Source organism: Panthera pardus, unplaced genomic scaffold (assembly GCF_024362965.1).
Source record: "Panthera pardus isolate Hobbes unplaced genomic scaffold, ASM2436296v1 HiC_scaffold_27, whole genome shotgun sequence".
Taxonomy (NCBI): domain Eukaryota; kingdom Metazoa; phylum Chordata; class Mammalia; order Carnivora; family Felidae; genus Panthera; species Panthera pardus.
Genome location: NW_026526843.1, coordinates 105,583,049 through 105,727,227, shown reverse-complemented (window position 1 = coordinate 105,727,227; position 144,179 = coordinate 105,583,049). Strand labels below are relative to the sequence as shown.

The 144,179-nt window shown below is 43.4% G+C and overlaps 1 protein-coding gene across 2 annotated transcripts; it reads left to right on the top strand.

Annotated features, from left to right (window-relative positions):
* The first annotated feature begins 66,575 nt into the window (after positions 1-66,575).
* Positions 66,576-122,862, top strand: PTCHD1 (patched domain containing 1). Of its 2 annotated transcripts, XM_019433538.2 has the most exons (4): positions 66,576-66,658; positions 67,078-67,429; positions 103,618-104,278; positions 115,842-122,862. In XM_019433538.2, the coding sequence occupies exons 2-4, from the start codon at positions 67,079-67,081 to the stop codon at positions 117,494-117,496; spliced, it is 2,667 nt and encodes an 888-aa protein (XP_019289083.1). In that variant the 5' UTR covers positions 66,576-66,658; position 67,078; the 3' UTR covers positions 117,497-122,862. The 2 variants fall into 2 exon arrangements, with proteins under 2 accessions (XP_019289083.1, XP_053747725.1); XM_053891750.1 differs by lacking the exon at positions 66,576-66,658 and having other exon boundaries at positions 66,826-67,429.
* Positions 122,863-144,179: the final 21,317 nt, after the last annotated feature.

Here is a 144,179-nt window from a genome sequence, read left to right as displayed (position 1 = left end):
CACTTCAATTTAAGTCTATAAATAACCACTGACAAATGCTACATACAATCATGAAAACTGTACTGATTAAAATTACACACAGAATTCCCACTCAATTCCATTTTACTATGAACACCTGTAAAAATATGAATTGCCCATTACTTGCAGGGGCATCTCCTTCAATTCCCCTATTTACAGACGGACAAATGGAGACAAGAGTAATAAACCTACTTGTCAAAAGCCACAGACCTCAACAGCAGCTGATGCATATAACCCAGCCTTTGTGACTGCCAGCGGCCCCATACTGCTCTCAGTTTTTTAGTGCTGCCCAGTTGGCACTAAGAACTATCATCATCTTCTCCAACCCACCTAAGTACCTGTTCTTTGAGTAAGCATGCTCCCTTTTGCCCAGCTGCTGGCCAAAAGTACAGCAGCTACCCAATCTTCCAACAAACTGTCACAATTAAGCCTTTTTGATCTAACCTTGGGAATTCAAAGAACCTGAACATTCCTGAGGTCCATGTAGTCAATTAAGAGTAAGACTGCCTTTAATTATAATAAGCATATTAGCAACTACCATTTACTTAATCATCTATTTGAAGCCCTGTATTAGTCCCTTTACATGCAATCTCTTTGGACTAGGAAGACCATCTGAGGTTAAGTTAGTCAAGGTCACACAGCTTGGAGGAAGCAGGCCTATGGTGCGGACCCAAGTTGGACTCCAGAACCCATGTTCTTTCCACTGCACTGCTAATAAATAAGGGCCTTTCCAGCTTAATGTTCCAGTTTCCTGCCTTTGAGTACATAGCCCTATTCTGAACCCAGGCAGTCTTGACTGAGGTCCTGACACTCCATATGCGTCTTCATAACCATCTCCCCACAGTGACTGGGGCTGACCTCCTGACTCTTAGTCACAGGCTGGAGTCCTGTTCCTAGAAAGATAAACATCGGGCAACGAGACCAGTCACCTGTCACTGTTCAGACCACTACTGTTGACCCCATTCACCACACAAGCCCTGGGGTACAATTAGTTCCCCCAACCTGATCCACTTTCAACATTTTCTCCAAGTTAAATGCTGGTGAGAGATGTTTCAGTGGCCACCTACTATGGGCCAGCATTAAATTAAGCACCTGTAATATAGTGTTGCATGTGGGGTAGTGCTCGTCCACCATGGAGCCTCGGGCTGCCTCCCATCCAAGTGCACCTAAGATCATGGCAAACAAACATATAGAAAGATTCCTTTGGTATGTTGGTAACTTTGGCAAAGTCCTGCCAAAGAAATATCCCAAGTAAAAAATCTCAAAACATACACAAAGCGCTTCTAGACTCCTGCCCGATTATGGGTTGTTTGTCATAGTCCACACTGTCAGCGGGAAATCGGTCCAACAAAAGGTAGCAGTAATTACATCAGTGGTGATTAAGCTGAAAAAAGGTATATGCTAAGACTGAGTCACGCTTAGTCGGGCAGTAGCAACTGACCATATAGGAGCTATACCAGAGATCAGTTCTTTCCAGCGTGCATACACATCACCCGGGGCTCTTGTTAAAACGTGGATGCTAATTCAGTAGGTCTGAAGTATGGCCTGAAGCTATGCATTTAAATTTATTTGTTTATTCTGAGAAAGAGAGAAGGCAAGCAGGGGAGGGGCAGAGAGAGAAGGAGACCGAAAATCCCAAGCAGGCTACGCCCTGTCAGCTCAGAGCCCAACGTGGGGCTCAATCTCCAGAGCCGAACTGTGAGATCACGCCCTGAGCAAAAATCAAGAGTCGGACATTTAACTGACTGAGCCGCCCAGGTGCCCTTGTGCAGTGGATCTTTGAACAACACAGAAGTTAGGGGCACCAACCCCTCACACAGGCGAAAATCTGTATTTAACCTTTGACTCTCCAATAACTTACTATTAGCATACTATTGACTCCAAGCCCTGCCTCAACAGCCAATTAACACCTATTTTGCGTATCACCTGTAGTATATACTGTACACTTATAAGCAAGTAATATAGGGAAAAGAAAATGTTAAGAAAAATCATAAGAGAAAATACATTTCCAGCACCTTATCAAAACGAATCCTCAAGGGGACACACACAGCTCAAATCCATGTTTTTCAAGAGTCAACCATACTTATCTTGATCAAAGTTCTGATGTAGGTGGCACTAAAACCTTTCAGCCACACTGCATGATCTCATCCTATAGGAAAAGCCAGAATTGAGTCTCAGGACACGAGGGAGAGGAAGCCCGGGGCTGAGGGGCCTAAAAACAACACTGAAATCAAGAAAGGGGGAAATAAAGCGACAGTCATATAAATAACAACAAAGTTGTTCAACTGAATAAACATTCAACGCCTGAAAAGCAAAAACAAGGTAGCCTGGAGTACCTGCTGCTGCCAAGCCCAGCTAACAAGGAGGAGCGCCGGGCAAGAACTGAGCAAGGCCTAGATGCCAGAAATGCTGGCACCCAACAGGGAAACTCTCAACTCTTAACAAACAGGAAGAAGGGAAATCCAAGTACCGTAGTCCCACGGGAAGCAGTCTGTCAGCAAGGAATCCAGGAAAGGACAAAGTTTGGGAGCCGGAACACGGAGCAAACTACAGCGAACCGCTTGGTCCGTGGTGCCGGACCCACTACAGGCCTTATCTTCCTTCCCAGCTGTGCGCCAGAGGATCAGCAAGTGTGAGTTGAGTGGCCACAGCTGTGAAAACTGGCGCGCTAGGCATGCCGGGAAAGCAGAGTTCGAAGCACAGTCCCGTATCAGTCGTAGCAGTATCACTGGGACCTGTTAAGACATGGAAATTCCCAGCCCTGCTCCAAACCCACTGAATCAGAAACTTGGGGCGGAGCCCAGCAGTTTTAACAAGGCCTCAGGTGATTCTGATGCCCACTCGAGTTTGGGAAGCGCTGCGGTTGGGTCACCTAAAGTTTAAGTGGAAAGATAAGGCCACTGTGGCAAGGCAAAGTCACAATAAGTAGCCCTAACAATGGTGCTTTTAAAGAACTAGTAAAGACCAAAGACAGTTTACAGGGGGAAGAAAATCCAGTAGAGTGAATGTCAAAAAATAATTAATAAAACATGCTCAGGTATCAACAAAGCTGGGCAATGATATTCAACGGTAGAGTTTTGTCTGTATTGAAGAATCATCCAGCCACAGGTGTGATTCTCATAGTTTTATTCTGATAATGAGAGAAATCGTGAGTGTCAAGAGGGGTCAACTCATAACATGCGTTCAAAACTTTCGCAGGCGGTATTTCAAGAAACTCCCCTAAGACAAGTGCTATTTGGCGCAGTGCTTGTAAAGATCACTTCTCACGGGGAGAAACACAAACTTGAGGAAAACAAACACAGTGGGTCTAATGTGATCTGTCTGACAAAACTGCTGAGAAAGAATTTTGTTTTAAATCTGAACACCAGTGTAAGACAAAAACAAAAACAAAAAACCATGGGGAGGTTTTTAATTATACTGCTTGATTCAGCAAATAGGTGTTGAACATCTACTCTTTTCAGACACTAAGGATGCAAGACCAAACAGAACATGATCTCTTTGAAAATATTTGCAGTACAGTAATAAGGGCACGGTGGACAAGATGACAATCTACTAACAGTCGGCAGAGCTGTGCTACGGGCTCACCTGAGGAGCCAAGGGAGCATAGAGTTTCACTAGAAAGCACCACAGACCTCTTTTCAAAAGACAGTAATGCTTAGTTAGACTCTGAAGGCCAAAAGACAAAGAACATCTCAGCAGAGGGAATGACACGTGGGAAGATGTGGAGGCAGGAACTGCCCTCTGAGAAATACTGGAGGCTTAGAATGGCTGGGGGGAGACGTCATGAGGCTAGAGAACTAACTAGTAGACACCTCGTAGTGACCCTGGGTGCCATCCTGGTAATACTGGTGAGCCAGGGAGGACCAGCAACACATAGCTGTGCCCTTCAGAAAGACCACTCTGTCTTAGTCCTGCAGTGAATGGGTTGAAGAGAGGGCAGCAAGGACAGCTGGCAGAAGCAGTAAGGAAAAGGTGGCCACAATTTAAGTGAAGGACTAGGACATCCGAGCTCAGGAATGCAGGAATGATGCATTTCTAAAGGGTGGCAAGGCCTAAGACACGACAGGACTGAGACACCGGGGCACCGGGATCAATTGGGGGATGGGCCCTAGCAATTTGTAACCAATATTAGCAGCAAGTTGGCAACCGATTTCATTATTTTCATAAACTAGAGACGACTTAAGGCTATCCCTGTGATAATGTCAATTCACATTTCAATCTGCTCCCCCGAGTGGAAGAAGAAGGACTTGGTGAGCCCATAATGACTGCCGAACGTCTTCTCTGAGCAAGGCATGTGAGCACACAGCAGTGGCAGGATGGGAATGTGAACCCTCCCTCTTGGAGAGTGCCAGATGCCCGCAAGGGGCAACAGGATATATACCTCACAGGCCAGGAATCGCGTTCACCTCACCTCAGGCCATCTGACCCACATTGCAAAACACATGGAAGGAAAGGCACATTGCAAAACAATGGAAGGAAAGGCAGTCAGACCACAGCCCTCTTCTCCCTCTAACCTCAAGGGGGAGAACTCTGCCAGACACTGAGGAAGGTCATCTTTAGGACCCCAAAATCCAGTGCTCTGGCATCAGAGGCTTCTATGACAGGAACGACATATGTAACCTTTTTCTTCCTCCTGCTGCTGGATCCCTTCTTTCCCTTGGGATTCGTATCGAGAGATGGAAACTGTGGGTGACTTCGGCTTGGGAGAGGGGCACCCTTACCTTGAAAGGCCAAGCTGGGCCAGGGAGGGGTTCTCAGGAAAGGGTGTCAGCTTGGGGCTGGAGGTGCCCCAAGTCTCAGGGAAGAGTAGGGAGGAGGGGAGGATACAAAGTGATTTATCGAGGTTCCTGCAAATTCTGAATCAGCTCACCAATAAGGAAAGAAGATGGGCTTCTGTTCAACACTGAGGTCTGGACTAGAAAAACAGAGAGAGCACATGGCTCTGGTTCCTTTGGTCACATCTTAGACCCTCAAGCACAGGGTGCACACACACAGTCTGATTCTGCACCTAGACACCTAACACAGGTAAGGTCTAGAGGAGAGGCAGTTTATTACTGAGGAATAGGAAACTGAAATGTTCCAAAGGCCCTAGAGGCATTTACAATAAAATATTAAATACCAGTTTTTCCCATGTGGCAGGATTTTGGGTAATTTTAAAATCTTCTTCTCTTTGGGACGCCCAGGTGGCTCAGTCGGTTAAGCATCCAAAATAGGCTCAGGTCATGATCTCACAGTTCATGAGCTCGAGCCCCACATCGGGCTCTGTGCTGACAGCTTGGATGGAGCCTGGAGCCTACTTCAGATTCTCTGTCTCCCTCTCTTCTCTCTCTGGCCCTCCCCTGCTTGTGCTCTTGTCTCTCTCTCTCTCTCTTTCTCAAAAATAAACATTAAAAAATGTTTTAATAAATAAATAAAATCTTGTTTGTTCATGGGAAACTTCTATAATGAATATGATTTCCATTACTAATAACAGAAATTAAAATTATTTAAAACATTTCATTATTTATTATTATCATGCTGGACAAAGAACTCTGTGCTAAAAATTTGATACCATTCCACATATATATGATGTATATGAGTACATAAAAAAAAGCAGATGCAAAGTGATGAATCTATGATAGAAAGTAAAGATTAGAGAATAGCTGGTCACCAAATGCTACTGAAAGAGGTAAGAATATACTGGAATGTAAATTCATGCATAAGCTCTGACATGCTAGAATTCTGTTTCAATGCACTGAAGGATAGGTTGGCTTCCTTAGATGTAAGAGCTATCATAGAAAATCAGCAGCTCAAGGACTAACAAAAATGAGTTCAAAAATGGGAGAGAATAAAACAATGACAGTTAAATAAACTCTGGTCTATTCACACAATGGAATATTACTCAGCAATAAAAATAAAAAATACAAACTATCAACACACGCAACACCCCAGACAGATCTAAAGGGCGTTATGCTTAATGAAAAACAAAATTACTCTCTAAAGGTTACATACTGTAGGCTTTAATTTACATAAAATCCCCAGCATGGTAAAACTATAGAGACAGAGAGACAGAAATTAGGAGTTGCCAAGGCATGCAAATGTAAAGGGCCAGCACAAGAGAGTTACTCTGTGGTGAGGGAACAGTTCTTCATCTCAATTGTGTTGGTGGTTACACAGAATAAAATTGTATACAACTACACACACACACACACACACACACACTAATGAATGCACATAAAAATGGTGAAAACCAAAAGAGATCTGCAGTCTAGGTAACAGTATTGTACCAATGTCAATTTCATGGTTTGATATCATATTCCGGCTGTATAATACGTCATCACTGGGGAAAGCTGCAGGAATGATACACGGGATGCTACATACTACTTTTGCAACTTTCTGTGAGCCTATAATTATTTCAAGATACAAAAAATTTTAAACATGTCTAAATTGGTACATGAATTCTATGCACATATTTCATCTTTCCTCTTTAGCAAATGGGACATTTCTCATAAAATATTAATATTAATATGGTATAAGGGTGACCACCAGATAAATTTAGTACTATAGCATAAGAAATGTTCCTTTAAGAACTGCTGTGCAAGAACAAACATGAAAATATAGGAGCCTGATACAAAATGTGCCCACGATAGAAGTGGCCAAACATAAAACTAGTAAACTGTAAGTTAACTATTTTTTTTTTAATTATATAGTGTACCAATCCTTCTTATTTCCCAAACTAGCCACACATAAAATCCTTATAGTTGTGGTTTTATTTCTGTATATGAAAGCAAAGTATATATATCACTCCTCCTCAGAGACGGTGGGTAGCAATGAATATACATTTTTGAAAGAGTACATTTCGCTTTACAACGGCAGCTTGTAAAAAGAACACAGAATTACAGTGGATGGTAGAGCAGTAGTAGAGGGCTTCACAGTGAAGCTGGGACAGATGAGGAAAGCTGAGGGCACAGAGACCTGGTCCCCCTGGTGGCACTGAGGAAGGAGGGAGCGGAGACGTGCACCGAGGCTTGCCAGAGAACAGGTGCTCAGGGCTGTGTCTGCAGGACCACAATGAGACCCTGAGAGAGTCAGACAGGCAGCAAGCATTTGGATGGAGAATTTTTATATTAGCCTGCAATAAGCAAAATGGAAACACAGCCATCTTATTGAAATTCAAGTTCCACCTCAGAAGCAGTGTCCTACCCCGACCCTACACACAGTCTGCACATGGTTCTCACCTTGGCCCTCCTGCTACATCCCGGGAAGGGGAAGGGCAGGGGGTGATGTGGGCCACGGTAGAAAGACCCATCTATGTAAGAGGTTGCTGGGCTCCTCTGGGGGATTTCTGGGGACTCGATTTCAGGTGGGTGTTTGGCCCACCATTCCAAAGCAGTTTCACGTTGACATTGATTGACAATAGGTTCCCTTCTTAAACTCTAATCCCCAGTTTCTAAACACTGTATGTTTATAAGAAGTATTGACAGTAACTGTGAGACTAGTTTAATTTCTTTTTTTTCTTTCTTAAGATTTTTTTAATGTTTATTTGTGAGAGAGAGAGAGAGAGAGAGAGAGAGGGACAGCGTGAGCAGGGGAGGGGCAGAATGAGACAGAGGCACAGAATCTGAAGCAGGCTCCAGGCTCTGAGCTGTCAGCACAAAGCCCGACACGGGGCTGGAACTGACCAGCTGTGAGATCATGACCTGAGCTGAAGTCAGACACTTAACCGAATGAGCCACCCCGGCGCCCCATAGACTAGTTTAATTTCATTTTCATCCTTTATGAGCTCCCAATTCTTATAGAATTAATCTTGATGGAACCCACTGGTCTTTAGCTTCAACATAATCCAGAAATGAAACAACAGGCACACAAGGAAGAATGAGACGTTTAAAAGGTAGGATGAACAAAATAACAGCAAGAACATGTATTTAGCACTTACCAGGTGCTGGTACCAAGTGCTTTCGTATGTTAACTTAGTTGATCATCACAACAACCCTGTGAAGTAGGCACTATTATTATCACTATTCCCACTTTATAGATCAGGAAACGGAAGCACAGAAGTGTTAAGCAACTTCCCCATAGTCACACAATCACACGTGGAAAGCTGTGATTTACGCCGTCTCAACTCAGTGGAAATGGAAAAGCGACAAAGAAATAAGAAATTGGGGCTTCTCCCTTCCGCCCCAGTCGATTGAAGGAATGTTGTCTTCAATCGAGTATTTGAATCTGCTCTGGTGCTGGTATCTCCTACTTAATCCCACATCTTGAATTCCTAAGAGCACTTTTCAATAAAATGTTTTCTACTTATAAAACACCTCCACAGAAAATGAGTGGCGATAAACCAAAGATGTAGGTCAGGGTCAAGGCAACCAATAGGAAAAGAGATACACAAGCGTAGTTTCCCACTTTGAGTAATTCACCTTCAAACAAGCCAAAGTCTCTTGAAATCAGATACTCTGTAGCAGGTCCAATTCCACATTCCAGAAAGAAAACACAGAAAATAACTTAACTGTTATATATGTCATATATGCTATATATGTCATATGTCGTGTCATTATACTCAGTGAAAGTGTGGTGTTGGTCCATGGCAGTGGTTCTCAAACTTAGGCTTGTGTCAGAATCATCTGGAAAGCTGATAAAGAACACAGAGGCCCATTTTTTGTTCAAGTGAGGCAGGCAGGGCCTGGGCCTTGGTATTTTATCAGGTTCCCGGATGATTCTTATATCTGCCAAAGTTTGAGAACCACTGTCTTCAGGGTTCTGGATTCTGGTGACTGGTAGAAAAGAGTCTGGGACAGCAAAGCAGCTCTTTTCGCTGACATAAGCTTCACACATTACAGCTATATCCCCTCTCTTCGGCGTGTTTATTCATCACGACTCACACCAGCCCTACGTTAAGTGCAATTTACCATCTGCACCTCCCAATGTAAGCTCGATCTTGCCCAGGGCTGTGTCTCCAAAATGGAACCCAATGTCTACACGTAATAATTACAAAATAAATATTTGTGGAAAGAATTGATGGAAATCTACCAGCATTAAAATCACAGAATGGGAGTGTTGAGGATAGTATTCAATTGTCTCTAACTCCAAATAGCATATAGTTCAAATACTGAAACAGTTTTGCTGTGTGTGCGGCCACTCCAGGGGTTACTTCCTTTCAGTACCAAGGAATTGATTGAATGACTAGTTAGCGATGCTGGATTCTGAGGCTGCATTATCTCTTTCAGTAGGGAACCTGGGTACATATTAATATCCTAGGGTCTCCTTAACTTCTCCCTAAAACATGGATTATTCTATTACTCACCCACCACATAAGGGGTGTTTTAAGAAATCAATTAATGACCTGGCCATTTAAAAAAAAAATATCAAGTGCTTTTCAAATGTTTATTACATGGTCCTGGTTCTAATAATGTTGCTACAGGAATTTCTTTCATTGAATTATATGTTGTTTAAATGTAAAAGAATGACCTTTAAATCACAAAACAAATGAATTTCTATCAATTGAACAAGTGTAATTTTTTCACAACTGGAAATAATCCAGTCTAAATAATCAAATACAAAAAATGCATAGGGGGCGCCTGGGTGGCTCAGTCGGTTAAGCATCTTCAGCTCAGGTCATGATCTCACAGTTCGTGGGTTCGAGCCCCACCTCAGGCTCTGTGCTGACAGCTCAGCGCCTGGAGCCTGCTTTGGATTCTGTATCTCCCTCTCTCTCTGCCCCTCCCCCGCTCATGCTCTGTCTCTCTCAAAAATAAACATTAAAAAAATTTTTTTTAAAGTAATGCATACAAAAATGGCAGCACACTCTATCTGAACATGGCTTTTACTAAATCACATGTTAACCAGGTCCCTGCTCTCATGCCACACAGTCATGACTGTCCACCAATGGTGACACTGTGTGGGGGTGATTTAAGGGCATGGGATTAGAAAAAACAAGATTGGCGCTTGCTTCCAGCTTGGAGAGTCACTGAAATACATGAACCTTCATTTTCTTCATCTCTAAAATGGGGAAAATAATTGTATACTCCTTAATGGGTTATCAGAAAAGATCACATGAGAGAAGTGTTGAGCTTAATACCTGACACAAAACAAGTGTTCAGTAAGTGTTGTAATGTTGTTACTTTCACATTTGCATGCCAATTAGTGTCTGGGGCTTGGATCCGATAAGTAGTCTATCCCTCTGCCTGTTAGCTCCCACAGATCATATCACAACACCATCTAGGCAAGTTCCATCCTAATGGCCTGAACTGTTAGGAAACACTTTCTGTAAATGGTTAACACTTGTACTAGATCTGAAAAGATGAGCGAGCTAGACCAAAGAGCCCCAGCTTCCACACTCATCGATGGTCTAGTCAGCTGCCATCAAGGATGACTGAGGACACACAGAGCAGAACACGGCCACCTAAATGGGTTTCCTGTGAGTGAGGATGCTTAATTATAACATGGGCTTGTCCAGAATGCCCTGCTGAGCCACCCTGACATTCCTACTAATCTTCAAGCTTAGTTAGTTTTCTATACTTCCTGGGCATATTTGTGTGCCTGTGTAGTAAGTGAAGAGAAAATTCTGGTAGCTAATCCCTTTATGTTTTACACAGACTCAAAGACTTTTGAATCTATAGCAGCAGGAAACATTTCCATTTTCAATATGGGCTTGCCATCTGTCCAAAGCTAGCTTCTGGAGCACCGCCTTTTCTCCATGGCCTTTCTCTTACCACAGAGGGATATTCCCAACAGTCTCTCACAGCAGCATAAGCAATAACTGCTACTTCTAGGTGCCTATTAAGAACCAGGCACTTTACATACAATCCCTTGAGGTATATATAATTATCCCATTTCACAGATGAAGAAATCAAAGACTCTGAGAGGTTAGGTAACTTGCCCAAGGTCACACAGCTGGTAAAGCTGAGCTGGGGTTTGAACGGAGATCTGTTTGGCACCGCAGCAAGGTCCTTTTCTCTCCCCAGTGCTTGTGGCAGGGTAGTGAAAGGATGTTTTGCTCTGAGGTATGTTTGAAGCATTTTTTCAGACCACCGTGTTGTGCTCACGTCACTCTGTTTCACCACAGCCACATAAGCAGAAATTGCTTTGGAACCTGTCGTCCCTGGGCTGGGCTTACATCCAGCTCTGAGCTGCACTCAGAAGGGGTGGGGGGGAGCAGGCTTCTAGTAAATTAATATGCTCCAACACGAGTGCATCATTCCAGTCACCTGAGAATAGGAAAAGCCTTATCAAGAACTTGCTATTCATTTCAAGCCACTTTAATCCCCTCTGGTTTGATGCAAATTCACTTCATTAATAATTAACAGTACTTGGCACTGCTTTCCTTCAGACCCAGTTCTCGGTCAGCATTCTACTCTGCTGAACCTGAGAGAAATGAGGGTCGAACCAAGGGAGGAACGAAAATGAGAGAGCCGGGATCTAGCATTAACCCACCCACCCCAAACCCCTACGGAAAAGGCAAGCGAACTATTGAAGCAACAGACATTGGCATTATCTGTGAGACAGTTTGGATGATCCTTGTAGTTCATCTTCTTAATATTACATCTTTAATGAGCTCATCCATGCTTTGATAGTGTGGCTTTAAACCTTCCTTTGGGTAGATATTATAGATCAGTGGTTCTCAGCCTTGGCCAGGAATCAGAATCACATCTACAACTTTAAAAAAAAAAATCACATAAAACCTAAAGCTTAACAGCCACATACCTTGTGACCCACCAATTCCACTCTGAGGCATATGCCCTGCAGAAATACACACATAAGTGCACTTACAGATGTATTAGGATGCTCAGAGCAGCACACAGTAGCCCCAAACTGGAAGCCACCCAAATGCCCACCAACAATAGAATGGGAATTGGAAATACATTTCCACACAATGGAATAATATACAGCAGATAAATGAATGATATACAACTACACACAAGAGTATGGAAGAATCTCATATACATAATATTGAGGATAAAGACCAGACACAAAGGAGTATAAGCTGTATGATTATATGTTTTAAATAAACACCAAACACAGGCGAAACACATCTGTAGTATTAGAAGTCAGGAGAGTGATTACAGCAGGGGGATGAGTGACTGGAAAGGGCTTCTGATCCTGTTATCTTTCTTGATCTAGGCATTGGTTACTTGAATGTGTTTACTTGTGAAAATTCAATCTGGATACTTAGAATGTGCATGTCCTTTCTGGGTATATATCACCCCCAAGTATAAAGCTGAAAATTTACACACATAAACCTATCGCCTCCAGCCCCGTAGCCTCCACACCCTCCTCCACACATACACACACACCCACTTACTTCCCCTGAGGAGCCGAATTCAGCAGCATTGGGGCCCTCCCACACCCTTTTGTGAAGCTTCTCCAATAATTCTCCACAACCAGTATCATCTCAATATTGTCAGCTTTTGCTGGCCTTCCAGCAGTTGTAGTCAACTTTGGTGTGAAAACAATAGAATTCCATTACTAGCTGCATGATATTAAAATGTGAGAACTGAAAAAATCAAATCAATTTACTGAGCAAAAGTATCAACTGACAATATTGTAAAGCTCCTCATTCTCAGCTTTCCAAAAAGGAGCCATGGAGGAACTTGAGCATTTTTGCTACTGGAGCCCTAATGAAGCTGACATAGCCTGTCCTTTTTCCTAGGAACAGCCACAAAACAGTAAGAGCCTAACACTCACGCAAGGCATTGCTGTAGATGATTTATATAAATTTACACACACTTACACATCATAACATTATTTGAAGGAGGAATCATTATCTCCATTTTACAAAGGAGGAAAATGAGGCACAGAGAGATTCAATAACTTGCACATGGCCATGCACCCAGTAAGCCAGAGAATCAGGATTTGAATTCTGAGAGTTTGGCTTTAGAACCCATGCTCTTGTCCACTTCACTATATTCCTGTATATGTTATGGTGTTTGGTATATTCTCCCATTTAAAAAAAAATTAATATTTATTTATTTTTGAGAGAGAAAGAGATAAAACATGAGCAGGGGTAGGGGCAGAGAAACAGATTCTGAAACAGGCTCCAGGCTCCGAGCTGTCAGCACAGAGCGTGTCGCAGGGCTCAATCTCAGGAACCTTGAGATCGTGACCTGAGGCTAAGTTGGACGCTTGACTGACTGAGCCACCCAGGCACCCCATATCTTTTCCCCATTTTAAATGGACTATATTCAATGCATTTATGGTAAATGGCAAGCTATGTTCACTTGAATATTGGCATCTCGGCAGAAAATCACATGTGAAATGACTGAGATCAGTAATACAGGTTTCACATTCACTCTTTTTTTCCAACTCTATTTAGATATTATTGACATATAACATATGTAGTTTAAGGTGTACAGCCTGATGATTTGATACACATACAGATTACAAATTGTTTACCACAACAAAGTTAGTTAGCAGCTTCATCCCTTCACATAATTACCATTTTATTATGGTCATAACATTTAACATCTACACTCTTAAAAACTTTGAAGTACACACACACACACACACACACACACACACACACACACACACATACAGTATTGTTGATTATAATCACCACATACTGTGCATTAGATCCCTGGAATTTATTCATCATATAGCTGGAAGTCTATAACCTTTGGCCCCCAGCCCCTGGTCACCACCCCCACTCTACTCTCTGTTTTTATAATTCAGCATTTTTACATTCCACATATAAGTGAGAAGATACAGTATCTGTCTTTCTCTGACTTACTTCACTTAGCATAATGCCTTCAAGGTCCATCCATATTGCCTCAAAAGGCAGGATTTCCTTCATTTTTCTGGCTGAATAATATACCACTGTAAATGTATTCCAAATTTTCTTTATCCATTTATCCACTGATGGACACTTGTTGTTTCTATGTCTTCACTACTGTGAATAATGCTGCAGTGAATATGGGGGGTACAAATAACTATTCAAGATAGTAATTACATTTTCTTCAGACATATATTCAGAAGGGGGACTACTGGATCATATGATAGTTCTTTTTTTTAAGTTTATTCATTTATTTTGAGAGAGAGAGAGAGCGAGTGAGCATGATCAGGGAAAGGGCTGAAAGAGAAGAGAAAGAGAGTCCCAAGTAGGCTCTGCACTCCCAGCATGGAGCCCAATGCGGGGCTCAATCCCATGAACTATGAGATAATGACCAGAGCCAAAACCAAGAGTCAGACGCTTAACCAACTGAGCCACCCAGGTGCCCCATGATAGTTCTATTTTTAATTTTCTGAGGAACCTTCAGAATGTTTTCTAAAGTGGCTGCACCAATTTACATTTCCATCGATAGTGCACAAGGGTTCCCTTTTCTCCACATCCTGGCCAACACTTGTTGTCTCAAGGTATGAGCTGATATTTCACTGTGGTTCTGACTGGCATTTCCTTGGTGATTTGTGATGTTGAGCATATTTTCATGTACCTGTTGGCCATTTGTAGGTCTTCTTTGGAAAATGTCTTTTCAAATCCTTTATCTATTTTTTAATCAGATTGGTTTTTTTTTTTTGCTTTGCTATTGAGTTATAAGAATTCCTCATATAATTTGATATTAACCCCTTATCAGATAGATGGTTTGCAAATATTTTCTCCTACTCTGTAGGCTGCCTTTTCATTTTGCTGATTGTCATTCTGCTGTGCAGGAGCTTTTTAGCTTTGTGCAGTTCCATTTGTTTATTTTTGCTTTTATTGCTTGCACTTTTGGTGTTAGATTCAAAAACTTGTTGCCAAAACCAATGTCAAGAATCCTTTCCCCTATGTTTTCTTCTGTACTTTTCCAGATTTCAGTCTTACATTAAGTCTTCAATCCATTTCTAGTTAATTTTTGTGAGTGGTATAAAAGAGGAGGTCAAATTTCATTCTTTTACATGTGAATATCTAGTTTTCCCAACATCATTTATTGAAGAGACTATCCTTTCCCCATTGTGTGTTCATGCCACCCTTGTCAAAATGTAGCTCACCATATACATATAGGTTTACTTCTGCCACTCTATTCTGTTCCACTGGTCTATGTGCCTGTTTTTATGCCAGTACCATATAGTTTCCATTACTATAGCGTTGTAATAATGTTTGAAGTTAGGAAGTGTGATGCTTCCAGCTTTTTTCTTTCTCCAGATTTCTTAGCCAATTCAAGGTCTTCTCTGCTTCCATAAAAATTTTAGGATTTTTTTCTATTTCTGTAAAAAATGCTACTGGAATTCTGATTGAGATTTCTTTGAATCTAGGGATAGCTTTGGGTAGTATGGACATATTCATAATATTAATTCTGCTGATCCAACACAGGGAATCTTTCCATTTATACATGTCTTCTTCAATTTCTTTCATCAATGTCCTGTAATTTTCAGCGTACAGATCTTTCAATCACATCCTTGGTTAAATTTGATGCTGTTTTATCAAAAATAATAAAATACTTAGGAAAAAATTTATTTTTTATTTTTATTTTTATATTAAATATAATTTATTGTCAAATTGGTTTCCATACAACACCCAGTGCTCGTCCCAACAGGTGCCCTCCTCAATGCCCATCACCCATTTTCCCCTCTCCTCCACCCCCCATCAACCCTCAGTTTGTTCTCAGTATTTAAGAGTCTCATATGGTTTGCCTCCCTCCCTCTCTGTAACTTTTTTCCCCCTTTCCCCTCCCCCATGGTCTTCTGTTAAGTTTCTCGGATCCACATATGAGTGAAAACTTCTGTCTTTCTCTGCCTGACTTATTTCATTTAGCATAATACCCTCCAATTCCATCCACATTGCTACAAATGGCCAGATTTCATTCTTTCTGATTGCCAAGTAGTATTCCATTGTGTATATAAACCACATCTTCTTTAACCATTCATCAGTTGATGGACATTTAGACTCTTTCCATATTTGGCTATTGTTGAAAGTGCTGCTATAAACATTGGGGTACAAGTGCCCCTATGCATCAGCACTCCTGTATCCCTTGGGTAAGTTCCTAGCAGTGCTATTGCTGGGTCATAGGGTAGCTCTATTTTTAATTTTTTGAGGAACCTCCACACTGTTTTTCAGAGTGGCTGCACCAGTTTGCATTCCCACCAACAGTGCAAGAGGGTTCCCGTTCTCCACATCCTCACCAGCATCTATAGTCTCCTGATTTGTTCATTTTAGCCACTCTGACCGGCGTGAGGTGGTATCTCAGTGTGGTTTTGATTTGTATTTCCCTGATGAGGAGAGATGTTGAGCATCTTTTCATGTGTCTTTGGCCATCTGGATGTCTTCTTTAGAAAAAGGGTCTATTCATGTCTTCTGCCCATTTCTTCACTGGATTATTTGTTTTTCGGGTGTGGAGTTTGGTGAGTTCTTTATAGATTTTGGATAGTAGCCCTTTATGCAATATGCCACTTGCAAGTGCCTTTTCCCATTCCGGAATAAATTTGACCAAGGATGTGACTGGGTTTTTATATTTCTTTTTCAGATAGTTCATTGCTAGTGTACAGAAATGCAACTAATTTTCTATGTTGATTTGGTTTCCTGTGACGTCACTGAATTCTTTTATTAATTCTAATAGTTTTTGGGTGGAGTATTTCAGGTTTTCTATATATAAGATTGTATCACTTACAATCATGGACAATTTCACTCCTTCCTTTCTGATTTGGATGCCTTTTATTTCTTTTTCTTGCCTGACTGCTCTGGTTAGGACTCCCATTACTATGCTGAATAGGAGTGATAAGAATGAGCACCCCTGTCTTCTTCCTGATCTTAGAGGAAAACCTTTCAAACTTTCACCACTGAGTATGATGTTAGCTGTAGGCTTGTCATATATGGCCTTTATTATGTTAAGGTATATTCCTTCTACACCCAATTTGTTCAGAGATTATATCATGAAAGGATGCTGACTTTTGTCAAATGTTTTTTTTTCTGCATCTACTGAGATGATCATATGATTTTTATCTTCCATTCTAATAATGTATATAATCACCCCTGCTCCCTTTTGTTTTTCCATACTTTCACTTTGAGCCTATAGGTATCCCTAAAGCTGAAGTGAGTCTCTTGAAGGCAGCATGTAGTTTGGGCTTATTTTTTATTCTATTCACCTATACCTTTTCATTAGAGAATTTTATTCACTTACATTTAAAATAATTATTAACAGGTAAAGACTTACTAATGTCATATTATTAATACTTTTCTGGTACTTTCACAGTTCTTTTGTTCCTTTCCTCCTCTTTCACTGTCTTCTTTGTGAATTGATGTTTTTCCATATTGGTATGCTTTGAATCCCTTCTCTTTGTCTTTTGTTTATCTATTATAGGTTTTGCCTTGTGGTTATCATGAGGCTTATAAAAAATCTTATAGATATAACAGTATATTTTAAACTGATGAAAGCTTAACTTTGATCACACACAAAAACTCTACCCTTTTACAACCCACCCCATATTTTATGCTTTTGATGTCAGAATTTACCACTTTTTATATTGTATGGATATCCATTGACAAATTATTGTAGCTACAGTTATTAATACTTTTGTCCTTTAAACTTTTATGCTAGAGTTATGTGATTAACATACTACCATACTAGAGTATTAGAGTATTCTGAATTTGACCCTATAATTACCTTTACCAGTATGTTTTATATTTTCATATGTTTTATGTTACTAATTAGTATTTTTTCATTTCTGTTTGCCAAACTGGCATTTCTTACAAGGTAGGGGTAGTGGTGATAACCTCTCTCATCTTTAGTGTCTTTTGGAAAAGTCTTTATCTCTCCCTCATTGCTGAAAGACACATTTGCAGGGTGAATTATTCTCGATTGGTAGTTTGGTTTTTTTTTCCCAACACTTTGAATATATCATCCCATTCTCTCCTAGCCTGCAAGGTTTCCCCAGAGAAATCCACTGATATAGCCTTATATGGTTCCCTTATATGTGAGCATTTTTTTTCTCTTCCTACTTTAAAATTTTTCTATTTGCCTGAATTTAGACAGTTTTATTATGATGTGTCTTGGAATGGTACCTGGGTGGCTCAGTTGGTTAAGCGGCCAACTCTTGATTTCAGCTCAGGTCATGATCTCACAGTTCATGAGTTCAAGCCCCACATCAGGCTCTGCATTCACTGCATGGAGCCTGCTTCAGATCCTCTGTCTCCCTCTTTCTAGCCCTCTCCTGCTTTCTCTCTTTCTCTCTCTCTCTCTCTCAAAAATAAATAAATGTTTAAAAATTTAAAACAATAATGTGTCTTGAAGAAGATCATTTGGGGTTGAAATTTTGGCCTGACCTGTTAGATACTTGAACTTGAATGTCCAAATCTCTCCCCAGATTTGAAAAGTTCTTATCTATTATTTCTTTAAATAAGCTTTGTACCCCTTTCTCCCTCTCTTCATTTTCCAGGATTCCAATAATGCATAGATTGTTTCTTTTAATAGTGTCCTTTAATCTACAAAGGCTTTCTTTACTCTTTTTCATTCTTTTCCTTTTGCTCATCTGCTGAATGATTTCAACTGATCTGTTTTCAAGTTCAATTTTTTTTAGAGAAAGAGAGACAGAAAGACAGAGGTGGGGGGGAGAAAGAGAGAAGAGAGAGAGAGAGAGAGAGAGAGAGAGAGAGAGAGAGAGAGAGAGAGAGAGAATCCTAACCCAGGCTCCATGCTCAACACAAAGCCCAACATGGGACTCGATCCCACAACCCTGGGATCATGACCTGAGCCAAAATCAAGAGTTGGATACTCAACCAATTGAGCCACCCAGGTGCCCCTCAAGTTCACTAATTCTTGCTTCTACTTGACTGAGTCTCCTAGTGAATCTCTCTATTGAACTCTTCAATTCAGTCACTCTATTTTTCAACTCTAGGATTTCTGTTTGCTTACATTTAATGGTTTCTATTTCTTTGTTAAACTTCTTATTTTATTCATGCATTGCTTTGCTAATTTCATTTGGCTGTCTATCTGTTTTCTTGTGGTTCATGGAATTTCTTTAGGAGGATTATTCTGAATTCTTCATCAGAAAATTCATAGATCTCCATTTTCTTAAAGTCAGCCATTAGAGTTTTATTAGTTTCCTTTACTGGTGTCACATTTCCTTGATTATTCACAATCCTTGTGGCCTTACACTGGTATCTGTACATTTGAGAAAGTAAAAACTCTTTCCATCTTTACAGACTGGCTTGGAAGGCAAAACCCTTTATCAGCTTGTCCAGAGACCCTGGGTGGGCCATCTGGTGGTGTCAGTGGACAGCCTTGCTGCTAAAGTCCTTGGGCAGGCAGGTCTGGTGCCTGGGTCAGCCAGTGGGCAGGCCTGGTGCATAGATACACAGGGACCAGGCTTAGTGTGTCCACGGAGTGGGCCTGGTGCTAGGCCTGCCAGAGAGCCTGGGTTCATAGATGCCCACCTGGATCCTGCATTTATGGGGGATGAACAGGAACCTGGGGCCACAGGAACTGCCCTGACTTGCAGAAGCTAGCTCGTGCTGAAATATGCCAGGAGCCTGATGCCAATGGAGCCACTCAGGGTCATGGCAACTGGCTGGCATCAAGGTAATCTGGGAGCCTGGGTTCACAGGAATCCAGTGGGAGCCTAGTGATGCAAGGGTTGCCTGGCAACCTGAGTTTGCAAAAGGTCATCAGGAACCTGGGACCATAGGAGCTGCCTGGGGCCAGTAGAATCTATAGGTGCTATGGTGAGCTGGGGGCCTAGATTCCAGGAGCTGGCACCAAAGACACCATCTAGGGCCATGGGAGCAACCTGGGGCCACAGTAGCTACCAGTAGTTGTTGGAGCCAACGTGCACCAGGGTGAGATAGGGGCCTGGTTTCCCAGAAGCCTACTGGAAGCCTACATCAAGTCTTCCACTGCTGGGAGAAACAGGTCAACCATGAAAAAGATTCCCTGACCTCAAGGAGATTCTTTTTTTTTTTTTAAGTTTATTTCTTTATTTTGAGAGAGAGAGCACACATGAGGAGAGGAAGGGCAGAGAGACAGGGAGACAGAGAATCCCAAGCAGGCACCGCACTGTCAGCCCAGAGCCTGACACAGGGCTCGAACTCATGAACTATGAGTTCGTGACCTGAGCCAAAATCAACAGACACTTAACCAACTTAGCCACCCAGGTGCGCCAGCAAGGACAATCATCTATGTGTAGTTATTCATTCATTAGCAAACAGCGAATGAGTGCCTCCTCTGTAGTAGGCGTTGTACTAATGCAGGGGACCTAATGGTGAGCACAGTCAAGGGCAAGGTCCAGGCCTCCTGGGACCTCCTCATCCAATAGGCAGACACTGATTCAACAGCAGAGGACCTACTGTAAGTGATCAAAGCACTACAAAAGTATATAAGATGGTGAAGTATCCTTGTTAGGGAGACCAGGGAATCCTTCCTTGAAGGAGTGATGATGACATGAAATCTGAAGAATGAGGAGGAGGCAAAAGAGAAGGTGGGTGGGGCTACAGAAAGCTTAATATGCATGCATAAATAACTGTAATGCAAATCAGAATGAACAAGTACTATATTAGACATAAAAAGCACAATAGAACCTCAGGATCTTTTTCCTTTTTCATTATATAAATCACATAAAATTATCATATTTCAAGTATGAACCCAGAAACCCTTGCATTAGCTTCATAATTGGTCTCAAAAGCCTGGAACACAAGAAGACAAAAACCCTGCAGGACGGGAATGTGAAACAGTACTTTCAAGTCAGCAAATGTTTAAAGATTCAAGACATCAAAGTGAAAAGGGAAATAATGGTATTTACCTTTTCTGAAGAAAACTAGCAACAAAGAAGGAAAAAGAAAAGACCTATATGCTAAAATCTTCAGTCACAGAAGGTATTCCTACAACACTGTGGGCCAGAACCCCCCTACTTCCCTGCCCACCACTGCTGTGGTTAGCTGTATCAGAAAAGTAAGGACATCTCATTAGGCCAAAAGACCTCACGCAGTATGTGAAGGATTTGGTTAAGTGCAAGTTCTGGGACTGCTTCATAGGCTCAGAATAAATCCAGATGGAAAGAGTGAAGAGTCTTTGCAAATCTAAACCAGCTCCATAACCACCTCTTGACGTGACCACCTTCCCAACTGTTCTCCACTTGCCACAATCAACTGATGGGATCTTTTGAAAATGTAATTCTGTCATGGGCCACATACCCGTCCTCCACCGCCCACCCCCACACACAAACTTTCAACTGTCATCCATTGCTCATAAGGTAAAAATGCAGCTTCTTAAAGTGACCTGCAAGTGCTATCTGGTCTAGCTTCTGCCAACCTCACCAACCCTACCTTGCACCCCACTCACTTTCTCCCTGTGTGTTTCCTCAACAACAGCCTTCTTTCAGTCCATCATATTCACCATGGTCCTTGTTACCTCAGGGCCTTTGCATATGTTGCTCCTTCTAACCAGAATGGTCTCTGCATCCCACCCTTCATCTAGTTGATTCCCACTCATTCTTTACCTCTCGGCCCCTGTTTGAGACAAGCCATCCCTACTACAAGCTCAGGTACCTCTTCTCCGTGGCACCTGCTATAGGTGTGACTGTACATATATCATCTCAAGTATTTGTTATTTTTTTAAGTTCACCAATTTATTTTGAGAGAGAGAGAGAGAGGGAGGGAGGGAGGGAGAGTGCAGGGGAGGGGCAGAGCAAGAGGGAGAGAGAGAGAAACCCAAGCAGGCTCTGCACCAGCAACGCTGAGCCCAATGCAGGGTTCAAACTCATGAACTGTGAGATCATGACCTGAGCTGAAACCAAGAGTCAGATGCTCAACTGACTGAGCCACCCAGGCACCCCTAGTCTCGATAATTTTCTTAATGTGTGTCAGCTCCTTAAACATAAAGGCTGCAATTTTGTCTGTTTTTGCTGAGTTTGTGTACACAGTTCCAATCCCACTTGTTGAGTCATGGGAAGGGTTTCACAAATATCCAGGGCATGAATAAATGGGTTTCGTGCAGATCTTCAGTTTCTATGAGTCATTGGTTAGCATATCACTATGCTTCCAGGTTACTCTCATAGAACCAGGTACAAAGAAGTATATTGTTCTAAATAATAGTATATTTTATCCCTGCCAGAAGCACGGAGGTAAGCAAACAGAAGTTGAGGAAGGCCTGCTACTCTAGTCATACAGCATATTCTAATCATCTTGGTTACTTTCAAGTCAAGTACAGTCCAAAGTCTTACAGTGGAAATAAGAAGGAAATCGATATTTAGCTGCTTTAACCTAATGTTACTCAAACAATATTATATCTATAATTGCATGTGGTGCTTCTTTTATTTAAACCTACCATGTTTAAAGAATGTTTTTTTCCCTGACATGAGAAAACCCTGAGTTCTTGCTATAAAGTACAAAGAAAGCAAAAGAAGACAAGAGTGAGATTCCAGAAGACCCTTTGCTGCTAAGTTACATTTTAGGCTAGTGTGTGTCTTTCTCTCTTAGAAAATTAAACATAATTATCTGTACCCCCTACCTTCCCGTTGGGAGCTTGGGGGAATTAACGAGATGATGTTTGTGGAGTGCTTGGGGCCTCTTGGATACACTAGCATCAGAACTCTTACGTAAAACATTGCAGTTGAGCAAAGCTGATGCCAGAAAACAAATGGTAGAGAAACATTAAAGACAAATTGCTATTTGATGATTTTTCAGTAATGAAAATCATCTTTTCTTTCTGAACTTCTAACAGCACTCCCTCCTCCAGTAGCCACTAGTCACATACAGCCATTTCATTTAAACAGAGAAAGTGAATTATACATTAAATTTCAGTTCATTAAAACTTAAATATCCTCATGTGGCCAGTGACTTCCTCAATGGACAGTGCAGATACAGAGCATTTCCATCATCAAAAAAAAATCCCAATGGACACAGCTATAAATCCAGGAGGGTCCTTTCCTGTTGACGCTTTGCACGTGAATCCTATTATTGGACACTTTGAAACCCTCATCCCGAGTAGGGGTTTGGAACTTTATCAGCTGGAAGAGAAATTACTCATAGAACTGAAGATACCTTGTTCTTAAAAACCAAATGCTTTCCTTTCAGACTCAGTTGTTTTGCCTTTCAGAGGCTGCCTTGGCCTCGTTAACACTAAGAACCTGGACAGCGCAGAAGGAGTTAAACGGTCCTCATTTTCCCCGTCTCCTGTCTCTCAGGGTCCTATCTACATGTAAGCACTCAAGTCAGAGCAGACAGCAGAGTAAACCATCTGAGTGACCGTGAACACAGAGTTTCACAGCTAAAAACTGCTACATCCAGTTGTCCATAAGCTAGAACATAGGTCATTGATATATTCTCATAGGGAACAAATCCCCTTTGGCATGAAAACGCTGCTGCATCTCATTTTTCTCTTTATACTATTTTAGTCTCGTCGGATTGGGGGTGGGGTGGGGAACAGAAATGAGCCCAGTGCATTCTAACTTTGTGTGGGTGTCTTCCTGGCTTGGTTACCAAAGAAACCATTATGTTCCATACTATTCAAATAATGGCTCTACTAGCGCTCTAAATACCTTTTTCTTTTCTAACCCGACCGCACTGCAGATTTAGAGCCACCATCTGTTGGCCAGCAGAAGAGAAGGGTTTCTGGAAATGCCACGGCCCTTCCCACACTGTTTTAAGCCTGGGTGTCAAGGCTTCAACCTGAGAAGTCTGTTTCCAAGGCCAATATTTCCCCAGCAGAGCCCGGAGGCTGTCTCCATGCACCACTGCTCCGCCAAACCGCAGAAGTGAGAGGTGTCTGCAGACATCCCGTGAGCCTGCCAGAAACCTCCTGCCACCCGGGCCGTGAGGCTCCTCTCTTGCCGCGGTTGCGAGGGCACTGCCGCTCCAGTCCTGAAGCGTGGTGGGGGATCTGGCTGTGACGAGCGTTGGCCTGTCGTCCCGAGGGCCAGAGTCAGTCATGTCACCCACCCATGGATGCCCACCACTGATCTCTAGGGCAATGATACACGTCAAAGAAAACACTCCAAAGAAAACCCAGGAGCCCGGGATGCTAATGTCCCTATGGAGGTTTTCTAGATGAGGATTTGGTTTTCAGAGCCTACTGACATTTGCCATCCCTCACCTACTTTTTCCCCGGCTTTGCTGAGATATTACTGATGTACGACATCTGTAGGTTTAAAGTGTACAGTGTGGTGATTTGGTACACGTATATTGCAAAATGATTACCACAGAGAAGTTAGCTGACGCCTCCAGCACCTCCAGCACCTCCTAATTACTCTGTACGTGTGCTAAGAACGTTGAAGGTCTCTCTTACCAACTTTCAAGTATATAATAGAGTATGGTTAGCTACAGTCACCAGGCTGTACGTTAGATGCCTAGGACTTAATCATTTTAGGACTGTAAGTTTGTACCCTATGACCAACTCCTTATGTGCATATGGAGGCACATTGCACGCGGCAAGTCCCCTATGAATTCGAGGCGGCCAGGAACTAAGGAATGAGGTCTTTTTGTAAACTTCCAGGTCTCTGGAACAAAGGCTTCCGAGCTACTCTCTCAAACAGCGTGGCTACTCTTTTGGAGGTTTAACACAGATGTTAAAGAGCTTCCAAATTTCCCTCTTCTAGGCATCGAAGTACAAATCGGGTGAAATTTTGCAATCTGTTCAACCACAAGAACGCTACTGATTGCAACTTAAGAACAAGAAATTATTAAAGCTAGTAGTTGCTTCATCAAGACAAACCCACACCATGGCTTATAAAGCAAAACTTCAAGCAATGCGCCTCCAAACGATTTGGATCAAACAAGCATCCCACCCATACAAGAGATTTCTGTATGCTATTGCATATATGTACGTTTCTTTGTAAAGCACATACACGTTCTATTATGCTGATATATTATCACATTACAAAACATGCTCCCAAAATTGAAATGCTAAAAACATGAAAAATTAAAATGCAATATTTTTGAAATTATGCCTAACTTTGTTTCATTTATCAGAGATACAAAAGTCACTCTTGCTCTTACTGGCAAAATATGAGACTTCTCAGAGCAATATGATCACACATGCTCTTCTTTTCTTAATTTAGTTTAGTTCAAAAGTCTTGTACCAACTTCCATTAATGCTGATTCTTGGTTTTTAAAGTTATGTCAGCTTACAGAGAGACAGAGAGAGAGAGAGAGAACCTGCAAAGATATATAGATCAAAATGGGAAAAGTAAGAGTAATTTAAAAACTTGATACCTGATGTAAAAAAATCTAATCTTTATAACTTCATATATGTAATAATAATAACATGTTTGAAAAATCGGTAATATTTATAAGGCCTTAATCAGGCACACATAAGCTTTGGTAGGTGGTAACTCTGCAAAGACATATACATGAGTCATGGAACCACTGTCAATACTTCTTTTCCCTCAGGATATATGATAGGTGACCAAGTAACATACAGACTGAGGGTGGGCATCTGTGTCCAGCTGGATATTAAACACGAGCAGAGTTGCCATACTGTGAAAATAAAAGTACCAGATGCCTAATTAAAATTGAATATCAAATACACAACACTATTAAGGCCAATGGCATTATATTATACTTAAAAATTGTTGTTCATCTAAAAGTCAAAGTAGGCATCCTGTATTTTATCTAGCAACACTAAATATTAGAAAAGCTTCATTTGTTTCTTCTCTTTTTTCCTTTTTTTAACCAAAAGGAAATACAGATTGGAGTTCTAACATTTTTTTCCGGGATGCTCCGCAGTGGAGACCCCTTCTAGGAAGCTATCACCAGAGTCCCTGGACAAAGTAGTATCCTCCTCAAATAGCTAACACAGCCAAGGCTAATTTTAAAAACACCCCCTTAGACTTAAGTTCCTTAAACTATTCCCTCCCAACCCTCTCGCTACACTTTGGTAGCATCGCAAGTCAATGCTATGACTGACTGATACAGAATCTTCATTTTTCTGGCCGATAAGGATATTAGAGGGCTGAGGGAAAATTAGAAGTAAAGCAGAAAGAGGCGTAGGCCACATGTGTGGGTGTGGGTGTCGATTCACCCATCCCTGTTCCACCACTGGTTTACAGGGGTAGCAGCAGGCACACTTGATCCTTTCCACCACCACCAATGACACCCAGTATGTGGATCCACATCAAAGTGGACCACAGTACAGAAATGCAGTGATTATGGCCTAATGAGTTCAAGAGAACACAGGGCTGGAAGATGTGTCTGTGCATTAACACTATAAAATTCTGAGAGGTAAATTCAATATGACCATAAAATAACTTAGCATTCACACTTTGCTGCATACTGTGTCCAGCATCAACAAAGCATGGGAAAGAACCTCCGAGAAGGTCCATGGAAGCTGGTCTTCATGGCAGCATGATGGCTCATGTGGAATCACGGGTAATGAAATAGCCAGCATTAAATAAAGGGTTCCAGGGAAATGTAGGGCAAGAAGATCTAGGTTGTTCCAATCTGAACAGGTTCCAAAGAGCCATGGCTCTGTGAATCTATCTCTTTCTCATGAAGGAAGCCAGGGATGCTAGGTGATATTAGCCAGGAATGGTGTATTTGACAATAAAAATACTAATTGGGTGGTACCGAAATCTGAACAAGAATAGATGATGGCTGGACATCACAAAGGATCTTCACATGTATTGATCTGTCAATAAACAACTATATAAATGGCCTATCTCTACTCATCCACTATCCTAAATCTTCATCAGTAAAATGCTATATACCTCACATGCATCCATGAATTTTTGTAATACATCTTTTATTGAATTGCTTACATAGGAAGAAGCCACACACAAAATATTTGTCAGGTGCTCCACACATTTTTGGAGCAACCATAATACCAGTCAATCCCAAAATTCTCCTGTGCTACACCAGTATGCAATTTCAAAATGATGCACAGCCTCAGGACATTTTCGTGAGCAAGGTTATTCTCTCCATTATAAGAGGTAACAATTACTGAGTGCCAACTCTGTGCCTGATACTGTGCTCAGGGCTATGCGTACATTATCTCATTTTATACTCCCATTAAGCCATGAGAAATAGGAAGTTGCTTTATTTTAAGCCACTGTGCCAGAGAATACTGTGGTAAGCAGCAATATATCATTGAAAGAGGTTAATTTGAGTTTTTTGTTTTATTCATTGGTCCCGAACTGCTGTAGAGCAAACAGATCTCAGATCTTTTCATCTCCCTTTTACAAGTACAGAACTTAAGTCCTAGGAAGGATCGGGAAAGACACTGGCAAGCGTAGGCCGACAGATTTCCCCCAAGGAGGCATGAAGACTGCAGAAGCAGAACAAAAGTCCTTGCATGCCAGACTAGACGCACAGCTGCCTTTGGACCATCTTGCCTCTGGAACAAACAGGGAAAGTTCTGAAGTGACCTGACTGCCCAGGGCTCTGCAACCCCTCAAATATGCTACGTCTAGTCCAGGAAAGAGGTCTTCCTTTCCCTGGAGCCAGATATGTAGTGTCCCAGATGCGGTCATTCGTCATCTCTGTAAGGCCACTTGTATTTGAGACAAACCTGAATCCTTGCTTTTTCACGCCAGCCAGAGGCAAGACAGTCACAGAGACTGAGTCTGGACACAGCAAATGCACCTAGACCAACTATTATGGAACTGGGGGCATGTGACGTGAACAGTAAGATCCTTGCGAGTTTCCTCATTCATTTCACCCAAGATCTCAGTGCTGCTTACTCAGCTCCCTTCTGATAGGGAACGTCAGTTGGAGCATTTCCCCCTCTCATGTGACTTCAACCAAGACAATCCACGAAGGTCATCATTGGTGCCTGGTGCAGGAAAATGGGGACTGTTTCCCAATTCTCACATCCACAAAAACCTCCAGCTTGACAAGAAACAGGGGAATATTAGGAACTTTGTCCTTTCTCCTCCTTGCCAATTAGTTTTTGACCTTTATTTCTTATTTAATGCAATAAGACACAGGCCAAAGAGAATGGAAGCCAACTTATAACAATGTACATGTATAATTTGGAGGGGGCAATGAATGAATGCTTGAACTAATGAATGAATACAGGCTAAAGGAGGAGTAGAAGCATTGGTCACTACTGGTCTCCCGGTTCAATTCTCTACAAACTGAATTGTTCAGGAGGAATCACAAGATCAGAGGATACAGCAGGGAATGAAACAGACAAAAATCCTCAAAGAGCTTACTTTAGAATTGTGGGGAGACGTGTAAGAGATACACAATAGATAAAACACATAAATCATATGGTGTGTTAGATACTGATAAGTGCCACAGAGAAAAAGCAAGCAGGAAGTGAGGATGAGGAGTACAGGTAGGTAGGGGTGGTGCATTTTTTAAAAGTTTATTTATTTATTTATTGTGAGAGAGAGAGAGAGAGAGAGAGAGAGAACAGGGGAGGGGCAGACAGAGAGGGAGAGAGAAAGAATCCCAAGCAGGTTCCACACCATCGACGCAGAGCCCAATGTAGGGCTTGAACTCGAACTCACCAACCGTGAGATCATGACCTGAGCAGAAATCAAGAGTCAGATGCTTAACCAACTGAGCTACCCACGCACCCCCTTTTTTAAGCATTTATTTATTTTTGAGAGAAAGAGTGCAAGTGGAGAAGGGGCAGAGAGAGAGGGAGACAGAGGATCCAAAACAGGCTCCATGAGGACAGCTGAGAGTCCAGTGGGGGGTCCAAACCCACAAATGCAAGATCATGACCTGAGCCAGAAGTCTGACGCTTAGCCAACTCAGCTACCCAGGCGCCCCGGGGTGGTGCATTTTTAAATAGCGTGGTTAAGGAAGGCCTTAGTGAGCCCAGAGCTGTAGCATTTACGAAACTTATTGCCCAAGGAAACGCACAGAGCAGCTCACAGAAATTAGGAGATGTGCCTTTGAAAAGTAGTTTCAGCTGGGGAGGAGAAGTGTACCAATTAGGAATTGTATTTGGCAGCTAGTAAGTAAAATATCGGTAGTTCAAATAAGAGGTGTTTTTTTTTTTCTTTTTCACAAAAGAAATGTGAAGATAGGCACTTCAGAGCCATAGGACGTCTCCATGTTGTCATCGGGGACTTGGGCTCCGTGTACCTTTCTGCTTCACCCTCCTGAGTTCCTGGCTTCCATTTTCAAGCATGCTTCAAGCCAAGGTAGTTGTTTTCTCTCCAGCCATCATACCTGCATCCCGAGAAGACTTGTGCCTCTTGCAGTCTTCCCATAGGTCCCACCCAGCATGTTTTGCCTACATGCCATTGGCCACCCCTAGTTATAAGAGAAGCTGAGAATGTATTTTAGCCAGAATGTGACTTCTCATAATGAGATTAACCTTTTTTTAACTAAGGAAAAAGAACGGCAATTAGCCTTATGACTCAGGAAAGCAGGGTAGGATGCAAGGAACGTTCCAGTCCACAAAATGGCGGCTTTCTATTTTAACACAGCAGATAGTGCAGTCTCCCAAAGACCAGTACTGCAGCTGCAGATCCCACGGTACTGTGAGAGGCTGTGCTTAACACTTCATGGGACAGAGCCTCCAGGAGCAAGGTCACCAGGCCCCCATCACCTGTGTCAGTGCCCCACTCAGCTACAGCTTTGTATTTCATCAACCCCCTGGCCCTTAAGTTTTAAAGAACCCTAAAGACTGCCTGGATCAACCCCTGTCCAACACCTGAATCCTCCGTCAGAATTCTAAAAAGATTTCCACCCAGCAGTTCATACCAAAAACCTAGGAGTCATCTGGATTCCTCTTCTCTAATAACACCCTGCTAGCATATCCAACCTCCAAAAAAGATCCATCACATCTTTTTACCTTCTTACTGCTACCATTTTCTATAAGCAGCAGCATCCTTCCCCCGGTGGTTAGCAACCCAGAACTGGCCTCTGTGGCTCCACCCCTGCATCCCTACATTCCACGGACCACACAGCAGCCAAAATGCCATTTCCATCATGTAAACCCAGCCACGTCACTTTCCTACTTAAAACTCTCCACTGGCTTCTCACAGCACTGAGAGCAAAACCCAAACACCATGATCGGGATGCCCCCGATCTCTTTGCTTCTTTGCCACCCCCACCCCCCACCCCCCACCCCTCCTCTGCTCAGGCACTCGAGCCACACTGGCCTTTTAGTTACTTGAACACACCAAAGTCCTACCCACCTTGGGGTTTTTAACTGGAATCTTCCTCCCCACAAGGCTGGACCCTAATCACTCAGATCTTCACTAAAATATCCCACCTCCTCAGAAAGACCTTCCCTGACTTATTCTGTCTAATGACAGCCCGTCCCTACTACACACTCCCTAGCATGTCACTTTATTTTCTTCAGGCATATCCATTAGCTAAACTTAACACGTGCATACATTTGTTTTCTTGTTCATTATCATCATTACTAAGTTCCATGAAGGCAGAAACACTGCTTCTTTTGTTCTCCTCATATCTCTAGCACCATAGTGAATGGCACATGGTAGGCCCTGCCCGGTGTTAAATGAATAATGTCATTTGAAATGCTCTCCCGTCTCCTAGTCACTCTTCCTAGGACATCTCACAGTTTGTTATAAGCCCTCAAACAGGTTCCAAAAAATACAACTCAGTTCTTAGAATTGCACCATTAGCAAAGAACAGAATGGCATTCTTGGGTATTATGCAATGTCCCCTGTCCTGGTTCAGTGGCTGATTTGTAAAAGGAGTTTTTGCATATGGATTCATAGATCCATTTTAGGAATTTTCAGGGGTTGGGGACCCAGATCAGAGATCACTGCCCCACAGCCTGTCCTGTAATGATATCTGATTATAAGTCAAGTTTCCAACAGCCCAGCAACTGAGAGAGTTTCCCTAAAACCAGCTTGAGGGGATACCTCGAAGCCAAAATTCTTACCATATAACCATTCTTCTGATTTCATAGCGACTTTCTGTTTTTATAAGTAATCTAGATTTTAGACTTTCTATTGTGTATTATTACAACTTTTTGAGGTGCTACAGAGACATCTATGCATTCACAAAACATCATTTCTCTTCCTCCTGGGCATATAGCTAGATTACACACAGGAGGGGCTGTGTCATTGAAGGGGCCCTGTCATTGAGTTCTAGCCAACAAAATGTGGGTGGGAGTGATCTATACCACAGGATGGAAGGGGGCTGGGTCCCTGAATGATTGAGTGGAACAGAGTCACCTACACCCCTACCTGAGTTGCAATGTGACATCTATGAGAAATAAACTTTCATTGTACTAAACCACTGAGATTTTTTGAGAAGTTTGTTATGACATTCGTCCTATCCTGATTTACACAGAGGAATAAAATAAAGACTGTATGATAATAATAATGTTAAATTTTCAAAGAGAAAACAATTCAACTTTTGCAATCTTAGCCGTTTGGGGTTGTTACAAATTATGTAATTTTAACATCAGCGGGTGACGAGCAAAAAGCTTGCAGCTTCTTAGATGACATAAACATAGTGTATTTGCTTTTCAAGTGCTGGAAATGTTTCTGACTAACACATGAAAGAAATATTTTAAAAGGCTGACTTGGAGAAAATGCTCAACATGGAGAGAACAGAATTTTTCCAAAAAGGGAAACAACTCAATATGGTCCCAAAGCCCTCCCCAGACTCTCACAGAGGGACATCGAAAGTGCAGTAAAATGTTGGACTTATTCTGAAATCGAAGGAAAATTTTCTCATGAAGGTAGGATGCTATTTAGTTATTATTGAACTAATTTATTTATTTTTCTACAGTGATTTTTTAAATTAAGGAAACTGTCCAGAGTCTTTGTCCTGAACTCCTTGGGATTTATAACTTCAAACTGAATCGCTCTTCTACATGACCACCCTTCAAGTATTTTTGGCTAACACTGTATATTCAGGCCATTAGATCTTCCTAAGAATCAGGAGACTTTTTTTATGCAATTTCAGTTTTTCCTACATAGACTTCCTTCCTCTCCATATATTTAATAATAATAACAGTAACTAATAGTAATAATACTAGCATCTGCTAGTGTACATCAGAATTGACAAAAAGCTTTCACGTCCATTATCAAGTTATAATACTTAGTAATACTTTATATAATCCATTTATTTCTGTATTCTATGTGTGGCATTTGTAAAATCGTAATTTCCCAACTTTGTAATGTTTCCTGGAGACCACAGCCCTACTTACTAATTATATACAGTAGTTAGTATGCATTATAATTTTATTTGTAAAATAGGGATGTATTTTACCAGAAGAGCAAAAGCATCAATTATCTCCATCAAAGTTTTAACTTGCTATGGTTTTTTTTACAAAAAATATACTCACCACATTTCTACGGTTTCCTTTTTCCAATCCTTTGTTTCTCCTATCATTTTCGATATGCACCATTCTCTTGTCCAGTAGTATCAAGTTTCCAGGTTTCTGGCCTCTGGTTTGAAGTCCGTGGCCTGCAAATGTTTTAAATAAAGCAGAACTATAGAAAAATGATTAGATGAATACAGACGAGAAGGCTATCTTTGGGTGGTATGACTGCTTTCGGACGTCTGTTCGTTTGGGTTTTCCAAGTTTTCTGTACTGAGCGTGTAATTCATCTTGTAAGTAGAGAAAAAGTAAAAAATCATTAACCATAAAGCACTTCTTTGAGCCATTTAGCTTTACTACATAATTACATATCACAATTGGTTTGGGTTCATTTTGGTCTTAGTTGTCTCTTGTCCGAAACTTCATATTGGAAAGAAAGGATCCCCAAAAATGCACTGTATCCAGCAGAATTCTCTCCCCTCCAAAGAAGACTGTTTAGAAATGAACGTCTTTTTGAGGCACCTGCTTCCTTTCAATGGGGATGACAGATAAAGTTTGATTGAGAGAAATGCCAATCGTGTCATGAGGCAGATGAATTAACTTTCTAATATTTCTTTCCTGACAGTAAATCTCAAGTTTTACTCCTATGCTTAGCAAAATATTTTTAGAAATATTGTTTGTTCAATAGAGATGATGCATTTTACTACTTTTTAGAGCAAACCATTGATCCCTATCACCATGGCATTAGGTAGGCCTCACAAATCATCCCGGCATCTGCCCTCAGCCTCAAATAAATCACTGACAGAGCAGTAAAGCAAAGGGAAATGCCAATCGGAAGCAGGGAGCCAAGAGGAAAAGATTTTGTAGTATCTCTATCTATGAAATTTCCTTTCTCTTAAAGTTTTTGGGTATTCTCATTTCTTTTGCAATTTCCTCTTGAGAATTTCTCTCACAAAACATATTTTAGCATAGTACAAATCTTCCTAGGGGGTATTTTTGAGTTCTTCAAAAATCCTCTACACACTCACGCTAAATATCATCCAGAGTGAAGTTTTTAAGCTTATTTATTTATTTATTTTGACTGAGAGAGGGCAGAGGGGCAAACAGACAGGAAGAGAGAATCCCAACCAGGCTCTGTGCTGACAGCAGCAGAGCCCAATGCGAGGCTTGAACACACAAACTGCAAGAATATGACCTGAGCCGAAACCAAGAGTCGGACGTTTAACTGGCTGAGCCACCAAGGCACCCCCATCCAGAGCGAGTTTTTAAATAACAGGTCAAGCAATGATACACAAAATATGAATTTTACATATATGTGTATGTATACATACACACATATCAGTATTTACTGGCTCAATTTTAAATTTCCTATCCTAAAAAATGACTAATTCTCCAACCTAAAAATTCTCATCTACTTTGTTTACATTTGTTTTATTATCAGGGAGGCCTGGGTGAAAATCTTTAAATAAAGATGAACTATCTTCAAGCTCCTTTGGGTTCTCTCTCAATTGCTGGAGACTCTCTTCTTGAGCAAAGTAAATTTGTCTCCATTTTCTCCCACTTTACTCCACAAAGTTTTTCTCTCCTGAGACCAGGGGAACATACTTCTGGGGACATCTTAGCACAAAAAGAAAGAATAGGGAGAGGTGCCGGCCCTCAAATCTAGGGCCCATGCTTAGGTAGCCATTTCGAGGTTGGTCTGGATTCTACAGTGGTCTCTGTTCCTCATCATGGAGATTTTTGGCTACCAATGACACAATCTTGTCTTGAGAAAGTCTGGCTATAGCAAAAAAGGATTAATGATCTGTCCAGGACCCAATTCTAACAATTTCACTTAAATATAATTATTTTCTGTGAGAGTACTTCCACAGAATCCCACAGTAACTTTATTCCCAGTCCCAAAAAGAAAGGTGGAAAAGAGAGCAAGGAATCGCCACAAGTGTTACCAAAGTAGCAAAAGTGTTACCAAAGTGCTATCAAAAAAGAAACAAAATTCTAATTAGTAAAGGAAAAAGTCCTGTTGCAGTGGTATTTGAACTAGGGTAGGATAAACTGCTGCCATAAATAGTCCCCAAAATATAGAACACTTCAAACAGAAGAGAAGTTTCTTTCTGGCTCACACAATAGTCCAAAGTGTGTTTCCTGGTCAGTTGGTGGCTCTTCCCCCATGGCAATTCAGAGATTCAGACTCTTATCTGTGGCTCTGGAATCCCCAGGGCTAGTAATCTGCATTCAACTGACAAGAGAAGAGTATGTTGGAGCTGCCTCAAGGAGGAGGCAACAAGTATCTCCTACTCACATTCCATTGGCGAGAACTAGTCACATGACCGATCTTAACCACAAAGGAACCTGGGAAATGTCATCAAGCTGTGTGCTCTGGAAGAAATGGAAAAGTAATCTGGTAAACAGCCAGCCATCTCTGCTGTAAGTGGTCCACATCCACCTATCTCATTCATTTATTTTTATTTTTCATTATTCATTTATTCATTCTTGAACCCCTAACATTTTTACTCAATACCTAACAGGGCAGACATTTAATAAAATGCTCAATGAATGTCACAAGTCAGGAAATGAGTCACTGTGATATTTCATTCTATTATTTATATTTTACATATAGTATATTATGTTTTATATAATTTTATATATTTAATATTTAGTACTAATCTGATATTAAGACAGCCTAAAAGTTAGCCTTCCCTATTTTAAAATTCCAATCTCCTATTTGAGTCAGTCTTCCTCCCATCCAGGCTGACGAGTGGCTCCAGAGACGTGGAAGGGGGACCAGACCAAAGTGAGGGAAACTGCTCTCTCACACACTACCGTCTTCCCTACCCAGACTGCTTAGGGCTGAGGTGGTGGGGAGGAGGGAGAAGAGAAAGAAGAATTCTTGTCATGCCCTCCCTCTGCTTTCTTGGTTATAATTACAGTTGACTTATGTGATGAGGTGAGGTAACCATCACTTTTCTATTGGTGTCACTGTTGTCCTGTAGAACCCTGACTACCCTTGTTTCCCTCCATGAGACAGGAATTTAAAATGCTGGCTCTCTGAAGACAGAAAGCATGTGGGTTTTTTAGAGGACACCAGGGGAGGTCTCCCCTGAACACTGCCCTACAGTGAAAGACCCAACTGAAGTCAGCCTCTTTCTCACCCCTCCCTGTGCCCTTCCCATAGTGACTTGCTCATGGGACTCTTTCATTGAGGCAGCAGCCCTCAGGGGCAGGGAGGGGGGAGACAAACAAGAGAGCTTATATTCTAGCCACCTTCCATGGTGTCCACCAGGGTACAACAAAGTCCCACACTTGGCCGTGCCAAAGGGTGAGAATGCTGGCTGCACCTGGAACTCTGCCTCTCAGTTCTGATTTCTCATCCCTGCCATCACCCTATGCCCCAGAATGGTCATCCCAGAGCCATGGGATGCATGAGGCACTCCACTGGCTTGAGGGCTCGGCAATCTTGGTACAGGAGATAATCTTACCCTCAGACTTGGAATGGAGAGGTTGTGGCAGTTCTGTTACCCTCAGTCTTGTAGGAGTAGACAAGTTAAATGCCCCATGGTAAGGGGGTAGGGGTGGTGGCCGCCAACCCATGAATCTCTATTCTCTCCCCACAAAGATGGCCTCACATCCTATAGCCACATTTTACTTGATGGAGGTGGGAGGAAGCAAAGAGAGGCAGGTATTGGTGCCTGTTCTGCTGAAATGGTGCCTCTCAGCAGGCAGACTCTGGAGGGAGGTGGCTGTTCATATGGATTGGTAATTCTCTGAACTTAAAATTCAGAGGACTTGGTGCCTTTTGTTCTGAGATGTGAGTTCTAGTCAAAATTCCAGGAAAAAGCCTACTTTGCACTTCATTCCATGACTCTGAAATGATTTCTTTGTCAACTGAAGCTGTGACATTTTGGAGCACTGAATTTGATTTCTGGCTGTCTAATCTGTGGGGTATCGCCAAGGGAAAGATAGCAGTCCCTTATCAAAAAACGTAACTATTCTGTACAGATCATTCCTACCAGCCACCCAGAAAAATTGCTGACCTTTGGACATACGGCCCTGAAAAACCTAGAGCATTTTCTCTCATGATGTTTTCTCTCAGATGAACATAGAAATGCCTGTGTAATCCATCCAGCACATGCTTAGAAAATATCATTGAATTGGGCCAAATTATTAGGAAGAAATGAGGCTTTCAGTTGCTGTATGTAATTTGACTATAAACTCTCCTCCCCCTAGTCCCTTGGGAAGATACTTGCTAAAAAAAATGTGTTAAAACTTTGCTCCAAAATCAATTCTGGGAAACCCCAAATGAGCCCAAAAATTTGATATTCTAATCAGAAATTGCTTTGGGAAATGACCATTTTATAGAATAACACAGAATGGAAGAACACACCCATCCCATACACACACACACACACACACACACACACACACACACACACACACAAATATACTTTCTCTCTCCCCTCTCCCTCTTCCTCTACCTCTCTGTCTCTATATATGTGTGTATATAACCAATAATTCTATAAGTGGTAGAATTCTAGTTCAAATTTTTCTTTGTACTATTGTATGTCTTATAAATTTCTACAGTGAATATATATTAATGATAAGGTTGATGATGACCTTAATTAAATTCTTACATCTGCCAGTCCCCATGATACATTCCCTTACATATACCTCATTTAAACTTCAAAACAGGACAGTAAAGTAGGAACTACAATTAACCTCATTTTATCAATGGGAAAACTACAACTTAGAGATTTTTTTCATTACACAGCTGGAAAAATGTAACAGCTCACATGTGGCAAAGTCAATAGAGGAGTGTACATCTATCTGAATCTGCATTTCTGTTCTTTCCACTCTGCCATGTGACATAACCAATGTGGGAGAATTTCAGTTGGGTCACACCTCAGAAATGGCTCAAACATGATCAAATGTCCAGGTTTACCTTCATGAGGTGAAAGGGCAAATAGTGCTCTCCACCTGAAGGCAGAAGAGAGATAGAGAGGACACAAACTAGGTGTCTGCAAAGTTGGCTTTGTTTCCCCTACAAAGCATATAAAGCAACGCGGAGTGAAGGGAGATGACTGATTTGGGCACACACTCAAGACTATACTGAAGCACAACTGTGGACAAGAGTCCAACAATTCAGGAAAACCTCGCCTAACCAGAGGTCCAACCTGCAGCAGCTTCAGCCAGCGGTCACCCAGGGGACCCCAAAATTAATTTAAAGGACTCTGGTGCCTCCAAAAGCTATGAAATGAATAATAATATAAATGTGGAGAGATACTGCTGGTCTCCCCCAGGTGACCATGTGTGAGAAAAACAGCAGTGGACTGGATACAGAACACAATGTAGCTAAAGAATGTCTACCAAGGATGCGGAACAAGAGATCAACATTGCAGGCAGAGGCATTCAAGCCCAGCAGCTGGGGGGAGGGGTGGACATTCTGTGAATAGAGCGTGGGAGCCCTCCACCTTTCAGTAGCCCCTAAAGACATCACTTTGTGGCAGCACAATAAGGAAACAATATTAGAATGAGAAAGGATACTGGAGGTCACTGGAGGTCACCTAGACCCCTCTTCATTTTACAACTGAGTTGATGAAGTGACAAGACTGTGGCTGCTCATAATTACAATCTTGAGTCTTTAAGAGGTGCTAATGATTGTATCAAAAACCTATGTTTATGAATGCTACAAAAAAGTAAAAATAAACATAATGGCATTTACACACATAAACTTAGATTTCCTGGAAAAAAATATTCTTTTGTGAAATATCACATTCTCTGATGAGGTCAGATATATTGGTCATTATGGTAAAATCTGGTAATAATATTAGCGGAGGACACTGAGGCTTTGCAAAGTCTAGCAACTCTTTTCAAATTCACACCCTTCCTATGAAATTGCTGGGATATGTGTTTGGTACAATTATCCTCACTTTATAGATGTGTCTCAGTGAAGCCACTTAGGGGTGACAGAGCCACTGTTGAAACCTGGGTCTCCTAACTAACAGCTCTGAGCATCGTCTTCCATGTTTCATTGTCCGATAACTTCTCTGGAAATGTGACGCTAGAAAAATAGGTACCGAAGAACAGCTGGCCATGCAACCCCATTTAGGCATTCATTCTTTCAGCAAATATTCATTAAGCATCTGAATCAATTAGCTGTTGCCACAAAAATACTACAAAAACCACCTCCAACTAAATGGCTTTAAACAACAGTTATGCTTTCACAAATCTGTGTGTTAGTTGAGAGGCAGATGATTCGGGCAGGCTCCGTGGGCCACCTCGGCTGGTCTCAGCTGTGGATTGACTGATTGGGCCTGGGCTTAGCTGTGGTGGCACAGCTGTGCCCCATGTGTCTCTCATCCTCTTCCTGGGGCCAGAGAGCACGCCCAGGTACATACCTCTCATGACCATAGCAGAGGTACAAGAAGATAAGCCTTGGGGTGCCTGGGTGGCTCAGTTGTTGAACATGAGACCATTGGTTTTGGCTCAGGCCATGATCTCACAGTTCGTGGGTTCGAGCCCCTCATCAGCACTGCGCTGACAGTGCGGAATCTGCTTGGGATTATCTCTCTCCCTCTCTCTCTCTCTGCCCCTCCCAAACTCGTGTGCTCTCTCTCTCTCCCTCTCTCTTTCTCTTGGAAGGAAGGAAGGAAGGAAGGAAGGAAGGAAGGAAGGAAGGAAGGAAGGAAGGGAGGAAGAGAAAGAAAGAAGATAAGCCTCATTCTCAAGTGCTTTCTGAGCTTTTGGTCTGCACTCCAAGCCTTTTTGACTCTTAATATTCCATCAGCCAAAGCAAGTTGCATAGCAAAACTCAAAGCCAAGAGGTACAAAAATAGATTCTGCCTCTTTAATGGGACAAAGTGGAAAGTCAGATGGCAAAGGGTATGAATACAGGAGGAATGAGATGGGGTGCATTAAGGCAGTCTATGACAACACCGACCATATTCCAGGCACTGTGCCAGGCACTGAGGAAAGCATGCTGATCATAACAGAAGCTGGCCTCCTGGAGCTTACACTCAGAAACTGATGACTGAACTTCTACCCACATGAACTCTGCTGCAGCCTGCTCCAATTGTAATCAAAATTTAACAGTGAAGTCAAGTCTGCTACCCCTCATTATATTTTGCATTTGTGGGAGAAGTAAGGGCTTTGAGGGATCATCTATTATTTTGAACTCTTCACCACCGTTCCCCTTGTATAGCCATGCATTATCAAGATTGCCTCCTATGATAGATTCATTCAAGTGAATAACTGAACCCATCAAACAGCCCTTCTCCGCTGTCTTTGCAGTGGGTCCATGGGACAATCCATGGGTAGAATGGAAAAATCCTGTCTTTAAGAAGCTGAAGATATGTGTTTCACAGCTCCACCCGTTACAAGCATCCTGTTCGAACCACAAAGTTGTTACTTAATCCATAAACATTTCCTGAAAGCTATCTACGTAGCAGGATCAGTGACCAGGATTTTTTCATCCAATGATTCGCTGATCCTCACAATAACGTTGTGAGTAAAACTAGTACAAGATTTATCCCATATCCAACAAATGGTTATTAAAACACTAATTATATGCCAGGCACGGGGCCTGCCAGATAAGAAATATATAAATTTCTGGCCATCCAGGAGCTCACTTTCTACTAAGAGAGACCTGTGAACAATACAATTAAAATATAATGAGGTAAGAGTCTTTATAGGAGACAATGCACTTAAAAACATTATGCAAATATAAGGTATTATATTTAAGCATAGCTGTAAGATCTCGAAGACCACATCCTGTTTTCAGAAGTGCCTAGTTTATCTACATGGAAATCTGTGCTACTGAGACAATGAGAAGCCAATGGAGAAACACCCGGACCCAAAACCATATGCCACCAGTTTCCATCTTTCTGAGAAAACCTAATCAACGGTGGGGGGAAACATCATGCTCACCAGCTCAGCAGATAAGTGACAATCTTTGGGGATTCAAGAGAAGCCTGGAGAAATAGATGTGCCCAGGACAGGGAATAAGAAAAGAGGAGTAGAAATTTTAAAAATTCCATAGATTGAGGGAACTCACGGCATAAACCTAACAAATGAAAGTAGAGCATGGAACAATCTCATCTAGGTGCTGATTCTAATTGCCTTGATATGAAATTAGTGTCTGTGAGTTGCAGACACACAAAGAGTTAGTTCGTCAGTTCACCCACTTCACAGATAACTATGTAAACAAGGGACCAACCCAAATATTTACCCTTCTCCCTATAAACTTTTTCTCTACTTCTTTCATTCTTTCCCCAAGTATTTCCTAAAGTAAAGCATGCTAATTGCTGGAAGTACGTGAGGACATCAGCCACTGAGTCAGTTTATCTTATCAAAAACTTTCACTGACAAATAGGAAATTTTTTTAATAGAGCACATACCCTTAGACATAAAGTGAGCTGTTTGTCACAAATTTAAAACCCTTATAAAGCCCAATCACTGATGGTTAGAGAGGTTTCTTAGAATATCAGCTACCATCTCAGTACTGCTTTCATTAAATGACTTTGCCAAAGTTATGAAACCTTCATAACCCCCATGAAAAATGGGTGTCTCTAACAATACCATGTATAATTAAGCATATATTGCTGTGCTGTTGGAAAATTCCATTGTCACCTGCATCGGCCTCTAAGATCAATTTGCATACATGGATCAAAGGGAACCTTACAGCTTGCTGGTTCATTCAAAAGTGAACCAGGATGATTTTAAGACCTTATTAAGTCCCTCAAATTCATCAGAATAAGAGTGTTTTGACTTGTAAACAGCAAAGTATTTTCTAAGGGATTATGAGAGAGAAGCATTCATCTACCGCTTCAGTTGAATTTTTCTGATGTATTCATGTTTAATTCCTTGTCTCTCTCAAGCCCTGATATCCTTGATTCTTGTTCAAATTAAGTATATATTTTTAAAGTCAAGTCAAAATTCTATTGTTCCATTCAATTTAACATGCGTAGATTCAGAAGTCCTCTAGAAGGGCCAGAGTGGAGAAAATATTGCTGCCATGCAGTAGAAACCAAAACCTTCCCATCCTCATTTTGGGCAATATCCTTCAAGGAGGCCAAGCAAGAGACAGGCCAGACTGGGGAATTCTTCATGGCCAAGAGAGAAGGAAGGAATGGGAAGCACAGAGCAGAGTAAAGGGCAAAGGCCCACTCCTGTTGGTGACAGAGGATAGCTGTGACTCTCCTTTACCTGCTACCTACCTACCCACCTCACCATGCACCTGGAGCCAGGACTCGACAAGCCACAACTCCCTTGCTAGCTGGCTCCCTGTCCAGTTCTGCCAGCGGGAGACTGAATGTGGAGGATCTCCCTGAGGAAACCGGAATGGGGGAAAAGGGGAGAGAGACTTCGTCCTTCCCTTCCCAGTTTCTGGCAGCGTCGTTCCAACAGCAGCCTCACCTTGCACCATCAGAGATGCCAGAGGACCAGTCCTCTGTGCTCCTTCACTCACTGATCCATGCCATCCAGGTCCTCAAAGTACCCACTGGATCCCCACCTTGATGGCCCCAACCCCAGCAGCAGGCCACCTGCTCCACAGAGGCCCATGCACCAGGCCCAGCATGCTCCTTTCCAAGTTGTTGCATTCTAAAACACTACTTCTCCTTCTTGTCCTCCCGGCCCAGGGTGGGAACTGCTTCTTGCAACTATTCTTTTCTGGCTCCCCCTAGGCCACCCCTTTGGCTCTCTGGCCTTCTAACACCTATGTAATGAATTCCTATATTGAATCCCTTCCGTTTACATGCCTAATGCAGTTTCTCTTCTCTTAAGTAGACCCGAACAGACACTCTCACCAAGGCAGTGACTGTCAATGAAGGAAGACAGTGGATTTTTCCATTGCAGATGAGGGATTTGGGAAAGATCAATATGTTATTTTTAGAAGCTGTAGAGGTGATTCTGATAGTATCACCATCCCCACCATTATTCTTTCTGCCTTTCTTCCTCCTTCAACTTGTAATGTGATCTCCAGGCCATCTTGCCAAGGGCATTCCAATGGAAGAGATTTATGGGAGTCTTTGAGGAATCCCTTTATCCAATAACCCCATAGGTAAATCCACCTAGAATACACATGTCAATAGTGGTGATCTGTAATGACGTTGGACCATGTACAACCATGCCTCCCTCACTATTTCTTTCAAAGACTGTCCTCACCTGCCACTCACAGGAAGGGCATCCAAGGTACCAACTCTCCCAGGAAGTAGAGGCCACACATGTAGTGAAGCTTATACTCTGCCATAATGACAGAGTCAACCCCGCAGAGAAGAAAACAAAACAGAACCTTAGCACAGGGCTTAGGAAAAAGTTCCCAGCCCTCGATATTTGACAACCCCATCGATAACTACACTTTCAAAAACAGACTGAACCCCTTCCACAGCAGCATAGATCAGAGCCCAGAAATGAATTTGAGCTAAAAGAATAATTTAGCCAACTGAAAACTCTTTAGTATTGGTTTTTACACATGAATGCCGTAATTATGTTGTTATATCTGTAGCATATCTTCATTTCTCTAGTGTTTTGGTCGTGTTGTATTTTGATTAAATATTAACCAACAAATACTTCAAGAAATGTAGGAAGATGATTCCTTAAATAAATAACTTCGGTTTTAAAAAAAGATCACATCTAAAAATTATTAATGCAGTGAATTGAGGTGAGCACTTTAAGCTCAGGCAGATGTTGACTGCAGCATTTAGCTTCCCTTTCTGAGCACCACTGAGGCCTTCATGCCCAGAGCTAATATGACCTCAAGAAAATGAAGCCAGTCTTTGGCTCAGTGATTTAGAGCAGTGGGGGGAGTTGGGAATAAATGCTAATGGTTTTCAGTCAAACCCAAAGCACAATACAAGGCAGCCAAAGTAAATATTTTTTTTCTTATGTTTCTAGTTGACATTTGTGCGGCAGGAGAAGGCCTTACCCTTATAAATAATTTTTTGAGTTAACAGCCCCTGCTTCAGCTTACCTTCTAGTGAGGGAAAAACACAAGAAGTCATATGAAGGAAAGACAAAATGGAAGACAAATGTTTCACTGTGGTTCCATTTCATTTACCAATTTCGTAGGCTAGCTGCTGGCTCATCTTAAATTCTAGTCTTTACCTCCGCCTACCTCCAATACACACGACCCACATCTTCACACACCCAGAGCTCTGCACATCAATATTTTTTCTTCATTATTTACCCCTGTTCTTCTCAACTCTTCTTCATTATATGTCTTTTGAGTAGGGCTGGATAAACCCTAGTTTACAGGACAACATTCAGTATAACAGCTCTTTGACTTGCAGGAGGCAGGCAGAAAAAATATTTTTGTTAAGTTTAAATCCATTCATATTTTCTCTGCCATTGCTGTAAAGTTGTATATAAAGGTAAGGATGCATATTTTTCAGACAATTGTTTTGTAATGTCTTTGATATTTCTTCCATCTGCCCCTACAAATCCTGCAAGTTTATCTACAGAACGCAAATGAAGCTAGTGTTGACTGGTGTAACAAACCAGTTTGCATTCAGGGAACATTCCTTCTTAGTCTACTTGTTTGTATCTGCTGAAGATACGTGCATGTCCTGAACATTTACTATATATTGTATGTCCTATCTGTCTGAGTCATCATCAATCTGAACTTACAAGCCTCCAGCAAGATGGTTAACTTTTTTGCCACTGCTAGCAATGTGGCACACTCACAGAGATCCTCAGTATAGCAGACACAGCATAAGCTGCTGGAACACTGTCCATGTCCTCTTGCCACTCATTATTCTCTTACACACTAATGGCTTGGAGGCAAGCCCTTATGGCCTCCTGCTTAAAAGCCCGCCCTAGCCACAGGAGCATGCTCTGTCCACACGTGGGGCAGGCTAGAAGGGCCAGGAGTTAACACCTCCCCCAGTCAAGCCATAAAGGATGGGAGTGGCTGGATACACACCCCAGCTTCCTCACCCCTTAGGTGGAACATCTGGGAACCATGTTGTACACACTGTTGTACACAGTCTCCAAGAGGCTCACAGCAGGACTCAGCAGCAGCCACGCACAACCATAACGCTATCATTAACTAGTGTCTGTATGGGTTTCCTTCCCTTCCCTGTGTCACTTCACCCCTCCCTGACCACTGCTTCCTGGGACCACTCCCAAATAGACTACTTGCATCCATATCTCATCTCAAGGTCTGCTTATGAGGGACTCCATACTAAAACCACTCAGCAAATGATTTCAGGGATATGCATGGTCTTTTTGTCCTGCAAACACAAAAATGAAAGGTTTCATATTTAGGAATGCGGGAATAAAAATGATCTTGGAGTTTTATCTTCTAAATACACCACTCATTCCTCCATAGGAAGTGTAGCCAGGCACCCAAATCATACTGTGTATTACTAATAATATAATCTTGCTTTTGGCCCATAGGCCATTGAAGCACTTTGATAACGAAACACCTCAACTAAACTGAGGCTTGGGGTGGTAGAGTTGAGTCAAGCCCCCTTACTTAGACATTGGCAATACTGCTTGGAAAAACAGTCCCAGGTCCTCAGGCCTCGTACCAATTCAGAGCCAGGAATTTACACAGAAGCAGTGGAGTCTCTTAGAAAGAGCAATCCAACATTCCAACACTTTCTCCATGGGGTTCAACATTATTAAAACCACTTCATGGTCCTGACCAAGGCCAGATAACAGAAAAGTGCATTGAGGCCATGAGGGTGGCTGAGAGTGACCAACTGACAGGATCAGGCACCAAGGACCCTGTCTGGAAGAGGACAGTCACTTGGAGTTCTTTGGGAGGCTGGCACTGGAATCTGTCTCTACCCATAGTGCACTCCTGATTGAGTCTAACGCTGAGGGAAGAAATGGTCACCACTGAACTTACCCAACACATATTGTCATACTGGGTTAGGCACTGAGGAGTCAGTGGCAATCAAAACAGACCCATCCCTGCCTTTGTGAACTTACAGTACAGTGTGGAAGACAGATATTCAACAAGCAGGCAAATAGGTAGACACCTACAAATGGATTATTGAAACAGTATCAGGAGCCAGAATTTCTAGGCAAAAGGGATGTAAAGGGGGCAGGCTGGAGGAAATAGCTTGTGTGAAGGCCCTGAGGGGGCAGAGAAGATGGGATTTCTCAGGGAATAGAGAGAAGGCCAATGTAGCTAAGGTGAGACACAGAGACACACACAGAGAGAGAAAGAGACCTTGTTCAAGTTTGTGCTCCTCAACCTAAGTGTTATAGGAAGGCATCTGGAGAGGTCTTAAGCATGGGAGTTCCACATAAAGGAATGCAGTACCTGGGAAGGAATCCTCACCAGGGTCAATGACAGTACTAAAGCCACAGTACTGAAGCAGGCAGATGAGTCTGAATCACATATCTGTGGACTTTCCAAATTTCAGTGGGTAATAAATACAAACACATGAAGACAGAGGAAGAGGAAGAGGGGGTAGGGGGTGAGAGAGAGAGAGAGAGAGGAAGAATTTAGAACATGTATGACACACTGGCACATCATAAGCATGCAACAAATATTAGCTATTGAGGGACTCTTTTTTAAAGTTTATTCCTATTTTGAGAGAGAGATAGTGAGGAGAGGAGAGGCAGAGAGAGAGAGGGAGACAGAATCCCAAGGCACTTTACCTCTCTCATATGAAGAGGTATGCACTTTCAGTGCAGAGCCCAACGCTGGGGCTTGAACTCATGAACTGTGAGATCATGACCTGAGCTGAAATCAAGAGCTGGACACTTAATCAACTGAGCCACCCAGGCGCCCCTGCTATTGAGGAACTCTTAATAGAAAAGACCTTGTTTCCTCAAGTGAAAACTCCAGCTTGGGGTAAATTGTTACAAGCCCTAACATTTTTCTAGAAATGCCTAGTGGCTACTTGAAGAACATTAATTAAATTATAATTGTTCATTAATTTAACAGGGGTTCTCAAACATAGCTGCTCATTAGGAATACCTAGGGAGCTTTTAAAAATAATGATCCCTTGACACCCCTGACCAATCAAATCAGAAACTCTAGGAGGTGGGGTGGGGGCTTGAGTATTTTTTAGAGCTCCCTAGTTGCTTTTACGTGTGGCCACCTTGAAGAACCAGGGCAACATCTCCACATGAGTTAGTTCATTAGTAAACATCTAGCCAACCTGTCACCAAGCCAGCGCCTGAAAAGAATATAAGAGAAGGTAAAATGAAATTGAAGTTGGGGTGAGTTAGCTCAGAGCCTACTCTGGGCTGGGTGCTTTTCATTCACTGTGTTAGTCAGTATTCAAAACACTCCATGAGGAAAGTCTTTTCATCCCATTTCATAGATGACAAACAACTGACACTCCGAGAAGCAAGTTACCCAGGTCACACAACAAGTAACAACAACAAGTAGGGCCAGGACTCAGGCCCTAGCCCTTCTGTGTTCCCAACCCTACCCTCTCTCTACGACCCTCGACCCTTATACTACTTCCTAAGAAAAAGTTGTATGGTTACGACCCTTGAGAAGCCCAAAAGGAAATTAGACACAGAGAAGGTGGTGGCAGTGAGAAGGGTCACAGGGGAAGCATCAGAGGACACGAGACAAACTACATAACTCATCATTTTTCCCATGGACTGTGCTGCCAGTTATGGCAGACCTCTAGGTAGCTTTCCCTCGATCAAACCTTCTCCCCACATTTCTGAGAAGCCATCCCTCATCCCCTCTTGTCCTCATACCTCTAATCTAATGCATCGGTAAGTCCTATTGTTAATGTCTCCAAAATATCTCTGGAATCTGGGCGCTTCTCACTGTCTGCACAGCTACAACCCTAGTCCAAGTGGCCACAGCTCCCTATCAGGAGACTGCGTCTGCCTCCTTCGCATTCTTGGCCTTGATAGTCTATTCTCACCCAGCAGCCAGAGCTACAGTGGGAAACACAAGTCAAATGGTTGATCAAGCAGGCTGCTTTGCTTAAAACCCTCCAGAGGCTTCCCATGTCAACCCGGTCACAACCCCAACTCCTCATGGTGACCTCGGAGCCCTCCCAGCTCTGGGCCTGCCTATCCCTCTGGCTCCAACTCCTGCAATGCTCCCTCTCATTCACACCGGCCTTCCACCTGTCCCTGTCCCTCAACGTGGGCTGCTCTCTTGGGACACCACTACATACCATTCCTTCTATTCACGGTGCTTGTACCCTGCTTTTTGTATGGCTGCAGCTTCTCCTCATTGGGCTCTCGACTCCAATGTCACCTGACCATCAGAGCTGAAGAGGCCCCCGTCCCCACCTCACTGGTCATGTGCCCTGCATTCAATAATTACTTGCTTACTGGTGGACATGCTTTTAAAAGTGTAACTAACTGTATCCATGGCCAGAAGGATTGTGATTCTTTGGCTGGAAATTCTATTCATCACACTCTGTTTGTCATGCTCCTCAGCCTTTAACTCATCGCCGTTCCTCATTCTCAGTTTGCAAAATGAGAATAATGATTAACATGAGTCTTGAGGTGACCTTCTGACTGAGGAATTGATGTGTATTAGCAATTAGATTCCCAGTGCCATATTCAGATAGAGGGATGACCCAAAGCCAAATCTTTTTCTTGCACCTTTCCCTTTGTGCTTCATGTTGGCTTTTCATTTGCATTTAGCACATTCAGGGAGGAAGCAACTAAACATTATACCGGCTGACACTGTGTGAACACTTCAGATCCAGTCAGGGCAGGAAGGCTGGGGGCAAACCTACACCAGAAGCCCTCCCAGGCTTGGAGCAGACCCTAAGCCCATTAATCTCCTGCAAGATAACCAAGACCACTGCCAAAAAAAATTAACAGCACCATTTCCTGGACTTGACAGCTCCCACTCCAGGCCATTCATGAAAACGTGGATGGTGCCCCTGTGGCTACTGTCTGGGGTCTGCTTGCCCTCCTGAATCGTAGCATTAACCTGCCACTGTGTGGTCTCCTCTTTTCTCCTCTCTGTAGCGAGGAGTTCTACACCTGTGGACCCCCACGGGTCTATGGGTAGAATTCTGGAAGCCCATGACTCAGGTGGGAAAATTGTACCTTTTGGGTTTCAACCCCTATCTGAAATTTGGCATTTCCTTCACCTCAATGTAGGCAGGAAACCTCAGAAGTGCTAGCAGTTCCTGTGACTCTGTCTCCAATAAAAGTCACAGTTGTGTTCATATTTCACATGTCAGTTGTTGCAGGTTTCTCAAAGTACTGCTAACACTCATCACTGCTTCAAAATTGTGGCAGCTATTAGAACTGCCACTAGATCTTGTTATTTAATGTGTTAACAAAGAAGCACATGTATTTGTCTATCACAAACCTGGGTATTCATTACTATTTTGATATCCCTATTTCCATATAATTGGTTTTCTTTGTTATTCTATGCATTTTATTTTACACATGTAAAAACAGTGTTTGGCAGGGAATTCATAGGCTTCACCAGACTCCCAAAGCCTAGCTCCCCCATTAGGTCACACATTAAAGTGGCCAAACCCTCCTATGGATACATCAGAGAAGTTTTCATCTTGGGCAACTTTGCAGCGAAGATCGGATTTGTCTTACTTGTCCTACATGGCGCTGCACTCTGTCACCATCCCTAGCAGTAGTTCTCAGCCGTGGTGGGCCTCACTACCTTTTAATGTTTTTTCCAATTTAGTTTTGAGAGAGAGAGACAGAGACAGAGAGAGAACAACCAAAGAGAGAGACACACATAGAACCTGAAGCAGGCTCCAGGCTCTGAGCTGTCGGCACAGAGCCTGACGTAAGGCTCGAACTCCCGAACCACGAGACACGACCTGAGCTGAAGTTGGATGCTTAACCGACTGAGTCACCCAGGCTCCCCCATGCTACCTTTTAATAAACATCCATACCTACCCTCATTACTCTCGGAAATGCAAAATAAATAGTGTGATTAAAAACTGCTCCATGGAGCAAAGTGGTGCTTTGTTTTAGAACATCCCGTCTCTACTTCACCAGAAATTCTGATTGCCCTGGTTGAGAGTCCCTTCTCAATGAACGCCCTCATGAGAGCACAGTAGAAATCACCCTTGTCCTTGGCTACCCTCTTCAAGGTATTTCTTTCACTAAGAAATACCTTTCACTAATACCTTTCACTTCAAGGTATTTCTTTCAAGGTATTTCTTTCACTAATTTCAAGGTATTTCTTTCTATTCTTACCCAAATCGCAGGCTCAGACATGTTGGCTTCTCCCACTCCTGATCAGGAAGGTAGGGAAGAGGGTCTCAGTGGTGTGATGTGGGCAATTCCTTTTTTCTTTTCATTCCGAGATGATAAAGGTGGGGTTTCTGGAAAAGTTTACCAAGAAACTAAAGGGAAAGGCAGAAACCATGAAGCAAATGCAGAAGTCCAGAATCGAACTTGTCTTCAGAGAACAGATTCCTTATGCCAGGTGACTACAGTCTGGCTTCCCAATGACTGGCCTGGCACCAATCGCTGGGCACTTGAGCCCCTGTTATTTTCCTCCTCTCTGGCTGGCTGGGATGCAAGGCTTGGCAAATCCAAACCTTACCCAGAGGGACCTCATGGTTGGCACAGCTTCTAGGCCTGGCAGGAGTCTCAGGCTCTGCTAACATCGGCTTCCTGACTTCTCTCCAGGTGTGTGCAGAGTGAGAAGAGAAAGAGGCCAATGACAGCTTCGAAGATAAAGCCAACATCTGCGAGAAAGGGCGAGGATCTGAATTCAGGGCAGAGGAATAAAAGCAATGATGGTGGAGAGGAGCGACCCAAAGAGACATAAAATGAGCACTGTGTGGAGACCCAGCCAAGTGTCCTTCCCTTTGGCTCCCCCTTGAGGCCGCTACTGGTACCGCACCTGGTCCCTGTACCCCAGCTCAGGCCACAGGCAGCCCTAGCAATTCTGTATGCAGGGGAGGAGGGGGGGCCCCCACAACACACACACACATCCTAGTTGCTGCTTGGTCCTCCCAACACTCATTTGCAATCCCGTTCTCACTTTTGTGACAGGTTAAACACCCTAAACTCTTTCTCAACCTCTCCTGATTTTAGGAGTAGCCGTGCGCCACAGGTCTGGCAGTGAAGACATCAGGGGAAATCTTGTGAAGTGCTTCTGGAGAAAATATTACTTTCCTTATCAAAGGAGCAGACATAACTTTCCCCCTTTTTCCTGTCCAGGAAAATCCTGTCATACCCTGCATATGTGATGTCCAGAACTGTGAATGTTATATTTCAACCATAAGGCAACAAACATGAAAAAAAAAGGCTGAAGAATGGGAGAGATGGTCATATCTGACATTCTTGAGCCACTCAATCAGTGCCCCAGTCGCTACATCCACCTCCTGGATGACATAGGAAAAATCAGTCCCTTTTTTTTTTTATTAAAGTCATTCTTAGTTGGGTTTTGGAACCTCCAGACAAAAGCATTCATAACTCATACACCAGAAGTAAGTAGCTCCCTTCATCCAATAGACATCCATTACTCAAAGTAACCACAGTGCTCCATTCCCAAATCCATCTGCTGGGAGGCCTTCCCTTCCCTAGCAAACCGTGACAAGCAACAAGGACCGATGACACACGCAACAGCTCCTGGATGGCACTACCGGCTGGGCTCAGATTCCACATCAAATCCATCTCTGCTGGCTCCAACCTATGCAACATCCCACGCTTCTCTTATCACCCACCTCCCCACGGAGACTTTCCACGATGCACAGTTGCAGAGTGACCAGGTATGTACAGTTTTCAATGTTAACTTACATGCTTTATCTCCAACCCCACTGCCCCATGAAGTCACCCCTTGTCACCCCAGCATGAAGTGACCTCCCCATCTTTGAATGCCACTTACACCTGTACCACTCATTGAGGGTGGAACATTTATGAAACGGTCAGGCATTGGTCTTAGTTATCTTCCACCTCCAGGAAGCCTCCTCGACCCTCTCAGTCTGAGTGAAACACATCTAACACCAAATCTTGCGATGCTCTATGTGTTCTTCTGTCAAAGCCCTCACCAGACTTTTGTCACCTTCTGTCAACTTCTCTACATCCTGCAGTAAAGTATGATCTTTCACATAGGGATGGTATCTTACAACATATATCAGTTCTCAAATTGGACTTTCACATATTAGATGTTTAAAATTTTTTCCTGAATGAATAATCATATCTCTCTACTAAGATATCAAGCTCATTGACAACAGAAATCTGGACTTTTGCCTCCTGGCAACCCCCCCCCCAAAGTGATGCATTAATTTGTATAGAGAGACAGGAAGGTTTTACTTCAATAATTTCTACTTGACATCTAAGGAACATGATTTTGTTGGTATATGCACACATATAAACATCCAATCATGAAATATGTATGTATAAACATATACAACATGTAGCCACAAGATGCCAAATGAAAGCTTGGCCTGCTGATTCTTTCCCACCCAACCTCCCAGTGGTTTGACTCAACCCTCCAACTGTTCCTGCAGTATGCATACACAGCCTCTTTTATTGTCTTACTAAAAGCTTTGCAACAAAAATCATCAGCAATTAAGAGGAGCCACTTCTGAAGTTCTCAGATGAAGCAGAGCAACATAAGAGAGTTTATCGCAGGTAAGAGAAAAGTGCCTTCGAAGGCCAGTTTAACATGGATACAAACATCCTCTGGACATCACTCACAGAAAGTCCAGGGCACTGCTAGTGATGTTCTCAGAAAAGAGACAGCCTTGCAAAACATAATCCATGACTACAGCAAGGGCTGACCTCTCAGGCATGATGGTTTTAACCAAGGTGTTTAGGATATTTAAAAGGATGATCACCATCCCCTTTCTTCCAGATGGAAAATGGTAGTCAAGTGATTCTCCCAAATTTAGGCAGAAAACCACACAAGGATGAGGATGGGGTAGAGACAGCCACGGTGTTGGCAAAGGAAGGGAATGCAACAGGTAAACTGGGCAACTAGGGCACATGTTTTCAAATAAAGTAGATGGAAAGACTCTGAAAGCACGTGTTAGGTTTAAGGATATGAAAATGCTTGGGGAGAATACCTCCTGTCGCAGATAGTAATTTTATAAAAAGTAAAAAAAGAAAATACCCGTGAGTCTTCTGACACAAAACTTCAAGCTAGACTGGAAAACATATGAAACACACTAAGTAGGAATATTTTCAGATTATAACTTTCAAGCCAAGGGGAGACCTAAAGCACCGTCAGAAAACGTGAGAGATTCATTGAAGTTCAAGTGTCTCTTGGACCTCAAATCTGAAAGCAACTTTTAGTCCCAGGGAAAAACAAAAGGATTAAATGTTCCTACCATCCGGTTGACAGTAGATTTCTATTTTGCCTTATCTTTACCCAGAAGCACCCACTCAAAGATGACTCGACTTGAAGCTGTATCACAAAGCTGTCATCATCAAGACAGTGTGGCACTGGCACAAAAAACAGACACTCAGATGACTGGAACAGAAGAGAGAACCCAGAAATGGACCCACGAACATATGGCCAACTAATCTGTGACAAAGCAGGAAAGAATATCCAATGGAATAAAGACAGTCTCTTCAGCAAGTGGTGCTGGGAAAACTGGACAGCGACATGCAGCAGAACGAACCTGGACCACTTTCTTATACCATACACAAAAATAAACTCAAAATGGATGAAAGACCTCAATGTAAGGCAGGAAGCCTTCAAAATCCTCAAGTAGAAAGCAGGCAAAAACTTCTTTGACCTTGGCCACAGCAACTTCTTACTTGACATGTCTCCAGAGGCAAGAGAAATAAAAGCAAAAATGAACTACTTGGACCTCATTGAGATTAAAAGCTTCTACACAGTGAAGGAAACTATCATCAAAACTAAAAGGCAACTAACGGAATGGGAGGCGATATTTGCAAAAGACATATCAGATAAAGGGTTAGTATCCAAAATCTCTAAAGAATTTATCAAATTCCACACCCAAAAAAAAAAATAATTCACTGAAGAAATGAGCAAAAGATACAAATAGACACTTCTCCAAAGAAGACATCCAGATGGCCAACAGACACATGAAAAGATGCTCAATTTCACTTATCATCAGGGAAATTTAAATCCAAACCACAATGAGATACCACCTCACACCTGTCAGAACGGCTCATATGAACAACTCAGGCAACAACACATGTTGGCGAGGATGTGGAGAAAGAGGATCTCTTTTGCATTGTTGGTGGGAATGCAAACTGGTGCAGCCACTCTGGAAAACAATATGGAGGTTCCTCAAAAAATCAAAAATAGAACTACGACCCAGCAATTGTACTACCAGGTATTTATTCAAAGGATACAGGAGTGCTGTTTCGAAGGGGCACACGCACCCCAGTGTTTATAGCAGCGCTATCGACAGTAGCCAAAGTATGGAAAGAGCCCAAATGTCCATCGATGGATGAATGGATAAATCAGATGGGGTATATATATACAATGGAATATTACTCAGCAATCAAAACAATGAAATCTTGCCATTTGCAACAACATGGATGGAACTAAGCAAAATTAGTCAGAGGAAGACAAATATCATATGACTTCACTCATATGTGGAATTTAAGATACAAAACAGATGAATGTAAGGGAAGGGAAGCAAAAATAATATAAAAACAGGGAGGGTGACAAACCCTTAAGAGATTCTTAAATACAGAGAACAAACTGAGGGTTGCTGGAGGGTTGTGGAGGGGGGATGGGCTAAATGGGCAAGGGGCATAAAGGAAGACACTTGCTGGAATGACCACTGGGTGTTATATGTAGGTGATGAATCACTAAATTCTATTCCTGAAATCCTTATTACACTATATGTTAACTAACTTGAATGTAAACTTTTAAAAATTAATTAATTAAAAAAAACAAAGATGACTCTTGCCAGAGCTGACAGAGATCCCTGGGCCTCTGTGGAGGTGATATTAATCACTTACCAGATGTTATAGCATGAATTGTATTCCCTCCAAATCCATATGTTAAAGTCCTAACCCCTGGTACCTTATTTAGAAATAGGGTCACTACAGATGTAGTTAGTTAAGATGAGGTCATACTGGAGAAGAGTCGGCCCCCAATTCAATGTAACTGATGTCCTCATTAAAAGGGGGAAATATGGAAACAGACATACACAGGAGAACACCATATGAACTTGATGAGTCTACACTAAGGAAAGCCAAAGACTGCCAGCAAAAGACCAGAACCTAGAGGACAGGCATGGAACAGAGTCTCCCTCACAGCCCTCAGAAGGAACCAACCCTGCTGATGTGTTGATCTCAGACTTCTAGCCTCCAGAACTAGGAGACAATAAACATCTGTTGTTTAAGCGCCCCCCCCCCGCCCAGTTTTATATATTTTGTTAAGGAAGCCCTAGGAAAGTAATTCACCCGATTAATAATTACAGCCTCCAATGTTTAAATTGCCAAGGGCCATCTCCTCCACAGATGATCTTACCACCACTAAAGAATTAGCACCGCCTCAGTTTTCAGAGTTATCTTTAGGTTGCCTTCTGCCTCTGGCCCCTCCTTATGTATTTACTTCCTTTCCACAGTTAGAAAAATCTGTGTTTACTAATTTCTAAGATGGGATTGATGCAAAGCCATCTGCTTAATGAGAAAAATTCCTGTATATATGAGATAATCAACAAATATGGCTCCAATTAATGATTTTTCAAATTACTATTTAAATATTGACTTGGACTGTGCCCATATGATGTCAAAATAACTGATTTGCATGTGAATATTTCAGTCAAACAATTAGCTGTTTTCTCTACATAGCTCCAAATAATATGGTTGATTGTTATTCTATCACCAAATTGGATTGACCAGTGATTTTTGGCATCATAAAGCACAGCCTAGATTCCTTTATGAGTACCAGGAGATCAAGCCAGAGAAATAAAAAGGTATTTCTTTTCTTTAAACTCCCAAGGACTATTAATAATGAAATATTACTGTGGAGGGAATTTTCACTAAGAAAGTATCACCTAATAACATTAGTTAATAGTCCTTCCTGTGGGATTATGTCACCATCTTATTTCACCTTTATTGTTCTACAGGGGAGTTCATTACCATGGTTTGGGTGATACTACTGCTTTATGGAGATCAATGTGTTATTGCTTCAGGTGAGGCAAATTAAACAGAAAGCCTACCAGACTGATAATAAATAGGGAGGTGAAGAAGTGGGGGAAGGGTCATGAACACATATGTTCTCATTTTGCTTTTTCCCTTCCCCAATTTTCCTCACCACCCACTGGCCAGAGTGATGGGAAGTGGGTGGATAAAGGTAGGGTGGAACCACAAAAAGTAAACTGTGAAAGGTGGTCTGAACTGGAGAAGGGGAAATAATTGAAATGAGCAGGTTTCCAAGTGGTCCAAACCAGACACACTATTGTACTTCAAGCACTGGCCCTCTGCTCCAGTCAAAGCCATGACTAGAGTTACCACATTACATCTTTGTGGCCTTACCACATATCCCTCTCAGTCTTTTACTTCCTTTTGGCCCCTCCTCCTTTCTTTCCCCTTCTGAGTGTAAAATGAGAGAGCTTAATAGCGGTCCCCATATTCCATCTTTGCTGTTCCATGGCTTAAAAGAATCCCCCCAAGTTGGAGACTCTATGGAAGATTTGGGTTTCCACAGCAAGATGTGGACATTGCGATCTGAAATTCAGAATTCCCAAACGATGAGCCAATATGTTGGTTCAATCTGTTATGTTTTCTAGATAATCTCATTATCCTAATTCTTAATAGGATATTATGGGGATTTCCAAGTCACATTTTAAGATGTTAAAAAAGAAAGTATTTCACCAAAAAGGAAGACAAATCAAGAAAGAGATTGCAAAGATTTTGTGAAACTAACATCTAACAATAAGTAGAGAAAAAAACTATTGTATATAATGATTAAAACAAACAAGGAAACAAACATAGAACATTGCTGGTAAGAATGCAAAATGGTTCGGGCCCTTGGTAAAACAGTTTCGAAGTGCCTCACAATGTTAAGCATAGAGTTACCATGTGACCCAGCTATTCCAGCATTAGTTATAGAGCCAAGAGAAACAAAAACATGTATCCATACAAAAACTTGTACACAAATGTTAATAACAACATATTTTAAATAGGACTAAAAATACTTCATTAAAATGGTCTCATAGTGTCCCCACATAGGTGTCAGTGAAAGAATTCATGTCTAATACAGCAAAATTGGTGCCTATTTTCTTCAATGTGATTGCTAATTGTGTAAATGAAAGCACACACATGTGAAATGTGTGTTTGTGTGACCTAACAAATATGAGCTGCCACCAGAAATGGGGGCCTTATGTATAGAGAGTATGATCTTTAGTCAACTTCAGGGATGGGTTCTAGAGAGTCATCAGAAGGGAAATTGCAGCTGTGCATTATAAAGAAGAAGCAAATTGTTATGAAACAAAGAGGGAGGCTGCTGGGGAATCTCACCCATGAAAGCCATACATTTCATTTTCCTAAACCCCCTTCTCATTTATCTCCTTTCCTTCTCCTCCAAATGAAATAGTCTTATGTAAGCAAGAGCCCTAAGATATAACTCAATCTCCCTGAGAATAAGGACATTTATGAATCCACGTGAACCCCCACATTATGGATTTGACCTGATGGAGTTTAGCCCCCACCTTGTAAACTCCTCCAGGCCACTGACCTCTTTTGTCCAGCTCTCATGACCAAGCCTTTACATTCAACCCCCATTTGTTGCAGCTTGGAGCTTAACACAGTCCCCCCTTTCCTTCTTACTCACTCTGACAAGAAGCTCAGATCTCCAGTGGAATTTGGTAAAAATACACTAATATCTCTAGGGTTGGGCATGGTTTTAGCATAGCTCTGTGGAATGACACTGTGTCTTCAGAAACCATGATGCAGTATCTTAGCTCCATTCTGTAATCATCCAAGTCCTGCCAGTTCTATCTCCTGAAAAACCTACCAATCCTTCCCTTTCTCTCCATCTCACTGGCCTCTACCTTGCTTCAGGCCCCAATCTCTTCTTGTCCTAATGATTATCATGACCTCCCAATTGGTCTCTTTGCCTCTAGTCTTGCCTTTCCTTTACCCACCTTTCATGTGGCCACCGGAGTAACTTTATAGACCATGAGGCTGGCCATAAACTCCCCTGTTTAAAGCCCTGAAATGTCTCCCCATCACCTTCAGAGTGAACACCCAGCTCCTTATCTAGGCTTATAAGTCTCTTTCTAACCCAGCTCCTGCCTGCTTTTCCAAACTACTGCCCAAGCCATCCTGAGCTATTTGTAGTTCCCCAAACAAGCTAAGCTCTCTATCTATCCCATCCTTATAATTTCAAATAGTATTCCCTCTGCCTTGAATATTCCCTCAGGTAGCCTTGAATATTCTTTCCTTCCAAGGTGGGTTGCCTAATTCTTTTCTTTTTCAAACAGCTCTCCTGATGCATAATTTACATACATTAAATTCACTAGGCTTGACTAACCACTAACCTTTGAGATTCCATTTGGACGTCATCTCTTGTTTTTGATTGTTTTCCCCCCAAAACAGGTCTTGAAACAAACGTGTGGGTGCAAGTGGTTTATTTAGGAGGGAATTCCCAGCAAGCAGAGTGAGGGAGTAGAGAAGGGAGATAGAGAAGAAAGATAAGCCAATAAAGGGTGTGTTGTGGGAAACTGGGGCAGTCAACTCTGCTGGGAAGTCTTTGAGAGCCTGTGTAAAACACATCTGAGTCATCCCAGAGAAAGGCAAAGAAATCTGAGTATTTATTTTCCTGTCCCGCACTGATTTAGGGTCACTCTTAGGGGTGTTAGCCCACTGGCACTTCCAGCCTGCCCCATGGTCAAAGAATATCTCAAGCAGAGAGAGGCAGGAAGCCATTGGTGTATATAGGAACCACCTAGAATAAACTCCTAGGCCAAGGAGGTAAGGATGGAGCACCAGACAGCATCTCTACGTATATACCCTCTTCAAAGCCTTTGCAGACCCTACCTTCACTTTTCAGTTTGGGTTAGGGGAACGTTCTTACTGGTCCCATAGCACCAATGTCCTTGCCACATTACACAATTTTGTTCTTTCATTTTTTTGGCCTCAGTCCACTACACTGTGGACACCTCAAAGGCAAGGTCTTTACATGCCTTCATGCTCCACATTTAGCAAAGTGCCTTGGGCCTCCTACCTAGCCCAACAATGTGTGAGGTTGTTTCAAAGCACATTACATTCATTCATTTTACACCTGAAAATCTCCTTACAGGGGTGATAGCATCATCATCTTTATCATTCTGACTTTAGGGACAGAAATCTAAAATAGAGTGATGAGACAGAGCTAGATGAAGGACCACATTTGCTGATGGCTAGGCCAGTAGCCAAACTACTTTAGTTTCTGCAGTTCGCCGCACTACAGGAGGTAATGGCATTCACCTGAGGCTAAATCTTTCAACCCATGGTAGGACAGACTTTTCCATATCTAGAATAATCCGCTTTACAATATTCAGAAGGTGCCTGAAGGTGGTAGCAAAGCAGACCTAGAAATGCCAAGTCCCATGCTATATCTGAAAGAGGAACCTTTGATTTTTTTTTTCTCCTCTCACTTAGCTTCTTCAAGGAGCTGCCTCCTGATGTAATTTTTCTACAATTCTAATATTTGTGAATATGTAAATCAGATTTACTACTAATTAATTCACCAACATAATGCCATTCACTGGAAGGAAGTGATCAACCATGGGGAACAGAATGCCTTGTAGCTCTGTCATTTTTAAAAGTCAAAGCAAGAAGTACACAGTTCTAATAACAGAAGGGATGAAGTGCTTTGTTCTTAGGTTATACTCTGGAGTACAATTTTTAAAGGGATTAAATATATAAACATCAAAGAAAGACTGCCCTGAAGCTAAGAGTTGTATCAGGAAACCCCCTACTTTTTTATGTCCCCTATGTTCATACAAAAGACAATGGATCTGGAGGTTATAATGGTCTCTATTCACTTTACACAGTAAAGTAAAGGAAGAGAATTAAAGAATATTTCCCTCTGCAGTATAATGACTGCTGGTGAACCATTAAAAAATGGAAGAATTTCAACAGGCATAAGGTCAGTCTATTTGGTTGCTTTTTCGATTATGTATTTTGGAACCACTTGACAGTTTTCCATTTTAACATTTTAAGGGATTTTTCTTGGTAGAAAAATCCAGACAGGGACTGCAGAAGTTTTACCATCTGCAAAAAGAGTGGGTTGGATTAGCTCAGCAAACACTTTGGGTTCCACAACAATATTTTTGTTGCTCCACAGAACTTCTCTAAGGAATACCAACATCAGAAATGAATCCAAACACTGAAAACCTGATTAATGGATAGGCCACAATATTGCCACTTTACAACACTATTACATGGACCATAAATACAGAAATAGCATTAAGTTGTTTATAATATTCATAGCATATCATGTTATGTAATTAAGATGTTTTTGACATATGATGATACCCAGTCAAGGCATTTTAGAAGAGGAATTAAGTCAATTGTGCTTAGAAGAATGACTGAATGGAAAAACATAGATTTTGATATCAGATAGACTTAGATTCTATTTATGCTTCCATTACAGTGTAACCCTGGACAAGATAGTTAATCTCCTCAATCTTCAGTTTCCTCTCTTTAAAATGGGTTCGGCAATTCTTAATAGCCCGCAGTGATTTTGCAAATTACAAAGGTAAGATATGGGAAAGTGCCTAGGGCTAAACTTAGCAGATAAAACTCATTAAAATGTTCTTTCCCCATGTTCTATCCTTCCTGTAAGTTTTCCACACAATTACTCTTAAAATTCAACTGATTATATTTTAGAGGTAGTTCTAATGTATATTTTTAAATGTCCCCCTCCCCAAGCACCTCACAACGGCAGAAGTATTGGGCATGATTTTAAATGTGATTCTATTGATTTAGTGGTCCACCAATTTAAATATATTTCCATTTTAATTGGCCTGGCTTAGAAAAAACGATCAACCTCTTGCATTATATTATTCTAAAGAATCTCTTTAGCTCTAATTTTTCTCTAAAAACAATTTACAAGTGATGGGGGCTGGAAGGGGGAGGAGGAACTAGGTTTACATGGATCTGTCCCTGGTGCTGAAAGTGAATAATGTACCTAAACTCTCTTGGTTTAGGTGCAGCAGAAAGAAAGCTAACTTAACTTAATGAAAAAAGCCTGAGTTGCACTTAGTTTGATATCAAGAAAGTGGAATTACTCAAGATTTCCCCAAACTTCAGGATCATCCCAAGGGAGGAGAGAAAGGGATCCTCTAGCAGCCCAGCCAAGTGATCAAAAGGCTATCAAAAAAAAAAAAAACAAAAAAACACCTGGCATATAACATTATTAACACGTAGATATCTAGAACATTAGATAACAAAGATGCTCAAAAAATCAAGATACTAATTCTAGGCTAAAGGTATTCTAAAACTAGAGACCAACTAGATATCAACTATGCCTTTTTTGAGACCCCCACACCATTACTGTGACCTCTTCTCTGGCGTTTCCCTTATTCAGGTTCATATTTTTTTAAGTTTATTTTGAAAGAGAGAGAGAGAGAGCACGAGTGGAAGAGAGGCAGAGAGAGAGGGAATCCCAAGCAGGCTCTGCATTGTCAGCGTGAAGCCCGACGTGGGCTTGAACCCACGAATCGTGAGATCATGACCTGAGCCGAAATGAAAAGTCAGATGCTTAACCGACCGAGCCACCCAGGTGCCCCATCAGGTTCATTTTAATGCTCAGTATACTTATCCAAACCTATTCAACTAAAAATTCCTTGAGAGCAGGGAATCCTTTGTTCCATTTCTCCTAGTTGTTGACTAAAGTAGGAACTTAGTGATAATTCAAATATAATTACTTAATCGACTTAAATTAATCAATGTTGGTGTGCCAGTCAGAGAAAGCTTATTAGATATGTGAGCTAGGATTTTCAGAGAACACTGAAGGATAGAAGGATTTTGGAAGGTAAAGAGAAGGTAAGGCCATGCTTTCTGTTAGAAGAAAAAAGCAAAGCACAGACTTGGACCTGGGTGAACACAGACACCCAAAATGGTGTGTTCCAAAATGTCCCTCCCTGAACCGATGCATGAAATATCCCTCACTTAGCCATTGAGTCCTAGGTTTATTCAGGAAAATGATTCTGCAGGACTTTTTTCCTTATGTCATTAAAGATCACTTTTTTTAATGTTTTGTTTTTGAGAGAGAGATAGAGTGTGAGCAGGGGAGGGGCAGAGAGAGAGGGAGACACAGAATCTGAAGCAGGCTCCAGGCTGGGAGCCCGACAAAGGGCTCAAACTCACAAACTGCGAGATTGTGACCTGACCTGAAGTCAGACACTTAACCAACTGAGCCACACAGGCACCCAGATAGATCACTTTTTTAAAAGGCTCAGGATGATATTGAAATCATAGTGAGTTGGAAAATCCTGAAAAATACAGATATCCAACTAGCACACTTTTTAATGGGGATCATCTACTATTAGGACTTGCCACACGTGTTCTCTCTTCAACTGCAAGTTTAAACTATCTTCAGACGACTGTCTTTGGGGAAAATATCAGGGAATACAGTGTCGCTATGTATAAAACAGCTTCTTGGTCCAAACAGGGCTGAGTCCCAGCAGATATTTCATGGAGACATCCCCACTGCAGGGAACACTGATGTTTGCCAGGGGGGCTTCCCCACTCTAAAGGAAAACCCTTGTCATCCTTTGGTCTGCCACGCATGTGTTTCCATTCTCCAAGAAATCTTACCTAGATCTTTTAGGATGACAGAAACGTCGACCACTGACAAAAAAATCAGTGTTACCGAGATTGGAATAGTATAAAGTAATAATAAGCACACTGTCCTAAGTGCCACCCTAAATTGCAGCTGCCCAAATATTCTTTGCATGATCTCACTATGCGTGGTGATCTCGTAGTTGATATTGCACTGTTTAGATTTAATATTATATGCATGGAAATATTGTGTTTCTCAGGCAAAAACCGGTAGTGTGATGATTGAAAGCTAATGCTTGACACACTTGCTACACAAGAGTAGCCCCTCGTTGCTAACCTTATCAAGCCAAATAAGCTTTGGTTTTGGGTCCACACTCCCTCCACGCCATGATTAATCCCTCTGGCATCTGTGAGCAAGACTGAGCCGAGGCTTACTCCAAACGTAACAGATGATAGGAATCCCCTCCCAAGTGACAAAGCTTCATGTATTTTATCAAGAAATTTAATCCCTGTGAAGGAATGCCCTTGTCCCTTCCAATTCAACAATAGTTACCGAGTCATCTGTTAGGAGCAGTCTACTTAAAATGTAGTGGTGAATACTTGACCCTAAGAAAATAGAGAAGTAGGTGGGAGATTTATGCAAAGGATGTTCATCTCAGTATTACTTAGGACAGTAAAAAAATTTTTTAAAGCCCCAAATTTCCAACAATAGAGTATAAGTTAAAGAAATTAAGTTTTAGCCATTTGATGGACTTCTATGCAGCCATTAAAATGTCCTATGGCGATATTAATCAACATGAGAAAATGGTTACAGTTTAATGGAAAAAAATGTTTACCAAACAAAATGTTTATTATAACTTACAATTTTAGAAAAAAAAGTGTATAAGCATTTTATATACATTGCCTAAGCCCTCCTGCCAAAGACCACCAAGAACACACCAGCAGTTGAATGAATTGGGTTTATTTTTCACTTTAGTGAGGAGAACATGTACCATGGGGAACTGAGGAGCATCTCAATAAGGATTTGGGCTTGTGTTAAGTAATATGGGGAAAGATTTAAGGCAATGGGGCTTGCTGTGGAATGGATGCTGTCAGGAAGCAGGGGTAGTTTTATGACTGGGTGTTTTAATAAATCTTTATCTAGGAGAGAAGACCAGACCAAAACTAAAGCTCCAATTTCTTTAAAAATAAAAAAACATGATACTCCTATTATCCAGGATAGGGGCACAGTTGATCATTTTGGGGATTTGGACAAGGTTCATGCTTCACCTATGTTCAGACATGATTATGGGGTGGTCCTAATTTTGTCTGGATCCATCACAGCTACAGAATGACCTTACCTGACATTAGTGTTTTAGAGAATGGTTTTTATTTGGAAGAAGAACACTGGAACTTAGTTGTGAGTAACAGGGCAGCTCCTAGCGACACCAAGTCCCAAATGGTAATACCAGGCCAACTTCTGGATGGCAGGGACTGATGTTCATTTTCACACATACACATATTCAAGAACGACCAGAATGATGAAAAATATCATTAACTAGGTGTTTGTGATATACCGGGCACTGTCTTAAGTGCCTTGCATCTTTTGACCAATTTATTCCTTACAGCGACTCTATGAGGTAGGTATTATTAATCATTCCCATTTTCCAGAACAGGAAAGTATGGCATAAGGAGGTGATGTTACTCACCCAACGTATCATAGTAAGTAGTGGGGCATGGATTCAACTTAGTGGCTATGGAACCAACGGCCTGAATGTCTGTATTGTATTGTCTATGTGTACAATAAATTATCAACAGAGGCTACCCCTGAAAGGTGGTGGGCGCAACAGGGATAGGGGTGTCGTTTTGTTTCCTTCTTTTTCTAGTTCTTATTTTCTAAATTTTCTACAATTAATATGTATTAATTCTTCATCAGAAAAAGGAATAATTTATGAATGTACTGATGGAAACTCTATTCCCAAGGTCATTGCCCCAAATGCAAACCTAGGTCTTTGGTGGTGGCAAGGCTCCTGTGAACATCTGAATCAAAAGAAGAAAAATCAAATCGGGAGGAGGCAACGCCTCCTCCCCCCCTCCTTCCCACCCCCCCCCCCCAGCCCGGCCTTGCTCCAACTCAATTTAGATAATACTAACTGAATTTCCTGCAGTAAAAAGTGGCAGCAAGATTCGCTCTCAGGCCATTGGGGGTTTCTGAATTAAATCGGGGACTGTGGAAGTTGCCCCCACATATACACAAAGACGATTAGGAACAGAGTAGAAAGGACTAGAAGCAAATGCCAGGGTCTCAAAGGAAGGGCCCTTTCCGAGTGGGAGGACAACACTCCCACCCCCACCAACTGAGCAACGCTGGGTTTCTGCCCGCTCAAAGATTCAGCCCAGGCGTTGAGAAAGGGGGCACCTGCTCCTCGGCCTTCGTGGGGGCTAACATTAAAAGGCCAAATTCCAGGGACGAGGGCGAGCCAAGGTTAGGAGGGAACCATTTGGAGGGACAAAGACTTCAGAATGAAAAGAGCTTCGCCAAAATGTTAAAGGCTCCCAAGGAGACCTGTCGGCTGGTTTCCCTTCTCCCGATTCTGTCGCTGCGCTGGCATCAGGGCACATGAAACATCTCTGTTCGCTCCCCGCGCCAAAGACCGACTTTAGGCCTCCTGAGAGGTGCCCACCCACCAGCTGCCGCCAGCTCAGCGGCAAAGAACTGGGCTCACAGTATTTCCCATTGCCACCGCACGCGCACCCCCCGCCCTTTCCGCCTTTCCTTCTGCCCCGGCTGAGAGCCACGCAGGGCATCCACCCTGCCATTTAGCACCTCGGCGGCGCAGTGGTGGGTGGTTTCCCGAAGCGAGTGCCCTCGCAGCCACTTGCGCTTGCCTTGCCAGTTGCAGGGGCACAAGTCAAAGAGGCTTTTCCCTCCTCGATCATCGTGAATCAGCAAAGCGCTGCAGAGCAGCGGCGTCTCCTCGAGCAGGAATTACGATGTTGGGGGAAGGGCACAAGTGGAGTGTTGCAAGGGAATTTCTAGCCCCCTCCCAACGTGTCCCTCCCAGGGACCGCGGTACTGGAGTGGGGATGGGGGAGGTGTTGGCTGGAAGCCTTTGGTTGAACCTAGGCGCCCGGGGGAGCCTTCGGAAACAGAGATCGGTGTGGGGAATGAGCGAGGGTGGGCCGAGAAAGTGGACCAGAGTATAGATGGGTAGAAGGACCTAGGGAGCAGTCAGAGCTGAGCGGGTGCGCCCCAGGGGTGGGCACCGCAGCAGTTGCAGGTGTTGCTGAGGGAATGTAGGAAGGAGGGTCTGGTGTGGGGGAAGGGAGGAGAGAAACCAAAAAAGGAGGGTTTCCCAGCCCAAGACTTTCTGATTCTAACATGCAAGTTCCCAAGTTCAGTTTGAGAAGTGGAGGGCCGCTTAGCATTGGGGAGTCTGGAATAGGAATATTAGGGGAACACCTCCCTGAATCGCGTTCTCCCACCCATTTCTCTCTCCCTGTCCTCTTCTCCGCTCTTCCTCCTCCTCCTCCCCGTACTTCTCTTTCTCTCCCTATTCCGCCTTTCTTCAGCTTCAGTATGCAAGTCCATGCTCAGTAGTGCGGGCTACACTCCAGGGACCGCGCCTCCAGTCGCCACCGCCTCTCCTTTGACCCTTGGCATTAGGAGGCCAAGAGGCAGCGACTGGAGGCGTGGAATGGGAAAACCCAACACTCGAAGCGCAAAACCTTGGGACCCCTCCACCGCGCACCGGTCCCCACCCCCTTGGCCGGACTGAGCGCCTCAGTAGCCCAGGCTCTGAGATCCGGCTCGGTTTGAGTTGCAATGCATGGACCCCGGGGCTTAGAGCGCACAACGAAACGCGCTAAATTGTACCTGTGCGTGGCCGTTCCCGCCGCCGCCGCAGGTCTATCCCGGGCCCGAAGCCGGCGCCCGCCTTCTCGGGAAATTCTCTGGAGGGGGAGTGCGAGGGGAACCACAGTGGCTGCCTGCTAGCTCAAGGCTGGCGCGCACACGCACACGCCCAACTTTGCCGAGACGTCGGCGCCCCCCGGGCTCCCCCGCGCCCCCTGCGGCTCGGCATGCTCGGAGACCAGTATCTCTCCAGGTCTGAGATAAGGTGTCCCCCACTCCCACACTTGCGCCTTTGAGAATGAGAGGGCGGGGTGTTGGAGAGAAGGGGAGTAACGCTACAGACTCCCGGTTCACGAACACTCTACGCCCGCCCGCAGGGGCGCCCGCTCCAGCCCCGCCGCACCAGGTCCCCCAGACCCGCCTGTGACGACAGAGGGAGGAGGAGGAGGCAAGGCGGAGAGCCCGGAGTCCGGGAGCTCCACCGACTGATCATCAGTACCAGCACTTTTATTACTGGGGGACGGGTGGGCGCGCAGGTTGAGGGGCGCGCAGCAGAACTACCCAACCCCAATACACTCTGGAGCGACGCTGAGGGCGAGAAGAACGATCCTCTACAGACGCCTTTTGGGTGGCCGTGCCCCAGACGCACACTCGGACCCCGCGGTCCCGCGGCAGCTGCAGTGTTGGGGATAATTTAAATGGCTCTTACTTGAGAGGAGGCGTGATTTCCACGTTCGAGCGTCTTCGCTCCCCACCCCCTCTCCGCACCAGCCAGTGCGCGCCACCACCTGAGCCTGGCGAGAGCCGGGGCGCACGCAGTCTTCAGCCTCCTCGTTTCCGCCTCTGGGGGTACTTGGCTCTGAGCGGGTCCACCCGACGCCCCCCCCGGGAGAACTCTTTACTTTTTGTTTGGAAAATCAGGGCCATTTCTTTATTCATCTCTGGGTCTCCCCGGAGGAGGACAGGGGAGGGGAGGGCGTGCGCGGCGGCCGGGCCGGGGGAGGGGAGCGCGTGGAGGGGAGGGGACTGGGTGTAGCCTGGAATTCTCCGTCCTCGTGTTCCTAGGCTGGCGCGCAGAGTCTCCCCGAGATAGCGCCGCCGCCGCTCCCCGCGCCACCCCGTCGTTGGCCTTGGGGGTCGGGTGAGTGGGGTCATGACGCGCCGCGGGGGCTGCTCCGGGCCCCTCCCGCGCTGAGCCGGGACGCGGCCCCGCCGCGCGGAGCCCCTCGGGCTGGGAGGCGGCGGGGGGTGGGGAGGGCGCACGGGGTAGGGCGGGGTGGGGGCGGCGCGGAGGCCGCCAGGCTGGGGGGCTCTCTGGGCCGGCGCGGCCGCGGGCAGGAGGGCGTGTCTCCGGCCCGAGGGGACCCTCCCGAGGCGCGGCGCGGGACTCCCCGATGGTGGTGCCGCGGCTCCGGGAGAGCTCCGGGTCTCGCCTCCGCCGCCGCCGCCGCCGCCGCCGTCGCCGCCGCGGGCGCCACCACCGCCGCCGCCGCCGCCGCCGCCGCCCGAGCCCGCGCCGAGCGTGCGCCTCGCCCTCCTCCCGCGCCCGCTCTGCTCTAGGATGCTGCGGCAGGTTCTGCACAGGGGCTTGAGGACGTGTTTCTCCCGGCTCGGCCACTTCATTGCCAGTCACCCGGTCTTCTTCGCCTCGGCGCCCGTGCTCATCTCCATCCTGCTCGGCGCCAGCTTCAGCCGCTACCAGGTCGAGGAGAGCGTGGAGCACCTGCTGGCGCCCCAGCACAGCCTCGCCAAGATCGAGCGCAACCTCGTCAACAGCCTCTTCCCGGTCAACCGCTCCAAACACCGACTCTACTCGGACCTGCAGACCCCCGGGCGCTACGGCCGGGTCATCGTCACCTCCTTCCAGAAAGCCAACATGCTGGACCAGCATCACACTGACCTGATCTTAAAGGTGAGAGAGGGGCGGGCGCGGGCAGCCTCCCGCCCGTGCCGCTGGCGCGGCTGGGCTGGCTCTGCGCGGGGGTCCGGGCTGAGAGCGCCGCCTCTACCATCCCAGGCGGCTGCCGCAGGGGCTCCCCTGCACCGCGTGCCCCTCGGAGGCCGCCCGGAGCCTCCTAGCCTCCTGGGCGGGGAGCGTCCGGGTCCGGGTCCGGGCCCGGCCCTGCCCTCGCCACTGTCGCCGCCACCCCGGCAGCTGCTGCAACAGTTGGGGCGGCGGCAGCCACGGTGCTGTGGTCGGTGCGCTTGTTTTGGTTGCAGTGGTCTTGGGGGTGGGGAGGCTTGGGGGTAACGGCCAGGAAGGAACAGAACAAGAGGAGACATTCTGGAAAGTCCTGCTACTTGAAAACAAAGTATTATGCTTGGAGGCGATTCAGAGTCCCCTCTCCCATTCTTTTCTCCCTTCCTCTGGCCTTCGGAATGGTGTGGGAAAGGCTGCTTGCAGGGGCCGGGAGGGGGCAAAGGAATGTGAGGCGGGATGCTGATGAAAATGCCTCGTACCCACCCAGAAGGAAGTATGCTCCCTGGCGAGGACATGGGGCTGCCCTTCCGCCCTCTTCCCCAGAGCGAGGTGGCCATCTCTGTCTTCTGGGGTAGGAAATGATGTCTGTAATTCGCAGTTATTTCGTCTTTCACAGTAGCTCCCCTCTTTCGAAAAGCAGGAACTTCTTTGGGAAAATAGAGATTCGATTAATCCACTTTTATTTGGGTGCATTTGGGCCTGAGGATGAGGGGCAGAGGCAGAAGGGGGAGGACAGAAGCCAGGCTGTGTGGCTCTAAGAAGAGCACAGGAAACTCAGCAGCTGGGTAGAGGGTGACACTGGTGGAAACAGGTTGTGCCGTCAGCCCGAGGTGGGAATTTGATGTGAAAAGTGAGGTTAATGGTGGTAACTTTCAGGAAGTTCCTAAGAAAAGCAGAGGAGTGAGGACTAGAGATGGAAAAGTGGAGACCTTCCCAGAGAAAAGCAAAAAAGAGGTGAGAAGGTTCCATACAAGCCCCTGGTGGGGATTATGGGGCTTGTTTACTTAAGATGCCCCTCTGCAGAGGGCCGGCAGGAACCGGTCGCAGCCAGAGCCCTGGGGCAGAGGCAGGAAAGGTGCTGGTTTTGTGAGGGGCTCGGTCCAGATTTGGGATTATCAGCCGGTTAGATTTCTAATCTACTTATGCCAAGGGGAGTCAACCAGTGAACCTGGGGAACTCTCTCCTCTTTTCCTCTATAGGTAACCCTTTATCCCTGGAGACCAGCTAATTTTTCTATGTTATTTTCCTTCCTCCATCTGTTGATGTGTTATCAATCAGCAATTAGTAACGAGGGGAATGCGACTAGGGACTCAATGGAATCAGGACCTTCCCACGTTGGGTGGCTTGTGACATTTTTAATGGCACACACATCATCACAGAACCTTAGTAACAGTAGTCCGGAAATATTTGCTTTTCTTATGATCATGCTTCCAACATTGAAGTGTTTTTTGTGTGTGTGCCAGTACTTCAGTGAACATAATATGACACACAGAACAATACTGCTCCAAATGCTTGCCCAAGAAAACGTGTAATAGTTTCATTGCAGGTTTAAAGAAACTATAACTTAGCCAGTCCCGACAGCTGGAAAGCTGCCCCATGTTTTGATATATGATCTAGTAAAAGATGTTTCTCTCTGTATCCCCCCCCCAGATGATGTTTCCACTGGCTTCCCCCCCTCCCAACAAACCGTCACGCCACTGTGACGGGCAGTCACCAGTTACGTTCACTCTCAAGGTTAATGAGACACCAACAAGCACATCAGATCTCTTTTCAACAGGATTGTTTCTCTCCTATTTGATTTTGATCTGTTCAGGACAGAAAACTGTATTGTCTGACAAAGTTGGGACTGGAGAGAGAGGGAGGCTGTCTTTGCCTCCGTGGCTAAAGGGCAACTTTAAAGGACAGTGGTCTTATCAGTGAATTGTTTTCAGATTCAAGATGGTTTTTCATGTGCTAGGTGTCTGGGGAAAATCAAAACCAAGTCAAATAGTGGTCAGAAGCCATTTCTAGCTGATGGCTGTCTGGTCAAATGAATTCACATAGTTTATAAAAACTCAAACCTAGGAAACTGAGGGAATTGCCTTCAATTGTATATATCCTTTTTTTTCTTTCTACATCCAACTCCTATAGCGGGTAGGTATGGAGCTGGGCACAGAAAAATGGACCTCCAGTAGTCATGGAAATAGAAAGTGTGGGAATGAGCACTTATCATTATTTTTTTTTCTTTCCATTAGAGACATGATGAAGATTTGTCCTTTACAAAAGGTGTTAAGAGTGAAAGTGTCACTGTTTCTGCCCATACTAGTGTTATCCTGATACTTTGCTGCTGGCATCAAGGACGGCCCTGACAGCTCACACTGCACACAACGCCATCCGGCTCCTGCCCATTGAATGGCATCACATTTGAAATGAAGTGGACAAAGCATAAGCAGGGCTTTATAAAGGCTTTCGCAGGCCCCATTATGAAACCGGAGGACGTATGTTGCAGGGCTGTGTCACTTACTCCTCATAGTACTCTGCGGTTGTACCCATGTAACGAAGGAGAGCCTTCTTCTCAGGCTATTAGTCCAGCTACTTTTGACCAAAAATAGAAGAGGGATGATGACAAAAAGTGAAAACCCAGGTTGATTTTTTTTTAAATATACTTCAGAGTATCACCAAAAAAAAAAAAAAAAAAAAAAACCCACATTTGAAAATCCAGCCTATCTCATTTGGAGGAGCTTTCTCAAATTTGTGCAAGTGACATGGTTGCCACACTCTGGGTCTGCAGTGTAGATTTCGACCCCAAACTATGACAAGGGTGACCATCCCTAGCAGTGGTTTCCTCTGAAGTCTCTGGGGCCAAGATGTAGTTTGGGGTGTAGGTGGGTGGGGCCTGATGGTGCTGGTAAAGGATCAACCATTAATTTCTGAATGTCTTTAAATGTCTTCGTTTCACTAGAAGATTAAATTTAGCTCGTTATTATATTTTAACAGAAAATTCATGATGTTCATCTCAGAGCAAATTTCAGAGGAGTGCCTCATGAGCTTTCATAAATATGTTTCTTCTTGATCGCTGAAAATGAAGTGTAAAGTCTTGTTGGTAATTGACCTGGGGTGTGACCAAGACAGTGCTTGATTTATTCCAGAATCATCCATGTAGAAGGAAGAACCTGTTTAACCCAGTGCTTATAATAGTGACATGACCTTTATAGCACTCTATAACTTATAAATGTATATGTATCAACGTATATAACTTATAATGTATATGTATGAACATATAAATACAGTAAACACCTTAGGGTATAAGTGCTATGATCCCATTTTACAGATGAGAAATCGCCATAGAAATTAACTCACTTATCCATGGAAGAAGACAAGGACAGAATCAGGGCAGGACAGGGTTTTGACTCCCAGACCAGTACTCTTCACTATAATGTACTGCCTCGCATATGATAAACTACTTGAATGATTTAAATGTACATTTTTAAAACCCAAATGAACTATACTTGACTAAAGTCTCACGCCCATCTCATAGTGTTGTCGTAACAGTAGTAACTGGATAATAAGGACATTTTCTTAACTGATTCTGTCTGGTGTCAGTGAAAATCCACATATAGAAACTCTAAATGCCCAAAGTAAAGCATAAGATACTTGGAATTAGCAATGCACAAAGACAGAAATCTAAAATGTTTTACTGGAAAAATCCCTGGATGATTGGATGAAGCTATTTCCTATGTGAGCACCGTTCAACTGTCCAGGTGGATTCAAATCCAGTGCCTCACACAGTTCCTGGCACATAGTAAACCCTCAAGAAACAACTTGTCAAATGCACTTGCCCTAGTTTACTCAGACACTTATGTGATGGGTAAAGAAAATTCCATAGAAACTACTTTGACATGCATTTTCACAATGACATTTTTAAAATGTTTACGGCTCTACAAGCAGTTTCTAGTCCTTTCTTTTTCCAGGATTCTTCCTTCCTGGATAACCTCTGTAGTCCTATTAAAACGTATTTCAGTTTGGGAATTGTGTGGGGGCATTTCCTTTGTACACCGTCCTCTTCGAAGGACCCTCACAGGATAGTTTATTCCAAACCAATGGAAGGACACATCCTCACCATGCAGACATTCTTCCACTTATTGGGGAATCTCACTTTGTTCAAATGTTGACTTTCTATTTCATTTAAACTTCTCACGTTTGAATACATTAAATAGAACTAGGTTGCAAAACAAGATTCAGAGAATTTAATTTGGGATTAATTACTTCAGGCTTCCCAAGAAGGGCAGCATAACTGCTAGGTTAGGGTCATGAACACATTGTAGCAGTATCCAGACCCCAGTGTTTCCAAATACTGCCTCAGCACTTGGAATCATTGTGGGAACTGCCATCATCACTCTCTGTATATAGGCTAAGGATCGGCACATTCCAACCTAGCTTTGAGGTCAGAAGGAGTTTTTATGTTTTTAAAAGATTGTAACAGAACAAGATAAAAACAAAGAATATGAGGCAGAGATGGCATGAGGCTCTCAAAGCCTACAAATATTTACTCTTTGGTCTTTTACGTGAAGAAGTTCCCGTACTGTATTCCAAGCCCCTTTACTGGGACAATTACAGGAAGTTAACACTATTAAATAGCCTGGAAGGCAGTGGGTCTCACCCCTTCCCCCAGGGGACACTTGGCAATGGCTGGAGACATTTTTAACTGTCACATCTGGGGGTGAGTTGCTGCTGGCATCTAGTGGGTGGAGGTCACAGATGCTGTTAAACATCCCGTACGTACAGGACAGCACCCCTCAGCTAAGAATTATCTGGCCCCAGCCCTGCTTGAAGAGGTTCATTTGTGTTTCTCTTGCTTTCTTAGGGTTTTATTTTTTCCCCAGCTGCACTGAGTACACAGAATAAAAGAATGCCAACAAGAAGTTCATATGTTACAGAACTTGGGCCAGGGACAAATACTACCACCTCTGAGGAGATGCTCTTTTTGTGCAGTTGGGCACAGATCAGATTGTGCAGGGTAACCTTCCTCAAGATGCGGTTCTCCTGCTCTGTCTCACACCTCTGTCCTTTATGGTCTAAATCTCGCCGTAGCAGGACCCGAGGAACTGAATGCAGTCCAACTGCTGGGATGGCAAAGCTGAGGCTTGTCAGCGTGGCTGTCGATGTCGGCAGGCCTGACCCGCCGTCAGCAGCAGTCACCCACGAGGCCGGCCTCCTCCTGACAGTGTGTGAGACCTCCCTGTGAGCGGTGGCCTGCTGAGGAGGCACAAGGCAATGCCTTGTTGCCTGGTCCATCTGCCTGGCTTTGCTGAACATTAAATGAAAAAAAAAAGAGCTCGCCCCCGAGGAACAGTGGACCAAAGAGCCTTGGGTTTGGAGGCCACCTTCAAGGGCGTCTGTGCAGATGCTGGTGCTGGAATCTGCTCTTGCATCTCAGGGCGCTTTTCCTGGTGACAGGTGCTCTGACGACTCGAGCAGCCCAGGTCCTCCAGTGAGTTATTCTATTGGCAGATAGTCTTAGAAAAGATTGAGCACAAGCCTGAAAGGGCAACGTGCGTGCATCTGCTGGGCCAGCCAATTGCCTTTTGCATTTTATCTTTGCACTAGGGGAAAATTCGGGAGAGAGAGAGAGATCACTATTCATTCTCCTTTCACTTCATAGGTGTGCATCCCAATCATCCAGGCACAGTATTCTTCTCAGGTTGTCTGCCTCCTGAGCACATTTCCATGGTGCAAATAGTATTCTCAAATGCCTACCCGGCTTTTCTCTTCGAGATTTGGGGAGCAATCTCTTACTTCCCCATGTGGATAAGCACTTGGGACAAATCTGGGTAAAGTGTTCATTTAAACTGAAATGTAAAACTAAAGCAGTAGTGTGAGAGGAAGGCCACCTTTTTAGTGACTCCTAGTATCTTAACAGATGCTCTATTAGAGTAAGAGAAGCATGATTTTCAAATCTTAACACCAAAACCAAACCGCTCAAGACTCAGCACACTTCTGAACCTCACAGAACAGCTGAGCATCTAACTGGTGATTCCTTACAAAACCCAAGGGAAGGAGAAGCAAGCTGAAAGAAATTTGTTCTTCCCTGCCTGAGAGGGGGCAGCACCCCTTGGCACAGGAGCTAGGGAGGTACACAGTGCTAGGGATCTGGTCAACTCTGACTCAGTGAGATGGTGAGATGCGCCATCTGGTACCTGACTTTGGGGCTCAGTGTGAGCCCCAAGTGATACTCCAGAGAGGCTTGACGCAGACCTTTGAAGTCACCTGCTTGGTAGCACATCACAGCAAGCAGGCCTGTCTGCCGCCACATGCCCGGAAGGCCACAGAACTTCCGAGGAGTCCTGCCAGACTGATTTAATGACCAGCAGGGGAGGTGAGTAATCTCTAACCTTTAAGAGACCAAAAAAAAAAAAAAAAAAGGGAAATCAACACCAGCTGTTATTTTATATGGGAAGCCCTGAATAATGTGTCATGCCTTCAACTTCAGAATTCATATTTTGAACCAAAGGAGGCAATGAGGGAACCGGGAGGCTATTTTTATCTTCTTGCTCTCTAAGAAATCCTCTTGAGAATATTGTTTCTGGTATTTTCAAAGATCCCCACTGTTAGGTCTTCCACTTAAAGTTGAACTTGTGGGCTCCGAGTATGGTCGAGATGAGGATTTTAATGCAAGCAGGTACCTGGGAAGGTGATACCCAAAAATCTCGGCAAGAAAGTGGGGACAGGAAATGGAGAAGCAGGCAGCCAGTCACAGGAGCCAAGTGTCCACTGTGGGCATCTGGGGCCCCATGTCACTGGGGAACTCTGGGGGACACTGTAGAGCACATGTCCAAACTATCCCACCTGTGGAAGAAGAAGCCGGATATTCATTCCCCAATATCCGGGGGCACTAAATAAGGGTTTGACAATTCCAGATTCCATATGTGTCCCTGTAACAGAATTGTTGTTTTATAAAAGCCTCAGGCAAAGAGTCATAGGTGTTCAGAGCGAGAGGACTTGGCATGTCCTCTCACAGGAGCGTGAGCTGAGAGGGTAGGGATGGGGCCCTAAGAGCATCTGCCCCAAGATGTCTCACACCCATCTAGAGTTATACATCTCAGGGCTTAGGGCTCACATTCCTCAGGAATGTTCATCCCTTCACTCAACAAAATGGCCATGACCCCATCTCCATGAAGTTTACAGACAAGAATGATCCGGCGTAGACGTTTCATTATTCTTGAATTCGATTTGATCCACTGCCATTTTAAGGATTTCAGTTCTGCCACTGGATGGCAATAAAGATGATTCCCAACAGGGCCGGGACACCACGAGGACTTGGGGTTTTCTGTGCTAAACCCCCAGGTCTGAGTGGCCTGGATCCAGCCCCCCTTCCCTCTGTGAGTCCTAGAGAAGTCCGCAGCCTGCTTCTCATACCTCCACCTCCACACATGGACCTGTTGCTCTCCTCCCTAGAAATGCATTCATTCCTTACTTTGGGTCCAACTCACCTGCCTCCTACTTTATGAGACCTTCCCACATTCGTGGCTCCTTCCCTTCCTTAAATCTATCTGGCTTTCGGCCATATCCACATTCCTTAATGCTTAACTATACATTATTATATAATTTGCTCTATTGTCATGTGATACTTTCTCTTGAACAAGATTGGAAGCTCTTCAAGGGCAGGAACAAGGTCTCCTACTCCTAAATTTCTCCCAGAGCCTACCACAATGTGGAGTATGCGGCAGGTAGTTGATAAATTATTGCTGGTTGATGGCTTGTAGAATGGAAAATGTGCTCTTCCTTCCCTATTGATTTATTTTGGTCACACTAGAACTGCTAATTTCTCAGCATTGAAGGTGAGATTCCTTTGCCCATTTTCCATGGGCATTTGGCTCCATGACTTTGCCAAATACCACAGCTGTGCCAACTCTGCCTAATTGTCTCAAGGGGGAAAAATGCATCTCTGCTAGAGAACTATCACTAGAAGTGCCCCCCAAAATCTTTGTGATACTCAGTACCTTAGTTTTGTGAGGCCTGCATTATTGCCTTTTGTTTTGGTTCTTGCTTTGGTTCGGCATCTAGGCAGGTGCTTGTACTGAGTAAAAGATTACTGGCTCTTGGACTCTTTCATGTGCCCACACATCACCTGGACATCCTGTGAAAATACAGATTCTGATTCAGCCTGGGGAGGCCCCCCCCCCACCAAATTCTGGATCTCTAACGAGCTCTCAGGTGATGCTGGGAGTCAGTAGAGCGCACTTTGAGCAGCAAGGCTCAAACTTCACTGTTGTCAACAGAATACTGGATTTGGGGTCAGAAAAGCCAAGCTCAAGTCCCAGTTTTCCTAAGTATGTGACTTTGAGGTAGTTGCCTAACTCCCTGAGAAGCAGGTTCCTCCTGTGCATTGACTGTAACATCACCCACCTATGTAAGGATGCACCGAGACAAGGTATGTGATGGCACTGCGTGACCACACCCTTCCGCTGGGTGGATTAACATTTCTGCTCTTGGCCTTGAAAATGACTGTTATCCCTTCATGTGTGCCAGCGCTTCCAGAGCCATCACTGCCTGTTGAGTACATACACATGTAAGCATTTTCGTCTTTGATCCGCCAGGCAATAATGGGTGCTCAGTCTACGTTCTTAATACTAGAATTGGCAATGTGTTGGTCTCTAATGACTCTGAGTCTCAACAGATGACTGGCGTCGTCCTACTGCTGAACATGCAGCTCTTAAGTTCCTAGGAAGGCAGAGCTGTTGGCAGGGGTCGGGGGGGGGGGGGAGGGTTGGGGGACGGACGGCTGGATTGCATTTTGCCTCATCAAGATGCTTCCTCAGAGTTCGGAACCTCATCACCTCATCTTCCCGCTCGACAGGGCTTCACACACAAAGGAAGCCTTCACTTGCTGCCCAGGGAAGTGTCTTTGGAATTAAAAGCTCTGGGAGGCCACGGGCCCCTGTTGGAAGGTTTCCTTCACCACTCCTCACAGCAAGCCAGACAGGGATTCTCCAGCAATTTCGGTGAGAGTTAATTTACATGACTAGAGTGTTTCCCTGAGAAATCTCACCGACATAAGGAGATCTGCAAGCACTTCAAAGGGAAAGTGTGTCCGGAATTGTCAGAGATCAGGAGAACCAGGCAGAGTGATCATCGTAAAGCCCTTTGAAACTGTGAAATGTAAAATTTTGCTGACTGGGGGTTTTAATCATTTAGGTCAATGCATTTCCCCCACCTTCTCCTTTCTAAAATTTCTTTTTATGGGGTTATAAAAGAAATCTATAATTATTTAGGATCAAAATCAAATCCAGCAAAGAAAATTCCCCTGCCTCCCTGGTTCTCTATGCCTGAACTCTTCAAATGGAACGAACCTCAGTGTAAGTGACAATTAGCAGTCCTTCTCAAATTTGAATATGCTTTCAAATTTCCTGGGAATTTTATGAACACGCATATTCTCATTCGGTGTAGGTCTGGGACAGCAGCCCTGAGTTCCACACTTCTAACAAGCTCCCAGGGCCGCTGCAGCTGCTGGTCTGAGGACCACACTGACAAGAGCGGTGGCTTGGGAGAAACCTTTGTGTATTCTGACTAATTACTCAGGGCCATTTAATTGCCTCCATTCTGTAAAACAGTGCTTCTCCAGCTTGAGCGGATCTCCCCTGGAGGGCTTGTCCAAACACAGATTTTGGGTCTCACCCCCAGAGTTTCTGATTCTATAGGTCTGAGGTGGGGCCTGAGGATTTGCATTTCTAACAGGTTCCCAAGATGATGCTGTTCCTGCCGGTCCAGGGAACACACTTTGAAAGCCGCTTCTATAATGCATCTTAGTAATTAGCTGCCAGGTCTAATTCCAAAACTACAGTCTCCCTCTGTGTAGAACTTGGTCCACATATATAGGCAGGGTGCAAAATATATTTGCCCAGCAGTTAATTCTGAACGAGAGTGTAACAGCTGTTGTGCAAAGGGAACTACGTAAGTCCAACCCTTTTAAGTCTGCAGTTCAAGGCGAGCATATTGGGCAGAGGGGCCGGCTCTACTGCCTGTCTCCGGGGGCTGGAGGCTAGAAGAAGATGGCTGAACAGAAGAAAGGACGCTCTAAGATGGAATGGGGGAGAGATAAGCTCCCTACCCACACACACATCTACACTGTGGATGTTGTTGCTACCATCACTGTGCGATTGCCAAGGCTTCCAGAATTTCTCCCAAAGACTTCCCACACAGGGTGACCTGCCATTTGCCTTTGTAGAAAGTCTCTTTACATCAAACCAGAAGGTGCAGTGGGTACACAGAGGAGCTGCACGTTGCATTTTTGAGACCAGGACCCAGCTCTGTGGTTGCCAGAGGTGAGGTGTCCGCAGCGAGGGCCCTGGCAGCTAATGTTCAGTTTCAACTACTGTCTGACGTCAGTGATGTTAAAGAGAGGTAAAGTAGAACTGGAGTGAAGTTCAGTAAGTGCTGGTTTGGGCATAGTGGAAATAAGTATTTCAGAGCCCCGAAGTTCTGGGTTTGAGGCTGTGAACCATTAATGTGTCCTTGATCAAGTCACTTAACCTATCTGGGGTCTCAATTTCCTCCCCCATAAAAGGGGACCAGCAATATCATCACGGGGTAAGAAGATAAAAGGAGATACATATGTAAACAAAATTCATAAAGTGCAAAGTGCCTTAAGCCACACAAATTGCAGAGTATCTGCAATGAATGCATGTTTGTCCAGAGCAAGAGAACAAGCCTCTGAGGATTCCCAAGGGAAAAGAACAAGCACCAGAATCAATTCACATGTTTCACATCACCATCTCCTTTTGTAAAAAGTGCCCGTAGGGTCCGTGACTACCTTTCATTAACCAAAAGCTTTGCTGACATGGCCTTAGACTCCCAGATAGTGTAATATTACATCTGTCTCTATTTTCACTTTGAATGACCCAAGGAAAATTAAAAAATAGCATATCTGTTCATCCACTGTTTATACTTCTAAAGCCTTAAACCCGCACTGTCCAATTCAGAAGCCACTAGCCATGTGTAGCTATTTGATTTAAATTTAAATTAACAAAATTAAAAATTCATTCTCTCAGTTGCAATAGCCACTTTTCAAATGCTCAATAGCCACACGTGCCTGTAATGGACAGAACAGGTAAAGAATATTTTCATCATCAGAGAAAGTTCTAGTCAACAGTACTGCTTTTCACAGATAAATAACTGATACATCATAGGGCTTAATTAATAAGCAGTGGAATAAAGATTCAAACACAGGACCGGCTTCTAAATCATCATTTAAAAACAACTACACCAGACTGCCGCCATGAAATACAGAAATACATGAGTGAGGCGTGGCCCCCGTGTCTGATGGCCTTGAGGCAGTATTTCTATCAGTATCAGAGTAAGGGCGGGGTGGGGGAAAATCCTGCAGTATCAGCTTCAACGTGTAAAGAGTTTGGAAGTGGTCCCTCCCACCCTTACACAAAGAAAAACATAGACAAACTGAAAATAAATGACTTCTCTTGGACATATCAAAGAACTGAGGTCACAAGGAAACTGTCATCCCAAAATCTGTAGAGGCAGACACATCCATAGAGACATAGACATAATCTGCTTACCTGAAGCAGAAGTCTCTGGTAGAAACACTTAAATGGTAATTTTGACAAATCGATGGAACCATGAGTGTAGAGTAGCATGAGACTCCCGGGAGCTGCGGTCACTGTCTTTAAAGGGAGAGGAATTGGGAGGCCCACACTTTCTTGGGCTTCACCTCCAGAAACCCCACCAGATTCCAAGGTGAAGGTCTATCAGGGAGAGGTGGAAGAGTAATCATTGTGATGAAAACCACCCAGTTTCCTCCATAAGAAAGGCCTACTGTCTAGAGAAGATTTTGCTAGAGAGCAATTCTGAAACTTTGTCCTAGGTTCCTGCCCACTGAAGCCCCCTTCAGCCTTTCTGTCTCACCTAAGTGGGGGAAAAGAGTTCACAGGTGTCAGGACGTCAAGGAAACAGACCAGGGAAGGAAGTAGGGGATGGGGAAAAAACTTTACCCCTGGAGAAATATTTGTGAGAGTCACAGCCCCAAAACACACAGGCCCACTTAAAGACTGAGATTTCATCAGGAGATTATATAGCATTTGCTGTCCCTAAATCTTACCATATCAACAAGGTTCCAGTATAATAGTGGATTATAGCTGCAAGACACAAACTCTCTCTGTGAAGGAGTACACAGGGAAGCCTGAAGTCAAGAGAATAAACAAAAACAATGACGATGGGGGAGTTTGAAGCTTTTGGTACATATACTCACAGCAAACATGAAATACATCCCAACTCCTCTAGAGTAACATAAGTCCTCACTATAAAGGCCTGTTTACCTCAGGTGATATTAACTGAGACATGTCCAGATTTGGAAAAGAAAATTGTATGGCATGCCAAAAGAAAAAAATATATAGTCCAAAGAGACAAAGGAAGCATCAGTACCATACTCAGATATGACACAGATGTTAGAATTATCAGACAGGAAGTTTAAAATAACTATGATTAATATGTTATGGGCTTTAATGGAAAAAGCAGACATTAAGAACAAATAAGTGATATAAGTAGAGAGATGGAAACTCTCAGGATGAATCACAAGGAAATGCTAGAAACTGAAACTGTAGCAGAAATGAAGAATGGTTTTGATGGACTCACAGTAGGCTCAACACCGCCCAGGAAGGAATCAGTGAGCTTGAGTACAAGGTAACAGAAACTTCACAAACTGAAGCACAAAGAGATACAAGAGTGAAAACATCTCAGAACATACAAGAATTGTAGGATAATATCAAAATATACACATAATTAGAATGCCAAAAGGACAAGAGAAAATGCAGCAGAGGAAATATTCAAAGTAATAATGGCCAAGAACTTTCCAAAATTAATGATGGACACAAAACTACAGATCCAGGTAGCTCAGCACCAAGGGGATAAGTACCCATAAAACCACACTTAGGCATATCATATTCAAACCACAGAAAACCAAAAACAAAGAGGAAATCTTGAAGGAGCCAGGCCGGAGTGGGGTTGGGGGGAAACACGGTGCACATAGAGAAACAAGGATAAGAATTCCATCAGACTTCTCATCAGAAACCGCACAAGCAGGAAGACAGTGGAATGAAATATTTATAAAGAGTTGAAAGGAAAAAATCTCACCAGCCTAAAATTCTATATCCAGCAAAACTATGCTTCAAAGTGCAGGAGATATAAAAAAAAAATTTCTCAGACAAAAAGTGAAAGAATTCACTGCCTGCAGACTTGTCCCGTAAGAATGTTGTTCAAGCAAAAGAAAAATTATATGGGTCAAAAACTCAGATCTATTATATGAATGTTAAAAAAGGAATAAAAGGTAAAATAAAATCTTTTTAGTTTTCTTATTCTTTTTTTTTTAGTTTTCTTATTCTTAATTGATCTAAAAGATAACTGTTTAAAGCAATAAAAGTAACAATGTATTATGTGATTATAACATACAGATTAAGTGGAATAAATGTCAGCCATGTCACCAGGGACAGGAGGGAGGAATTGAAAATACTCTCTTATAACCCAACTATACTACACATGCAGCATTACAGTATTATTTGAAGGTGCACTTAGATTAGGTGTAAATAGATGTTGTAAGTACTAGGGCAACCACTAAACATTTTTTTTGAAAGAAGTAAAATTGGGGCGCCTGGGTGGCGCAGTCGGTTGAGCGTCCGACTTCAGCCAGGTCACGATCTCGCGGTCTGTGAGTTCGAGCCCCGCGTCAGGCTCTGGGCTGATGGCTCGGAGCCTGGAGCCTGTTTCCGATTCTGTGTCTCCCTCTCTCTGCCCCTCCCCCGTTCATGCTCTGTCTCTCTCTGTCCCAAAAATAAATAAAAAACGTTGAAAAAAAAATTTAAAAAAAAAAAAGAAAGAAGGAAAATTGACATGTCAAGGGAAGAGATAAAAAGAAAACACTTGTTGAAAAAAAAAAATTTAAAAAAAAAAATAAAAAATAAAAAAAAGAAAACACTTAATTATCAAAACCAGATAAGACAGAAAAAGAAGGGGGAAAAGAAAGAACAAAGGAAACAAATAGCAGTTACAACCACAGTACATATTAATCCAATTGTATCAATAATTACTTTAAATGTGAATGCTATCAATATACTGATTAAAAGACAGTGACTGTCAGAGTGGACTAAGAAAAAACAAGACCCAACTCTATGTTGTCTATAAGAAACCCACTTTAAATATAAAGACTTAGAGAGGTTAAAACTAAATGGATAGAGGAAGCTATACCATGTTAACACTAATCAACATACAGGAGTAACTATATTAATTTCAGATATGGCTGACTTCAGAACAAGGAAAATTATCAAGAATTAAGAGAGCATTATATAATGATAAAGGGATTGATTCTCCAAAAGGACATTAGATGCTAAACATGTCTGCACCTAACAACAGAGCATTAAAGTACATGATAGAACAGATAGAACTGAAAGGAGAAAGAGACAAACTCACTATTCTAGTTGGAGACTTCAACATTTCCTCTGTCATTGACAGGGCAAGCGGGCAGAAAATCGGTGAGGATACAGATGACTTAGAAGGAAGGGGCAGGATGTCTTCTATTCTGAGGAGAGTCATGATCCAATTTTTATAAGGATAGCTCATAGAAGTGTAGGGGTTAAGTTGCAGCGGCAAGATATTGGCGACAGAGAAATCCCCTCCTCCACCCAGGGAAATGTTTTATGTAAGCAGGAGGCTTTTAGTAGGATAGCTATAGAAGAAAAGAGGAGATAGATTAGGCCACCATTTTCCAAAACGTGTTTTAGGAAAGTTTCCCTTGATGTTGCAAAAAAAAAAAGGGGGGGGGGGGGGTTCTGTGACTAAATACCTTTGGGAAACAATGTTTATGGTATCTCAGTATCAGATCCCCTGTATTGAATGCACATTAGCTGCACATTAGCATATCAAAGGTTTTTAAAAGTTACTCTTAAAGAAATCTATTTAACTCTGTCCAGTTCAGCATTTCTCAAGTTTATTTGGTCATGGATACTTTTTACCTTTTTTGTGACACCTAATAACATCCCAAGGAACTAATATGCTTCAGAACATACTGAAAATATTATCCCTAAAATAGGGAGGTAGAATCAACAGGACGCCAGGTTCATTGGATCTGTGAGTAAACAAAGGGAAAAGGGTGATACTGGCCTAGAGGTTTCCCAACTGGGTAAAGAGAAAGAGGAGGATGCTGTTAAGGATAATAAGAAACAGGTGGAAGAACAAATCTGGAGGAAAAGATTCTGCTGTTGGATATACACCAGTTGAAATATTGCCATAATATGGATTTGCAAATCTTTAGGAGGAAGATGGAAATACAGACCTGGAGTCTGGAAGAGAGGTGAGGTATTGATGTGAACCAGTGATAGGACGGCATAAAGGTGACAAGCCAAACCATGGCAATGGAATTCACTGCCTAAGATGAGTTCATTTGAATGTGAAAAGATCAGAAGTGCCAGAGACAGAATCTTGACTAATATCGGATTTACAAGGTAAGCAAAGGTAGAAGGAGTCAGTTAGATGGACATAGGAAAGCCAGGTTTTAAGGTAGGAGGAGAGGAGAAGTCGTGTCATGGAATTCATCATGGCGGAGGAAGAATTTAGGTCAAATCACACATATTTATTGACCACCTTTGTTTGCCAGGCACGTAGTAGAGGATGCAGCAGTGAAGAAAGCACACCCATGCTTCAATGGAGCCTACTGGATTCCCTTTGAAGAGCTCAACATGCTTAACCATCTTACATATTTTTAAAGTACTGCTTTGACCCCACATTATTGACTTAACTGTGAGTATCTGCTAGGAGTTTAGGAAAGTGAGGACTAAAAAGTAGCCATTGGATCTGCATGCTTAGAAGTCATTGTTGAGTTTTGGTTGAGTGCTGGGATAGAGTCTAGTCTGGAGTGGTTTGAGGAGTGAGTGGGAGGTGAGGAAATGAAGTTAGCAAGCATGAATCACTCTCTGAAGTGTGGTTGGAGACAGAAAATATAAAGAGCTCCTTAAAGAAGGGGAGATGTGGCAGAAGCTGGAAGTGAAGTAGGGTCAATGAGGCCTGTTTTTTAACATGGGAGAGACATCAGCGTATTTCAAAGCTCATGGTAAGGAACTAGTAGAAACAGAGACATGTTGGAGGAGATAAACAAGACTAGGAAGAAGGAAAGGAAAGCCAGAATCTAATGGAAGAAATGGATCTTAGAGTAGGGGTCATGACCTTGATTTCCACAGGAGGAGAGGACAGAAACATATAGATGTGAATATTTTTATAGATATGGTGGCAGGAAGTTGAAGGTAATTTCCATCTGATGGCTTAGGTTTTTCTCTGCAAGACAGAAAACAAGGTCAGTAGCTGAAAGTGAATCTTGTCAAGTGCTAAAGAAAGTGAGCATTGGTCTAATACCTATGGGCGTGGAGGGCAAGTGACAAGTGAATGAAGAGAGACTAGGTAGCAAATCAGAAGCCATCTCTTTAGCAAAATTCTGGTTTGAGTCTCATCTTCCCTTTTGTCTCAAGATGGGCAACAGCACAGAGAAGAAACTGAAGTGGAACTTAAAGGCAAATTGAGAGAGTTCGCACCTGATAGTTTTAAATCTCAGAAAACCAGTGTGGGTTATGTAGAAAGGAGGATTCCTTAATTCCAAGGGTTGCTTGGCATTTGGATGGCTCATCAGAGGAGAAGAAAATGACCCAGAATGGTTCAAATAGAAGTTGGAACTATGTGACCTCCAAGGGTGACCCATCGTTCAAATTCCATCACATGGCTCAGTGGTTCTCAACCCTGGCTACATGGCAGAATCATTGGAAGAACTCAAACCCACCATGCCTAGGTCTCACACCCATAGATTCTCATTCTCTGCGTCTGGCAACAGGGTGGCCTACTCCAAATGTGGTCCACAGACTCGCAGCAGCAGCAACAGCAGTGGCATCCCTTGGCACCCTGTTAGAACTGCAGAATCCCAGGCTCCACCCAGACCCACTAGATCGGAGTCTGCATTTTTACGAGATCCCCGACTGATTTGTGTGCACATGAAAATCTGAGAAATGCTGGACCGAAAGCATGGTCTACAGTGGGGTCTGAGATGGGTACTTTTTTAAAGCTCCCCCTTGACTTCTTTTTTTTTTATGTTTATTTATTTTTGAGAAAGAGAAAGAACACAGGGAAGTGGCAGAAACAGGGGAAGAGAGGATCTGAAGCTGGCTCAGCACTGGCAGTGCAGAGCCTGATGGGAGGCTCAAACTCATGAACCACGAGATCATGACCTGAACTGACGGTGTATGCTTCACTGACCGAGCCACCCAGGCATCCCATCCCCCAGGAACTTCTAATGTGCGACTACAGTTGAGAACCACTACTACACAGAAAAAGAGATACTTCTTAAACTGTATTTAGCTTGTGATAAAGTGTCATAGTATTCTATGTGCACATGCACACAGACACATACAAACAGTATGTGTAAAAACTGGGGAAATCCAAATAAGACCTGTGGTTGAGTTAATAATGTTGTACCAAAGTCAGTTGCATGGTTTTTTAATTTGTTTAATGTTTATTTATTTTTGAGAGAGAGAGAAAGAGGGAGAGAGTGAGAGCATGAGTGGGGGAGGGGCAGAGAGAGAGGGAGACAGGGAATCCGAAGCAGGCTGCAGGCTCTGAGCTGTCAGCACAGAACCCAATGCGGGGCTCAACCCTACGGACCATGAGATCATGACCTGAGCCCAAGTTGGCCGCTTAACCGACTGCGCCACCTGGGCGCCCCCCCTTAGTTGCATCATTTTAATCATGTACTATGGCTATGTAAGAAGTTATTAGGGGAAGCTGGGTGATGGATATACAGGAACTCTGATCTACATTTACATCTTCTTGCAAGTCTTAAGTTATTTTCAAAGAAAAGCTTAAAAAGAAAGCATTTTAAACCAAGACAGATCCTGCCTAGGATGAGGATCAGCTGTTCTCCATCATCATCTAAGAAGTAAACAGGCTCCATCATTCATTCGGAGGGGAGCCATTGGAGGATTTAAAGCAGAGGGACGACAGGTTTGAATCTGTGTTTTAGAAAAATAAATCTGGTGGCAGTTGGAGGATTGACTAAAAGCAAAAAAGATGAGTTGGGAAGCGGTCTCTGTCGTCCAGATATATTATCAGGGCTATCCCCAAATCTGGGGCAATGGAAATGGAACACGAGGGATGGATTGGAGAGACTGGGGAGGTGGAATCAGCAGGACTGGAGGAATGATTCCAGGATTGTCGGTGGCTGTGTGTATAGGCCCCCGGGAAGCTTTTTAAAATACAGATGCCTGAGTCTTCGCCACAAGATTCCAATTCCAAGGGGCGAAGCTGGGCCCAGGCCTCTGAGTTTGTAGCGTTCCACAGGTGGTTCAAATGAGCAGGGTTGAGAGCAGCTGGCTGAGGCTGAGGAGGCGGGAAGTGCAGGGTAAACCTCACAGGTTTGCAATCCAGTCGTGCCGCTAACCGGTAGAGGAGGAGGAGGCAGCAAAGAGACAGCCAGGATAAATTAGGGAGGTAGCCCTTCCTCTTCCCCTTGTTTTATGTTGAGGAAAATTGTGAAACTTGGGAGTTCCGGCGCAGAAATCCATAATGCTTGCAACCTAGCTATCTTCCCGTGGCTTATCTGAACAAATACATCTTTTAATGAAAATAAAACCGGAGTCCGATTATTTGTGCCATCTGAGCACAACCTCAGCTTATTAAAAGCAACAACTTTCTGTTAAACTCAAAGTGTGAAATATTTACACAAACAAAGAAATCTCCAGGAGGCTGAGCTAAAAGCTTCCAGAAAAGATGAAATTCCTTGTTTTTAGTGCTGCTAGCCCGACCTTTCTCCTAAATCCACCTACATACTGTATCCATCTTCCTCCACCCAAGACTTGCATGTTGGGTTGGTTGGTTTTTGCTCCCGTGAGGCTGTGTTTTGGAACCCTTCCAAACTCTGCAACAGGTGCCGAGTGTGGTCACTGACTCTGCTCTGCTGCAGCAGCAGGAGAGCAGGCGCACGTAGCCTGTGATGTCAGCCCTCACTGCTAATAAACCCCTAGGTTCCATCCATGGAAGGTGTTCTGGGAGAATGAATGCACGGAGCCTTCAGAGCCACAAGGGGGAAGCGGCCGATGGCTAATGGATTGTCTTTTACAGGGTGACCTGACAAAGCCACCAGTCTCCCCTCACAAAAACAATCTGGGGATTCCCTACTGAGAGTTGCTTGCTGCCCACTGGGGGCTGTCTTTACAAAGTTGTGTGCAAAGCACCGTGAAAATGTTCCCATTTCAAAATGGTCTGCTCTTTAGCATTCCAGTTTTCCCCTTTAAGGACATTTTTGCTTAAAAAGAGAAGTTACAAAACCCTCTCGTATCCATTATAATAATGCATAAGCACATGGCAGAGTTTAATGATTATTTTAAATGGTTAATGTGAAAAAATGTTCAGGTGGCATTTGCAAGGATACTTCTGTGTTCCAGGTTCTATTACAGCTCAGCTTTCTACTAGCTATGTTATTTACAAGGTAACAGAGTAACACGTAAGCTCATCCATTTTTTGAAATGAACCTAAACTTAGTTTGAAATCTGTAGGCTTGTTTCTATCGATTCTGATAAAGCTACTAAAGCTTGGAAAAAGAGAGAGGAAATGATAGACTGAGAATTTAAAAATCTCTTTATTCCTAATTCTAATCTCTTGTTCTTTCAGGAGCTGCACATATTAATACCTGCCTGTGTATTCCCTTGAGGGCTGGGCTGGAAAAACATTGCTGTACTGTTTAGTTTTGTGTGTAAATTGCCACAGCATCTTTACCTTTAGACATGAAAGTACATATACTCACTGCAATAGTCACCTTTCCCCACATGTTCTGGTTCCCCTTGTTTGCTTTTTTTGTTTGTTCTGCTTTTTTTCCCTCTGAGTTTTTGTGAAGTAGCTAGTACTTTTGCTCAGTCACTCATTTGCAGTATCTAACTAGGTTTCAGGACATGAAAGAGGAAACTGCTTAATGCACACCGGTGATGCTGAGGCGATCGGACAGGAGTCTGCTGGCTTGTCCAGAACATTTGTGTCTTGAGTATTGTGTGCCTGCACTGTGCTGGGAGTAGGGAGGTAACAAAGAACAAGGCTCAAAGAGCTGAAAGAAGATGTCCTTCTCATATGACAAGAGAGGAGACAGATGTGTCCCCATGCAGGGGACCCGGGAGGATCTCAGGGCAGACTTCCTGGAGGAGGTGATGCATGAGCCAGGCACATCACTCCTTGCAAGGCCTAACCCCCAAAAGGGAGGGTTGGGGACTGGCACTTGACTGCTCACTGGGCGGCCCTTTCCAAAGCGGCCCGTTCCTCGTGGCTGCCGGCCCACAGCAGCTTCGCCCTCAGATAGAGGACGGGGCTCTAAAAAGTGCCCTGCACATCCTCCTGCCTCACATCAAATACGGCACTGCAGAATACGATCGCAAACCTTGCCATCGTGCCTCCACAAAAAAGACACATGCTGCTTCTCACAGAGAATGAAACCCTCACATCAAGAGACGGGCAGTTGCTCTATGACAAGAACACCACCGGTCAGCCAGGAAGACTATGGGATTTCCAGGCGTTACGTTAAAACCATCATGTGCTTCAGGAAACTATGGGTGAAGATGCCAGCGACACTTTCTGATGGCAGTGGGGAGAGGTGCCAACACTTATGAAGAACCCATGATGTGCTCTTCTGCCAGGCACACCATCTGCATCATCTCATTCAGAATGAACAACGCTTCTAGACCATCATCCCATTGTGATGATGAAGACGGTGAGGCTCAAGAAGGGGAATTTGCTCCATGTTATCAGGTGGTCACTTCGTGAGCTAGGAACACAAGTCTCCGTGACCCCTTTGTCAGGTTCTTTCTAGCATGCCAGGCTGCGTCCAGCGCTCCTCTTTCTTTCAATCTCTATAGTCAGTCTCAGTTATCTTGAATTAGATAGTCTCCTGCAAATCGGTAAGGAAAAGACGAAACAAGACAATACGCCCAGTAGGGCAAAAGGCTGGAATAGGCCCTTTGGAAAAGATGACAGCTGCATGGCTAATGTGCACGTGCAAAGGCGCTTAGTTAGCTTCAGGCAGCGTGGAAGTGCAAACCGAAACCAAAATGAGATACCAGTACACGCTCACCAGAACGGTAACAGTTTCAAAGACCGACAATGCTAAGTGCTGTGGAGGATATGGGGCAACGAGAACTTTAACACGTTGCTGGTGGGAATGTAAAATGGTACAATCCCTTTGGAAAACTTTAAATATATGCTTACCCTCTGATCCCCAAATTCCACTCGCGGGTGGTGTCCTGAGGCTGGCTCTTACTGGCTCCTGAGAGCTGATTTGGCGTATCCCTTTCTAACTCACATTCCCTGGGTAGCTTGAAATTGGCCACAGTGGGATATTTACAAACGCTTTTGAGTCAGAGCTGCTTTCGTTGGTGAGCTTCCTGTTAAACACGTAGCCACACCACACTGTATATACCTGAAAGACACGACTGCATGTGGCCACCAAAGGATTTGCACAAGAATGTTCATCGCACTTTTATTTCCTCCTAAAAAAAATTTTTTTAATCTTTATTTATTTTTGAGAGAGAGAGACAGAGTGCGAGCAGGGGACGAACATAGAGGGAGACAGAGAATCTGAAGCAGGCTCCAGGCCCCGAGCTGTCAGCACAGGGCCCGACGCTGGGCTCGAACTCAGGAACCGTGAGATCATGACCAGAGCCAAAGTCGGCCGCTTAACCAACTGAGCCACCCAGGTGCCCCGCACTTTTATTTCTAATAACCCCAAACTGGAAATAACCCAAAAGGTCCACCAACAGGAGAAGAAAAATAAACTGTGGTATCTTCATGCAATGAAATCCTACACAGCAAAACTAGGTAACAAACTACTGATAAAGACAACATGGGTGAAGCTCACAAGCTGTGGGTTGAGTAGAAGAAGGCGGACACACATCAGTGCAGACAGCACCGTTGCATTTATCAGAAGTTCAGAATAAGCAAGCGAATCAATGTTGACAGAAATCAGAAGCACTTTGCTCTGGAGGTTGTGGGGAGACTGGGAAGGAAGATGAGGGAGCCTTCTGGATGCTACAGTTGTTCTATCGTGATCTGAGTGATACTCATATAGGTATGTACATCTAAAATTCACTGAGCGGTACACTTAAGATCTGTACATGTTCCTGTAGAGACATCATACCTCAAAAATGAAGAGCACACACACATACATTCTACTCAGCCGTCCTGTTCATAAGGTGGAAGAGTCACTCCCATCCCAGCAGTGCAGAGCATGCAACGACAGTGAGTAATGACAAGAAGGCAGCCTGAGTCTTGGCAGACAGATGATCTTAGTTTTACTGAAGTCCAACACACTGCCATCATGGACACTTTCAACACCTGTACCGGCAGCAGGGCCGGTGCATAAAGACTGCCTCCACCGGCACATACTCCCCAGGCACATCACTGCCTGGGAAGGAATCCAGTGAACACATCAGCTGTCTCTCCCACACACCTACCACCACCATAACAGCAGAAATCTAGAAGTGTAAAGATAGGAACTCTCATCCAACTTGGGCAATATGCCAGCCTTTGCCGTCAACAGAGAACACCGAAGCCTCAGACCTTACCTGCTGAGTTATTCCAGAAGGATGCAAAGAGGCTGCTGTGTCTCTGAGTATTTTTTTTCAAAGCCGAAGAAATGCCTGCTTCCTTTATCGTCAGCAAGAAGAAAGACGAGCGATCATGTCATCTCACAGTTCTCTGTTCCTGGCAGGAGGTAGGCCTAAGCCCTTCTGCACGAGTTACGGAGCGTTCTTGTCATGAGTATACCCTAGACCCACCGTGCTATTAGCTTTAGACTTTAATGAAAAGACTGGACAGTATCCCACACGAGGGAGAAGTGCAGCTGACAGCACCGGCCATCTGCACTCATGAACTTATCAGAGCCGCATGAGAAAGATTTGTTGCATCATCCCAAAAAATCTGTCCACCATCAAAAGATTGAGGATGAATAGAAGCTCGAAAGATTCCTCCCTCAGGGTTGCGTTTTATTCTATTTTGAAATAACCATATTTGGGTTTGGGGGGTTTTGAGGGAGGAGCGCTAAGTACTCTATTTTTTTAAGTTCTTATTTAAATACCAGTTAACATACAGTGTCATATTAGTTTCAGGTGTACAATAATAGTGATTCAACACTTCCGTACATCACCCGGTGCTCATCATGACAACTGGACTCCTTAATCCCCATCCCCTCTTTCACCTCTCCCCCCTCCCACCTCCCCTCCAGTAACCATCAGTTTGTTCTCTACGGCTAAGAGTCTGTTTCTTTTGACATAACCGCATTTTAATACATAGGAAACTGAGAGTTGGTTTTAGAATGCTTTAGTGTTTTGGGAACAGCAGGAAACTAATTCCGGAGACTTTGACCATTGTTAGACATTCTCTTAGTTGGGGTTCCCCCAGAAACAGACCTTGAAACAAGAAATCAAGTACAGATTTGGGAGGTGAAAGGCAACCAGAGGGGAGCAGGGCAGCAAGCGGAAGGAGACAGAAAGGGGAAGGAGCCTGAACTGGTGTGTGACAGGCAGGCCACGGCTGGAAGGAAATGGAGCACAGCCCCACCAGGGAAGCTCTGGGAACCAATTTAAAACACACTCACCCATGAATAGTCCCACCCATGGGGAGGGAAACAGGGTATTTCCATGCCAAGTCCCATCTGTCATTGGTTGAAGTCTGCTCCCAGGGGGTGTTAATGCCCCAGAACTTCTGGTCTGCCAAGCAGATGGTGGAGTGGGCTCTCTGACAAAGAAGCATGGGCGCTGGCATTTGCAGTCAGGCAGGTGTGCTCTCAAGAGGTGAGCACTAGAGGATCTGAGCAGGGTGCCAAGTGCATCTGCGACAGAGGAACTTGAAGCGATTGGCCAAGAACTTCTGTATTTGTGCAGTCTCTGGTTGCACTTGGGAGGCATACGCACAGAAGAGTGAGAGGCCACACATCAGCTAGATCTGTACCTTTATAAATCTACAATCCATTGATGTAGCAGCTCAAATGTTTAATCGGTACCATGGGTCTAAGAACTGTCATCACATTGGACTACCCGGCTTATTCCCTGGGCTAAGCTGTACAGATCTTTAAGAAAGTAGAGACATCAGTGTTCTGCCTTCTTCATGCCAGTATGTCCACCGTGGCTCAGACCTTCATTTGCATCTCCCTGCCTCTGCTCTCCAGCCTTCGCAGTCTGTCTACCACACTGCACACAGAGTAATCTGCCCACGGTTCTGATCACCTCATCCTCTGCTTGAAACTCTCCATTGGCACCCAGTTGCCAGCAGGACAAAGTCTGTCTCCCAAGTTCAGCAGACAAGGCCCTGTGTGATTTGGACTTTGTTTGCCTCAAGCTCTACGTAAAATATAAAAACTCTCATGTACCTACATCCAATGTCATGTCTATTTGAAGATGCTGCCCCCCACCCTGTATTAATGCTGTCCGTGGGTGGGGTGATCATATAATTTATCATCCAGACTGGAATACTTTTAAGAGTGCAGGAGGGCATGTTAATTTCAGAGAAACACCAGGCATAACGTGGGACCATCACAAGCAAAGCAGGATGCTCTCCTTATCTATGGGTGTCTCAGAGGATGTGAGCACTAATGCGACTTCATCCATTTATGCCTCACAGCAGGCATGAGATGGCAATCCTTTGGTTTTCAGACCCATCACTGCTGATGGAACCTACACTTTTATTACAGGTGACACTATCCTGTCATCAGGCCTCCAGGAAAGGAATCTGGGAAAACCCCTTACACCTCTAACTACTTCCTACCCTCCCACCATTGCAACTTCCTTCCATGGCAAGGCTCGGATGTTTTGTGGAATTCGGCTCTTGTATAGCCCAGTTCAGCTCACTACTGCAGAGGTGGAGCACATCTATAGTGTCCTCAGAACATTCCATCTACTTGCCCTAAGCACACCAGCCTTGCTGGCATTGACAGATGGCTTCCGCTTGGTTGTCTGAGTGACGTGGCTTCCCCCAGCCAGGAGCAAAGACTGCTTTCATGTCCAAAGATGTCACTCTGGGTGATTCTATCTTGCTTTAATGCTGGCAATGGCTCACAGATTTGGGTGATTAAATTTTGCAAGGCTCACACATGTAAAACCTGTGATGGGTCTCAGATAGGCAGCAGGTGGGAGGCCACAGCATTTTTGCTTTGCTGGGAGAAAGTCATCTCCATTTCATCACCAATTATAGCAATGAACCATTTACTGAACATGTATTAAGTGTCTACACTATGCTGGATATTAACATAAGCGCTGGGGAGATAAGAAACATTAAGACATAGTTTTACCTCAAGAAACTTAAGTAAGAGTCTAGCAGAAGGACTTCAGGCAGAATCTCAGAATTGGTTAGTGCATGCCACCAGCTCTATATCTCTCAACTTTTCTGTATTTAAAAAGAATTCTCCAAAAATAGAAATCCAACAAATACACAACAAAAATTCAAGCTACTCTGTAATTAAGTATAATACATAATTATTTCAGTATCCAATCTCCTACCGAAATTGTTTCTCCGCTCTTATATTTTTTAGATTATAGTCTAACCATATCCATTTATCTAATGAGATCAGCCATTTGTCTGCAGCATAAGCAACAGGACTAAATTCAATGTCATCTGTTTACTTAAGATGGAAATGATATGCATGTAGCAGAGTAGCCTTTGGGTACAAGTGAAGTATCATTCAATGTCATCAGAGAAAATATAAATCAGCGAGAAGGAACAAACATGGAAGGTTCAGTCAGTACATTGTTGTTGGACTTCCCGTATGTGCCAGGGCTACAGGATGGAGTGGAACAGAGTCCTTGCCCTCAGGGCACATATATATTCTGGTCTTGAACAGCCTTTGGGGAGGACCGATACATGCATCCCGCAGGATCCCCAACTTCAATCCAGTGTTTTGCAATAAATTCCCAAATTGCGAGACCCATTCGCCAGTATGTTCTGTAAAGTGTTTTTTCTCTTTTTCTTTCTGTGTGTGCATGGGGCAAGAGGCCGGTAGTCACACAGGAAACATACAAGACAGAAAGGATGCTGTTTGGACTGATGAAAGTCTCATCTCTACACGTCTGTCTTCTTCATCTCCAGCTGGCTGTGCATGCCTGTCATTGGTAATGGGCTGGCTGGTGGCTCCTCTCTGAGTTTTCTGTTGTAAATATCTTTGCGGGGTCCCAGTGTTCAGTACTTTGGTCTCGGCTGCTCTGTCACGTTTGGCTCCTTGACTTTGCTACGTCATCACCACTTTCAGTTCATAACTGCTGCTGAACATCTCATGCTGTGGCTTGACTGTGCTGAAGCCTAATCCCCAAACACAAATTTATCAACATCCAAATGGCCAGAGCATAGACATTGGGATATGAAGTCTTTACTTTGCCAAAGGAACTCCAGTTGGGGAACAATGTACCCAGCCCAGGATTTAAATGTGGGCTGATCCATATAGTAAATCTGTGACCATGGGCAAGTTATTTAAGCTCCCTGAGGCTCAGTTTCCCCACCTGTGAATGTGGATGTAACAGTCTACCTCCCTGAATTCCCATGAGGATGAAATGAGGTGAACACGGACAGCATTCTCTGCACAAGGCCCAGCACAAAGTACGCACTTAATACCTTTCAGTTTTCTTCCTTTGCCCCCGCCACAGTTCCTGGCCTGCTCTGATGTGCACAGTAATGTAACTAGGCAGCGAACCTGGAAAAAGTGGGATGGTGTCAGGGTAGGAGCTGATCCTGGAATTGGGGAGTGCCAACTTTTAAACATATACTACCCAGCTACTCTCTTCAAATATTTGCATCGATGTATGCACTTATCCCCTAGTTTCTCAGCGAAGATGTGAGCAAAAATATGTCACCTTTCCATTTCACTGAATATACTTTTCAAGACCAACTGAGGAACTGTTGTTGAGTTAAAGAAAAAAAAAACGTTATGGGGGACAAGGCAAGACAGAGGGTAGGAATGGAGTATTTTGTTTTTGCTCACAAACCTTTACTGGGAACCGCTTGTTTGTCAGAGACCATATCGACCAGTGCACATTCAACTTCTCATTTATCCTCCAGCAATCTCACTGAGGTGGGTACTATGATCGGCCCCATTTTACAGATGAGGAAAGTGAGGCACAGAGAGCTATTCCAGCTTAGTGTCGAGGATCACACAATCACTAAGTGCCAAAGCTGGCAGGTGAGCACAGGCAGCCTACGTCCACCGAGCCAGACTATGCCACCAACACGAGCACTTCCCGGAAGGGCCCAGGCCCAAGCAAGCTGAATTATGGAAACCATCACAGCCTTGACTATTTGCTCCATAAGGCCTCTTTCCAGATCCAGAAAAGGAGGGCAGTGGCTGGCATCACTACTCTGAGTTTTAAGGGCAGTAGTTTTGTTGGAGAACCTTGATAACAAAACGAAACAAAAACCCATTATTTCCAATGGAAAAATGCACCATCAGGTAACACACTCTTTTCTGAGTTGTATCACATGCTCGGTCTTGTAAAGCTCATGGACCATCCTTCAGGAGTGCCATTACCACATCATTATGTGTAATTTTTTTCTTTTTCCTTCTTATATCAGCCATAATTTACACTGTTCTCAAGCTCAGTGCTCATTACAACCTTAGTAAATCCTTGGAAGGAAATAAAAATCGCCGAAGAGTTCATCTGATAGAGACATTTTTTCATAATTTTGTAGATTTAATATTGTTATTAATTATTTGCCATTTCAAATATTTCAGGGATGTGGGTTATACTGTTTTACATTTTTTTCTTAAGCCAAAACTGCTGAATGTGTGAATTCTAGTTGTATGCAGGGACTCATCATGCCCACGGTATCTGCAGTCTTGTTTGTGGATATGTGAGAACTTTCCTAGCCCAGAACCGTTGTCTTTTTCCTAAAAGCCTGTCCCAGTACCACCAAACTGTACCTTGGAAAGCAAATAAAACTCTCTGGTACTCCAACAAGGGAGGTGCGGGGTCTGTCAGGGCTCGTGGAAAGGAAGAGAGGCTAACGGGGGAAAGAACAGACCCTCACTGAAGGTCGATTAGGTGAACTACAAAAAATTGCCAATACCGAACCACTTTGTTACCTACAGAAATGGCAATTTCATATGGTTTAATGCAACAGTAAATGCCAGGGAAGACGCCTTTTATATCTTTCCACACTTGATCCTCATAATGACACTATGAGGCCAGAGTGATCCCCATTTTACAGATAACGAAACTGAATTAAATGCTGAAGTCATCGTTTTAGTTTGGGTTCCTCCACAAGTTGGCCCAGAGTTAAAGACACAATATGAATAGTATGTTTGGAAGACAATCCCAGCAAGCACTGGTAAGAGAATGGCAATATGCAACAGGGAAGGGAAGCGGTAAGTTACAGGGACCTTGTCAAGCTAGTTACCCTCTGGGCCGCTGGAGCCTAATCCTGCTGGGGAACTCTGGGAAACAGGAAGGAACACGTGCTGCAGAGTCATCCCACCTTGGGGACAAGGGAGCTAGGGTATTTAGTCACAGGTCCAGGCTGCTTGGGACTAAGATAGCACATTAGTGCCCCAGTATTTCCACATCAGGCTGGAAGTAGGACCAGTGGGTAATGAAGTCATGAGACGAGAGGGCCAGGGTCCAGCTGTGTTTGCTATGGTCCCATAGGCAGAACTAACAGAGGCCGGATTTGAACTTATGGCATTCTGACCTCATAACTCATGTCCTTCCCACTAAAGCACAAGATATTGTCAAAACCCAGGAAAGATCAGGGGCACCAGAACTATCAGGAATCAACTCTAGGGCTACATCTGGATAGCTGTGGGACATGTGCCAGAAGAAATACCATTCCATGCTTCCCTGCTGTGTAATAACTGCAGTCACATTTGTGGATCCCTCTAGAGTTTACAAAATGCATGCACTCCATCACTTCACTTGGCCCTCCTCTTGCCCATGAGGCAGACTAAAATCCATTCTCTCACAAGATTATTATATTTTCATAAGTTTACTCTATAACTATTGAGTAAATGTGGTAGGAATTGTTCTAGGTGGTGGAGATGTGGAAGTAGACCAAATAGACAAACACACCAGCATGGTAGAACTCCTACTCCAGTGGGGGCAGCAGAATAAAGAAACAAAAAGAGATGCATAACACAATGTCGTATCACAGTCAGTGCCATGAAAAACTTTAAATGAGAAAAACTGACGGAGATAGCGAGGGATGCTGATGTTTCCAATTGGGGGTGGGGTCAGGGAAGACGATTACATCTGGGCAGGGAAGGGAAGGAAGCAAAGCTATCTGGAGGAAGGACATTCCTAGCAGAACTAAGAGAAAGATGAGCCATGTGACTAGGGCATGGTGAGAGAGGAGTTCCGAGATATCAGCAAGGACAATGTGCCATCTTGTTGGCTATAGTCAGGACTTAGGTGTTGGCTCTCAGTGCCATGGGGAACCACTGAGGGATTTAGAGCAGGGAAGTGGCATGATATATGTTCTAAAAGGCTCATTTTTTACTTATCTCTAACTCATGTGGTCAGCAAGACCCGACACCAGAATTTCAGTGGAAGTCTTGTGACTCCTGATCCAGTGCTCTTCCCACTCAGGTTCACGGTCATTTTCCAGACCTGGAAGTCCTTGGTACCATGTTTTTCCTATCCCTTGAAGAGTTATTTGTAGCCTCCTGGCCAAATATTAAAACTGCTGTTGCATATTCCTCAGGCATCTGGCTCTCTGGGACTTCTCTTTGCCTCTTGGCCAATCAGCTTTGACATTCTCCCATTTCTGAGAGCATCCTGTCCTCTTACCAGATATCCAGCAAAACTCGTGACCTACAAAGTGGCTCACCCAAAGCTTAAGCCTGACCATGAAAGTCAAGTGAGGACAATGGGATTCAAAGATAACCACTCTAATCATAGAGTTTAACATAACAGGTTTCCAGGGGTCTTCATGGTATCAAGGGATTTTTCTAAATTAAGACCAAATGAAAATTCCCCCAGGCTATGGAAACAGAGATTACTGGATCTCATTGTCTTTCTCCTCCAGACCAATATGGAATCTGGCAAAAGGTGCAAGGAGATATTGTAGTTGCCTTTTCCTTCATCATTACTATTTTTTGTTTCTAAAATCTCAGATTTATTTGCTTCAAATCGAAAGCTGCATTGCTTTTTCAGCCAAGGCTGCAAAGACAAACAGCCTGTTTTGGGAATTACAATGTGGGGCTTTCTTGGCTGCTTTTTAGTGTCAACATCTGCAATGAGAGCATTTACCCCCTGGTAAGGCAAGGAGAAGAACCGACACATCCCACTCTCCAGGACCTCCGGTGACACTACAGTATTGACAGAAGTCACCATTTGTCTTTTGTCACTGGAGCAGGTCAGCCTGACACCAGGCGCACATGTATAGAAGAAGCGTGTAGACAGATAGTCACTTGTTTGGCTACATCCACAGCTTAAATTTGGCGTCCTCCAAACATGTAATGTTTCAAAGGCAGAATGATATTTCTGTTCACTTATTAAGGGATGACTAACTTGCTTTTGGCTGCACTACAAATGAATCACGGTAACAATCCCCAACTTGCGACTTGTGGTGTTCTGATGTAATGCATTTCTATTAAAAGAAGAGGAAAGAGAGTGGGTGAGAGTGAGATCATGCAAAGACAGAACATAACACCAAGGGAGCTAGCGTAATTGATGAACTGCCGAGACCAGGTCTGTCCACTTCAAGGTGTTTTCCTGTGTCCTGGGTGGGGATCCCTTGCCAATCAGTTCCTACCCATTTACAGTTGCACAATATAGACCCAGATTACGACCTGGAATTTGGAGGGATTCAATGAAGAAAACATATCATTTGGGGTTGAAAACCAGATATTCCTTGAAAGCATTTTTAAAGCAGTTTTGATTTAGTGTCACTTTGTAGATAATTATTTGGGAGCAAATGATAGAAGTTAGAAAAGCAAACAGACAACCTCACCTTTTAAGGTGTTTTAATGGGGGTGCCTGGCTGGCTGGCTCAGTTTGTAGGGCATGCAACTCTTGATCTTGGGGTTGTAAGTTCAAGCCCCATGTTGGGTATAGAGATCACTTTAAAATAAATCTTTAAAAAGGTTTTAATGAATGCAGCTCCTTTGTGAGTGGCAGAAGGAGGGTGTGGGAAGGCGAGACAAGGAATGGAAGGCAGCTAATAAAGGTGGGTCATCAGACAGACTCCCCCTGGGGAGCTGGAGGACCCTCACCTCCTCCACATCTCCCCTCACAGGCAAGGTTGCCAAAGACAGCTTGAGGCCTCTCCCAGAGCCTGTTAATTGCCTGGCCTGGCTGAGTGGCTTTCAGGCCCTTTTCAACAAAAAACAAATACAAAAAGACCTGAAAGGTATCCTAAAAGATCCTGTGAACCCACAGGTATTTTTCCTGTGTTAATCACCATTCGGGAGCGGACACTTCCTTCCTCCCAGATCCCTTCTGTACTCTCTACAAGGTGCCCCTGCTGTCTTCTGAGCAAGATCTGAGTGTGCCAAGGAGAGGCAGAGAGGAAATTAGACTCTGGCCTGTCGTGACCGGCAGCCCACACTGGCTTTGTCCCAGGCTCTGGCAGAAGGGGATTATAAGAGCCAGTGCCTCCCCAGAACGGGAAATCACTCAGAGAAGGGAGTCTTTTTTTTTTTTTTCCAGTAAACCTATTTTCCCTACCCTGTGGTTTTCTTTCTGGGTTTCATCTACTATCAGATCTGTCATTGACCTAAAAAGGACTTCAATGTGTTGGAAAAGCATGCTTCAAGCAGCTATAATAAATCTCAAATTGATATTTATGAAGTTAACTTTCTCTCACCCAGAATCTGATCGCATAGTATGTGGATGTCACTCATCTTAGAATTATGTCGTGTTAGAACCAAAAGGGTCTGTCTGTAAAGATTAGCTAAACCAACCTCCTGTTTTTTACTGATAAATCTGAGACCTGAAAAAGTGACATTCTGAGGGTCTCTGACACTCCTACGTAAGCAGCAGAAGCCAGACTTGAAGCCAAAACTTCTTTTGGCTGGGTTCCATTGTGTCCCACAGCCTTTCTTCTTGGTAAGCCTGTCTTTGAAAAGTTTTATTCGGCAACTACAGAGTCTGGATGGAGGATAAGAAAAGGCAGTAGGCTCAAGACCCATCCTCTTTGCTGCCTGTTAGTATCGCCACCTAATGCTGCCATCTACAGATGAGGTTTGGCCCTTGGGATTATTTCTGATCTCTCTTAGTGGACCCCAGATCTCCAACTACGGCCAGCCCACAGCTCTGTTACAGCGATGGCCCTTCCTCAAACCCTCTTCATCCTTGTGCAAACCGGTCTGTGCTGGGCTAGGGCCACACGTCCCGCTGCACCCAAGATCCTACCTCCACCCTTTACTCACTGGGTCCGCTTAGGTGAGCTACTGACATTCTTTAGGCCTCAACTGCTCCAGCTAGAAAATGAAGGTAATCATTTAATCATTTCCATAGGGTCTTGTACTGAATAAATTTTTTAAACCGTAAAGAAAGAACTTAGCAGACCAGTTACTATTACTGTTATCATTCTTCACCTGAAGGGTGATGAGAGCAGAGAAGCTAACAGCTTAAGTGGCATGTTCAGAGCCTGGGAATCAATCTCGATTTAACATTCAGTTCTGGCCTCTTTGGCAACAAACACAGAACAGAAAATATTGTTATCAAGATTGACATTGGATTGGGCCTTACCAGTACAAAGTGTTTGGCACTGGCTCCTGTTAGAATATTGCCTTTGTTTTGAATGTTGTTATCTCTTCTGTGATTTTCCATGTGTGAGTGTGAGTGCACTAAACTCAGGGAAATTATCCTCTTGTTGACAACACGGTAGACTTGATGAGTACTTATTGAATGTGTGTTGAGTGAATAATCTAGAATCTATACATAGGTATGGAAACATGGATTATGTGTTGATTCACACGACAGACTCCGACTATATTAAGGGTCAAGACTATGACTTTGTGTCATTTCCCCCTGCTTTTTTCTGAAGATCTCTTACCTAGCTCAATAATAAGCCTGTGTAGCTTGAGGTTGTCCATTTTGCGGACTGAAGTGTCTCGGTCACCATTTCACTATTGTGCTCTGATGTTTTCCTGGCTTTCTTTACCCCTTCCAGACCCAAGAGAAGAGATTAATTTAAGGGCAAAGATAAAATCACTATAAACTAACCTGTCATCAGTTTCACCTTCCTTTTCCAGTGCAGAAACTAAAAGTAAGTATAAAGAAAAAAAAAAGAGCATAGCTTCAATCCCTGGCTTCCTTTTTCTCCTGTGAATATATCAAAGAACACCTACTAATGTCTCTACTGTCCTGAGTGGGGCTTCTTTAGGAAAGTAACATCCTATACAGGTTGATATCCAGGTAGCACGTGGACAGGCAAGAGTAGACAGTGCGTGTACTTGATATGCTTTCACAACAACCAAAAAGCAGAACTGAGAAGTTTCAGAAGTCACAGAAGGGAGTCTCAGTTCTTCCCCATGCCTCCATCATCCTCTCCCCTCTGATCCCACAGTAGAATCCCACAGACTCCTCCTGCCAGGTGGGTGGCCTCAGCCAACACCCCCTCTCGGGATGCTTTGTCACTCAGCATCTCCCTGCCACTCAGAAGGAAGAGTGACACATGTTCCACCCACCTTTCCATTGGAAATTCAAAGCAGCTGCGTCTCACAGCAGCTCGCGTACTGAGAACTTAGAAACCTTCCTTCTTCACCTTCACAAAAGTCTCCCTGCCCAAGTCTCCATCCTGCGATCTGCTGGGACAGGACTTAACACAGTGGCTGCTTTCTTCGGTCTGTCATCCCAGGGGTCATGGCAGTAGATCTGCAGATCTGGCAGATCTCTAAATAGTTTTTACAATGCCCCACCCATCAGGGCATGGTCGCCTTAGAGAATGGATGGAAAATATCCCCTTGCTGTAACTGGGTTCAACCCTGTGGCTTAACACCATCTTATTTGGCAATCTTTTTCTCTTGACATATTTAGTAATCACTCTAAGGGAGATTTATTAGACTGCTCATAGGAACAAACAATGCACTAAATATTACACATATGCATGCTTTCAATACCACTCCTTTTCTAGCCTATTCTGGATCTTTCCGCAAAGTCTGTCTTTTAACAGTTATCAAAACTCTCTCTTGTCTTTAAATTCCTCTTGGTTCTCCCCTCCCCAAAATGACTTTATTGTTGGGATTTTTTGTAGCTGGAAGTTCTTTTAATCAAAATTCACTGGGCCATGCTTAGAGAAAGAAGAATGGATAAAAAAGACACACTCACAGTTGAAAATCATTGACGACATTTTGCTCCTCATTAATCTCCAGGCATCAAAACAAAAAGCTAGAGTTTTATGAAAATAATCTCTTAGGTATCTCTGGGAGATTGTGTGTGTGTGTGTGTGTGTGTGTGTGTGTGTGTGTGTGTGTGAAGGAAAGAACTCAAAATGTTTCAGCCAAATGTCGTACTATGAAGTGTTTCCCAACCTGAGGGGTGGCGCCCACGAGATGTTGGGGAGGGTACACTGAGAATTAGGGTTAACAACTCATGCTCTGTGCTAACTAAAAGACTGACAGCTGGTGCCCCTCCGACATTTTCAAAGAGCATAATAAATATCCCACACACCCTGGCACATGCACAGCAGAATGTCTTCACAAATAATCCATCTAGAGCAGATTCAAGAGAAAATATATCAGGGTCATGGAGATGCTCAGGTTATGAGTTATAATGGCATAGTCACAGTGTGGTGACTGGATGTTAAACTTTATTCCCTTTACATATGAAATGTTTTTCTTTATCCATTAGATACACAGAGGCTATCTCTGCTCTAGAGAGAGCACGCTCAGTTTTAGGCACAGGTCTACCTCGCCTACCTAGCACCCCACTACGTGTCCACCACCGGCCTCATGTTGCAGACCGGGCACATTTCACAGAGAACAGGCCTTGGACCGTAGAGTACACATACTCCTACCTATGTGAACTTGAGCACTTGTGATTTTTTAGGGCTGGGGCAGTGAAAGCACAAATGTGGCCATTAGTTGTGAGCAAGTACCTTGATTCAACTGCTGGCATTGTTAACCTAGAAGTGTGTGGCAAGGCGCTGGGAGCACGGGTTCTGGAGCCAGACCGCCCGGGAGAGCCCAGCTTTCTCTCATACTAGGCGCGTGACCTCGGGCAAGGAACTGTGTCTCGGTTTCCTCATCTGTAAAATGATGCTAGGACTTGTAGCGACTTCATAGTTTCCTGTAAGGGTTAAATGAGTTCATCTGTACAAAGGCCCTGGTACTGTGCCGTCTAGAGGAGGAGCTGTTCAATGAGTGCTCGTATTCCCAGCGTCCACTTCGATCACAGGTGTAGAGGGCGTGACGTGGCCACTGTGACTTGGGGTGAGGTGTGCTGACTAAATCCCACTGTGCTCCTTTAGCACGACTGCCACGTGTCCCAGCCAGTGTCTTGCAGTTACGTCTCCCTTCCCATGTAAGCACGCAGGGAATGCCAGAGGATATGAAGTCCCTCGAGGTGAACCTCTTATCTTTGAAGGCACTCAGGGACTAAGTTGGAGGGGAAATCATTTGGCTGCCCTACCAATCGGCAGCAAGGGAGGGTCCCACGGCAGACCTCTGCACCTGAAGCTGCGCCTCAGTTCACACCATACCTTCCATCTTCAAGACGGTGGACGTACGTGAGACTTTCAGGCATTATAGACCAACTGAGTCACAAATAACAGAACGTGTGGAAAGAATGCTGGTGCAGTAGCCCAGCACATCTCAAACTGTACCTTTATCAGAATCCTCTGGAGAACTTGTGAAAACCCAGATTCCCAGGCCCCACCCCCAAGAATCTGATCTCCCAGGTGTGAGGTGGAGCCTGGCAGTTTTCATGTCTGGTAAGTTCCCAGGTTGTGCTGCTGCCGCCGGTGGTTTTGAATCCTTACTACGTATCTCTAACGCAAGGTTATACCATTTAATGTGAACTCTTTAGCTTAGAGATGACATGAGAAACTCCCCCACCCCACACAGACATACTTGACTCCACAGAGCCAATGCCATGCATGAATGTCTCGTTCTGGGTAATAAACACTGACTTTCATTTTTTCCCCCATAGTTGCATGCTGCTGTGACCAGGATCCAGGTTCCAAGGCCTGGTTTTAATTACACGTTCGCCCACATATGTATCCTGAATAATGATAAGACTTGCATCGTGGATGACATAGTGCATGTTCTGGAGGAGCTAAAGAATGCTCGGGCCACCAACCGGACCAATTTTGCTATCACATACCCAATCACTCACTTAAAGGACGGGAGGGCGGTGTACAACGGACACCAGCTTGGAGGCGTCACTGTGCACAGCAAGGACCGGGTCAAGTCCGCAGAGGCCGTCCAGCTCACCTACTACCTGCAGTCAATCAACAGTCTCAACGACATGGTGGCTGAGAGGTGGGAGTCCAGCTTCTGCGACACTGTCCGACTATTCCAGAAATCCAACAGCAAAGTCAAAATGTACCCTTACACGTCCTCCTCACTGAGGGAAGATTTCCAGAAGACCAGCCGCGTATCAGAACGTTACCTGGTCACCAGCCTGATCCTGGTGGTCACTATGGCCATCCTGTGCTGTTCTATGCAGGACTGCGTCCGCAGCAAACCCTGGCTAGGCCTGCTCGGGCTGGTGACTATAACCCTGGCCACTCTCACCGCGGCCGGGATCATCAATCTTACTGGTGGGAAATACAATTCCACCTTCCTGGGAGTCCCTTTCGTCATGCTAGGTAATTACTGCCCTTCATTTTTTTCTTTCCTCCTGCTGTGTGGTGGTGAGTACGCTCCTGAAAGGCAAGGAGTAGCCATATGACAACTTTGTTTCATTTATAGGGTCTTGCTTTTGCCCAAATGTCCCGGGACCAATTCTGTAATGCACTGGCCATCGGCAAGGGGAAACCTTATTTGGTAAATGTGCCAGAAGTCCAAAGTCCCAGGTCCTAGCCCTAGTTCTCCATTAAGTAGCTGTGTGGCATTTAGCAGATACTAATCTTCTCTGGGGCCCCAGTGTCTGAGGTGGGGCCTCCCCCGAAGCAGAGCCTGAGACAAGGATTTAGATATAAGTAGCTTACTTGGGAAGTGAGCCCAGGAAGCCCCAGGAAGGAGAGAGGACATGAGCCAGGGAAGGAAGACATTCAGGCTAATGGGCAGGTTACTTCTTTAGGCACCTGTGGCTCAATCCCACTGGGGACCTTTGGGAGACTTAACAGAACACACCTCAGAGAGGTCCTCCTTGAGGGCTGAGGAAGCTGCCAGCTGGGCTACATACCCAGAAACCCTGTGTCTGATTCACTGAGGGCTCTCCCCGAGAAAGACAGAGCACATTCCTGCAGCTGGAAAAATCCCTCAAGTGAATGGTATTTGTAGTAAGAAGCCTTGAGTGAGCTCAGGAATAGGGAATAGAAGGGCATGTGGGTTGGGCACTGACAGTGTCTGAAACCCTCAGTTTCTCCACCTTATGAATGGAGTGGATGTGAACATCATGCAAGGGGATATGATAAACGTGCAAGAACTTTGAAAGCAACAAGGGAGACCTAAGTAAGAAGGGTCTTTTTTTCTACTCTTGCTATAAACTCAGGAGAATGTCTGAAAATGGCGGCGTGAGAATCCCAGCATATTCTCTCTTGGGGCCTGTAAGAACTTCCTGATAGAGGTAATGGTCGAAACAAAACCACAGTGGTTATAATATCACATCAGTTGCTCTGTTCATCTGGTACTGAAGATGGCTGATGGCAGGGTTCTTGCGGGCCAAGGGTTCCAATGGTTAACTTCCCCCTTTTCTGTGGCAACTTCTCATCCATTCCTTTAGCACAAGAAAGTGTCATTTGAATCAGATACTGACATGACACATGAAGTGGCATTTTTCACTGAATGAGAAAGAACTCTGCTTGAGTCCATTAGAATGCCTAACGCCCTGTGTGGGGGTGGCAGAAGGAAAGGGAAGAACTTACTTGGGACGTTTCAGCTGCATTAAGGTTAAATGACAAGCGGGGTGGCGGGGCTGCGAGGTCGTGGAATAACGTGAAGCCCTGGGGGCTCTGAGGCCTGTGGGAAGTCAGGCCTGGGCAGTCAAAACAGAAATGGTAGCTCCTGGGAAAGAGGGAGCTGCAGAGACCGAGCGAGCTGCAAAACTACCAGGTTGAAAGCCACAGAGAAGGAGGCTGCTGCACTTCCTCCTGAATTCAGTCTGTTAAAGAGGCAGCATAACTTGCCTCCTTAACCCCAAGTCAGTGAGCACAGATGCTGGGATCCATGGCGGTTTCATGAAGACAGTGTGAGTGGTTCTCAGCTTCCACGGAGGCCTGAGTCAAGGTTTCTTGAAATTAAGATGTTTTGCTCATAATTAGGCCCATGCTTGGATTTTAGTTTTTTAGCTTTTCATTTTTAAAAATGCAGTGTTTTGTGTTTTGATTGTTTTTGCGGGAGGAAGAAGAACAGAAATAAGAAAAGAGTGGGGAACTGAAGGAAAACAGTGGGTTTTTAAGGTAAAGACAAAAGGATGTCCGAGCTAGAAAGAGGACTATTGGGCTTGGTTTTATGGCACTCCAAGCTGTGACCAGTGAGCCCAGAGGATGATACAGTCAGTATTTAAAACTTCCTAAAAACTGACTGTGTTAAGTAAATTAAAATTTCAATATTTAGAGCTTCTTAAAATTAATTTTTAAGTAAAATAACATAGCAATAGGAGTGCCTGGGTGGCTCAGTCGGTTAAGCGTCTGACTCTTGATTTGGGCTCAGGTCATGATGTCACCGTTTGTGAGTTCGAGCCCCATGTCAGGCTCTGGGCTGACACCACGGAGCCTGCTTGGGATCCTCTTTCTCCCCCTCTCTCTACCCCTCCCCCGCTCACACTGGCTCACTTGCTTTTGCTGTCTCTCTCAACATAAATAGACATTTATTTAATAACAGTCAAAACTCCATAAAATCAATTTCACCACGTGAAATGAAACTGAATATTCCACACTTCTAATACATTTTATTAAGTAAAAGAAATTACGATATTTAAGATTTCTTAAAACTAATTTCGGTACTTCCTAAAGAAGTTTTAAATATCGTAAGTAAAAGTCGGCACAAAAAGGAATACACCAGCTAGTCCTGGCGCAGGGAAGGATGTCAGAGATGGAAAGGTGCTGTAAGCCGAGAAGTGGCTTTAGAACAAATCCAGCAATCGTAGTGCCACAACTCCACAGAGACTGAGTATCAGCGAACTGTACGGCAGAGTTCAAGTCCCAGGAGTCTGGCATTTGCGATGAAAGAGACCAAACGCTGCAGGTACCCAATACTCCCTTGTTTGCAATTTGTGAGGAATGATACATGCATTGATTTGACGGCGGTTTTCCCTGCTGACAATCAGTATGCAACCTTTCTGTACATTTTCAGCCCAAAGACATCTCACATTACTGAGTCACAACATTAAAGGAAGCTATGCATTTTAGTAGCTAAGGCCCATTTGCAATAAATACTTTGCACCATGTAATGGGTGCTTCATATGCCCATAAAGCCAACAGTGCCTGGATTTAGGACGGTTACCCTTCTGTATTGCACAGATAAACTGTTTATTCTCAGAATTTGATTGTAAAATGAAATACAGGCAAGGGCATGTTCGTAAATGTCGCGTTTAGGGCCAGTGTTTAATTCTGGATTTTTGACGACCAGTCCTAAAATGCCAATAAATATTTCAAATGACCAAGGAGAAATATAGTGCTAAGGGGTTTGCACTAGGAGTCAATAAACTGTCCAGTTTTAAAAATCTGCCTGTCTATACCATAAAATGGCTATGCTTAAACTAAGATTCAAGCAAAACTTCTTGATTTTCTGTTGTATACATACAGTGTCAAAAATTTAAAACTATATGGCCTCATGTAAAAGGAAAAGTATCTTATACAAAGTCTCTAATATACAGACATTCCCTTGGCAACAACAGGTCTATAATGCGATAAACATTATATTTAAAATTCAGCAAACTAAACATTCTCAGTGTGATGCCGGTCACATAAGGCCAGATCCAGCCAAATGCCAAAATGGCAGAAGATTTAGAATGGAAAATTTTGAGACCACGTGTGTCAAGCAGTATTAACCTGACAAAATTCCAGAATAGGAAAGAATTTGGATAAACTCAGAGAGTTCGCCATAATGGGATGTGACTGTGTGATTCTAGCCAAGCCGATACGTGACATCTCTGGCAATAAGAATATATCCTACACAGATGAATCATTTTGGCAATGATGTAAGCATAGATACATCATGATTTAGAATGTTTTTAATCAGTGTCATGCATATTAGACAATCCCACTTCTGCCAAAACCCTTGTCCATATGAGTCACATCAGTATATTTAGAGCTGAAATCCTTAACGGTCTACAGCATTATAAATGCCCATTGACATTTTTTGGTTACTATAAACTTGGAAAAGAGTTTATTTCATCCCTACCCCTTCTGCATAAAGTAATATCCTTTCTTTGCAAACTATATTAATGCCAGGTACTGAGGTACTTGAACTGCCATTTGTAAACATGTGACACTCATCATTTTAATCCGTTATAGAACTTCCTTTAAAGGATGAGAATTTACACCATTGTCCTACAGTTGGCTATGGTTTAAGAAACGGGCATAGATTTTGTGCATGCAAGCTCTCCTTACAGGCTTACTAGTTCCACGGCTTTCTTGGCCAGATGCAAATCAGAAAGGGAACGGAATGCTGGAGAATCTTTGGGATTTTGAGACAGTCAAATGCCACATCCAGGGTGCCCTCTTCCTTCTGACTTATCAAGCCAAGCCACTCGAATTCGAGGATGGGAAAGGAAGAAAGGATGTAATTAAGTGCTAGGAGGAGAATAATAGCAGAGATGTTTGGTTCCTTTCAGGTATATTCTAAGATTATCTGTATTTAGTAGAAACCAGAAGATCAGGTTCAATTCTCTAAGAATACATTCTCATTTGATGCTAACTGGAATATGATGCAGTATTGCAGTACATGGAGCTCAGGCCTATAAAGAGGTGAAAGTTCTTGGACAGGAAATTTAGTTCAGAGAAATGAGAACTCCTAATTATTTTTTCTCTGAACTCAAGCAAACCTGAAAGGTTTTGCTTTCCTACTGCGTATTCTGATATAGTTCCTTTTTTTTTTTTTTTTTTTAAGTAATCTCTGTACCCAAGGTGGGGCTCAAAACTTATGTCACATGCTTTACTGACTAAGCCAGCCAGGTGCCCCATTCTGGTATATTTCTGAAGTCATGAGACAACGTGGGGGGACATCAGCCAAATAATAATAAAGCTCAAACCAAATGAAATTGCGACAATCAACTATTTTTTACCTCAAAATTGGTACCAATAAACAACCATTTTGGAACTCCAAAGCAATAACTTCTCATGGTTCAACCTAACACATTATTGTAGAAGTCCATTATTTCCAACAATATGACAGTCTACATGATGGAGTAGAATGCTGTGGAAATACTCTGCTTGGATATAAATCACTAACTGGTTTCTAGGGGGAAAATTTCTAGGGGGAAAAACCTGGTTTATAATGGTTTAATTTTTCCCAGTTTTGTTTACATCTGATTAAGAGAGTAATTCCATACAATAGTTTTGAAGATTTTTTCCCTGAGTATCTTTTTATAATGTATGATGGGTCATTTGGGGACTAATTTACAAGGAGATTGTGTAATCTAGTTTTGTGGGTAGTTTTCACCCTTTTATTATGCTTCACCAATCGTAGTACGGTAAGGGGTGGGTGAGGAGAAATAGGTTTGAGGATATGGAACAAAACATGCTTTATTGTTCTCTTCTTAACCATAAAGGAGGACGAGAACAGGACTGAGGGGGCAGGTGCAGGGAGGCATAGTATCCTGTCAGAGCTCAGTAAGGCAGAGGAGTATGATGACACTTCCTCTTTGACCCAAGCCTGCTGGTATACTCTGACAGGTCTGACCCCTAGTCTAGGGAATGGGGGAATGGCAGATTCTACAAAGGTCAGGCAGCAGGAGGCAACATCAGGACACTGAGCTGGTAAAAATGGACTATGAAGAAAAACACTTAGTTTACTGTTGCATTGGAACCAGCATCTCAGAAAGTCACTACTGAGGCCAGGTAGTACTGACCACATGGGTCTACAGAGCTCACAATCCAAGCAGATTCGCAGTCATTGTCGAGGAAACCCTGCATTTCCCCTAGGCTACTTCAGCAACCAAGAACCAAAATGTAGACAGAACATAAGAGAGGGATTCTAGCCTCTTTTCTGCACTGATGGTATAGGAGCACTAGCATTTCTCTTCCTCATCAGTACAATAAATTTCAAATCAGCCTACTGATACACACATACACATCGTGTGTGTGTGTGTGTGTGTGTGTGTGTGCATGTGTGCATGCGCATAATCTGGGTGCATAACATATATATCACATTGGGTATATTCTGTGTACTATGATATATTATGCAATCAGTTCATGTGCATATATATGTATTTCATGTGTTTATAACATTATATAGTACATATTGTTTGAATATTTGAATATAAATGTACTATATATTTCCCTATATATTACACAGTATATATTCACACATTTTATAAATACATAAAACACGTTTGAACAGGATATGACATATATGCATATATTTATATATTACATATGTCTTCTATATGAAAAGATATTACACAATTACCATAGCATATATAGTGGGCCCCATTTATACACACTGATTTTATATAGTGCATGCACACACACACACACACACACACACACACACACATACACACACACAGTATCTAAATACCTTTCTTTCAACAAGAAAGAGCTATTAGCATATTCCTTTCTTGGACTCTTATTTGCAGCCCTCTAATGAAGCAAAAAGCATTTTGCAGATTAAAATCCAATGCTGTGATTAGACCCGCCACACTGTGACGAGACTCCGGTAGAAAGCATGACATATGTGCATTTGCCCTGATGTGTGCCTCTGTCTTAACTTAAGCAGAGTACATCTTCCTTTACTCTCACTCTTAACTGTGACACAAAACAGGCTGTGATAAACCAAACAATTCAGCACAGAAAGTAAATGTTTATAACTGGCAAAGTGTAAATGTAACCCAATTAATGAACTTCTCCCTGAAAATAGATGTTACTTAACCCAGACATACATACACTTTAAATTTCTTCTCAAAGAAACAAAAATCATGAATTTATGTGGATGTCACTGAAAGAAAAGCATTTTATAAACATGAGCTACTTAGTGAACCTCGTCTAAGAATAAAATATGTTTTAAGCAGATTTTACTCATGCATTCATTATACTCTGGATTTTCTAGAAGAATGCAGTACTTTTATTTCCACATATGAAATTTGGCAATGCCCAGGCATGCTATAAATGGCTTCATTGTCTCCTGATATTAAATGTTTTCACACTGAAACTAAAAGATTATCCATTAGCAAGCCATCCCATTTCACCTCCTCATCTTCTCAGCTATTCCTTGTTTCTGGGAACCCCCATGAGGAAATCCTGCTAGTATGGAGGGATGAAGACGTGAGCCATGCCCAAAGGCATCAGCCTCTGTGCTGTGCGTGTGCCGGGGAAGGCATGAGAATCTGGGCCTAAAGAAAATCTGCCTTACAGAATTCAGATGTACAAAATAGATCAATTTGCTTGTGATTATTCATTGACAAAAAATTAATAAACAAACCACCCAGACTGCCTCCGATAGCAAAACCATGAAATACATTAAAAATAGGATTCATTGTATGAACAGCTCTCCAGAAGCACATCTACTGGATAGTTAGGTTAACTCTCAACTATTCATTGGTGGATTCCTACGTTAGTGGATTATAAACAACCCTGAAGGCTTTGGTCAGGCCCCAGAAAAGAGTCCGGGTGAAGGTGAGATTTAATCTGTGAGTTCCTGAGACTCCCCGCAAGAGACTGCAGGATTAGCCAGGTGAGGGTTTTCCACCATTAGTGCTATATATATCATTTGTACTGCCTTTTCTCGTCATTGGCCCCAAAGCCTAAAAGTCAAGTGCACATAAAGATATAAAATCACTTGGAAAAGAAGAAAAATTATTAGCCTAAATCCTCTAGTATTTGATTTTACTAGATGACAGTTCCAAAGCCTACTGCTAATAAAATATACATTGTACTCCTGGTACAAACTGTATCTGAACACTGGTGAAGAGCTCGGCTGTCCTCATCTCAGGACTTGGCTAAAAGCCCCCGTTGCGTCAAGGCCTTCACTCGTGAATAATGAGAACTTGGGCCTGGATGTATATCTTGACACATACTGATAGGCATGGAACTACACGGATATGCAATATACCAAAATAGAAACAAATACCTTGCGTGTGCTTTTGAAAAAGTGAATACTTTAAAAGCTTCTTTATCTTAACAATTTGACAGAATCAGTATGTGGTGTTTACCCGTGCCCTTTGGCAACTCTTCTGCCTTAAATACCGTGCCTGTAAGAGAGGGAATGCCCTGGGATACTGGTCGGTTCCTGGCGCACTCACCATCATACAGTCTTTACTTCCAGGTCTTGGGCTGTCGACCTGCCGTGGTGATGTCATGCCCGGGCTCCTATTACCACCATAGGGCCTCTGGTCACTAAAGGCCGAGTCTGTTTGGAACTTCATGTTTAGGTGGCTCCCTGTGTGAGTCCTGCCACCCGGGAGTGCTCATGAACAGGCGTGGAACGCCGGAGATGGATAATGGCCCCTTGCCGAAATGACATAGGCCCCTTGGTCAGATTGAACACAGAGGCTTGTAGACTTCCGACTTCATACGGAAAATGTAAAAACTAGAGTGCAAAGAAGACAGCAATATTTTTGCTTTTGAAGCACCTTTCAAAAATAGGGGAAATGACAGCCAAACCTCGAAAAGCATCTTCAGTCCACACGCACTGTTTGCCTGCCTCTGTAAGATCCGGCCTCAGAGTCCTGCTTGCTAGACCCCAGCCCCAGAGTGAGGAGAGTGGTGGATGACAGTGAGGCTAAAGAAGGGAGGCACATGCTGAGAGAGGAGAGTGAAGAGGAACAGAACCCACCAGAATCTTTCTTCCCTGCCTTTCCTTGAATTCCACTGGCCTGTTTCTGAAGTAGCGACAAAAGATATGGCCAGGGCTGGCTGTGAAGGAAGAACTGAAGGATTCGATCTCTGTGAAAGCCACCCACCTACAATTTCCTCTTCACTGCCTCCCCATCTCCAGCCTCTGTCCTACCCCTCAGACCTAAGGCAAGCTGCTTCAGGAGACCACTGTCCGAGAGGGGTTTGCATTTCTAAGAACACCCTTGAAGGCCCAAACCAAAGGGAATGTGGCTATAATTATGGACAGAGCAGGCATTCTGAGGAGTTAGGGAAGCAAGCAATGTATTCCCCATATCAAGGGCTCCTGGAATAGGACTCCCCTGGAGTCCAGGCCAGAAAACAAGAGACCCCACAGTTCAGCTTTCCTTTAGGGTAACAAACTGACCTCTTCAACAGAACTACCCAGCTGTGAATCGGGTCTAGTGCCAGCTGCGCGCTCCACGCTGTCACTCCCTGGGAAGCGCCTAGAGCCATGTGGGCACCCATCCTTCTCTTGACTGACTGCGCTTCAGGAAGGGGGCCCAGTTATGGCGTCAGCACTTGTCCCTGAAATCCAGAGAGCTCTTTGAAGACACTGTACAACTCCAATTTGGAATTTGGGAAAACATGCATCCGCCAGAGAGGTGTGGCTTGAGAAACGAGAATCTGCCTTATCAGGAATGATGGTGGGGGGCTTTGGAAGCAAGACCAACAAGGACTAGCAACAAATTCTGAGTGACCAGGTAGAAAAGATTCTTTGTCAGGGCCTCTTCTTCTTGCCTCTGTGAGTGTCTGCATGCACACCCCTGTCACAAGAGGAATGAAGGAAAGACATAGTTTCCAAAAGCCCCTAAGAATAAAATTAAAATTCTCTCTGGAGCTGCCCCCAAAACCAAGAACCTATGCAAAGAGAGTCAGGACTCAATAAAAATGATCAAACCATAGAAGGACAAGGCATTTAAAATCCAACAACAGAACTCAGGAGACAAGCTAACAGCCTCTTTCTGCCTTTCCTTGAGTTTATTTTCATTCTGGACCCTCGAGCCTCACTCTCTTCACCTAATAGCTCAGTTCATTCCAATTCCTTTCCTCAGTTAGCCTCTAAGATTACTCAACAGCATGGTAAGAAATGGAATCTTATGGTATTTTCCAACAAGAGTTAGGGTCAGATAATGTCCAAAAACATCACATCAACCTAAAAAAAAAAAAAAAAAAAAACAGCAACAACAAAGGACTGCAGAACAGATTTCACTTAAATTCTACTATATGACTAATTCTAATCTTGCTCTATGCTCCCTTATATTCTTCCCATATTTAATGACTCAGGACTAAAGCCCTGTTTTAAAACATTTTTCTTGTTTCTAGCAAGTAAATACTACAAAAAAATTGTCATTTGCCATTTTCAGTGAAACTCCAAAGTGTGTCTTACCCATGAAAACTTAGTCTACATGGCCCCGGGTGAAATGGTCAGCACTGTTTCCCCAGGCCACAGATGCCTCGGAGGTATTAATCCTTTTTACTCTCATTGTCCTAGAATGGCTTACTTTTAATTGAAGGTCAGTCAGTCCTCTCTGAGAACAGTGTGGAAACAAGACTTAATAAATATTTTTCCCTCCTGAGACTAGACGTTAGCTTTCTGAAACATAATTAGCGGGACGCCAGTCAAAGAGTGCATGTTTTACCGTACGTCTGGGGAGTTTCGGTGCCTCCAATTTAATAGGGGCCACGGTGCTAGTTATCAAATTGACAGTCTCGACCTGACCTCTAAAAGGGGCTGTAGGATGATGCCTAGTAAATTAAGATAAATGCCAAATCCTTCGGAGGAAATGGGCCTACGTCACGACTATGAAATGGGTATTCGGGTTTGAGACCAAGCAAGACTTCACAGTAAGGATATAAACACGGGCCTGAGCACGAAAGAAGATGTTCACCCAGTTATTGTGCACACAAGATAACAGTGACTCTCTTCACTCAGCATTACACTTGGCCAGAGATTTTAAATTCCTTTTTAAAAACAAGACTATTGCACCACCGAGTAAAGATTTTATTATCCTCAATAATGGGATTGAATATGCCAAGGCAAAGAAGCAGAAAATTAGATCTGCTGTTCCCAGTGCCGAGATAGGAGTTACTGAAAGCCACAACAGGTCACTTTTGCTGGGCTTTCTGATGTTGTAGTGGCCTAGAAACCCAGGGAGAGCCATTGGCGCAAGTGTCCGCCTCCAGACAGGAGAGGTGGGAGAAGTCAAGCTAGATCAAGCCTCAAGCAGTAGAATGGAGTCAAAACACGAGCACTTACCGTGCCTCTGCTACTCCAGTGTTACTGGAATACTAACCAACGAGGCAGAGGCACTGAGTAGTTAGGGAAAGAGGTGACGGATCAGCCTCTCTCCCTCAGAGGCCATTGCCACATAGTGCAGAGAAGCCAGCACAGTTACCCCCTACTTGATATGTCATCTATGAACAAGTAAAATTGGTCAAACAGGTCCCCGAAGACAAAATGCAAGCCCTACACCTACAAGCTGAATTTTAATTTTGATCAACTGCAGGGAGAGTTTATGTGAATCGTGTTCCATCTTCCGTCTTTCCTACTCACTCCAACTCGTTCCTACTTATTGTGCTTCCCTGTGTGTCTCAGATTTATTGCTTCCTGAACTGATGCTTGGGGGGAAAAGGGAGGCTGTGGTTTAGGTTCCCGTCAAAGCTCAAATTAAACACAGTGCCTCTTTCTCCCTAAAGCCCTCCACCTGGCCAAACTCAAATGAGGTGATGAGACATTCAGAAACCTCTGCCCACTCGCTGCCTTCCTCCATGCTAACCTCCAGCCAGACTTGTGGGGATGACAAGCCAAGTGATGAGTGGCCAAGAGCCCTCTCTGGAGTGTTGCACCAACCAAGGGGAAACAAAAACTCTGCAAGCTGCACCAACAACCCTAAACTAGCACTGTATATAGTCCCCAAGAGACAGGTGCAAGTCTACTCGGCTTTCTGTGGGCAAAAGTCCACCCAGCATTCTTCAGGCAGAAGGGAGCATGAAGGTCTTGGCTCCTGTCTCTCCCCTTTCACTAGCCATTCACATTTAAGATTCACCAAAACACAGGTCTCGCTTCGACAGGAGAAATTAGTGGCATTTACCTGTCACCACCAGGGCTGGTTAGATTTCCCGTGACCCCATAAGCAAGTTGGTTCCCCTCTTGAAAGATGGTGGCAGTCTCTGCAACTTTTGATTTGGTCTTTTTCTGTCCCCTCAGGTCATGGATTATATGGGACTTTTGAAATGTTATCCTCCTGGAGGAAAACTAGAGAAGACCAACATGTTAAAGAGAGAACTGCAGCAGTCTATGCAGACTCCATGCTCTCCTTTTCTCTCACCACTGCCATGTACCTGGTCACCTTTGGCATAGGGGCCAGCCCTTTCACGAACATTGAGGCAGCCAGGATTTTCTGCTGCAATTCCTGTATCGCAATCTTCTTCAACTACCTCTATGTACTCTCGTTTTATGGTTCCAGCCTGGTATTCACTGGCTACATAGAAAACAATTACCAGCATAGTATCTTCTGTAGAAAAGTCCCAAAGCCCGAGGCATTGCAGGAGAAGCCGGCATGGTACAGGTTTCTCCTGACAGCCAGATTCAGCGAGGACACAACTGACGGCGAGGAAGCGAACACTTACGAGAGTCACCTATTGGTATGTTTCCTCAAACGCTATTACTGTGACTGGATAACCAACACCTATGTCAAGCCTTTTGTAGTTCTCTTTTACCTTATTTATATTTCCTTTGCCTTAATGGGCTATCTGCAGGTCAGTGAAGGGTCAGACCTTAGTAACATCGTAGCAACCGCGACGCAAACCATTGAGTACACTACTGCCCAGCAAAAGTACTTTAGTAACTACAGTCCGGTGATTGGGTTTTACATATATGAGTCCATAGAGTACTGGAACACTAGCGTCCAAGAAGATGTGCTAGAATACACCAAGGGGTTTGTGCGGATATCCTGGTTTGAGAGCTATTTAAATTACCTTCGGAAACTCAATGTGTCCACTGGCTTGCCTAAGAAAAATTTCACAGACATGTTGAGAAATTCCTTCCTGAAAGCTCCCCAATTTTCACATTTTCAAGAGGACATCATCTTCTCTAAAAAGTACAATGATGAGGTTGATGTAGTGGCCTCCAGAATGTTTTTGGTGGCCAAGACCATGGAAACTAACAGAGAAGAACTCTACGATCTCCTGGAGACCCTCAGGAGACTTTCTGTCACCTCCAAGGTGAAGTTCATTGTCTTCAACCCGTCCTTCGTGTATATGGATCGATATGCCTCCTCTCTGGGAGCCCCCCTGCACAACTCCTGCATCAGTGCTTTGTTCCTGCTCTTCTTCTCGGCATTCCTGGTGGCAGATTCTCTGATTAACGTCTGGCTCACTCTCACGGTTGTGTCCGTGGAGTTTGGAGTTATAGGTTTCATGACTTTATGGAAAGTAGAACTGGACTGCATTTCTGTGCTATGCTTAATTTATGGAATTAACTACACAATTGACAACTGTGCTCCACTGTTATCCACATTCGTTCTGGGCAAGGATTTCACAAGAACTAAATGGGTAAAAAACGCCCTGGAAGTGCATGGGGTAGCTATTTTACAGAGTTACCTCTGCTATCTTGTTGGTCTGATTCCTCTCGCAGCTGTGCCTTCAAATCTGACCTGTACACTGTTCAGGTGCTTGTTTTTAATAGCATTTGTCACCTTCTTTCACTGCTTTGCCATTTTACCTGTGATACTGACTTTCCTGCCACCCTCGAAGAAAAAAAGGAAAGAGAAGAAAAACCCTGAAAACCGGGAGGAAATTGAATGTGTGGAAATGGTGGATATTGACAGTACCCGAGTGGTTGACCAAATTACAACAGTGTGATAGAGTCTCTGCTTGTTATATTTTCACCCTAGGTCTTATCGAGAGCAAAGAGATTATGTTACTGAAACAAATTCAAAGTTGTTCTTTCTTTTTTAAGTATAAGAAACAGACATTGCCAAAGTAAAGGACAAGGGGGGAAATGGGCATTGCACATTTTCAGTCTTTAACACAAAAGGACTGTTACCAGAAAGAATGTACACACACACACACACACACACACACACACACACATACACACACACACACACACGGAGACAGTCTTAAACTAAAATCAAATAGAAGAAAGCTTATTAGCAAGCAGAATCCTATTTTATTCACACTGCAGATGTTGCTGGTATTGTGACAAAAACCTACTGATTGAAAGGTCAGCTGCCAAGGCAGAAATAGCTTTAAGCATTGTTCACACAATAAAGCTTCCAGAACTTCTGCAGAGCAGTAGCTCCAGGCAGGGTCTGTGGTTTGAGGTCTTAGCTGTCTCATCTAGCTCCGCAGCACCACAAGGAGATGCTTTCAAAAGTTCTGGCCAGCAGAAACAAGCCAGAACCTTGGAAGTGACACACAGTAGAGTGGCCATCACCCATGGAGTGAAATTGAGTGATGTCTAAATTCACCCAGGCGAGGCAGTTTTGTTTTGTAGAATGAATTGATCATATCCCCCCATCAGTATACTTTCAACGTTTGTATGATTTGGTTAATACACCTTTAAACCAATGACAGCTCCAGCATCGCGGAGTTGGGGCGATTCTATTTTGGAATATCTTGTCGCTTGTCACCAAATGGATCTGCTTTATTAGTTACAGCTCTTGGCAGGAGGCTCTGAGTACCCAAAACGACAGAGCCAAACCCAAATACCTGGCATGATGGAGAAGCAGGAGTCTACTTGAACCCAGAGACAGCGTCTCCATTTTAACAAAACAATATGGCCAGCTGGTACAGCTGTTTGCAGTTTGACCCTACATGCAGTTTTTGCATGGATGCCCAGAAACAACATCTGCCTACGCACAGCTGAGGAAGGAGAAATGAACACTGACATGGTTGTTTGCCATAGCTTTCAACTAGTAGAGCCGGTCTGCCTTCACGATGAGACACGGCTGCTCAAAGACACAGAGGAGAAAAGAAAGTTCTTTGGTGAGTGTAATCCCGAAATGAAGAAAATTTTCAGAAGTGCAGGCAGGGAGATGAAGGACTGAAGGGGAGACAGATGGAAATGACCGGAAGATGTAATCACCGATACTAGCGTATCACTGGTGACAGTCAAACGTTCCTGCTAAGCCGGCTGCACTTTCATCTCCCTGGTTCCCTCCCCCTGCCCCCGCACACACATACCTTTGCCGGTGTCCCTCTAATGCATTGCACGGCCCTTCTGTACATTAATGAGCCTAGTTTATACTGTTTATACTGTTGATTGCCATATCCACAGGCTCTAAAAAGAAACAGCTTGATTGGAAGAGGCTGTGTATGCTGTCCCAGACCCCTGCATTTCTTTATGTCTATAAAAATGAAGCTAACTCCTGGTCACATTTGAGGCAAACGTCTACAGTATTTTTCCCTTTTAGAGACGTAGCTTATTTAGACATCTATAGTGGTAAGCATTTCCCAAAAGCACCTTTGCTCTCTGGACCTTAGCGGATGTACCGTGCAACTTCCCCATCCTCCACAGAGGAGGAAACCAAGACCTAGGAGGAAAAAGCGACTCAGCCAGGGTCACACCACTAGAGGGTTTCCATCATTTTAGCATGCCTAAGACAGGGCAGGCCACTTTTAGATTTTCCCTTAAGAGGGCTATTACTCCCTTCAAGGTACATTTCCAAGGAAAGAACATAGGACTTTACTGGCCACAAGGCAGACTTTTTTTTTTTTTTTTTTGTAATGTCTGGGTAATGTTTGGGATTTAGCTTTGCCATTGTCTTTCCAAACAGCAAAAATGCCCAAATGATTCAGATGTAACTGCACCAAGTGCAAACCTGTGCTTTCTATTTCATGTACTGTTGTTCACAGAGTTCAAAATACACGTGCAGGGGGTCGCAGCTAGTGCGTTACGCACTTGTGCAGTCTCTCCTGCAGACACACTAAGTGATCATACCAACGTGTTATGCACTCAACTAGAAGATAATGAGCTTTAATCTGAGGACAAGTATAAGTCCTCAAAAAAGGGCAAGTTCGCATAATAGATCTGCGATCAATTCTCTCTCCAAGGGGCCTGCAACTAGGCTATTATTTATAAAACACAGATGAAGAGGGGATTGGTTTTATTCTTGAATCATATGTTGCTAAATCATTTTCTGAACAGTGTGTTCTAAATCAGCCATTGATTTAGTGTCGGCCACGTGGAGTACCTCGGGTGAAAGCTACTCCACAAAACTGATAAAACACACACGCCAATTAAACAGATTTTGTTGAGAATTTCATCATTCAATTTGGTCAACCAGAATGACTTGCTGTGGAACTTTGTTTTATGACAGATGGTAGTTTTCCAACTTGATTGAGTCTCTGTATACCTTGGAATATTGTATTTTTAAATGAAGGGCATTTTCAACCTTGTCAACTTCCCTTTTCAGCACTTGAAATCAAGGCTTATGGAATTCTGACTGTGGAATGATTTTTTTTTTTACTAGGGGACTCTGCATGTCAAGATTTATTATTTATTGTTACATCATTATTTATTTGTTAATGATTATTGCTCTGACAGCATTGGTTTAGCCCCACCATGGAGAAGCCACTTTAGAAGCAACTCAGAATCACATCCCCATAAAATTTAAGTCTTTATTTGGTGAAGTTTTACTTTTGCAATTGCTATAAAGAGGGAGGGAAGAATCCTGGAAAACACTTGCACAAGTTTCATTTTTCAATTAATTCCAACCAAGACGTTAATTTTCACTTTACCAAAGAAACTTTTTTGGTTGGTTTTCAGTTGGTGTTCGTTTACCAAAGAAAAATATTCCATTCATCAAAAATATGTCTCCTGGTCAACTAAAAAACTGTGATATTTGGGCGTTCTTGGCCAGTTGTAAGGAAAAAAAGAAAAGTCAGGGTCAGGGTGGCAATTCTTCCATTGAAGAGAACTCAGCAGAAAATGTAAATTCATAAGACACTCGGGGTTTGCAAGCCAGAAAATGATACTTGAAATAGGGCACTGTTGTTGAGCCCTATACCAACAGTCCACCACGAAGCATGCGGGCTCTTCAGGCTAAAAGGAGTACATTTTTTCCCACAGGGAAAAAAAAATAAGACAAACCCTCATGAAGCTCCCTCTTCATCGTTGCAGTGCCTAAGTTTTGTCTGGGTTTGGTTTGAGATTCTGGGGTTTTGTTCTGCTTTGGTTTGGTTTGCAGTGTTTGTTTGCATTTGCTTGTTTTGCTCCCATCTTTCCTACCATTTTTACCTCCTCAGTTTTCACTCAGAAGGGAGATAATCAGATGCCATCCTCCATCGCAATGGTTATTTAGGCAACATACTGCTGTAAATGAGGCCCATGATAACCCAATTGTTTTAAACTTATTTAACCACCACTCAATTGTTCTAAATGGCATTCCAGGACCATGGCACCACGGCCCCCCAGTCCCAGCAGTGGTTGGCTGTGTCTGTCTCACGAACAGGTGGGCTGGGCAGCCACCTGGGTAGGGTTGGCCGTGGGGCGGGGGGGGGGGGGAGCAGAGGCAGAGACTCTTGGACACAAATGGTACCCTCCTCATGATGGCTTTATTCCTTTGGATTCTATTAAAGTAGCCCTGCAGCTTGTAGCAGTGTCCGAACTCTGTGAATCTCTGTTTTCTCATCTGTAAAATGGGGATAATAACAGTAAGTATCTTTAAATTCAGCGAATACTTACTGAGGGCCTACTATCACCCAGATACTGTTCTACAGACTGGGGACAGAGCAGTAAGCCAATGAGATGAAATATACCTGCCCTTGGAGAGTATACATCTGCATGATGCTGTGGATATACTGGGAGGATCAAGGGAGATGATGTTCAGAAAGCACTCGTGGCAAGGGCTGGTGTAGAGAAGAAATTCAAGACATTGTAATTCCTCTGTCCCACACAGTAGCACTAGGGCCCAGGACGTAAAGCTACGGAGAAGTATGTTTTTCAGATTTGGGCACAGAATTAGGGCTATATAAAGATGCAATGAGTTCTCCTGGTCATTTCAGGGCACTCAAAATGCAGCCAGATCACCATTCGGCAGGGCAAACTGTCAAGAGGGCACAAGCTCCGGATGTGGGGGTTGGATTGCAATCCTTGAAAAAAATGGGATATAGGCACTTGGGGATCAGAGTTGGGAGGCAAGGGCACTTGCTATTTAATTACCGTGCCTGACTTGATTGAAGGTATTTGAACATTCCTGCTGGGTAATTTGCTTTTAAGTCCAGGCTACACAAAAAGCACCAGGTATTTGAAGACAAAGTTCCCACTTTTTAAAAGCACGGTAAAGCGGCAACATGGAGGAAAACATTAAATTAGTACCACCAGGTTCTCTGGCGAAGAACTGAGGATGGCTGCAGCCAGCACATGGCAGCGTTCCTCCCCGTGGTGGCTACAACTGTTTCTGTTTCAGGCCAGTCCAGGAGAAAGCAAAGAGGAGAGTGAATGAGCTAGAAGCCGTTCACCTGAACAGGCGGTGTCAGGAGGTCTTCCCCAGCCCTGCCTCTCACCTGCCCCGCTTCTGCCCCCGACATCTGTGTGAAGTCCTCTTTGAGATCTACGAGGGTACCGTGCAAGGAAGAGGAAGTGAGGCGACCAGAGTGCTACGGCCTCTGTGCAGATTTCCAAGTTAGAGTACAACTAGCGCCATAAGGGTCCAGAGGAGCCTACCTCATAGGGAAAGAAGGCTTCTCATTTCAAAGTACAAAGAAAGCAATATATACCAAGGAGGCAACCCACAGAGGATCCCTGGTGGAAGAAATGCTGTTCGTGTGGAATGTGCCAGCCTCTTCTCCCTCCAGAATGTTGGCACCAGATGAATCTTTGGATAGAATTAAGCTTACTCCCTCATTTTTCACGTGAGAAAACTGAAACCTGGAGAAGTGAAATTACATGCACAGAGCTAGTTAAAAGCAGATACAGGACTATAATTCAAGTCTCCTAGCTCCTAGCCTCAGTCCTTTCTCCATTCTACCACTTTACTGCCAAATTCTATGTATCTAAATTATGGGGTCTTAACGTAGGGGCCGCGGATGAGTTGGTGGGAGGGCGGGGCTCTGAACTCCCGAAAATTAAATCATATGCAAAAATGTGTGTATATGTTCAATATGTGCATTTTCCTAAAAAGAGAGTTCATACTTGTCATCAGATTCCAAAAGAGGTCTGTGACCCAAAAAGGGTGAAGAACCACTGTCCTAAATTAATAAAGACCTCACCGGGAGTGTGATTCTGGTGTCCTCATTTTGGCTAATGGGCAATCAAGAGTTTCTCCACCATCTTTTCTTCAAGGAGCCCAAAGTGCTTCCAAACGTTGGTCTCTTCATGCCCAGCCAAGTGCCTACTTCCACTCATTTATTCCTCAATCAGCAATCTGTTTATTTATTCTGCATATTCATGTTCCAGCACCAGCTACACATAGTCTCCAGGGCAGAACAGGGGAAGGGACCCCTGCACTGTGCTCTTCTTAGCAGAAAGAATACCAGGTTGCTACCACATTCTCACTGTCGCAACAAAGTATATGCAGCCTCAAAATTACAGTAAGCACACCCGGCACACACATGCACAGAGGGGGCAGTCAGCAAAGCCAACATCGAAAAGTGGGCCCTGTTCAAGAACCTATGTCCGAGTTCTGCAGGGACACCCTGTGCGGCAGCAGTACGCCCTGGGCTTAGAAGGGCTGCTCCCAGGTGAGCCCTCTTCTGAGATGTCTACGCGAGGCCTGCGTGCACACGGTTGCAGCAGCCGACTCGCCAACAAACAGGGAGAGGATGTGTCTCATTCATCTTGATAATATTTGTAGTAGGCAAATAGGAAATCGTGGCTATGGACATATGGTTACATTTACGGACAGGTGTGTCTTGGACACAGAGATGCAAACAGAAGCCCAGTTTTCTTGACTCGTAGCCATAAGCTAGATATAGTGTGCACACTGATGGAGGAAGTTGGAAAAGAAATGACTCTATTTGTACCTGGTGGTTCTGCTTCTTCTGGTGTAACTTTAGGCAAAATGGAATGCACCCGGGTTGTCCTAATAGCGATACTGGGGGAATCACCGCTTGGTCTTCCCTGAAGCACAAAGAAGACAGTGGCAGCCCAACACTGCCCTTTACATGACACAGCCACAACAGGGAGGACTTCTATTGAGAGGGAGGAATATTAGTTCCACTTAGTAGCATCTGATGTGAAGTTACAAGACTTGGTTCATTGAGATATATAAAGTGCTTTGTTTACTTTCTACAAAATGGCAAAGACTCTACTCATTCCAGGCTCGTCACTGGGAAAACCCATGTAAGTCTCCTTGGAAAAACAATGTACTTAATTTCCAGGGAGAACCTTCAATGTGTTTAACTCAGACTTTCAGATCTTCAGTTTTTAAATTAACATCCTGCCAAAATTGACTATGCCCCCTATCCAAAAACACCAAGTCAAATTCCATGATGCCTCCCAGGACCAAGGATGACTGGCCAAAACCTGGTAATGACCCATTGGCTCTGCTTCTCTCTCTCTCTCTCTCTCTCTCTCTCTCTCTCTCTCACACACACAACACCCCGCGTACACATAATGTACATATATTCAACACACCCATGTGTGTAACAGTGTAACACATGTACAACACATAAACACACATACATCCCCATATACACATAACATACGCACACGCACATATACACATTGCCATTTACAACATAGCTGACACATCTAAAGCACATTAAAATACTTTAGCAGGCCCAGCCTTGTGGTTCTGTGGGGTTTGGCAGGCCATGGTCTTCAGCTATCTGCAGGGAACCACAAAACATATGATCTTCCCATTCTAAATGTTTTCTTTGCATGAGCATGTTTGAGGCCAGACCAACAGTACACTTAAAAAAAAAACAAAGAAAACCAGGGATGTAAATGTTTCTTGAAATTTGTAAATTGCTAACAGTTCTACAACAGGAAACTGCATTTGATGCAATTCTCTAAGTTATAGGTGAGAACAGCAGAGACCCCAAGCCACCGAGACCTCTCCCAATGTACAGAATTGTGGATATTATCTAAAATTTTGCTTTGTGACCAAGACAAAGGGAAAAGGAGTGGGGAGGAAGGAGGAAGGATATACCAGGTGGTCTCCAAGTTGCCAATTTCCAGTCCTCCATGTTTCCAATTCCCAGTCTTAAGAAGGAGTGGACATTTTCCATTTATCCCTAACATTAGTTTGATAGAAAAACCAGTACCTTTCATTCACCTCAAGGAAAGAAAGTGCCAGCCAAGGAAGCCTGATAATAGGAAACATCAGTTTGGGAGAAAAGTCACACAAGTAACAGAAAGAACTCTCCAAGACCAGAAACTTATAGCTAACACACACACACACACACACACACACACACACACACACACACCATTTGGGGAGTGGACATTAGGACATTAAGAAGAGTGGGGAGAGAAACTTAGCAGAGTTCCTAACATTTAGACGAGTATAGAAGGAAAAAAGTAATTATTGGGAAGATGAAACAACTCAAATTTGAGCAGAAGGGCTAAAAATATGAGCTGCAAATATGGGAGTCATTCAGGAATCTCTAGAAGATAAAAATACGGAGCCTGAATTTGTACTTTTTTTAAATAAAGTCAAAGGACTGAACATTTTCTTTTGAATTCTCAGCCCAGAATTCCTCTTTAGTAATTTGGTAAGAACACATTCGGGTTCTATTTCTATTGTCTATGATCCCATGTTCAACCACCCACTCTTGGTTGTGTGTTCAACATTCTGACTTAGAACCTGTAAGCAGAATTATTGAATGTCAGGCCCAAACAAGGAAAGTTTCAGCTTGGGTTTAATAACTCCCTGGTCAATCTCTCTCATTCCTCTGGATGTGCAAATGTTTCAAAGCTGTAAAAAGTGTGTCTAGATAGGCAACGAACATAATTTTTTTAACATCAAAGATATCCCCTGCCAATAATAACAATGACATACTCATAACAGTTAAAAGTGCCTTTAGCAGTCCAATTTTGGTGAGGGACAAAAGGGAAGAGAGTCCATACCAAATATTTAATGATGTTAGAAAAGATTCTCACCTTAGACATAAAATGGTTTAAAGAGCAAAATGTGGTCCCTCTCTTGTTGCCATCACTAATGAAAGAAGTTTCTAAAATCGTATATTATTTTGTACAGTTTTGAGCTAAACCACAATGGATTTTTAAGATATATCCATGGCAATTAGTCATAAGATCACATCTAGTCAATCAGATTAATCACTAATGCAGCATTGGGTAATCTTTTCCTCCAAAAGCAACCCCAGCATTCTGTTGTGTTTCTTCACACTTGGCAAGTAAATGACTCTGGGAGTAATAAACTGTTTTTAAACTATGAAAGAATACCCAAATCCTAGAGTACATAATTAGTTCAGTTTGGTCACTTTTGAGACAGGTGCAAGGATTAGACCCTGTTGGGAAAAATAGCACAGTTGCATCCCAATCTTGACAACGTGTGGGTCATTACACCTATGATCTGTGACAGGCAGCACCTGCTTGGGTGGGATCAGTTGAAAACTTGCCTGGAAAAATTTCCCACAAAGAGTTAAAACATGTGTCTATCAAGCAGCATTAATAAACTATACTTTTTACTTAGAGTCCTGACATTTTAAAGATGCTTAAGGAAAGTCAATGTAACGAGTGACCGGCTCCTTCAGGAAAAATGATGTCCTATATCTTAAAGCACTTGAGTTTCTCTGACACCTGAAATATGTATTTACCTCATCCCACGGCTACAAAAAAAAAAAAAAACAAAAAAAACCCCCAAAAAACCAAAATCAGCAGGGAAAACCATTCCACTGACGATTGGGCCTCCCCCAGTTCCCCGCCATGTGACCAGCTTTCAGCAGAGGGCAATGTTTCAGGCCTGCACCAGGAAATGATAGACTGCAGAAGTCCCTGAGGAGCTCAGCATATTAAACCTGGGAAACGGCTCATGACAAATACATTGAGTTGTTAGTTGACTATCCTTTCATATTTCAATCCCACCTTCCAATGAAGCATCCTGTTTCTAGTCCTGATATCAAATTTCAAGTGTAAAGAAGATTTTGCATTTATCGCTTTCACTTTTTCATACATGTGTCTAATTCTCTGATAGGCACACACCGAAGAGTGAAATGGCAACGAGCCAGAGGAATGTCTTCACTTTTACTTTTTTCCCTTTTCTTTCATTTTCACATCCAGATCATTTCAGGGCTCTTTAATAGCAAGTAGTACGTGTTCTTTTTTGTTGTGTTGTTTTTTTCCCAACTGAGCAGTCAAAAAGTTTATATGACTTACTGTCTTAAAGTTTGGGTTATTTGTTTAGCCAGGAGGTGTCTTTACAGAACTTCGCATATATATAGTACCTTCATTGGCTTAAGGGTCGCAATGTTACACCTCGGTCTCTGGAGAAAGAAAAATCCATTTCCTGGCCTTAGTTGAATACAGGATCACAAACAGGGCACAAAAATCATAGCAGGAAGCATCCAATATACCTACATGCCAGAGCTTAAAAGAAGCCAGTAGACGCCTAAGAAAATAAGTTTAGCCTTGCTCATCTGTAGCATTCTGATCTTCTACAGGTATTCAGGGTTGAGGAGAGAGGAAATACTGGATGTAATAGTTACAGGTCAACACCTGTCCAGAGAAAGAAGAGAAAAGCCTGAGACAGGAATAACAAAGCAGCATATATGAACAGGGTGTTAAATCAATTGTGGAGGAGTAGTGGGTCAGTTTTCATTTTTAGTTTATTTCACAGGGCTAACTGAACAGATGCATGAATATCACTGTGGCAAACAAAGTTTAAATCCAAAATTACATGTCACAGGTACCAAATTATACTATTGATCTCCTAATGTAAAGGACTGGAATGATGTCAGATTTTGTCTCAATAGTTCTGAGCTGGGAATAGCAAAGAAGTTGCACTCGTACTCCTGTCTGTTAAAATCCTTATTTAGCCCATTTCCATGGAAACTGAAATCAGCTCGCTCGCTCTCTCTCTCTCTCACGTTCACACACACACATACACAGAGGACAAAAAGTGTACAGAGTTTGGCGTGTGCACATGTATGCGTGCACGTGTGCACGTGTCTGTGTGTGCGTGTGTAACCATCCACAGGATAATTTCTGTGGGGACACTCTCTCATCAGTGGTAACTCTCCCACAAATGGAAGAAAGGCCAGGCTGACTTCCTTTTTCAGAAGCCAATTGGTAATGTGGATAAAAATCCCCGGTCAGAAAAATAAGCACATCACACCAGGCCTTTGTTACCAATTCCTCGGAGAATTCCATTTCAGAAGTGCATGTTCATTTAATCTAGTTAACTAACTTGAAATATTTTATGGTGGAAAGTCATCCACAAGAACTAAATTTAATCCCTTGGACTTGTGCCCACTTTGCTTTACACTCAAGCATCGACATTTCCCTAAATAGCCCAGAAAAGTAAGGGCCAAGGGAAAAGAGAAATGAATGAGCTCATTTGAATATTTCAACATATACTTGGTTAAGTTTCCATCCTAATGGCAAAATAATATGGGCACATTCCCGATTTATGGAGACATTTAGTCAATTATTGCATCGTTGTCCACATCTCCCTTGAAGTTAGACCAACATTCAAATTGTCTATAAAAGGGCACTGCTAAAACCCAGAGTAGGTTTGGAAAAAGAATGAGTACTGCCCCCCTCCTTATTTCTTGAATGATGTCATCGGGCAACCAGGATTATCTTCTATACATGGACAATTTGTGATGGGGGAAATATTTTACTTGCTATTTTTGTTCCTTTTTTCTGTAAGAAAAGAGAAAATGGGATATCTTTTAAAAGAATTTCATCTTAAAACGGATTGTAGATGATGATTTTGAATCTTAATTTAGACTCTCTTACCATTCCCTTCAGCAATCTTGGGGAGTTTTACAACCCATGAAAGATCTGGCTTTTGCCAGAATCCAAAACAGAATGAAGAGCTGTACAGTTCCGCTGGCAAAGATCAACAGGGCAACAGGACAAAACTCATGTTTGCTCTCAAACATGAGATTTTTGTTTTAAACCTCACTGCAGCGTGTTCTCATCCGTGCTTCACGCTTGGACGGGTGGGCTTACACAGGAATGAGGGTGCATACAGTCTGTATTCAAAACCTGGGGGTGGGCAATGACGTTCTCAAATGGAAAAGTCATTTCTTAGCATCAAAAAAATAATCAGGAATGAAGAGCAAGGGGTGGAAAACCCAAAAGCTCTTAGGACCAGGGCAGGGCGTGAGAGGCCAGGTTCTCCTCCTCAGGTGTAAGTGCTCACCTTCCCAAGGGTGTCACGCGGACAAGGCGTTTCATCATCGACATGAAAATCTGCATTTCTGCGGAGAGCATCACTTATTCATGAGAATATAAACAACAGAAAATCCCTTGAGTCACTGACTTAAGTCACCAAATTGAAAACATCCGTTGAGGAGAGGGAGCCCTAAAAATGTGTAATAAATACTCATCACAACAGCTTGAACAGGAATCCAGATATTGAATCTGTAAGAATGGCGAGTCCCATGAACAGGAGGCCGTCAAACAAAAGATCCCATCCTGCCTGTATTTATATGAATTCACAAATGTAATGCTATTAGCAAAAGGCCCACTTAAGTTTTCACTTCAGTTGACCTTGTATGGTAGAAAATGATTTGAAAAACACCCCCAAACCCTGGAAGTAGTACTGAATGTTGTCAGGCCGCAGCAATTGAACTTCCATGGTTAAAAAGTAAATTTTAGAATCAGTGCTACTGAATAATCTCTATAAGTATATATACTGAGTCCAACGCTGAAACTTGAAATAACTATAGTTAGGGTATTCTGAGATTTGTATCCCTGCATGCCTTTTACGAATGTGAAAAAGAAAATCCTCTTCATCCTTCATACTTTTACTGTTTTAGAGGTTTCCAAAAATATCCCGAGACTTCAGCCACTGTGGCTCAGAAGCTCTCCAAACAAACTTTTGCAAGTGTAAGCAGGCAGGTGTTCCACAAAAGGGTGGCTGATACAGCTTCCAGATGAATTGTATCTTAAGAGGTACAGAATTATGTTCCAACATCTAAAGGACACAATTACAAGCTGAAATACTGTGACACATTGTGTAATGTCATATTCAGCGTTTAGTAAGCATACACTTTTTGTCATTTTGTATCTATTTTATACAGAATTAAAAATAAAGCCCACCACTAAAAACAAAATATATATGTGTCCCTGCTGCATTGCTTTTATGATGGTAAAAAGAAAACACAACGAGCACCACTGCAAAATGTTTGGCCATCACACAGCATTAAAAATAAAGTTAGATGCCAAGCTGAACATTTATTAGTTTGTGATCTGCCAACCAAGAATCTTCTTGCTCCAGGGGCGCCTGGGTGGTTCAGTCAGTTAAGCGACCGACTTCGGCTCAGGTCACGTTCTCACAGTTTGTGGGTTCGAGCCCCGCATCGGACTCTGTGCTGACAGCTCAGAGCCTGGAGCCTGCTTCGGGTTCTGGGTCTCCTTCTCTCTCTGTTCCTCCCCTGCTCATGCTCTGTCTCTGTCTGTCTCTCTCAAAAATAAAGATTTTAAAAATTTTTGTTTTTACAAAAGAATCTTCTTGTTCCAGTGTTAGAACTCAAGTATTTTTCAGAATGTGGTTCATAAGTGCCTTTCAGTTTGGTACTGGCATAAAAATGAGGGTGATGAATATCTTAGATTGGGTCTCCCCCAGAATCAGACCCAGAGACAAGGATTATATGTATAAGCAGTTTATTGAGGAGGTGATCCCAGGAGCACCCTCAGGGGAGAGCAAAAGTGAACATGGACAGGAAGGAAGACAACAGGGGGTGTGTTAATAAACAGGTTACCTCTGGACAACCAGGGCCCGATCCCACAGGAGACTCCTGGGAGATGATGGTGGGAAATGCATCCGAGTTGGTCCACATGAGGAATGAGGAATCTGGGATTTTTAACTTCCAACGGCCATCACACAATGGCCAAGGCTTCTCATGGGGCATTAATTTGCTAGCCCCTCCGGCCTGTCCCATCTGTGACCTGAAGGGCAGCCTTCAGGGAGAGAACTGCAGGTGTTCTGTAGATGTTGCTGCCATATGCTAAAATGGTGAGTGCCAAAGGATGTGGACAGAGCACCAGCAGTGTCTGCCGCAATTAGGAATAGTCTTCAAGATACGTACAGACAACGAACAGAATCTTGTTTAATTCTCTGAGAGATCAAAGGTGTAGGGGCTTCAGGGCCATAAGCCAAGACTGAAGGTAATTAAGGTTAAGGTCCTAGTAGAGTAACACCACCAGCAGAAAACTAAAACTGATTAAGGATACAGAATAACTAAGGCTATAGTTGTGGTCAGCACAGATAAAGATGATGGCCCATCCGGTGCTCTGGAAGCTCGGTCATTCTGAGGTATGAATAGGATTAAGAGACTGAATGAGTTTGGTGAGCTCTTTATAGATTTTGGATACTAGCCCTTTGTCCGATATGTCATTTGCAAATATCTTTTCCCATTGGTTTCACTCTTATGTGGATCCTGAGAAACTTAACAGAAACCCATGGGGGAGGGGAAGGAAAAAAAAAAAAGAGGTTAGAGTGGGAGAGAGCCAAAGCATAAGAGACTCTTAAAAACTGAGAACAAACTGAGGGTTGATGGGGGGTGGGAGGGAGGGGAGGGTGGGTGATGGGTATTGAGGAGGGCACCTGTTGGGATGAGCACTGGGTGTTGTATGGAAACCAATTTGACAATAAATTTCATATTTTGAAAAAAAAAAAAAGAGAGACTGAATGATTCGAGAAAAAGCACGTCGAGGTCTAGCGTTAGAACCAAAAAAGTTCCAATTCTAGGAATTGTATCCAGTGGTGTGCTTATAAACTTTAACAACTGGCTTTCCGGGGAAGAGGAGACATAGCCAATTCCAAAGCCATTCACAGTTTAATGAGTGGCTCACAAAATTCCTAAAACTTTAACAATCGTCTCTCACAAGCCGGCATGGGCTGGCCCTAACACACCACTGCCAGCCGCTCTCCTCCCAATATCCAGCCTCTTTTTTGAGGTTTGAAGGGCTAATGGCCAACTATTCAAATATATCCAGTGCCTGATGTCAGAGGGTATGCCTGTAATGACCAGTACCTGGATGGGTGGATGATACTACTGATTTAGGTCTTGGGGATACTCAGTAGAGGCTGTGGCCTCTTCACACCCTCTGATTCTCTCCTTCATCGTATCTTTCCTGGAACCTTTGAAGCCCTTTGTGTCTGGACTTGAGCTTCTGACAGAAGTGCTTCTGGGTCAGACTTTGTCAGTCCTTCACTCCCACTTGCACACTGGCAGACATCTATAATGTGTCTACTCCATTCCATGTCTCTTCCGATAGCTTATGCCCTAAGAGTCATGTCACGTACATACAAGTAAAATCAAACTATACTCATATCCAAAAGCAGAAGAACCTGGAGCTGTCATGAGTACTTAAATTAATGAACATTTATTGCACCAAAGCCCTGTGTTCAATGGATATTGCAGTTAATGTAGACTTTGTCCGCCCTAACCATGAACAAAAAGTTACACATGTGAGGCGCCTGGATGGCTCAGTCAGTTAAGCGTCTGACTTTGGCTCAGGTCATGATACCATGGTTTGTGAGTTCAAGCCCCGCGTCAGGCTCTATGCTGACAGCTCAGAGACTGGAGCCTGCTTTGAAAACTGTGTGTCCCTCTCTCTCCACCCCTCCCTTGCTCTTTCTCTCTCAAAACTAAACATTAAAAAAAATGTTTTAAGTTACACATGCAATTCAATAGAGGAGCATGTGCAGTTCATACAACATCTCGCTTCCTTCCCACCCAGAGTTCATGGACCCCTTTCTCACTCCATCACATCCTAATAGAGGTCACTGTCAACCATAGCTATAAGAAGCCACTCCTTTTTCTGCAAGAAATGGCTCCAATTGCTGCACACCACCAACTGGCATTCACCATAACATTCATATTTTTTAAATAATTATTGTCTTCCAAGTGACTTATATCATCTAAACCCTGTGTGTCTTTCACTATTCAGCCCTACATTTTTATAAACTCCCCGACAGTCCACAAGTTCTACTCTGGATTCATGCTGAATTGTGGCCCAATTTCTTGGTTGTTTCTTCTGTGTTCAAAAAAGAAATATAGATCTATTTTCAAAGTAAATATTCCCCTTTCCCTGTCTTCCTCTGGTCTTACATAAGTTCAAAGTTACTAAGAGAGCTCTCATGTACTCTTTAGATTTCTTTGCACCTCGGTAAACTCTCCCTATACCTCTTTGCTGCTAAGGTGGCAAACTGGAGTTGCATTCTTTCGTTACCATGTTTTAAGGCCAAAAAATCTCTTAATTATGTCTAGTGGAGTATTAGGGAATAAAAGTACGCCGTTCTGATTATTTGCACCTGGCTGCTCTGCACGTGCCAGTGTTCAGAAGGCATCTAAAGGAAGGCCTGGAAAGGAAAGAACTAACCAGAAGCTCACATTTCTTTATCTTCCTAGGGCTTCTTTTCAGGGTAGCTGCCCCTAAGCTCTGATCAAGGCTATGATTTTAAATTTTTTTTTTAACATTTATTTATTTTTGAGACAGAGAGAGACACAGCATGAACGGGGGAGGGTCAGAGAGAGGGAGATACAGAATCTGAAACAGGCTCCAGGCTCTGAGCCATCAGCACAGAGCCTGGCGCAGGGCTTGAACTCACGAACCGCGAGATCATGACCTGAGCCGAAGTCGGCCACTTAACCGACTGAGCCACCCAGGCGCCCCAAGGCTATGATTTTAAACTCCCTTGTATACTTTTCTGCTCTTATCTGATGCCTAGCAGCAGAAAATAGCAATGTGAGTAACAAAAACTTTTCAACAGAGTTCCAATATTTCCTCAAGAGGTATTCAAATGGAAGCATTTCTTCACTATTCTCTGGCACATTTTCCTCTGGAGAAATTGTGATCTACAAAATATTTCATTTTCTACCACATCTTTCCCATCCTTTTGTCCACAGCAGCCAGATGGTATTTCTTATTAGGGGATGAAAAAAATGAGACAAGAATAACTGGCCAGTGACCAATTAGGAATACTGCCTGATACATGTTTTTCCAAGTACTTACTCTTGGTTCCAGGTAGCAAGAATGTGTCAGCTTTAACATTCCCCAGCATCTTAAGTCTCAAGGCAACATTTCTAAAACCCTCAGCTTCATCTCAAAACCAAACTGAGCTCCAGGGACAGTGACAGGAGGCTGTCACTTAGGAATCACCACTGGATTACAGACCTGAATAGGCAAGGTACTAGGAGATGTGGGGTGGGAGTGGGAAGAGGAAGAATGGAGAGCCTAATCTGTATTTAAATAAACTTCATTTCCTTAATACACTACTTTTTATAGTATTTCTTCATATCAGATGCTTGGCTGTTTGGAGCTGTCATTTCTAGCTCCCTAGTCAATGCTAGAAGCATACTTTAAAAAAATACACAGTATTATAAAAAGACACCTAAATGGATTTTTCTTTGAAAGCCTACTGATTTGCATTATCATTCAAGAAAATTTTTTCTTAATTTCTAATTAATTTTTGATTAACTTACTCTTGAGTTTAAATTGTTCTGCCCACCAGGTTTTCAAGGAATAATTGCCAAATTCCTTAATGAACTAAGGAAACTGCTATATCAAAGAACCTCTTGGTTAAATGGAATCAACCTATCTCACCATAAAAGAGGGGTTCTATGGAGTAAGGTTATTTCCCCCAACTGACCAGGAGACTGATTGATTGAGGACTGATTAAATAAAGAAATAAAGAAAACACTTTGTTGATCTTATTACAAATTTTATATACTTAACTGTTCCATGTGAAAAACGGCATCTCTGGCAAAGTGGTCCTCTGTTAGAAATGAACTCGATTATCAATCAGCTGTTGCACACAAAGCATAATTTTCTACTACTGTTAATTAAAACTTCCTCTTAAACTCCTTGCATCCACTCACCCATCAAATATTCCAACCTCCTACAACAGAGTCACCTAAATTTCCCTCAAATCACCCACCAAGGAAAACACAGAGGATACTCACAATCTATGCCACAGGTGGTGAAATGCAGTGGGAAACTGGGTGGAATTTAAATATTTCTCCTGCCCACACTGGCCTCTCACTACTAAGATAATAAGTTGCTGCAGATGATGAAAAGTGAGAAACAATTCTCTAAAATCGGAGATTTTGTTATCTCATGGGAAAGGATGTTTGTAAATTTTTGCCACTGCTGGAAAATGCAATATTTGGGTCATTTAATTGCAATAATGTTAGAGCTTTCACATCTGCCATCATTTTTAAAACATTTGCATATAGTTATGAATATAACACAAGAAATCAAAATAAATATGAGGACAAATTAATCGTCAACAACTTTATTTAAATTCTGTGTAAATGCTTTCTCTGTTATATTTTGTAAATCATTTCTCTTATACAGAAATATATTTATTAAAAAATTCAAATAATAATGGGATGTTTTGGATACCTATATGATAAAAGTCTTAAAATTACTGCTTACCTCTAACCTGGTGATTCCATAAAATAGATTACAGTCATTGCAGCATTAAACTGGAGGCCTAATGTAGCATCTATTTTTGGAAATAGGTGCTAAGTAGAGTATTTTAAGAGGCAAGTCTACTTAGATCAACTGTTGGCCCTACCTTGTGACAGGCATGAATTTTGATGCGACCCATGGTAAGGACAAGAGGGTGTGAAGGGTAACATGGGACCCTGCTCCCCATGATAAACACATCTCCGTCACCTTAATGGCAGCACATATGTGCTGTCAGCCTCCTATGGGCCTCAACAGTTGTCATTTGTTTTTGACTGGTGTTACAGAAAGTGAAAGTTCCCTGACACACACTCATTCAGGAATAATGAGTATATAGCACAAGTGACACTGAAAGATGCAGGGGTCAATATAGCTTAGAAAAGAATTAAAGAGGGCAAGAGAGTGACAAAACACTTTGGAGGCAACTGCAGCAAGAATAAAGGCTTTAATTTGTGCTTCCTGCCCTTCCTCTGTTCTACAGCACTATCTGTTTTCTGTGTCCTGCAAACGGTCATCACCCATAATCCCAAAGATCCACTCTTCACCAAAAAGCCCAAATGACTCAGGATCTGATGGACTGTGGAAATACGACCTCCTTGTGACACTACTAAATTAACCCAGAAGTGAATGCAGGAGGGGTACACGCTTTCTCAGCAGCATACCACTGGTTTCAGTTCATTGTATATGACAGTCATTGCTCCATTATAGGCAGCTTTGGGAGAAACTTAGCTGTCAGGGGAACCTATGCTTAGAAAGAAAAATAAGATATGCACATTAATTCTAGCATCCAAGGGACTTACTCTTTTTCTGCAGTGTCTTTTACCCACCTCTGAATCCTACCACTCCTACTCTCCTCTGCTAATCTGGAAACATAGTGGAAATTTATCTTAATTTAACCACACTCCTCAAATGCTATTTCCACTCACTGCATTATTAGGACGAATTAGGTTGCAAGTAATTGAAAAGCCAACTCAAAATAGCTCAAACAATAAAAGACTTATGTAATTTGAAAGCCCGGTGTCAGGGCATGCAGGTTTCAGGGCATGTTTGATTCGGCAGTTCGACAGTGAGACTGAAGTCCTGGATTCTTTCCTTTATGTATCAACATTATTGTCAGGCTGTGTCCCCTACGTGATCTCAAGAGAGCTTTAGTGGCTTTCAGAGCTACATCATCCTCTTTAAGACAGTGAGAGTAGTGTCAAGGGTAGAGTCAGTTTCCCCAAATGCAATTGAAGGAATAGAACCAAAATTCTCAAGGTTGAGGAAAAGCTATGCCGAAATGCACTTACTAGGTTACTAGGCTGGAGAAGGAAGATGGAAGAGAAGCAATCGTTCCCTAGAAGGAGAAGCCACCATCCATACTCTGTCCTTCCTCGTTGCTCTCCTCATACCCTAAGCATCAAGGAAGCTCAGACTAGGTGTTCTCTGTTGAGAAAGAGAAGAAACACGTGACGGCACGGCACATACACACCTGACTTCAGAAATACTCCTTTACTGTTTAACAAAAGGAGCCACTTTTTAAGGCTGGATGATTTTAGCCAGCAGTGGGCCACAGGCTACACAGCGTTGGCAGAGGCTGTCGCTACAACAGGACTATGACTGACACAACCAGCACACCAGACAATTCTACACACCAGTGCCCTGGGGGAGTATCAGCACACAGGAAGAAGCTGCCCAATAAGATGCGCTGTCAGAGGACTCAAACATATGACAGTTCTATTCCACTGCCAAGGGCAGAAAAGAACACCCTCAAGAGGTAACTCCCCAAATGCACTGCTTGTCTGGGAACCTAATCTATTGTCCACTTCCCTGCCCTCCGCACCTCTTCCTGCTCCTTAGGCCTTACCTCTCAGCAGCGAAGAGGAAAAGAGCACCCGTGTCAACAGAGTGGGTGTCATCCTCCTGCTCTTCTGCTCTGTCATTAGGCAAGGCTCATGGCTCTACTGTAGATTTTCATTCCTTGTATTCACTATTCAAGCAAAAAGTGAAGGAGCTACAGGTGTCCTACTTTATCCACCGATGAAGTGACTGAGAAAGAAGCCATACAACCGGAACCAGTCACAGGAATATCTCACAGGCAACAAGGGAGGATCCAGCCCTTCTGTAGTTTCTGCCCTGTCATTTCTCCAGTGCTTGCAATGCAAGCCATGCCTTGCTTCTGAAACACTTCCCTCTGAAAGGAGTTAAGCCAGCCAGTAGTGAATGTCTAAGCCATAATTTCTGCCTGTAACTCTATGCCCTAACACTGTGAAAATTTCTCAGACGGCCTGTCCTGGGGCACGGAGTGGATCACCAACAGTATCTCTCTATGTGGAGGCCAACATGTTACAAGGCCATGAAAGATTACTTCCTTCAGGGGATTTTCTCCCCCGTGTTTTCTTGTCTATGTCACTCCAGATCCTAGCTTTCCTTTCAAGCTTGATAAATGGAGTGGCTCATGGTCAGAATAGTTCTTGCTATCAGCAAAATTTAATAGCATTCAGTTAATTTATAGGAAACAATAGGGTCCGTTAAATGCTAAAGTCTGCTTGAATCATTCACCTCTGCAACACAGGTGTGTTTGGCAGCTGATATGTTGTTTTTGTTTTGTCTGCATTACGGCAGGCTTCCCTGACATCACATATTCCACCAAAGGAGCAAAAGCTAATTCAAAATGGATCTGCACCTTGGAAGTCCAGCATGCTGTGTATTTATTTGGTCCCAGTGAGACTTATTTAACATTTCTGGTAGATGAGGAAACATTTTTACATGAAGAACTATAATTTGCAGATTACAACTGAGCATGGATTTAAAGAGAAAACAACAGCACAAGTCATGTTCATGAGTACAATTACTAATACAATCATAAACTACATCGGGCCAATATTGAAGACAGTGATTCTCACACTTACGAAGTTATGGCATCCTTTTGTCTATTTCTAATAGCTCCATATTCTGTGCTAGAGTGGTTTTTTAAAATTATATTAAAAATTATTTTGAGGGTTTTATTTTCTTTAGAATCCCATGACAACCTTCCAGGTCACTGAAAGACAGCTCCAGGATTGTAATAAAATCTGAAGTAAAGAATCAGTGATCCAGGGTTTTAGGAATTTAACAATATATATTTAAACTAAGCCAACATTCTTCAGGTTTCCATAGCTAAAAACAGAGTTTTCCTCTTTTTTAGAGCTTTTTTTTTTCAAGTCATCCTGATTTGGCAAGACTCTGGAAGGTTGGGGCTCTCAAACTTTGGAAGAAGAATCACCTGGAGGGTTTGTTAAAACACAGATGGGTGATGATAGGGAAGATGGCGGCGTAGGAGGACGCGGGGCTCACAGCGCATCCTGCCGATCACTTAGATTCCACATACACCTGCCTAAAGAACCCAGAAAACCGCCAGAGGATTAGCAGAAGGGAGTCTCCGGAGTCAAGCGCAGACTAGAGGCCCACGGAAGAGGGTAGGAAGGGCGGCGAGGCGGTGCGCGCTCCACGGACTGGCGGGAGGGAGCCGGGGCGGAGGGGCGGCTCGCCGGCCAAGCGGAGCCCCCGAGTCTGGCTGGCAAAAGCGGAGGGGCCGGACGGGCTGTATTCCGACAGCAAGCGCGACTTAGCGTCTGGGAGGTCATAAGTTAACAGCTCTGCTCGGAAAGCGGGAAGGCTGGAGGACAAAGGGAGGGAGAGCTGCTGAGCCCCCGGGCGGCAGAGCTCAGCTTGGCGGGGAACAAAGGCGCTCGCCAGCGCCATCTCCCTCACCCATCCCCCAGCCAAAATCCCAAAGGGAACCAGTTCCTGCCAGGGAACTTGCTCGCTCCGCGCAAACACCCAACTCTGTGCTTCTGCGGAGCCAAACCTCCGGCAGCGGATCTGACTCCCTCCCGCTGCCACAGGGCTCCTCCTGAAGTGGATCACCTAAGGAGAAGCGAGCTAAGCCTGCCCCTCCAGCCCCCGTGCACCTTGCCTACCCACCCCAGCTAATACGCCAGATCCCCAGCAACACAAGCCTGGCAGTGTGCAAGTAGCCCAGACGGGACACGCCACTCCACAGTGAATCCCGCCCCTAGGAGAGGGGAAGAGAAGGCACACACCAGTCTGACTGTGGCCCCAGCAGTGGGCGGGGGGCAGACATCGGGTCGGACTGCGGCCCCGCCCACTAACTCCAGTTATACACCACAGCACAGGGGAAGTGCACTGCAGGTCCTCACCACGCCAGGGACTCTCCAAAATGACCAAACGGAAGAATTCCCCTCAGAAGAATCTCCAGGAAATAACAACAGCTAATGAACTGATCAAAAAGGATTTAAATAATATAACAGAAAGTGAATTTAGAATAATAGTCATAAAATTAATCGCTGGGCTTGAAAACAGTATACAGGACAGCAGAGAATCTCTTGCCACAAAGATCGAGGGACTAAGGAACAGTCACGAGGAGTTGAAAAACGCTTTAAACGAATTGCAAAACAAAATGGAATCCACAATGGCTTGGCTTGAAGAGGCAGAGGAGAGAATAGGTGAACTACAAGATAAAGTTATGGAGAAAGAGGAAGCTGAAAGAAAGAGAGATAAAAAAATCCAGGAGTATGAGGGGAAAATTAGAGAACTAAGTGATACACTAAAAAAAAATAATATACGCATAATTGGTATCCCAGAGGAGGAAGAGAGAGGGAAGGGTGCTGAAGGGGTACTTGAACAAATTATAGCTGAGAACTTCCCTGAACTGGGGAAGGAAAAAGGCATTGAAATCCAAGAGGCACAGAGAACTCCTTTCAGACGTAACTTGAATCGATCTTCTGCACGACATATCATAGTGAAACTGGCAAAATACAAGGATAAAGAGAAAATTCTGAAAGCAGCAAGGGATAAACGTGCCCTCACATATAAAGGGAGACCTATAAGACTCGTGACTGATCTCTCCTTTGAAACTTGGCAGGCCAGAAAGGCTTGGCACGATATCTACAGTGTGCTAAACAGAAAAAATATGCAGCCGAGAATCCTTTATCCAGCAAGTCTGTCATTTAGAATAGAAGGAGAGATAAAGGTCTTCCCAAACAAACAAAAACTGAAGGAATTTGTCACCACGAAACCAGCCCTACAAGAGATCCTAAGGGGGATCCTGTGAGACAAAGTACCAGAGTCATCACTACAAGCATAAAACATACAGACATCACAATGACTCTAAACCCATATCTTTCTATAATAACACTGAATGTAAATGGATTAAATGCGCCAACTAAAAGACATAGGGTATCAGAATGGATAAAAAAACAAGACCCATCTATTTGCTGTCTACAAGAGACTCATTTTAGATCTGAGGACACCTTTAGATTGAGAGTGAGGGGATGGAGAACTATCTATCATGCTCCTGGAAGCCAAAAGAAAGCTGGAGTAGCCATACTTATATCAGACAAACTAGACTTTAAATTAAAGGCTGTAACAAGAGATGAAGAAGGGCATTATATAATAATCACAGGGTCTATCCACCAGGAAGAGCTAACTATTATAAATGTCTATGCGCCAAATACCCGAGCCCCCAGATATATAAAACAATTACTCATAAACATAAGCAACCTTATTGATAAGAATGTGGTCATTGCAGGGGACTTTAACACCCCACTTACAGAAATGGATAGATCATCTAGACACACAGTCAATAAAGAAACAAGGGCCCTGAATGATACATTGGATCAGATGGACTTGACAGATATATTTAGAACTCTGCATCCCAAAGCAACAGAATATACTTTCTTCTCGAGTGCACATGGAACATTCTCCAAGATAGATCATATACTGGGTCACAAAACAGCCCTTCATAAGTTTACAAGAATTGAAATTATACCATGCATACTTTCAGACCACAATGCTATGAAGCTTGAAATCAACCACAGGAAAAAGTCTGGAAAACCTCCAAAAGCATGGAGGTTAAAGAACACCCTACTAACGAATGAGTGGGTCAACCAGGCAATTAGAGAAGAAATTAAAACATATATGGAAACAAATGAAAATGAAAATACAACAATCCAAACGCTCTGGGATGCAGCGAAGGCAGTCCTGAGAGGAAAATACATCGCAATCCAGGCCTATCTCAAGAAACAAGAAAAATCCCAAATACAAAATCTAACAGCACACCTAAAGGAAATAGAAGCAGAACAGCAAAGGCAGCCTAAACCCAGCAGAAGAAGAGAAATAATAAAGATCAGAGCAGAAATAAACAATATAGAATCTAAAAAAACTGTAGAGCAGATCAACGAAACCAAGAGTTGGTTTTTTGAAAAAATAAACAAAATTGACAAACCTCTAGCCAGGCTTCTCAAAAAGAAAAGGGAGATGACCCAAATAGACAAAATCATGAATGAAAATGGAATGATTACAACCAATCCCTCAGAGATACAAACAATTATCAGGGAATACTATGAAAAATTATATGCCAGCAAATTGGACAACCTGGAAGAAATGGACAAATTTCTAAACACCCACACTCTTCCAAAACTCAATCAGGAGGAAATAGAAAGCTTGAACAGACCCATAACCAGCGAAGAAATTGAATCGGTTATCAAAAATCTCCCAACAAATAAGAGTCCAGGACCAGATGGCTTCCCAGGGGAGTTCTACCAGACATTTAAAGCAGAGATAATACCTATCCTTCTCAAGCTATTCCAAGAAATAGAAAAGGAAGGAAAACTTCCAGACTCATTCTATGAAGCCAGTATTACTTTGATTCCTAAACCAGACAGAGACCCAGTAAAAAAAGAGAACTACAGGCCAATATCCCTGATGAATATGGATGCAAAAATTCTTAATAAGATACTAGCAAATCGAATTCAACAGCATATAAAAAGAATTATTCACCATGATCAAGTGGGATTCATTCCTGGGATGCAGGGCTGGTTCAACATTCGCAAATCGATCAACGTGATACATCACATTAACAAAAAAAAAGAGAAGAACCATATGATCCTGTCAATCGATGCAGAAAAGGCCTTTGTTTTTTTTTTTTGTTTTTTTTTTGGTTTTTTTTTGTTTTTTTTTTGTTTTTTTAAACAAAGGACTTCTTAATGTTTATTTATTTTTGAGACAGAGAGAGACAGAGCATGAACAGGGGAGGGGCAGAGAGAGAGGGAGACACACAGTCTGAAGCAGGCTCTAGGCTCCAGGCTCTGAGCTGTCAGCACAGAGCCCGACGCGGGGCTGGAACTCACGGACCATGAGATCATGACCTGAGCCGAAGTCGGACGCTCAACCGACTGAGCCACCCAGGCGCCCCGAAAAGGCCTTTGACAAAATCCAGCACCCTTTCTTAATAAAAACCCTTGAGAAAGTCGGGATAGAAGGAACATACTTAAAGATCATAAAGGCCATTTATGAAAAGCCCACAGCTAACATCATCCTCAACGGGGAAAAACTGAGAGCTTTTTCCCTGAGATCAGGAACACGACAGGGATGCCCACTGTCACCGCTGCTGTTTAATATAGTGCTGGAAGTTCTAGCATCAGCAATCAGACAACAAAAGGAAATCAAAGGCATCAAAATTGGCAAAGATGAAGTCAAGCTTTCGCTTTTTGCAGATGACATGATATTATACATGGAAAATCCGATAGACTCCACCAAAAGTCTGCTAGAACTGATACATGAATTCAGCAAAGTTGCAGGATACAAAATCAATGTGCAGAAATCAGTTGCATTCTTATACACTAACAATGAAGCAACAGAAAGACAAATGAAGAAACTGATCCCATTCACAATTGCACCAAGAAGCATAAAATACCTAGGAATAAATCTAACCAAAGATGTAAAAGATCTGTATGCTGAAAACTATAGAAAGCTTATGCAGGTAATTGAAGAAGATACAAAGAAATGGAAAGACATTCCCTGCTCATGGATTGGAAGAATAAATATTGTCAAAATGTCAATACTACCCAAAGCTATCTACACATTCAATGCAATCCCAATCAAAATTGCACCAGCATTCTTCTCGAAACTAGAACAAGCAATCCTAAAATTCATATGGAACCACAAAAGGCCCCGAATAGCCAAAGTAATTTTGAAGAAGAAGACCAAAGCAGGAGGCATCACAATCCCAGACTTTAGCCTCTACTACAAAGCTGTCATCATCAAGACAGCATGGTATTGGCATAAAAACAGACACATAGACCAATGGAATAGAATAGAAACCCCAGAACTAGACCCACAAACGTATGGCCAACTCATCTTTGACAAAGCAGGAAAGAACATCCAATGGAAAAAAGACAGTCTCTTTAACAAATGGTGCTGGGAGAACTGGACAGCAACATGCAGAAGGTTGAAACTAGACCACTTTCTCACACCATTCACAAAAATAAACTCAAAATGGATAAAGGACCTGAATGTGAGACAGGAAACCATCAAATCCTTAGAGGAGAAAGCAGGAAAAGACCTCTCTGACCTCAGCCGTAGCAATCTCTTACTCGGCACATCCCCAAAGGCAAGGGAATTAAAAGCAAAAGTGAATTCCTGGGACCTTATGAAGATAAAAAGCTTCTGCACAGCAAAGGAAACAACCAACAAAACTAAAAGGCAACCAACGGAATGGGAAAAGATATTTGCAAATGACACATCGGACAAAGGGCTAGTATCCAAAATCTATAAAGAGCTCATCAAACTCCACACCCGAAAAACAAATAACCCAGTGAAGAAATGGGCAGAAAACATGAATAGACACTTCTCTAAAGAAGACATCCGGATGGCCAACAGGCACATGAAAAGATGTTCAACGTCGCTCCTTATCAGGGAAATACAAATCAAAACCACACTCAGATACCACCTCACGCCAGTCAGAGTGGCCAAAATGAAGAAATCAGGAGACTATAGATGCTGGAGAGGATGTGGAGAAACGGGAACCCTCTTGCACTGTTGGTGGGAATGCAAATTGGTGCAGCCGCTCTGGAAAGCAGTGTGGAGGTTCCTCAGAAAATTAAAAATAGACCTACCCTATGACCCAGCAATAGCACTGCTAGGAATTTATCCAAGGGA

What these genes read in the sequence shown, in the direction of transcription:
- PTCHD1 (XM_019433538.2), top strand. Translation starts at nt 67,079, where the DNA reads ATGCTGCGGCAGGTTCTGCACAGGGGCTTGAGGACGTGTTTCTCCCGG. An exon ending in ACACTGACCTGATCTTAAAG is followed by an intron (nt 67,430 to 103,617) that starts GTGAGAGAGGGG and finishes TTTCCCCCATAG; the next exon opens with TTGCATGCTGCTGTGACCAG. An exon ending in AGTCCCTTTCGTCATGCTAG is followed by an intron (nt 104,279 to 115,841) that starts GTAATTACTGCC and finishes CTGTCCCCTCAG; the next exon opens with GTCATGGATTATATGGGACT.